This window comes from Pinus tabuliformis, chromosome 7, assembly GCF_031772625.1.
Source record: "Pinus tabuliformis cultivar Carrire ecotype Pingquan chromosome 7, CPIR1, whole genome shotgun sequence".
NCBI lineage: Eukaryota > Viridiplantae > Streptophyta > Pinopsida > Pinales > Pinaceae > Pinus > Pinus tabuliformis.
In genome coordinates, this window is record NC_142293.1 from 2,035,067,827 (window position 1) to 2,035,212,005 (window position 144,179).

Genomic DNA, 144,179 nt, shown 5'->3' on the forward strand with positions numbered 1-144,179 from the left:
ATGATCTCTATTTAAAGAGCATGGAGGGTCATTTGTAGGTTAACCGTCCATGAGAGAAGCTTATGTAAATTTTCATTCTTTTATTAATAAATTTTCTGAAGTGGCCGCGTTGGCTCAGGCTATGGACTGTTTCCCTCTTTGAGGGTTTTAACCACGTCAAAAGTATTGGTGTATTGATCTGTGATCTGTTGTGAGCAGTGTCCTTTGGTTTTCTATCTGAGGAAATTACCATGTAAATTCCTACATGGTATCAGAGCTATTTGAGGGCCGTGTCCGTTGGTGATCCAAATCTGAAGCCGGTAAAACTGCATCCGACTACTGTTTCCTAGATCTACTGTTATTGACTGCTTTCAGGCTGAGAGGACTACTCTGTTTTGTTGGGAGCATCTGTTCCAGTGAGGAACCCCTTTCGTTTCACGCGAAAAGGTTTCCGGTAGCCCTAGCTGCGTCATTCTTAAAATCTAGAGGTATACAGTGTTTATTTGCAGTTTACAGTTATTTTCTCTCTGTTTATTTCGGTTTCGGTTTATTTAGCCTTTTTTATTACTGGATCTATACCTTTCATTTCAGCGTATGCTCTTTGCCCCGCGACTCTGTGCGATCTGGGCAAAGCAGAAATAGAAAGGAAGGATTTTTCTCATGCGTATGCTCTTTTCCGCTGCGCCTTAGTGTAATCTCGGAAAATCAGAAACATAGAGGAAAATATTTAGTTTCCTTCTAAAGCTAACTTCGAGCCACAAGGTTCGTTTTTTTTTGTATGTCCGTGTTGGGTTTTGTTTTTTTTGTTTTGTAGGGAAAAAGAGCTTTCTCAAAGCAAGCACGCAACCCAAAGCTTGAACCCCCCCCCCCCTCTCTCTCTCTCTCAAACTTTTTGTATAACTCACTTGGTCCAAAGCTAATTTATGAGAGTAGAGGACTTGAGTTCAAGTCTCCTTTTTGTGGGGGCGAATTTTTCATTTCCGCACATTCCCGCACTTTGTCGGCGACTTCATCAAATTTTCTTCAGAAAGCCATAACTTCTTCATCCGGAAGCTGTTTTCAGAACCCTTTTTTTTGAAACAGCCTAATTTTTCGAGATCTTTCCATTGAAACACTTAGTTTTAGCATCTATAGCTTCAGTTTCTCTTGAAATGTAAATTCCATGCCAAGTTATTCTTGACAGCACCAACTACTTCCAATGGTGGTCCTACATTGTGGATTTACTTAGAAGTAAAGGTCTCTACAGAATAGCGTGAGGCCAAGAAACCAAACCGAAAGATGAAGATAAGGCAGCTAAATGGGAAAATAGGCGAGATAAAACACGTGGGTTGATAGGGATGTCTATTTCTCCAGATCTTAGATTCCATATTGCAGAACTTGATACTCCTGAAGAAGCAATGAAACAGATCACTAAAGTTTTTGGAATTAAAAATGGACTTAAAGCCCATCAACTTGAAAATGAGTTGCTTACATTGGACCCCAATAATTTTTCTTGCATTGAAGATTTTTGTCCAAGTTCAAGACCCTTAGACTTCTCTTGGAAGGTGTTAAGGTTAAGAAAGAAGATAGGAACCTTATCTATTCCATTCTTACTAAGTTGGGACTAGCCTACTCTGTGTTTGTTTCCACCTTCCATTCTACAAGAGAAGCCTTCATTTCTCAAGGACAAGACTACAAATCCCCTTCCTTTGATTCTTTTTGTGATTCTTTAATAAGAGAACAAGAAAAGCTCTTACACCTTGGTCTTCTTAATCTTGGAAACTCTTCTAAGAAAGCGTTAGCCACCCAGCAGCAACCAAATTCAAAGAATCCTAGGAAGTTGTATCCTAAAAGGAATGGTCCTAAAACAAACAAGTGTCCTAAGCAATTTCAGCCACAAAATGAAAAATCGTTTCAACAAAATGATAAGACAAATAAAAACAAAGGGAAGAAGACTGATAGACATTGCAACTTTTGTAATCGAGATGGCCACTTTATTATCCAAATGCTTTAAGGAGATGGAAGCCTTGGAAGCAGCAATGAAGAAGCATAACATCCATTTGGAGCACTCTTCAACTTCAACTTCATCTTCAAGAATGGCACTTTCTGCATGTGGTTGTTGTTAGCTCTGCTATACAAAGAGGTTTCCCTATGGTTACAGACAGGCTTGATCCGCTTGATGGTGCTTAAAAAGGGTTCAAAGCATACATGGAAGTGTTCAAAATCCTCTTAAGGCCTTCTACCGATCAGAACTATCGCAAGAGGAAAGCCCTTGGGAGGGCGGAAAAACACTATCGGGAGGCAAAAACACTCCAAAACCATGCAAAAACCCAAATAGCAGGCTTAAAGGACCAAATGCGCGACAGCCGTTCGATCTGGCCGATCAATGGTCCAGATCGCATCGGCATTTCGCAATCGGCGCAGGCAGGCAGTGGCAGCGATGAGGGACATTGCCGATCAGCGATCGCCGATGGGCGCATCGGCGAGTCGGCGTATCGGCAGGTTGGAGCATCGGAGCATCAGAGGTATCGGCGGTGGCATAGCGATGCGATATAGCGATTCAATCAGGACCGTCGATCGCGCATCCAGATCAACGGCTCACACTGTATTGGCTTTTCGCTATCGGCAAAACCAAAGGGGCGGGGCTTTTATATAAGGCATGCGTGTGACCCGATGGCGTTATAAATGATTTTTTATAAAATTTCAGGTCCGCGCTAAAGCTGTTTTCTCATGTTTTGTAGCATTTTTCATATATTTTCATATATAAAGAAAAACAGAGGATCGGTCAGCTATCATGTGCGATTGCGACCCAAAAGGTGGACCCGATAGAGGAAATATTAGATAAATGGACCTTTGATATTTAAAAGTGGCAAAGCGGGTAAGATTTCTCGGTGGCGTGGAACTAGTTAAAGCAAGTATGGAGCAGTACATCGCAGCAGGCAGCTGCCTTCAATTCACAGTATGGCCGAGAAGGAAACAGGACACCGCCGATCAGTTCAGAGCATTCAATGGTTATGGTTTCATTTGTATTTCACGCCACCTGCCCAAGCAGGACCGCAGAGCACCAGAGAGGGTCAAATCCATTTAAACACAGCCAGATTTGTATCAGAGGCCCATTTCTAAATGTAAATGCGGTTGGTGACCATTTATGGGCTCCTCCACGCATGGGTAGCACCATATATACCCAGAACAGAGATGTAATCGATTAATGAGTGTTAGATGAAGGTGACTCTGTTGTAAGGTTCAACTTCTGGAGAATGTAACTACTTTGTAACCTACAACGTCTGGTCTTCATTTCCAGCTAATACAAGCTTCTTTTGCTGTTAATTGCTCACTTTCCACTTCTCTTTCTTGTTCCAGCCTGTCCCTGTTTGCATTAATTCATGTTCTGTTAATGTTTAGCATTAGAGGGGTTGTCATCCCACCTCTGTGTTAGGATTTAGCATGTATCATTGAACGTGTATGTAGGTTTCTGTTGTTTAATGCATAGAGAGCTGTCATCCTGTCTGTATATTAGAAACTAGATTTACAGACCTTTTAACTGGTTGCAGCTGGCCATCACAAGGTCCTGTGCATCTGCTGGTGTGGTCAATCTTCTCCATTATCACCTTATCCTCAAACTGTGAGGAATTTGTGGTTAAAAGAGTTGTAGTCTGGGGGTGTTCACCCATGTCCGGGGTCAATCATAGTAGAAGTGGTTATCTGGTTTGAATATGCAGCATTTGTTTCATTCATCCACCATTTATCCAACATATTTGTTGAATTTGTAATGTTCCCGAGCATCACCGATATGCAACCTAGGTGAGTTTCTTGGGGTGATAACATTAAATGGCGCCGTTTCCGGGGAGAATAGAATCGAAGCTCAGCTTCCCTGGGAGACGACACAGCTTCAAGCTTTGATGACAGACAAGGTTTGAACACAGGTTTTGGTTGTAATCATCTATCTGGCGACTCCACTAGAGGAAGGCCATACTTTGGCAACTCCACATTGAAGTTCTGGCGCAGTTCGTGAAGCATGCTCGGAGAAATCTTCATAAATCACTAGCTGGCCAGTGCCTGATCCTGAGAAGATTGTTAATCGAAGAAAACTTTGCAAACAGGAGCATCAGGATCAGGTAAGCCTTAAAGAATTTTATGTGTCTATGTTAGTGAAGTTCACCTTCGGAGATTCATACAGCTCCCATTTATTCATTTCCCTTCCGGATCTCTATCCATAAAAGCATTCTATGCTATCTATCATTCTCCTCGGTCTTTGCTATCCTTTTCATTGATTCATATCACTTAGTTTACCAGTATCCCTTTAGAATACCTTAGTCATGGCAGGCCAGCAAGCCCTTTCAAAGATAGAACGAATAATTGTTGCTAGGTATGGACCCTTAGTCTTGCCTACACCTTTAAATGCCATGCCTGCAGGAGACTATCAAGAATTTATGCCAAAGTTTACTAGTGCAGAAGGAGTATCAGCTGAAGAGCACCTTGAGTCATTTTATTTTTATGCTGATAACTTGGATATCAATGAAGAGGATGTTTGGATGAGGGTTTTTGTTCAAAGCCTAGATGGGGAGGCTAGAAAATGGTTTAGAGATTTACCCCCTAGGTCCATTGCAGACATTGATGCTTTAGATGATGTATTTTTAAAGCACTGGGGAAATAATAAAGATCTGCTCTTCTATCATGATGAATTTGGGAACTTGCAGAGAGAAGATGGTGAGCTGCTGTCTGATTTCAATATCAGATTCAATCATTTGTACAGCAGAATGCCAGCAGAAATAAAACCTACCCCTACTTCTGCCATGATTACTTATTCTAATGCCTTCGATTCTAGGTTCTGCCTACTATTAAGAGAACGAAGATGTACTTCTTTGGCTGATATGCAAGCTGCAGCCTTTGAAGTAGAAGCAAATATTATGGCTGCAGAAAGACTTGAAGGTGATGATGAATGCAGAAGTCAGGGAGGTGAACCCTCATCATCCTATGAGCCTGAGATAGATAAATTGGCCAGGATGATAAAGCTATTGTCCTCTGAAGTTTCCAAGTTGAAAGCTGAGCAGCGTTTTGAAGAAGCAGGAGCTCATTGTTCCAGTTCTTTTCCAACTCCAGATCCATGTGGACGAACACATGAGCATGCGCAGATTTTGCAGAGAAACAGAGTTACAAATGAAGATGAAGGGGTAAGGCCCCTTTTACAGAATATAGTCATGAAAGAAGAGCTGTTTGAAGAGGAGGAGGTCCATGTTTTAGAAGGTGCCCCCTTCTTAACCCGAGCTGCTTATGAAGAAGCACTATCCAGAGGCACTGCCTGTCAGTTTGTTGTACCTGCAGAACAACAAGCTTATCAGCAGAAGCAGTCAGCAGCAGGTCCCTTCCTCCAAGAATCTGAGCTCGAAGCCAGCTCGTCTTCACATGGCTATGCAGATCTGCAAATTAGCCAGCCTGCTATCATCCCCGGCCCAGTAATCAAGAAGGGAGAAGAAAGCTCCCCATCATCTTTTGTCCCTCCGTCTGTTCTAGTGAAAAGCCCTCTAAGCTGCTCCCTGCACACTGAAGCAGAACAAGATTCAAGGCTCAAGGCTGAAACTGATCAATTCAGTCTTGATAGTATGAAACCTGCTCAGTTGGACTCTACACAGCATGAAGCAGCAGCTTATCAGATGACAGAGGAAGAGGGTGCACAGTCATGGGACTCCTCCTTGGATGAGGATTGTTCAGAGAAAGATTTAGGAGCAGATAATGTTTTTGTGTCCCCCACACATGAACATATTGGCACACCATTCATATTTATTGTGCAGGCCACAGAAGACACAGACAAGTACACAGCCACCATTGTTATTTATCAGGTGTACAAAAGCTCCCATAAAGAACATCCAAGGAGGAGAATACGCAGAGGGGAAATGAAATTTGATCCCTATCTACCTATCAAGCTCAAATGTCCTAAACTGTTTGAGGTGGGGGATCAAATAAATCATTACCTGCTGATCTATGATGAACCGGGCTGAGAGCAGGAGAAACAATTTTGGTGGCCCAACAAATGGGAAAATTTTGAAGTTTACATTTTTAGGCTTTAATGTTTGTAATTAAGTTCTTTTACAGTTTTATGTTGTATGCTTAGTTGACTCCATGCCCAATGGACACTAGCAAAATGTTTTTTAAGCTTGTTTTGTATGAAGGCATTGGTCTGCAGATTCTTGAGACCTCATAGGGAGGATCTCATCCCCAGAAGGAGCCAGTGTTAGATCTGCTATACAGCAAGGTTTCCCTATGGTTACAAACAGGCTTGATCCGCTTGATGGTGCTTAAAAAGGGTTCAAAGCATACATGGAAGTGTTCAAAATCCTCTTAAGGCCTTCTACCGATCAGAACTATCGCAAGAGGAAAGCCCTTGGGAGGGCGGAAAAACACTATCGGGAGGCAAAAACACTACAAAACCATGCAAAAACCCAAATAGTAGGCTTAAAGGACCAAATGCGCGACAGCCGTTTGATCTAGTCGATCAATGGTCTAGATCGCATCAACATTTCGCAATTGGCACAAGCAGGCAGTGGCAACGATGAGGGACATTGTCGATCAGCGATCGCCGATGGGCGCATCGATGAGTCGGCGTATCGGCAGGTTGGAGCATCAGAGCATCAGAGGTATCGGCGATGGCATAGCGATGCGATATAACGATTCAATCAGGACCGTCGATCGTGCATCCAGATCAATGGCTCACACTGTATTGGCTTTTCGCTATCGGCAAAACCAAAGGGGCGGGGCTTTTATATAAGGCATGTGTGCGACCCGATGGGTCGAACCGGATGGCGTTATAAATGATTTTTTATAAAATTTCAGGTCCGCGCTAAAGCTGTTTTCTCATGTTTTGTAGCATTTTTCATATATTTTCATATATAAAGAAAAACAAAGGATCGGTCGGCTATCATGTGCGATTGCGACCCAAAAGGCGGACCCGATAGAGGAAATATTACATAAATGGACCTTTGATATTTAAAAGTGGCAAAGCGGGCAGGATTTCTCGGTGTCGCAGAACTGGTTAAAGCAGGTATGGAGCAGTACATCGTAGCAGGCAGCTGCCTTCAATTCACAATATGGTCGAGAAGGAAATAGGACACCGCTGATCAGTTCAGAGCATTCAATGGTTATGGTTTCATTTGTATTTCACGCCACCTGCCCAAGCAGGACCGCAGAGCACCAAAGAGGGTCAAATCCATTTAAACACAGCCATATTTGTATCAGAGGCCCATTTCTAAATGTAAATGCGGTTGGTGACCATTTATGGGCTCCTCCACGCATGGGTAGCAGAGATATTTTGTAATGTAACACCATATATACCCAGAACAGAGATGTAATCGATCGATGAGTGTTAGATGAAGGTGACTCTGTTGTAAGGTTCAACTTCTGGAGACTGTAACTACTATGTAACTTGCAGCGTCTGGTCTTCATTTCCAGCTAATACAAGCTTCTTTTGCTGTTAATTTCTCACTTTCCACTTCTCTTTCTTGTTCCAGGCTGTGCCTGTTTGCATTAATTCATGTTCTGTTAATGTTTAGCATTAGAGGGGCTGTCATCCCACCTCTATGTTAGGATTTAGCATGTATCATTGAACATGTATGCAGGTTTCTGTTGTTTAATGCATAGAGAGTTGTCATCCTGTCTATGTATTAGAAACTAGATTTACAGACCTTTTAACTGGTTGCAGTCAGCCATCACAAGGTCCTGTGCATCTGCTGGTGTGGTCAGTCTTCTCCATTATCACCTTATCCTCAAACTGTGAGTAATTGGTGGTTAAAAGCGTTGTAGTCTGGGGGATTTCACCCATTTCTGGGGTCAATCATAGTAGAAGTGGTTATCTGGCTTGAATATGCAACATTTGTTTCATTCATCCACCATTTATCCAACATATTTGTTGAATTTGTAATGTTCCCGAGCATCACCGATATGCAACCTAGGTGAGTTTCTTGGGGTGATAACAGTTGTCAAGCATCTCGGTCTGGCTATGCACTAAATGTATCTTCTTCTTCTCATTCTCATGAGTGGCTCATTGATTCTGGAGCTTCTTATCACGTGGCCAAAAACAAAGCCATGTTTTCTTCTTTAAATGATTGTAACACCAAAAATATATATGTTGGTGATGATAGATCTCTTAGTGTTGTAGGGACTGGAACTATTCATATAGACAATGGTCAGTTTAATGATGTATTATGTGTTCCAACCTTATCCTGCAACCTTCTATCTGTATATCAGATAACTCATTCAGGTGAAGGTAAAATCGTTGAATTTTCACCTCACGATGTTGTAATTAAGGACCTAAGAGATCCTAGACAGATTTTAGCTACTGGCATTGCTGATGATTCTACAAGGTTGTATAAGTTTCACAACTTTGGGTCATCAAATCTTCCCTCGGTATTTGTTGCTCATAATGATGAAGTGAGCAAACTTTGGCATGAGAGATTTGGTCACTTAAACTATCGCTCTCTTCAGAATCTATGTAAAGAAAATATGGTGACAGGTCTTCCAATGGTATCTTGCAGAGATGGTGTTTGTTCCGGATGTGTACTCGGAAAACATCATCAGGACAGTTTTGAAAAACGTGCCTCTTGGCACGCCTCAGCCCCTTTACAGCTCATGCATAGTGATTTATGTGGTCCACTTCCAGTTGTTTCATTCTCTGGCTACAAGTATTTCTTAACTTTCATTGATGATTTCTCCAGACGCACTTGGGTATACTTCTTAAAACTCAAGAGTGAAGTATTTAACATGTTCTTGGCCTTTAAGGCCTTTGTTGAAAAACAATCTGGACATCAAATTCTTAAGCTAAGATCTGATAATGGCGGAGAATATGTTAACAACAAATTCATCAACTTTTGCACTGAGAATGGAATTCAAATGCAACATACTATTCCATATACTCCACAACAAAATGGTGTAGCTGAAAGGAAGAATCGCACCTTAAAGGAAATGGCTAATTGTATGCTTCAATCTAAAGGACTTAGTCTTTATTATTGGGCAGAAGCAATTAACTGTGCAAATTACAAAATAAATCGCACTCCTACTAAGGTTTTAAAGAATATCACTCCATAAGAACCATGGAGCTCAATCAAACCAGATGTAAGCCACTTTCATGTTTTTGGAAGTGAGGCATGGGCCCATATTCCAGATGAGAAACATAAATCTTTAGAACCTAAGAGTGAAAAATGTATTTTTGTTGGATATTCTGAAGATGTCAAAGGATATAGACTTATTCCACTTAAGTCCAAAAATGTTATCATTAGAAGAGATGTAAAGTTTGCTGAAAATATATCGGCTTGCGAGCCTAGTTTGGCAGATGTGCCACCTCTCCCTATCTCTTCTACTTTTGAAAATATTTCTTCTTCAGATGATGAAAGTGAGGATGAAAATCCTCCCCCACCTTCTCAGGATCCTCCTTCAGCTCCTCAGCTTCCAAAATGGGTCTGTGCTACTCGGGATGCACCAGGTGATCTTGCCGGTGATCCTACAAATCAGCGATGAACACGTTCTCAGTTTGATAGAGCCTCTTCTTTACTGGCTCAAGCTTCAGTGAATTATGATCCTGACACCTTTGCAGAAGCTTCAGGCCATCCAGATTGGGAAGCAGCTATGAATGAAGAATATCATTCATTATTGGCAAATGATACATGGGATCGTGTTCCTCTACCAAAGGGATGAAAACTTGTTAGATGCAAATGGGTTTACAGAACCAAGTATGGACTAGATGGGAAAGTTGATAAACATAAAGCTCGTCTTGTTGCTAAGGGTTTTTCACAAGTTGAAGGCATTGACTACACTGAAACCTTCTCCCCTGTTGCCAAAATGAACTCTATCCACCTTGTTCTTTCCCTTATTGCCTCTTTCAAATGGGAAGTCCATCAGATGGATGTGAAATCTGCCTTCTTGCATGGGGACTTGCATGAAGAAATATATATGGAACAACCTATTGGCTTTATACAAACAGACTCTAGCCTTCTATGTCGGCTTAAGAAATGCCTTTATGGTCTCAAGCAAGCTCCTCGAGCTTGGTATGCCAAAATGGATAACTTTCTTTTAGAAAATGGCTTTTCTAGGTGTCATTCTGACAATACTGTCTACACCAAGAAAGTGGGCAAGTCTCTTATCATTCTTGTTCTTTATGTTGATGATCTTATCCTGACTGGTAGTGATCCCAACCTTATAAACCATGTGAAGTCTAGCCTTAAAAGGAAGTTTGAAATGACAGACTTAGGACACTTACATTATTTTCTTGGTCTTCAAGTCTTGCAATCCAAGGAAGGTATTTCCCTTTCCCGGTCCAAGTATGCCTGTGATATTCTATGCCATTTTCACATGGAAGACTGTAAGCCAACCCCTTCTCCCTTTCAGTCTGGAGTCAAACTTTCAGTCACTTGTACTTCTCCTGAAGTTGATGCTACCTTATACCATCAACTTGTAGGAAAACTTTTGTATCTAACCCATACTCGTCTTGACCTTTCCATTGCCGTTGGCCTTGTTGCTCGGTTTATGAAAAACCCACGTGAAAGTCATTGGAAAGAAGCTAAAAGAATACTTCGTTATGTTCGAGGTACAGTTCAGTTTGGGATTCATTACAGTGCCGAAGCATCTCCTCTATTGGTTGGTTTCACTGATTCTGATTGGGCTGGTGACCCTGATGATCGGAAGTCTACTGCAGGTTATGTGTTCACTCTTGGTTCAGGACCTGTTACATGGGCTTGCAAGAAACAAGGTTCCATTTCTCTTTCTTCAGCAGAAGCAGAGTATCGTGGTGCCATAGAAGCTAGTAAGAAAGCCTTGTGGCTTCGTCAGATCCTGTCAGAGTTTGGCTTTCAGCAGCAACATCCGACTACACTTTGGTGTGATAATCAAAGTGCCATTCAACTATGCAAAGATCCAGTCCAACATCAGCGCAACAAACACATTGAACTGCACATACACTTCATCAGAAAGCTCATTCATGACCATGTTCTTGAAGTGCAATATTGTTCAACAGATGATCAAGTTGCAGACATCTTTACAAAGGCTCTCACAAAGGCGAAGTTCACTAAACTTCGATTTATGGTTGGAGTTCAGGAAGTTGTCACTAAGGGGGGATAGGCTTTAGTGCCTCCTTCCTTCTCCTATTGTGTCATATTTGTAAATCCTTCAATCATATCCCAAGTTGTTCTTAAGGGGGGATGTTAGGATATTCCGACACATAGAAAATAGTTAAGTACAACTTGGTCTAGTGTAGAGTTAGGTAAAGTGTGTTTCTTTACTATGTACATTTTGTAACTTACAATCCGACGGTCACGATATGTAGTGATCCGACAGTTCATTCTCTCCTCAATATTACCGACACTTGATCCGTGGCTTAACACCCGATTGGTCCATGATCTCTATTTAAAGAACATGGAGGGTCATTTGTAGGTTAACCGTCCATGAGAGAAGCTTATGTAAATTTTCATTCTTTTATTAATAAATTGCCTGAAGTGGCCGCGTTGGCTCAGGCCGTGGACTAGCTCCCTCTTTGAGGGTTTTAACCACGTCAAAAGTACTGGTGTATTGATCTGTGATCTGTTGTGAGCGGTGTCCTTTGGTGTTTTGTCTAAGGAACTTACCATGTAAATTCCTACATGAGGATTTTTGTTGCTAAGAAGAGCAATTCAAATTTGTTTACAACTCATATTTGATGAGGTGGCCTCCAAGTCACTAACTGTCTTTGAGCATTTTTCCTCTTGAAATCCTGCAGAATAGGGTCCAATAATGCCTTTGCATATCTCAATCCGAGATAGTCCTGCAAAAATTGAGAGGTTATTGTAGATGAATATGTTATTGAGATATACCTCGCTCAGTTTCCCAAAATGCAGCTACAGTTGTTCACAATACTTTCTGCAAAACAAAGTCTAAAAAGGAATTTACACAATCCGAAAAATAGGCTGTGAAGATGTACTTGTATCTATGATTATGTAATAGCTGTGTAAAATATGAGGTAGATTATCTTACCTTAGCATCTTAGGAACATAAACCTCCTTCAGTTTCTCAAGTGTCATATTTTATTGGCCACAATCTATTCTGCACAAATATGACTAAACAAGAAAAATCTGGGAACATATGTCTTCAAAGTTTCTTTAAAATCTCCCAAACCACAAGAGTTGTTACAAAACTGGGAGAATTTTTTGTTAATAAGGATATTGGCAGAAAAAACCTCTTTCAATTTCTGAATATACGTTCTCGTGGGTTTGGAAACCATGTTTTAAATCAATGAGGTGTATAGGAGAAACATAGTTTCAATGAACATGAGACACGCAATGGAACGAGAGCATTGTGGCGCAATGGGCAACTCACATTGTGAAGTTTTATTGGATGAAGGGCAACATATGGATGATGTGGCAGATGAAGTGGAATGAACGTAATAGATAGGAGAGAGGAGGTGGATGATGACATAGGAGTAGCGGTAATGGAATAGATGTAAATCGCGTTCAGGAGTAAGACAAGGCAGTAAATGGTTTCGGGATTTGAAGTCCCGAAACACTAAAATGTGGAAAAGGTTGTTTATGACCACGGTTTTGGAAACTACCTATTTTGGACACCCCCCCCCCCTCTGTCGACAAAGTTCAGTCGACGAATGAGGGCCGAAAAGGGTCGTAGGCCATCAGATGATGGAAGGGTGTGCGGAATGAGAGGTGAGGTGATGGGTGTTTAACACATGAGCGGAAATGGTGGTGGGGTCATGATTTCGAAGGCAGAGGTGACAACTGTGGGTCTCGGTAATTAAATGGAATAGGATTTGGTGGGGTGGGCAACTAAGGCTTGGCTCACTTAAACATAAAATTAATGTTTTAAATAAATTATTTTAATAAAAAATATAAACTTATATATTTTTATTAAAAATAATTTATTTAAAAATTAAAATTATATAAATAAGTCATCCGAAAGAATAAAATTTATATATGCCTCAGTGTTTAACTCAGAAGGAATGGCAATTTCACACTGAAAATTTTAAAATTTTCAGTGTGTCAAAATATGTTACAACACAATAAATTATAAAAAATACACCCCAAAATATATTTCATAATTCCTATAGGGACACTATTAAGAATTATTAATTATCAAAAGTTGTGATACCTAAAATCAAATTAAATATATGTGCAGTATCAATCCTCTTGCAAAATATTGACAAGATTGTCTCCCTTCTTCATCACCAACTAATTACTAACAAACAATTACATATACATATAGAAATATAACACAACAATTGTAAAATTCACAAACATTACCATACAATTCCAAACACATAAACACACGAATGATGCAAAGCATCCAAGCATAGACATAAAAACCATTCAAGGCAAGCAACAAAAACAAAATTAACAGAAATTATGATATCTTCATGTCAAACCAATAAAACATAATGTAAATTTCGAAGTATGAATCTTATCTCAAACATATACATAATGATGATAATCTAAAATATGTCATTGTTTCCCTCAACTCGAACCAACCTAGATCCATCTAACTTCATATCTATCATGCGCCGAGCAGGATCAAATCTCTCGAGGTGCAAACCTTTCCTCAAATTCCACACTCCAAAAAGAAGGTTTGCACCTTGAGGGATTTAATCCCTCTCGGCGCATGATAGGTTCAGAGATAGATGGATCTAGGATGGTATAATATAATCCCTGTGTTTTTTCTTCTGAAAAAAATAAATAAATAAAAATTTGGTTCATTTATATTAAAATTTGAGTTTTTCCATCGAATGTATTTTAAAGTTGGAATAAAAGAGAGTTATATATATTTATTTATTCATTCTGAAAATTGTTATTTTATTTTTAAATGTTAAGAGAAAAAGTAGCTTTTCAAATATGTTTATAGGTAATTATGGTTATTTGTTTGACATTTTTTCCTACTACGAATAATAATAATCAAATATTAGTTAATTAATTTTGTAATAAAATGGTTTTTCTTCCAATTACAAATTTGAAAATAATTTAATAAAACTTTAAGATATGATTAGATTCTTAATATCCAATTTTTTTCCTTCATAGAATGATGTCTCCAAGAGTTTTTTCTAGCTTTGAGTCAACTGAGAGCCTTGAAAAACTCATTAACATTGTGGATTGATTACAACCCTAACTACATGTGTCACTAGATTTCAACAATAAAGGGAAGTTTGCTACAAAGTTAGATAGTTCCATGAAAACATCTTAGAGTAACCTTTACTTGAAGTATCTTGTAAAACTATAGAATCTCCTTCCCTTCCTCGCCATGCTTGATAATAGGTTAGGAGTAATGGAAGTCAAAAACAACATCTATTCAAAATTTCCATAAAACAAGTCTAGTGAAAATATCCATGCATAGCATTGTTACCACTCAAACTAGCACAGGACCTAAAGGGGGATCCCTAAAGGGGAAAATGCTAGACCAAGGGAAACAAATGAAGACTTAGCCCATTGTCACCTCCGTTAAGGCTCCCTACTATTTACAGACATTCACCGATGGGAGGAGACTCGATATATATGGAGTCACAAATGAAGAATAAATCAACAGGTGGATATAGAATGACCCAAATAATCCCCTTCCAAAAGAGGTTGAACGATAGAATATGATTTCTTTCTAAGCAAGGTGCAATGTATTCTAGGAGAAGGATGGGAGGATTCGAGGGTTAGGTTTAAAGAATACAACTTGTGAAGGAGTTTCCCAATCCCTACAATCCTTATTGAAATTGGTATCTCGGATGGTTCTTGAAGAATTGTCCTTTCAGAGAAATGAGACCACACAGGACCAAGAAGACCCGGTCTAGGATAGGGAAATAAGTTCGGAAACCAATGATGTTCTTACCCTAGACAAGGTGGAAAAGGATCAAAGAAAGAGTTTTGACTTGAAGGTGTTGATTTGACCCTTTGAGGTACTAGCCTTGGGGATGCTAAGGAAAATTTTGATCCAAGAGGTAGGGCTTGTATTTTCTCCCAACTCCACCATCGGAATGGCTTAAAAATTAGAGGAGATCTTAAGGAAATACTAGCGCAGGAGACCCTAGGAGATCAAACGTTTTGGAGGGCTAATTTGTCGGGAAATTGATGCCCTAGGTGCCCCAACTTGGCTAGACCTGGAAGAAGGCAAAAGATTGTGATTTTTGGTGAAAACCTTTGGTATATAAATGCCCTAGTATTTGGGAGAATGGATTCTATGATGAATATGAGTAGGATTTCTTAGTTCCTAGCCAAGGAGGCCTCAAGACCACTTCACTAGCCTTCTAGGTCAAGGAGATGAAATTTTGCAACGTTTCTACTTCGATGCACAAAGCGAATGGATTATCAAGGTCAAATTATTTGATGGAATTAACCCTAGGAATTGTTTTTCATGTTTCATGGCCCATACATTGAGAGAAATCTAGAAGAGAGACAAAATTCCACAATTTTAATCAGTAAACACATGTATCAATTAGGCCTAGAGTAATGAAAATCCCAGTATAATGTATATCAAAAAGTAGAAAAAGAATAAAATTAGAAGGATGTACTTACATGTAACAAAATAATTCCAACCATTAACAATTGACAAGAGAGAAGCTCCAAGAGAAGATACACCAATATACACACATCAAAATTGATCCATAACACTCTAATTCATCCTCTAGAAAAAGTGTGAAATTCTCGAGAGAGAGAAGAGATCCAAAACAAAGTGATGATGATAAAATGAACTCATCTCATTTGTATTCATACACAACTTATGAGTTCGAGTTAGCCTCCTTGGCCTATATAAGCCCCAAAAATAAAATAATGTTCTAATAATTCAACTTTTGGTGACAAGCCCAACAAACTAGCTCATAAATGAAAGAGTAAGCCTCTCAAGAGATCAAATAATAATATATGCATGTCATAGGACCCTCTAAGAGGCTTAATCAGCTACATGGGTGCCACTATGAAGAATATGACCCTCAAAAGTTGTGGACAAGGGGTTGGCCCCTTATAATAACCCGTGGTCCTCGAAATGACATGTGGGGGCACACAAGTGTCGTCATGGGTCTCCAAACAAATCAAACATGCTTGTAGATCGCCTGAAAGGGCTAGGATGATAGTGTAGGTGATGCCACATCATCATGCAAGTCCTGGATCATCTTCCAAGTGTATGGTGCAAATCTGGAGCCAGGTGGGCATGATGGGTCAGGTGCATCTTCCTCATCCAATAAGTGAACCACAAACAATATTTGAATGGATGTGGGGATCCATGGAGTGTTATCTGCTATGTTGGAGGCCCATGTCTCTCAACGCACACCCTACATGTGCCAATGTAGCCCTATGGAGGATTAGGACCTCGTATAGGGAGACAAAACCCAAGATGGTGATCATTTGCAATCTTGCATAAGATCCAATGCGCCCCCTCTCTTTCCAATACAACAAGTCATTATAGAAATCGATTAAATGAGCTTATAAATCATGGACTATGGGTGGGGACTTCATAATGGCATACCCTTCCATAATGGGCTTCAGGATGTACCAATGTCTCCTAAACTCAAAATGGGGTTAACCAAGAATTCTATTAGGTGGTTTCCACTTCTAAAGGAGATAATATATTCAAGGTACATCCTTCAAAAGGTGGTGTCATGTGATAGATAGGTGAATGAAGTAGAAGATAAGAAGGGGAAACCCTAGGTCACATGCTCGGGTACAAGGGTAGCTAATAAGAGGGAAGCCCACACTTTGGTTTATAATGTATAGGAGTGAGAAATCGTGGTACATGAGGTGGCTCAACCTTGATTTTTCCACCCTTCTTTATATTCATTTTTCCTTTTTGTGATTTTCTTTGATTAACTACTGAGGGATCAAGGGATAAGAGCATGATGTATAATATATAGTAGTGAATACCCCCTTTAAAAGTAGGGCAGTTCATTTCCGACCAGGGGTTGGGACAATCATGGATTCCTATATGATGAAGGATGTTCATATAACTTTAAGGAACCACGGTGATGGCCATGAGGACCGGGGTAGAGCTCATGTATTGGATTTTCATGCCCATGTGCTAAATGTGTTTGTCCCGACCATCTTTTGCATTTTGTGGTGAATTTTCCTATTGAATGTGGCCATATATGTTTTTATCTTTCCTTTGAGCTGTATCAACCTCTGGGCTTCATTCCAAGCCATGATCCAAGGTGTGGGAAAGGGGAAGGGGCATGTTAACCCTTTGTGGACCTAATGGAGAGATGTGAACCGAGGTGGGATAAATGATAAATGTGATAATAATGAATGGAAAGAGGTTAATATAAGTGGATAAGGGAGCAGGACCTCGCAACCAAAAGTGGGTTTCCCATGAAATACCATCTCTAGAGCCAAATTGTCAGTAAAAGAGATCCTACGGGACTAGAATCCAAGGTTAATACCTAAACTGGGTCTAGGGGAAAAGAGAAAAGACCTAACCTATTCTTTTTGCCGAATTTCCCCATTAATACATGCCTAAAAGTTTCCATGATAAGAAAACTACAATACTCATTTTCCAAATGACAAGGCATACCTTTAGGTTTGGGAGGTCAACCTTCAAACATACGATCATGGAAGATGGGTGAGGGACCACATGGCTGGTTCATCTGGCGGAGAAATGGCACAATGAGCTAGTTGGTGGCTGCAAGGGGTTGTTGGCTATCGGATGAGGGCCATCTTGGAGAAAAAAATTCTCCTAGGGATATTACCCACAAAATGGTGGGTAACAATCATAATTCCATAATGATCCAAGTTCCCCATGTTGAAGCATTGTCTGAGGTTATTTGACATTTTTTTTCAGCTCAAAGCCTCATATTTTTTTGAAACACAATGCATCCATGAAAATTTTGTTGTTTATTTTTCACAAAATTTTGACTTTTGATTAATGAAGTGCCATTTATCAAACAAATTCTTTAAATAGTGACTTGTGAGTTGGTCACAACACTATTTTTCAATATTTATTGATTTGGTAGTCTACCAACCAAAGGAGTGACTAAAGTGATAATATTCTATAGAGTTGGGATTTCACTATCATAATGAAGAAAAAACACATATGTTAATTTATAATTGAATTATAGGTCGATGTTCTTATGGTTTACCATTAACATGATATCGGGCCAAGGAAATCATCATATTTCTTAACTAATCGTTGATTTTGATTGAAATTAAGTCAACCTAGAACCATCTTAACTATAGATCTATCAAGCATTGAGAGGGATTAAATCTCTTTTCTATTCATTTTTAATTTCAATTATCGAGCCGACAATAATAATTAATTATTATACTATTAATTTTATTATTATATTTTTATTTTAATTATTGAGTGCACGGTACATAATATTACACTACTTTACACAACATGGCATACCAAGACATTACAATATCTCTTCTATACACTTGAGAAACCTCTTATCACAAAGATTGTTTATCAATAAATTAAAAGAATAAGATATTTATATAACAAACCATACTTGTTTTCAATATATATATATATATATATATATATGAAGGAAAAATTTAAGGACCGAGAATTATCTTGAAGTTTTAAAACATTGACGAATCTCACTTTTCCCTAATATGCAAACTATAAAATGTTTATTGATATATTTGTAAAATTATTCAAATTTATAATGATTATATATATATTATCAATATAATGTTGGTGATTTTTAACGTAAAATAATTTTATATTGTAAAATTTGGGCGAAACATTTTTAGAAAAAATGGAAATCGGAAAATTAGCCCACCTACCAATATTAGCCCCTAAAATTTTCCATGATATATATATATATATATATATATATATACAATTTTAATTTTTTGTTGATCCCATGGAAAAATCGACTTATAATATGGGTGGGGAATAGGCATAGAAACCAATAACCAAGATGAGTTCCTCATTCTTTGGCAAGGTATCAAAAAGAAAATTAATAGAATTATGACATTTGGTGATTCAATGATAGTGAGTCGATAAGTATGGGAGGCTAAACATCGTCCTAAATCGACCCGATCTCCCATGGAGTTGAGGATCCTTCTCCAACTTCAACAATTTGAGCATGATGATCTCTTCCATGTTTTAAGGAATTTGAATTCCACAACATATTCATTAGCAAACAAAGGAACAAGGATGACTCAAGGGACTACAGAGTTGAACAATGAACATCAATTAAACGTCTCATTTCCATGATGTTTTCACATAGCAAAGGTAGAATATTAAATCTCATTAATGAATATTTAATAAAGAGGAAAGATGAATATTTTATGGAGCAAGCAAATCACTCAGGAATTAATGTATTAAATGTGAGGGTCTCCAATTTTTGGAAAAAATCATTCTAGGACAAGCCTCAGCCATCTCCCAAGACATACTCTTGTCCATTCAGTAGTAACACTTGGCTTGCAAAATCACCCTCTAGCGGCTTGGTGTATCTTGAGTTCAGCGTTGGGCTCCATCTAATTAGTAGGCCGAGAAAGATGCATTTAATTTGACTCATGTTAGGGCGATTTCCCTATATCCTCCATAACAAGTGGTTCTCTCTACAAGGAATTTGAAGTTAATTTCTCTAGATATAGTCCCGCACTTAATGGAGACATAGTAGAATTGCAGAGGTCATGATGGTTTACATAGTTCCGGCACTGGACTCCCTCAAGATTGCATCCGTCGTGTCTATCTATATATATATATATATATATATCCTCACTCTAAACTTTGCATAGTTTGGCTCTAGTATCGTAGTTGATCTTCAAGAGGGTGAAGGTGAGGGGAGCCTCATCTCTTCGCTCGATATTACAAAATGTGCTCATAATTAATGAATGAAACACAATCACACAAGATAAGATAAAATACTAACATTCACTTGTATTATCATGAGGTTTGATGGTCTTTTAAAGAGATTACAAATACAAGTTTAATAACTTGCCTCCCTTGTTGTGAGTTGTCAAATAGGAAAAAACTAAATACCTTATTTATATATTGACTTTCTTGATATAAGTTATCTAGGACTAGATGTTTCTTTACTCGTTAGATGTTACCATTATGAGCCACCGAGACTCACTACCCAATTCCTCTAGTTTTAGATGGAAAATGTCCTTGCTTGTTGCCTCCGGGTTTAAGTGTGAAACCATGGCAGAAATGATTTTTGAATGCTGCTTGAGTTGATATAATGTTAGTTGTTGATGAAGTAGCAGGTGCCTACATAGCTTTGGGTGGGAGTGCACATCTCCAAATGAACCCGAGTCAAATGTTGTTGTGTTTACTCTTGATGAAGTAGGAGGTTCCTACATAGGTTGGGTTTGGAGGGCACTTCTCCAAAGGAATCCAAGTGGGATGCTACTATGCTGAAACTGCTAAATGTGAAGAAGACGCCTACTAAAGCGGTGTGGGAGGGAACCTCTCCAAAGGGAACGTGCTCTGAATGTTAAAACTAGTGGATTCTGGGTGGGGTGTGGAACCAAGCCATAGGAGAGATACAATTGAACTATAAATGTGTTGCAAACTTGTAACAAAAGTGGCCATGGTTGTTGTTGATGTTGTGATGAGGTAGAGAAAAAGAGACTAAAGAACAACTAGTGTCTCAAAAATAGGGTAGATGCTAACAGAAAATTTAAAGCAACAAACCTTGAACCAAAAAAAACAACTTTGAACATAAAATGCAGCATGCATGAAAAGAGAGTGCATTAAATAAACAAGCATTAAAAAAAAAAAAAAGTAGATGAGGCCTCAAGTAGCTACTTGCTCTAATACCAATTGATATGCAATTGAGTGGAGATGAGGCTTAGAAGCGACTTGCTCTAATACCAATTGATATGCAATTGAGTTGAGGTGAGCATTAGAGAGCCTCACCTGTGAGGTGGATCTTACAAACTCTCCTCATAATTAATGAATCAAAAATAATCACACAAGATAAGATAAAAGACTAACATTCACTTATATTTTCATGAGGTTTGATGGCCTTTTAAAGAGATTACAAATACATGTTTTAGAACTTGCCTCCTTTGTTGTGAGCTCTCAAATAAGAAAAAACTAAATGCATTATTTAGATATTGCCTTTCTTAATATAAGTTGCCTAGGACTAGATTTTTCCATACTCATTAGATGTTACCATTATAAGCTAGGGAGATAGGCTACCCAACAATGGTTAACAAAGTTCGTAGCAAATTGGTGTTGACACACAAAAATTCTGTCATAGCAAATTTCAACTCCTCTTCCCTTGACTATGAATCTATTAAACATCAATGCAAATTGGTGTTGACACAGAAAAATTCTGTCATAGCAAATGTCAACTCCTCTTCCCTTCACTATGAATCTATTAAACATCAATGCAATTTTGGATAAGGTCCTCGAGGCAATAGAAATCATGCAACTCTCCCTTATGTAGCAACAAAAAGGTGACGAAAAGGCTCACAATTATATCTAATTGTTAGTCAATTCCAAACTTGAACTTATGCAAATAAAAAATTATCACTTTTAGAATGAATTGAGGACTAAGGTCACAGCCCCTAATTGCAAAATGGGAGGATATGTTTTTGCTGGGCTACAACTAGCTCCAATGGATGCCAGATATGCAGAAAACCCAGCGAGGAAAAGAGGAAAACCCATCAACCTCCAAACCAACTAAAATAATTCAGAAGATGCCTATTGGGGACAAGTTTTTGGATAGTTCTCACTGAAATTCTAGTTTCTAATGTTGTGCAAATTTTCTTGGTATTTAGGGATCTATTCCAAGATATACAATAAGCATAAAAAAAAAAGACATAAACATAAGTTACATATACAATAGACTTTAGAGTGTTGGATTCTGGTGGAATGTAAGCGTTGTGACCTGTAAACAAAATTTTGATTTTTAATAAAAATCATATATATATTTATTTAACAATTAAATTAATTTATTTTTTCTATTTTTTTAAATTACTAATTTTAATAACTAAAATTACACTATAAACCACACTAGATAATTCAACAAATAAATTTTAATATGACATATTTCAATAACTAAAGTTAGAATATGTAATTATGTCCATGAAAATCTGGATAATTTGATAAATAAATTTTAATGTGACATGTCTCAATAACTAAAGTTACAGTATGTGATTGTGTCAATGAAAATGAGATGTAAGTTGCATGTTAGAAACTGAACGTATGGTTTTAGTTAGATGATCAGAAAGCTAACATTTATGATAGGTACTGAAATTAAATATATGGTTTTATTTGGATGTCAGAGAGCTAAAATTTATGATATGTATTGAAATTGACATCCCAATGTATACAATATGAAACACTGCAAATTTAATCGATTGATAAAAAACACCTGCCACCTCCAGTAGTCAACCAAAATACTTTAAGAATCCATGAACTCTCGACTGCGCTCAGACTTCAAACATTACCCTGTCATTTTTGACTTCAAACATTTCCCTGCCCTGTTTTTTATCAGAATTATGAAGTTTAATATTTTCAAAAATTTAATTGACTTAAAATAATTTCCATTCTCAATCCCCGTCCGAACTCATTTTAAAAAATTTAATTCACTTCAAATAATTTCCATTCTCAATCCCTCTCCCAACTTTAAAAAAAAATCCGCTTCTCATCTTTTAAAAGCATTGATTCGGTTCTTCTATATTGGCTATTCTACTATAGTGGCTACCAGAATGATTCCAGTTCGGTTCCCATAAATGAAAAAGGGTCGCTGACTAACAGGTTGGTATTCAGGTCGGCCTCTAAATTCACATTCACCTGGAAATGTGGTATTCAGTCAAGTGCATCATCTGGTATTCTATGGTTCATGTTGGCTTTAATACTTATTTCAGCAATCCTTGCAGGTTCGTTGACTTTTTTTTCAAAGAAATCACTGAATTTTTTTAGGTTAAGCTTGGAACTCTATTCCTTCAAAGGCAGATTTTAAAATAATAGAAACAATTACAAAATGCTGCATATTCCACTGTTTACTTGTTGATAATATCACACTTCCAACCAACATACAGACAGATGGTGAATTAAGCTGAGAGTAAATTTTATTGAAGATTTAGAGAATATTTGAATTTAATTTAATGGTAAATTTAAAAAATATTTCAAAATCTAATTGATAGAAGAGATAAAAGTGATTTGCTAGAGGTTTTTTTAAGTTTTTTTAACTATCTAGTATGGCTGATAGTCAAAACAAGATCAAAACATTCAGTGTGGTTTATTAAAAACAAGGACAACCACACTGGATGGTTCAAAAAACTTAGACAAAAATTCTCTTATATAATATCTACCAAAATAACCTTACAATATAAATCACAAAAACCTGAATTCTGAAAATACAAGTGACTGACTTAAATTTTTACCTTCCCGTAATCACAGTTCAATGCCTGCAAAACCATGTAAATTTACACGGTGAATATGATATCCTATCATCCTGTAGACTAATGATATGGGCGTTTTGCAGATGCTTTTGATCCTCTAGACCCAAATGGAAACATTACCATCAAATGGGACATCATCTCTTGGACCATTAATGGCTATGTTGTGAGTAACCCTACCTGTATTAAAATGGATATTACATATTCATATGGTGGTGTTTATGGGGGATTTTGATGATATGCAGGCAACGGTAAGTTTGTCGAATTATCAGCAGTACAGACATATACAGAGTCCCGGGTGGCAATTGGGCTGGACATGGGCAGAGAAAGAAACAATATGGTCGATGATTGGTGCAGAGGCCACTGAGCAAGGCAATTGCTCTGGTTATCAGGGCACCGTTCCCTTCTGTTGCATGAAGAGTCCTACTATTGTCGATTTGACGCCTGAAACTCCTTACGACCAGCAAGTTGCAAATTGCTGCAGAGGGGGAGTCATATCAGCTTATGCCCAGGATCCTGCCACATCAGTGGCAGCCTTCCAACTGACTGTTGGCAGCGGTGGGGCTAGTGCTGCAACTGTTCGCTTGCCCCTGAATTTCACTCTCAATACACCTGGCCCTGGATATACCTGTGGTCCTGCCAAGGTCGTTAAACCCAGCAAGTTTATCAGTCAAACTGGGCACCGTTACACTCAAGCTTTAAGTAGGCACATTCAGCTTTAACATTTTGATGGTTGATTTTTGAAATATTTCAATTTAATCGATATATTTTTTTTTCAGTAGAGATAAATATTTGAATTGGCTTATATGTATCAAATTTCAAAATATTTCTGAAATCTACAATCAAATTAGATTCAATTGATTTATACTGCCAATGCCAGATGATTTATACGGCCAATGCCAATGTTCATGACGTACCATTTTCTACGCATTTGGGTTAATGTGATTATTGGGTTTAATTTGTTGCAGTGACCTGGAAACTGACCTGCACATATTCACAATTTATAGCTCATTATGCTCCTACCTGTTGTGTAGCCTTGTCATCTTTCTACAGCGACACTGTTGTCCCCTGTTCAGTGTGTTCCTGTGCCTGCCAGAACAGTATCAGTCAGCCGGGCAATTGTATTAAGTATGCCAATTCTACCAAACTTTTACTGAGTGCTTTTCGTTTTCAATTTTATGGGCAGGACAGAGAGATCATAGAATTTTTTTGTGTGTTCCAGGGGAGATTCCCCATATCTCAAGACACCGGGTATAGACACACCCCAGAACAACAAAACTCTTTTACAGTGCACAACTCACATGTGCCCAATTCAAATACATTGGCACGTCAAGGAGAACTATAAATTGTACTGGAAGGTGAAAGCCACTGTTACAAATTTTAATTACAGAATGAATTACAGTAACTGGAACATTATTATTAGGCATCCAAATTTTGACAATTTGACTGGAGTTTTCAGTTTCAACTACAAGCCACTGATTCCATATGGGTCTCTGTCTCTAAGTAAGTAACCCATTGCCACTACAGCTTTATCCTTTTCTTTCTGCTTCTAAATGACAACTATCAATTTTGCACTGAAATTCCCAAGTCATTTTTTTATGCCTGTGCTGATGCTTTTGCAGATGATACTGCATTATTTTGGGGACTCAAATATATCAACGATTTGCTCATGGAAAATGGACCAACGGGGAGTGTCCAGACTGAAATGCTCCTCCAGAAGAATTCTCAGACATTCACTTTCAAACAGGGATGGGCATTTCCTCGGATGGTGTACTTCAACGGTGATCATTGTATAATGCCACCACCAGATACATATCCTACACTGCCTAACAGTGTCCCTGTCCTGCAGAGGGAAGCGTCGTTAAGTTCAATTTTGGTTGTAGTTGTGGTTGTTACAGTAGCTTTGGCTGCCATATCGCTGCTGGTGTTTGCACCGGACCTAGTTAGAGGTTATAGAGGCCAGTACAGGTCAGATGTTGCTACCAATTTGCATTACACAATTGTATAAAAAAACTAAATAATTACACTAAGTAAATAAGTGTAATATGTAGCTTGGCCGCTTATTACTTGTTTTTATTGTAAAAAATAATTGATAGTAGAAGTTATGGGGAGAAGCTAATCAATTTTTATGTAGAAGTTATTGGGAGAAGCTAATCAAGTTGTTTCATAAATAAAGTTATTATGCATTGAATTATTATGGTAAATGAAGTTGTTTCATAAATAAAATGTTAAAATCTATAGATTAAAAATAAATTAAATTAAAGTAGAAATGAAGGACATAAAAATATGATATGAGAAATATGGTGTGATTTCCATTATTGAACATCTACATTGAAATAAGGGTGGAAGAACATAGATATGATATCCTTCATATTTCACATTTTATAAGTTTTCAATTTCATTGTGAGTGTAAGTTTTTTCACATTACAATTAATTTAGTTTAGGTAGTTGGAAAAAATCCAAGTCTATATTCATAATATAAGATTCAAATCATAAATATATTAGTATTTTTTTAAAATAAAAATGAATAAATTCTTTTCCTAAATAAAAACAACAATTTTTTGACAAATATATAATTAAAGAAATGAAGTTAGGTATGATTCTTAGTATATATTCTCTTTTATATGTTTTTAATGTTTGTAAAAATTGAACTTTAAACTAATATTTTTAATTGATTTAAAAAAAGATTGAATAAATTTTTCGCTAATACATACTTACATTAAAAAATCATTAATTGATTGTTAGTATATATTCTCTTTTATATGTTATTAGTATTCCTAAAAACTTAACTTTCAGCTAATATTTTTAATACTCTTTTATATGTTCCTAAAAACTTAACTTTCTGCTAATATTTTTAATTTATTATTAAACTTTTCAGCTAATATTTTTAATTCATTAAAAATTTATTACATCTTCAAATTTTTGTTTTAATATTTTTTAGAATTAAATAATTATGAAATATTTCAAATATTTCTTACTTCTTTCAAATTGCATTAATTAAGCCTTAAAAGTTTCCTCTCAAAACAACTCCAGAACTCCCCTAGTTTCCAATCAACACTCTTTTGCACCCTCACAACCAATCAATGTTAGAAGATTGAAAGTTCTTCCACCTTTAAATACCACTATTTAATTCAATTCTAAATCTAGATTCAATTCTAAATCCAGTGCAATAGTCACTTTTGATCCTATGGAAAACACAACATATTTCCATTTTATATATAACCTAACCTATATAATTTCCTTTTGGATGGCAGAGAAAACATGAAAAATGTTGAAAGATTTTAGCTCTAGTGATTTGACTAACAATTTGTATCTATAGCATATTTATGAAAAGTTATAAATATAATGGCAATTAATCTTTTGAAATTATCAATTCATTATAGTTAATTTAAAAAAAAAAAAAAAAAAACTAAAAGAAAGAGGTGAAAATGGAAAATATCACCATGGAAAATACACCCATTCAGAATCTTACTTACAACCTTAAACAATTCATTCAGCAACATGGCTTTCAATTCTGCCAGCTTACACCCATTCAGAATCTTACCTAAGAAATGTAAGAGATGGCATGCATGAACCTTAAACAATTCATTCAGCAACATGGCTTCCATGTCTTTGAAATGAAATAGAGTCCTTCTCACACACGCATTCCTTTCTCATCTAGTTACAAATTTTTCATGCATGAGATCTACACGTTTTGATTGCTTCTTCGTCCATATATAAATATAGAGATTCTGACTCGAATCCAAAGAATACACAGTGTTCACATTCACTATCCCGATTGCCTAGACGCATACCATATTTTCCTGGTGTTCTTTACTGTTTTTTCATATTTTACAAATAACTTTTCCATTTTATTTGAGAAATATGTTTCACTAATGTAAACTAATGCTAGAATTAGTTTAACACTTTAACATATATTAAATGTTATGAAATGTTATAATGCTAATCTAAAGTACTTTTCGAGGTGGTACACGTGCATGTTGCGGTGCGAGCTCGTGCATGTTGTTGTGGTGTCTATTCTTTCGGATGTTTGTTGAGGGTTGGAAGCTTCACGCTCATTAGTGAGAGTCCTTAAACTCGCCCCCATCAAATTCATCGAATTCATCTATCCTTGAATAGCAGTCATCATGGGTGTTAGTTGGCTAAACTGTGAATTTCTATCTTGCATGAACTAGTTAACATGAGCTGTCAGATTCTCTTCCTCAACTTGGTGTTCGGCCTTAGTGACATAGACTAAAATGAGGATGTTGTGTAAATCGTTTCTGTCTCGCTCTCTTCCCCTATAAACCATCACCAACATTCGAGTGAGTTCCAGAGACAGTAGCAGGACTAGCACGATCTAAGGCAACAAAAGCAAAGGTTACAACATAGCTAGGATATTGGTAACATGAAAGCAACTAATGGAAACCAAAAAGAAAAATGATAGAATCTTGACTAGAGCAGCTTACCTCTGCATATGAGTTATCATCCATGCTTAGTGAGCATAGTCGGGTGATGCATGAAGGGGGAGTTCAAAAATGCAATAACACGTCGCGTCCACCATGCCTCGAAGTTGATGGATCTCAATATGAAGATGATGGTTTTCTCACATCACGCAAAGCATCCTATCATTCGTGAACAATAAAGTTTGATTGCAAGTCGCCATTTACACCCAAGGTTTACAAATTTCTACAATTCTCAACATATTCCAGCACACAACAACTGTGAGAACGGGAGACTAGACAAGATCTAGCACTACAACACCTAACAACTTCTCAAGAGCTTCAAAACATGATACCCTCCGAGAGGCTTATCTTAATGCTTCGTTGACGCTACGCTTAAGGTTTTGTTAGCTATAACGAAAAGATTATATCATATTCTCCTGTGTAATTAGAAATAAAATCTCTCTCATATAATAAGAGCAAGCATTCTAATTAGAAAATTGAATCTAGTGTTATTACGTATATAATTCATGACCGATAGTTACTTCTTTCAAAGAATGAATGGGAACATTTAATTGTCAATCAAATATCGTCCAATTCCCATCAAATGATAATGAATGACCGACACTTACATATATAAGGAATGACCCAAAGCATGATCTCCATTTCCGTGAAGCCTCAACAAACCAATGAACCAACATTTAAACACATAGAATACAGATTCAACAAGTCAATCAACGCAGATATCTGTACATTCAATCGCAGGTATTCGCACTCAGATGAATACACCATTTAATGCAAACACAAAGACTTTGTATCAGTTATATTGCGGTTATAGGAGACTACCTAAATAGAAATTGGGATATATGTTCAACTTTCTATCCTAGTTATGATGCAGAATAAGCCAAATGATCTTATCAAGAGATTCAACCAAGTTATTGAAATGCAACAAACTAGTGACTAGTTGATCGAGGTGGATCTTTAGAAAATACCAGTAGCATGGTAAGAAGGCTCAAAACTCAAACTCGGAAAATTTGGATAAACTTAGCATCACATCGAAATGCTCGTCATCCTAATTCCTACGGTGTGAACGACAATCAAATTTGAATTCATATGAAGTTAGAGCAAGTCAAAGATGAGGTTTGACTTGGCGAGGCGGCAGGAGAAGGCGACGTGGCAAGACTCTTCAGCAAATGGGGAAGCGCCAAGTGGTAGGTTGCCATTGGACCCGCATATCGCATATCAAAAAATTCAAAGGTCGTGTCTTAAGGAAAATAGGCCCGAAGGTGACGTTGGAATCAAATCGAAATCGCCCATCGCAAAAGGAGAAGGTGAAAGAATCAGCCCCCGGAGCAAGACGAGTTGCGATGCGATATATCTCAATCGTAGAGTCATGTTGCAATTTGCGATGTCACAATCACCATCACAAAATGTTAAGGAATCAGCCCCCAGCACAATTGAGGTTGCGATCCGATGATTCGCAATCGCAGATCGTAGCGAGAGCAGTGTCATAGAGTACCACCCCGCTAATTACAATTTTCTATGGGGCTTCTGGACATGATATTTTATACGTTATGTTAATAATCGTGGTGGGTCTGCAGAGCATCTGATATATGGGTTTTGGTTTATCCATTGATTGCGATTTGCGATGGATCTCGGATACGATATTTGTTATATTGCAGTTTATAATTTTCGATGGGTACCCCTTTATTGCCTTATGTTCATTGCTTAATGTAACATGCACACCTCTATGTGCTGATTGAAAAAAAGGCCGATTCTTTGTTAAAGTCACAGGGTTCAGGGAAGCACCGATTATTTTTATTGTCCACAAATTTGAAGTTTAAAATGAGCGGACTGTTTGGATTGTTCGATGGAGTTTTTTCTATGTTTGTAAGGGTTGTTGCGACATACTATTCACTGCCTCGAGAACCTCTGTTGGAAACTTCCGCTTGCTAAACTTTTACTTTTGTTTGGAACTTCCCGAGTATTGAGGGATTTTTCTACCAGCTTATATAAAGGACCATTCCTGTCAGAGAGAGGAAGAGAGGATTGGCCGAGGAATTCAAAATCTATTGTGTAGCAGATTGTGACCCTGGCAGCAAGCTGCGACCTCACCTAAGCAGCAAGGAGGTTTCGAGAAGTTGTAGAAGGTATGATTATCCAAATTGGGTGTTTGAATAGGGATTTTTGCATGATTTTTTGCTAGGAGTTCACTCGTACTATTTGTTTTTGAAGCTGGTATCTCCATTCTTCGTCCATCTTCGATATTGGAGGTATAAGGGTGTTTTATGTAAAAATATGCTTGTACTTCTCTCTTGTCATGCCATTTAATGAATGAAGGCCTCACCACTATTGAGTAGGTCCCGAAGACGTAGACCAAATTGGACAATCTCCGTAAACAAATAATTGTGTCATGGTTTCATGTTCCTATGGTTATTTCCATATTATTTATGTGCTTTTAAGTTCCATGGTTAATTAGCTATGTTATATGAAATTCTAATGCATCTGTAAGTAAAAAGCCTTGGATCAAGTTTGGTGTCACAACAGTTCTTTTTTGATGCGAATTGCATGAGTATATGCTAACCCGGAACAAACTACGAAAAGGAGAAGGAATGCTTAAGTCCTTTGAACCAGAAGCAGGACATACACAACGAAGAAGAAACATGGCAAATGAAGAGGCTCATTGGGAAGAAGAACATAATTTCCGCAAGGTATTCTACAATATGGCTGAGAAAGTGGACAAACTGTTTTCAGAGTATGAGAATGCCCTCCAACACGAGAAGAAGAGATTCATATGATCGCAGATCGATAGATCAAGTTGATGGTGGAGAAGATCCCCCTCCCTCTCCTTCTTCAAGTGATGGTTCTCATCACTCGAATCATGACTCCACACATACATCTAGGAAACCTTTCCTTAAACTATATGTAAAGTATGACTTGCCTATGTATGCTGGAGATTGTAATGCAGAAAAGCTCAACAATTGGATTAGGAAAATTGATGTCTACTACCGGATCCAATAGATCAAGGAAGATGAGGCAAAGATCCAGTTGGGAGCGATTCGACTAAGTGGCACCATTCTCGTTTGGTGGGATAGTAGATTGCAAGGGAGCAAAAAAATGGGTAACCTTTTTTCCCCATGGTCAAATTTTGTTTCTGCATTGAAGAATCTGTTTTACCATCTCGGATATATACAAAAAGAATTAATGGAGTGGAAACACCTAAGGCAAAGCAAGGGTCAAAATGTGCAAAAATTCACGGAAGAATTTAGGAAACAAGCATTGAACTTGAGCATTCTAGTAGATTCACCAAAGATTGTAACTAATTATATCGGTTCCTTCACATTGGCCTCATCGATAGTGGCAGGATCAAACAATAATAATGAATGTCGTGAGCATCTTGAGAGAAGGGGGGTGCATGAACAAAATGACCACCCAAAAAGAGCTGCAACAACCAAGAGAAGAGGAGCAATGCCATCTTATACACATTGTGAGAAAGAGGGACACAACAAAGAGAATTGCTGGAAACTGCACCCTAAGCTAAGGCCTAGGAGGAATGAAAGAAGGGAGAGGGAGAAGAAAACTGCTACCCTGCAACAGGATCACGAGTTTCAATCAGAGGAAAATAGGAAGGTCACAACTGCAAGATTTTCTCGAGGTAGACCAATTGACCTAGGGTCAGATTCCAGTGACGAAAGGAAGATTTCAACTCTTGGGATCAGAGTGGATGCACCATTGATCTAGGTTCCGACTGGAGCAATGAAAAAAAGGTCTCAATAGATATTTTACCAAAGGTGAAAAGGAAACCTAATGCGGCATGGCTCCAGGAACTTGATGAGGTCAACCAAATCATTCAAGTAGAAAATACTAAGCTAAGGAGACTCCTACAAGAAGTCAAAAGGGGGAAACAAAGGTTGCTACACGATTTGTAGGCCAAGGACAAACCCTTGGGAAAGCTGTAGCATAACCATCTTGATGTAAAAAGTGACTCTTGAGCTTCATGTACCTTTCGTGATGATGATTTTGCTGCTTTTGAAAAACATACTACATGTATAGGATCCAAATTATTGAATAAAATGGGATATCACGGGAAAGGCCTTAGCATTAATGGCCACGGCATCATAAACCCCATCAAAATGGAGAAATTTCCTCATCATGCATGACTCGGATATGTCAGGAAGGAAGTTGGGGAATGCTCCAAAACATTCAGCGACCTACTGACGACAAATGATGAGGGCACCTCACTACATTCCAGTGAGAGTGAGGGATCCATAAACTGTTATCAGAGGCACATTAGGGGAAAGTTCTCCAAGATGATTCAGAAAGTTTGGAGGAGAAAGAACCATGGAAGTCACTACAATAAGGTGGTACGAAATGGAGCCACACACAATATGTTCCGTGTCGAGAAGGTATGAATAAAAAATCCAACGGGTGAAAATGATCAACAAACGAATACACCACATTTATGGTGGTCTTCTTTATTAAGTAAAATATGGTTTTCTTAGATATAGTATCTTTTTATGGCCACGATTTGTAAATCATGAGTGGCAAGTAAATATAAAAGTGATGATGTGTTTCCCATCACTTGAAAAGACAACGATGATGTTTGCGGCCTTTTCTTATGAATAGTTGAGGTATTGGTTTTTATTATGTAATCCTTGAACAAAGAGTATGTGTTATAAATATTGGCAAGTGAAGGTTTGTTTAAGTAATGTATGGTTTGTATATGATTGTAAAGGATGTACCAACTTTCTGTGCAGGTGGTTGAAAGTGTGGTTTGGTAAGGACACAGACAATTTCATGGATACATTTGTGTGGGGTTCAAAAGGAATGCATCCAAGTAAAACTCGATAGATGAAGAAAAATGTGATGGAGCAATTTCCTCACATTATAATTGATTGAGAAGGATTTTGGTGGTCCAAAATCTCTTAGTGGGGAGGATTGATCTAGGTGGATCTTCATAAAGTACCAGTGGCATGGTAAGAAGGCTCAAAACTCAAAGTGGCAAAATATGGATAAACTTAGGATTGGATTGAAGTGCTCGTAATCCTAATTCCTGCGGTGTGAATGGCACTCAAATCCGAGTTCATTTGAAGAAGTTAGAGCAAGTCAAACCAAAACTAGGGTTTCTGTGAAACCTACGGCTGCTGCTACCAAAACTAGGGTTTCTGTGAAACCTGCAATGGCAGGCCTGTCAAACTCGGTTCATACGGTAGTTTCAGGCGGACTGGTGATCAGGGCCACGCGGCCATAAGGGACAAAGAAGAATGCAACTTCCTCAGGGGGAGGGCCAGGAGCCTCCCCCCAATACGGACGGGCGGACAAAGCACACGGAAGACAGGGAAAATGACAATGAACTGAGCGGCGGTACTCTGGAAATGAATCAGAGGAAGGGTAAGGACATAGAAACAGAGGAAAGAAGCAGGGCAAGTTCTTCAACTTGCAAGCCAGTAGCTACCCACAGACCAAGGGTGGAGTTCCCAAGTCACCGTATCAATGCTAGGATACAGTACATGAGAGATCACGCGTTGATCGGTAAATTCATAGGAATATGGCCGATGGAGAAAGCACTGAGAAGTTGGATTAGCGCTAAATGGCATCCAAAGGGGCACATCTCTTTGCACCTGGGAGCAAAGGGGTTCTTTACAGTAGTTTTTAGCTGCCTGGAAGATCGCAACAGGATATTGGATGGGTGTCCCTATTTCTTCAACTCTGCAGGATTATATCTCAAAGCGTGGGTCGAAAGGTTCAACCCAGATAAGGAGGACTTGAGCTATGCGCCAGTGTGGATAAGGCTTTATTCACTGCCGTGGGAGTACTGGGAAGAAAAATCTCTACAAGAGATTGGGAACGCCCTTGGCGAGTTCGTAAAGATTGTAGAAGAAACAAAATCATGTAGATACACGTCCTATGCTCGGATCTGTGTCTATATGGATCTCAAGCAAGCGCTGCCAGACACGGTAAGTTTCTTTCATGAAGACTCTGAATGGATTCAAGTTATAGACTATGAGCATGTACCATTTAGGTGCAGGAAATGCCATGATATAGGGCATCTCTACAGAGACTGTCCACAAAATAAGAAACCCTCATCCCAAGACAGTTCAGATAATCAAACAACAGACGGCTTCACTAGGGTAACAAATCGAAGGAGAGGGAACAAGAAAGCAACAGGTAATCCCAAGGCAAATCCAGCTAATAAGACAATGCCCACAACTAGCAATAGTTTCGAGGCACTGGCCAAAAATGATGAGCAAGATCTGGAGAAGGACAAGCAGAAGGACAAAGAAGTCGATCCAGAACAATCAGGAGAAGCCTCAGAGCAAATAGGAAAGAAGATTCAGAAACAATCAAACATGCAATCTCAACCTACATCCTCTTCTTGGCATTCACAAGGAATTGATGTTGAATACACGGTGCGAAATGAAAAATTATCAAAGGAACGAGAAGATACCTCCCAAGATCCTCAAAATATGGGAGAAGATTCGGAGTCTTTAGACATAGGGGAGTTGGACATACTAGGCCTGGAACTAGCATGGAAAACAAGGAATTTTGAAAAAATACCAGAACGGCAAGTGGATAACCTAGTAGAAGTCTTGAACAAAGCACAGAAGAAATACTCTCTAGGAGTCCAAATAGGAAGTCCATGGGATGGCAAATTTATCACCAAGGACAATAAGAAGAGAGGGAGGAAAACGACATTAGAGAGAACTATCAAGATTGGAGAAATATTAGTGGAGTCAGGGAGGTATGCCAAACTGACCAAGTATTTCAACGCAAACCCCCAAATTTCTCAATGAAGATGATATAATGGAACATCAGAGGGCTTAATAGCCCCAGGAAAGGTAGATTATTAAAAAATATGTTGATGCAAGAAAAACCAAGTATACTCTTTCTGAAGGAGACGAAATGCAGTTCAACATTTTTGGAAAAAATAGCAGTGAAAGCCTGGCCAGGAGGGCACGTAGTAGTTGTTGATGCTCAGGGAGCTTCGGGAGGACTTGCAATCCTTTGGGATGCGCGAGTAATCCAATTAAATAATATACAAGCTAATAAAAGCTTCATTCAGGCAACCTTCCATCTCTTAGGTACTAATATCTATGGGCTGATAACAAATGTATACTTTCCTCAGGATACAGCTCAAAAAGCTCAAATCCTGAATACATTGTCAGAACTCAGCTCAGACAGGCCACATCCACTTTGGATCTCGGGAGGTGACTACAACATGACAGCAAGCATAGAAGAAAAACAAGGAGGCAGAAGCAGAGCAAATAGTGATGGCAATCTACTAAAAAAATTTATTCACAACAACTCGCTGGTGGATGTTCCCACAAGCAATGGCCTCTTCACTTGGAGTAATAAAAGAGAAGGAGCGCAGCAGATTGCTTCGTGTCTTGACAGGTTCCTCATCTCAGATAATGCAATTCACTTAGGAGGGGAATTTACAACATCTATACTTCCTATCTCAGGTTCAGATCATTGGCCTATCAAACTGCAATGGAACAGGCCAGGTAATAATCTCAAACGTCCCTTTCGCTTTGAAGAATTCTGGTTAACTCACCCGGACTTTGAGAGGCTAGTAAGATCAACTTGGCTCCACTTCAATCCCACTGAAGGTACCAGAATGTCCAGGTTTCAGCAAAAACTCAAGCATCTTAAAGGGGTAATCAAAAGATGGAATCATAATACATTTGGCAACATCTTTACGGCACAAGCCACCCTCAACATAGAAATGAAGAAAATCCAGCAAACCATCATCACTGAAGGGCGCACGGAGGAATTAACCAAGCAGGAGCAAGTCATAGAATCTAGAATTATAGAAAGGGCTAAACAGGAGGAAATATTATGGAGACAGAAATCAAGGATTAGATGGCTAAAAAATGGAGAAAAGAACACTAAATTTTTTCATAAAACAACGGTGCAGCGTAGAATGATAAATTACATTTCTCACATTAAAAATGAACAGGGGGATAAAATTGAAACTCATGAAGGCATTGAAGAGGAATTCCTTAGTTACTTTAAGAAAGCGCATCAGGAGCCCAATATAAATAGAATGCCGGCTATCAACAAGCTAATAAAGAACATACCAAGGATAATAACAGAGGAACATAACAGTCTTCTCCTCAAGCCCATCAACTTAGAAGAAGTTGAAGAAGCTGTGTGAAATCTGAAGGAAGGCAAAGCGCCGGGTCCGGATGGTTTCACATCAAATTTTTTTCATAAGTTCTGGGACTTGATAAAGGATGAAGTCTGGCAGGTAGTGGAGGAATCTAGAGCACTCAGATGGATGTATCCAGGGTTAAATGCCACCTTCATAGCCTTAATTCCAAAAGGGGAAGACTCCAATACTCCAGACAAATACAGACCAATTGCTTTGTGTAATATCATCTATAAAATTACTTCAAAAGTAATAGCAACAAGACTAAAGCCGCTGCTCCCTCTGATTATCTCGCCCGAGCAATCGGGTTATGTCGAAGGGCGTCAAATAACGGATGGGATTATTCTAACGCATGAGATAATCCACTTCTTAAAGCAGACCAAGAAGGCAGGTATGTTTCTTAAGTTAGATCTATCCAAAGCTTTTGATAGTCTCAGTTGGGTATATATTCAAAAAATCCTTATAGCTTTTGGTTTTGCACACTCATGGGTCAGATGGATTTTTAACCTCCTATCTTCAGCTTTTTTCTCTGTTTTAATTAATGGTATTCCCTCAGCTACATACCGTCCCTCCAGAGGTATAAGGCAAGGAGACCCCTTGTCTCCCTTCCTTTTTGTAATTATGGTAGAGGGATTGGGTAGAAGTATCACCTCGGCTAGGCTAGCCCAGCAAATACGAGGCCTTTCTTTCAATCATTCCCCTGCCTACTCCCACCAGCAATTTGTAGATGATAATATGCTTTTTGGCCATCCTTCAGTGCAAGAAGCTCGCCTCCTCAAATCTATTCTGTCAATCTTCTCTGATGCTTCTGGAGCCCTCATTAATCGAGTTAAATCCCAAATCTTTTTCTTCAATACCCCTGTGCCTACCCAAAGAGCTATTGGACGAATTCTGGGATTCACTATTGCCTCCTTGCCCTCCAAGTATCTAGGCGCCCCTTTAATGGCCTCAGCTCTCAAGCACTCTTCCTGGAAGCAATTGTTGGAACATATTGAGACTCGACTCACCCTCTGGACCAATCGAGCTCTGAATATGGCTAGCAAAATTGTTCTCATCAAAGCGGTCCTTCAGTCCATGCCCCTGTATCTATTCTCCATTCTGGCCGCCCCAAAATGGGTTCTCAAATAAATCAAGAATCTTCAATGCAATTTTCTATGGGGAAGCTCAGGTCAAAATCGAAAATGGGCTTTGGTGAGATGGGATAAAGTATGTCTTCCTAAAAAAGCAGGAGGTATTGGGCTAAGGGACCCTGAGCATAGTAATAAAGCAATGGGTGCAAAACTTTGGTGGAGATGGATAGCCTATCCCAACACTCCATGGGCCTCTCTCTGGACAGCTAAATATGCAAGCAACTATCCCATGGAAGAACGAATACGAATGACAGAGATAAGCATGGTATCGGTGTTCTGGAATTCGGCCATACAACACAGAAGCCTCATACAAGAACACAACTTTTGGGAAATTAAAAGTGGAACCACTGCGTGATTTTGGGAAGACTCATGGCAGCAATTACCAAGATTAAGAGACATTCTACAAGATCATCAAATTCCAGAGCGGGAGATGAATCAATACGCCAAGGTCAGCCAATTCTGGAGAACAGCTGCAACTCAAGAGCATAGACAATGGAAAAATGCAAATCAATTTTTATCAAACTGCTCTGAACAAACGAGGCAATATCTCAATACAGAATTACAAAAGAGGAAAATCACTATCTCAGAAGGAATGGACACTCTCAGATGGGGTTATGAAGAGAAAGGAACTTTTACCACAAAGTAAGCGTATAAAATAATAATCCAAGATCGGTTAAACAAAGATAAGCTTTGGGATGAAATTTGGCACACATCCATCTGGCCGAAGGTCTCCACATTCTTATGGCTTCTTTGTCACAATAGAATTCTAACTTGGGATAATCTTAGAAAAAGAGGTTTCCCAGGACCATCTATATGTCTAATATGTAGGAAGGAGGAGGAAACAGCCATACATCTTATGCAGACATGCCAAACTGGAAGAAAACTCTGGGAGAAGGCCGCTTTTCGCTGTCAAAAAGAGGGTAGAATACAAGGATATCTTAAAACCACTATATGCAACTAGAGTCAAAAGCCATTTCAAAGCAATTTCCTTAATACTCTGTGGCATCTTATACCTGGCCTATTAATGTGGAACATATGGAAAGAGCGTAATAGAAGAATTTTCAAAAATCAATCTATGTCTCTAGAGCAAATCTGGAATAAACTTCATCAGAACGTCATTGAGACTCTCTCAATTAGAGAATGGCACTCAAAAGACCTTCCAACTTCACCTCAGGAAAAAACAATATGGGACAATTGGGGGATTCAAATAAACCAAATGTTCACTAGTATAAAGAACCCCACAATGCAGGGACAGGAATTAAGCAATTAGATTCCGCCACCCATCAACATGTTCCAGCTTAACTTTGATGGCGCCTCAAGGGAAATCCAGGGAAAGCAGGATATGGAGGAGTTTTCAGAGATCATAATGGTAATCCTCAATGCATTTTCATGAGCTCGATAGGTTGGGACACCAATAACTTAGTAGAATTGGAGGGATTATGGAGAGGTCTCAAATTAGCCCATGAAAAAGGTTTCTTTCCTCTCATTATAGAAGGGGATTTGCAAATCATAATCAGAATGATCATAAAACTTATGCACGGTTCACCCATTCACAAAGTAAGCAACAGTTGGAGAATGGCCCAGAGGCTGGAGTTGATCAACAACTGGCTTTCTCACCATCAAGAAATCTCTTGTAAACACATCATAAGGGAAGGAAAAAAGCTCGCTGACTTTCTTGCCAATCTTGGAGTGGAAGCTAAGGGTGGATACTTTGAAGGTACTATTGCCAGCCTAGCTTCTGAGGACCAGATTGCCAAAGTCCAGGAAATTGTCACTCGGGACAAGTCTTAGATCAAGAATACTCACCCGAATGCGGGTGACTCTTCCAGCATTCAATGAGGAATTATGCCAGACAGACAGCTGGCCTAACGGATGGCAGGCCGGAGGACTGCATGGTACATGTCGTAGGTGGATATAACAAGTTAAAGGCAAGAGATTTAATTCCTGCGCAACCTCGAAGTTGGTTCGAATTCATTTTGAGCATGGCTGCTCTGCATACACTCTGGCTCAGTGCCATGGATCCGCGCAACGCAATTAATGTCTCAGGGTATTATGAAGCTAAGCCGCCTCAGTTCTGCTGTATTGTCATTTGGGTATGGATGTTTGATTGGTGCTGGAGACGCCCTGAGGTTTTTAGAGCTCTCATTTCTTCTGGTCTGCTCTATCTCAATTGTTCTCCCTGTTTCTCTGCCCTTGTAATCATGCCGCGCAGACGAGGAATCCCGCGCAGGGGAAGTCACTCAGGAAATAGAGGAAGCCTTTCACGACCTGCGCCTCAGATTGTCGCTCCTATTGCCTTAGCTCCGCCCTCGTCTCCGTCGTTGGATCAGGATAGGTTTCCTCCGAACAATTCTTATCAGACCTCCAGGTTTTCTTTCCAGAGTCAGCTCAATAGGCCTATAGTGACAGTCAATTTTACAATATTTGTCTCTGAAGAGGAGGGCAATCCGTCTAGTTCGATTCCTTCTGTTTCCTCACCTTCTCAGGATGACAGTATTCTGCTCGGGGACCTATCGGGACGAGTTTATCATGCGGACCATATGCAAGAGGACGCCCCTGCTTCGGAAGCGCCTCAGCAGCCGGTTCCATTACAGGAAGACGCTTTAGTTTGCGGGCCATCTCAACGAGATCTTGGAGTTCTGCACTTGGTTACTCATCCGGATGGTGAGCCGGTTCTGGACGCAGACGGTCTCGTGACCTGGCTGGCTTCTACTAGCCAGGAAAAGGAGGACACGCCAGCTTTGCCAAGTCATGCCGATTGAGCACAGCTCCTTCTTGCCGGGTGGCTCTCTAGCTCATATGTTTTGTAATTTTGTTTTTATGTTTTTGAGTCTGAAGTTAGAGGTCGATATCTGGTTTATTCTCAAGCTTCAGGCAGTAACAACTGCAAATCCAGGCTTCATTTTTTGTCTTACAAATGATTATGCCAGGGGCTTTTTTGTGCTTTTAGTCAATGCAGGCCATGAAGATTGTAGGTCTGGTAAATTTAGTCAGTATGTCAGGAACCAAAGCAAAACCTTTGAAGTCTGCATTGTAAATCTGGATGTAGGGCTGAAATGTAATATCCCTGTTTTTTTGGCTGAGGACTGGCTTCGGCCTCCTCTGAGGTCTTGACCTCATTGTACATATTTTTTCACTTTTTTAATAGAATTAGCATTTACGGAGAAAAAAAAAAAGATCAGGTTTGACTTGGGCAGGTGGCAGGAGAAGATATTATGGCAAGCCTCTTTAGCGAATGGGGAAGAACCAACTGGCAGGTTTCCATTGGTCCCACATATCGCATATCGTAGAAGTAAGACGTCGGGGCTTAAGGAAAATCGTCCCAAGGTGGCGATGCGATCAAATCATGATCACCCATCGCAATAGGAAAAGGTGAAAGAATCGGTCCTCGGAGAAAGCCAAGTTGCAATGTGATACATCAAAATCACAGAGTCGGGTCGTAATTTGCGATATGGAAATCGTAAATCATGAAAGATTAAGGAATCATCCCCTGGAGCAAGTCAGGTTGCAATGCGATGAATCGAAATCACAGATTGCAACGGGAGCAGTTTCATAGAGTAACACCTCGCCAATTATGATTTGCGATGGGGCTTCCAGACACGATATTTTATACATTATATTAATAATCCTAGTGGGTCCATAGAGCACCTGATGTATGGGTTTGGGCGCCTAATGTATGGGTTTTGGTTTATTCGCCGATTGCAATTTGCAATGGATCTCGGATGCGATATTTAGTATACTACAGTTTATAATTGTTGATGGATCTACCTTATTACCTTGTGTTCATTGCTTAATGTAAAAGGCACACCTTTTTCCGCTGATTGAAAAAAATGTTGATTCTCTGCTAATGCTGCTGGGTTCAAGGAAGCACCGATTCTTTGTATTGTCCATAGATTTGAGGTTTAAAAAAAATGGTATGTTTGGACTATTCGATGGTGGTTTTTTCTACGTTTGTAATAGTTGTTTCCACACACTATTTAGGGCCCTGAGAACCTCTATTGGAACTTTGAAATTTTTTTGGAATTGCTTGGGTATTAAGGGATTTTTTTGCCAGCTTATATAAAGGACCATCCGTGTGAGAGAAAGGTAGAGAGGATTGGCTGATTAATTTAGAATCTATTGTGCAATAGACCCTAACCTTGGCAGCAGGCTGAGACCTTGCCTTAGCAGCAAGGACATTCTCAGAAGTTGTATAACGCCCAATTATCCAAATTGGGTGTTTGGATAGGTGTTTTTGCATGATTCTTCGCTAGGAGTTTAGTAGTACTGTCTATTTCTAAAGCTAGCTCTCCATTCTTCATCCTTCTTCCAGATTGGAGGTATAAGGACATTTTATATAAAAATCTACTTGTACTTCTTTCTTTCCATGCCATTTAAAGAATGAAGGCCTCCCAACTATTGCGCAAGACCCGAAGACATAGATCAAATTGGACTAACTCTGTAATCAAATAATTTTCTCATGGTTTGAAGCTCTTCTCGTTATTTCTGTATTCTTTATGTTCTTTTAAGTTCCATGGTTAATTAGCTTTGTTATATGTAATTCTGATGCATCTGTAACTAAAATATCTTGGATCAACAGTTGAGTGGAAACCTTCAGAATTACCAGCACAAAATGAAATTTATTTTTGATAGGAGACCCTACACCGCAAATGAGCTACTCCTCCTTCAACTCGCACTGCCATCCTGAGTGAATATACCACCGGATGCATTGAATAGGTCCACTTCGGTCAATACCATCCAACCAATTTCTGTCATTTGAAATGCTTCCTCTTCAACATGTTTTGCAGCATCAAGCTCTGCTAGTCAATGAACTTCATAGTTGTACTTTAGAAAGAAAGGGATTTTAAGAGTACCAGCCACAAAGTATCGAAAAGGGACTACGCATTTCTGGTGTCACATAGATTGGTAAAAAGTATCGAAAATGGCCTAACCATTTATAGTGTCACAAAGATTGTTACCACAAGGATTTGTCAAAACACTATCCCAACAAAGTTCTATACTCGCTATGAAGCTACTACAATCAATCTATGTTTTTTGGTCTTCTTAAATACAATATGAGGTTACTAGTTTCCTAACTGTGCCCAGGGGAGGACATGAGCTCTACTCTCTATAAAATTTCATCTTTTGTGCCTTGACAGTGATTTGGTTGTCACATTAGCCACCGTCAATGTGCAAGAGTTCACTCAATGAATATGGCATTTGGTATGAATGCAGGTTGGCATTGATCACATGAGAGATACGTGGTTGTGTTTCTAATGATGAATGAAAAGACTAAGGAGGAAAAAGATCCACACTGATTATATTATGAAACAACAAATTATGTTCATTACATTGTCCAACCACTTGTTTCATGTGAGGTTAAATAGTAGTGATGCTCAAAACAAGGGCGACACTAACAACTGCCCAAATTGGTGAATAGATGTAGCATGATGCAACATTTGGTGATAATAATAAAAATTCAGTTTTGTTTCCCTATCTATATGACGATTCAGCAAGTCGTGGATACATAGGCATTAATATCGTCACTCAGGGTGGGGTTAAGATTGGCGCAGATGTGGGATCCACCAATTAGGGACCTATTTGTATGGCTATGCCACTGTGGTGCAAGATTATGCTCTGTCTCGCCCCAAGTTTTAATGAATAGAAAGAATTTTATGTAGTGATCCCACAAAGATAGTAGCTGATATCTTACTAGATATTGTTGGCATCTAGTGCAATCGAGAAGAGTTTTTCATAATAAAATTGTATGAGCGAAAACGTCTTGAAGAATTTTCTTCTACTACTCGCTTTGGATCTCCGAATGGATATGGGGCTCTCGATCAATTGAATTTCACTTGCTACTCGCTACATACTGGTTCCCCACACCACAAAAACGAGAAACACAAAACTCTTCTCAACGACCATTTCTACCCATCCCAGTGAGGACCTCACCTGCCTGAGCATAGCTTAGGACTAGGAGACTTCAATTTATTCTCAACAGTGTGAATAGATTCATTCACCCATCATGTTGGCCTTTCAATATTCATTTACCCATGGAATCATGATTTAGAGGAGCAGGGAGGGTGGGCTTGTTTATCGAAGCCTTGAAGTGCATTTTCAAGGCCTCATTGTGTCATAGCAAGGCACGATGGTCTTCATATACCTGCACCATAGTGATGAGTCTTTGTTCTAATGTAGGATAGTTTTATAAGCATCTCTTTGGACCGGAGCACAAAAAACCAAATCATCGATATATCTAATAAGAATTGCATGCGTTTCACCTCAATGGTAATTGAATTCTTTGTTTCATGTCTCTTGTATTTACCTAGATCTCTGCATAGTTCTGACTAGAATAAGCTTAGCTAGTTTTCCCTAGTACTCACACTTGATATAATCAACCTTAGCTAGATTATGAACACACCCTAAGCTCCAACAATCGAAGCTATCATCATTTGAACCAGGCTATATATTTTCTTCTTGTGCCCCCTTCCTTGAGGCAAGCTTAGTGATCATGCGATCATTTGAAAACTAGGCTTCTTTCGGCAAGGGAAGCAATCCTTTTAACCCACTCATGGTATCTTCTTGTCCATTCTCTTTTCTTTGGATTCAAGCAGGGACACATGAATCCCAATAGGAAAAGTGATCATTTGAACCACGGTCTCCTCTTCGCCATTATTTCGTTTCAAGGCACGAAATAGCTGCCCCACAAACCCCCTTTTTAATACAAATGTTCGATCATGTTAATGTAGTATATTTTAATTTTCCTAATTGAATTAATGACCAAGGTTTTATTTATTTTAAGAATCTCTCACTAAACTTTTATTTTTTACACATAACGATTATTAATCATTAGCTATTAAAATATGTTAAAAGGTATTTATAATTTTATTTATTTATTTTTAATTAAATAAAAAAATATTAATAATAAACTGCAAATTTGATTAAAATGATAAATAAGTAGAGTAATACTTATTATAAATTAATATTTATCAAATTTTATCAATGATTATATTACTAGTTTATTTACTCAATTTAAATTAATAATATACATATAATAAAAAACATCTTAATCTATATTAATAGATATTTTTAATAAAAATTAATTAACTTGTAAATATGTGAAATGGCATAATTTCCATATATATATTTTTAATGTAAAATATAGGAATCACATTGAAATTTATTAAATTCTAAATATGCATCATTACATCTTATAAATGGTTTAATTATAAAAAATATTTAATAAATTATTGTTTGATTCAAAATGTGAGTGTATGTTGAATTTAATAATTTTGTAATATATTATATTTGTTTTAAGTATAAATTTCAATATTTGTTATGAAACGTTTAGATGTAAAACTGTGAAATGTTTTAGTTTATAAAATTAGTTTAAGTTATTTTTAAATTATATATATATTCAGATTTTATAATATCAAATTGGTGTATGAATTATGTTTATGTTATGGAATTTTTTATTTTTGTTTTTATTTTTTTAATTAAATTTTGATATTATTGTTTATTACGAAGATTCATTTTAATTTTGGATCTACTAAAAGTTTAGAGGGATCAAATTTCTCAAGATGCAAACATTTATTTTAATGTAAAACCTAAGGAAAAGTTTGCGCCTCGAGAGCTTTGATTACTTTTCACTCCTAATAGATCTAGAATTAAGATGGATCTATGCTATTTTTGAGAAAAGCACTACTAAAATGTTTTAAGTATAAGAATTTTTTATTTCTTCTCATTTTATATAATATATACACAATTGACATTGAAATATTTCATTGATGATTCATATCCTCCACATTAAAATGTTAATACATGCCTCCTCATATTCCAAAATAGAAAACAATCTCGCTCTCTTTGTATATATATGTTTGTTAATTATTAACATTTTTTAAAGTATGACATACATATACAGTATTATTTTTTATATTAATATTTTGTAAATATTATATGTCAACTACATATTAAACATTGAAAGAATATGACATTAAAAAAATTTCGTCAAAATATTTGTTGTTTTATTTGATTTGTGACCCACACTTACATAAATTTTGTTATTAATATTTTTTAGAAATTATATATCAACTCCATATTTTGAATGGAATAAATAATACATCTCTCCAAACTGAAAATATAAGAAAATTTTCAATTACGTCGTAACGAGTTCCCTCTGAGAAGAACCGCCCTCCATGCCACTGTGTCTCATTTTGAGCCATTGATCTCATGTGTGAGATGATAGAATTATCATCAAACGTTAGATTGATACTTTCGAAAAAAATGCAGAGCATTGGCAAGAAAACGTGTAAACGACACACCTATTAATGGCCTAAGTGATCCAAAATGGATCCTAAAACCCTCTAAGTCTTCATATACTTAAACGTTATCGCAAGGGAAAAACATTAGCACACTATTGCATGGGAAAAACATGAAGAAATGACGAAAACAAAGTTAAGCAGAGGCTAAAGCAACATTGCACAAGAGCCAACGGATCGGACCGATCTACGGTCTAGATCTAATCGACATATCACAATCGGAGGTGGCAAGCGGAGTCCATCGGAGGCGGCCTTACAGAAATCGTGATAGCGATCAGTGTGATTAAACGAGGGCCATTGATCAAGCATGCAGAACAACAGTCCAAATCTACTCGCAATATCATATCGCTAATACGCACATAGAAGAACTTAACCCACGGCCCGAAGGCTAGGCAATATGTGATTGCGATATATTGCATCACAATATCACATCACAACGATACAAAGGAGCGGGGTTGATACAATATGCGACTTGCGATAGTCGGACCCGATGGGTTATATGGATGCAATTTAATATATTTTGAGTTCCAGTAAAAAGGGTTTTTCTATGTATTTTCGCATTTTCGTTAAATAAACGAAATACAAAGAAAATGTGCCCTGAGCGATAAAATGGACCCGAAAGGTTTATACATGCAGCCATATATTATTTTAGTTTTGTAATGAGCGGGATTTCGAAAGGGCCTTAGGCGGTAAGTGGTATTGTACGGGCTTTGCCCGATCCCATACACGGGCTGACATGTGGCTTGGTGCGAGAGAGAGAGAAACTGCCTCCTCGGGTGGGTAATCCCCATATGCATAAGCCGCCTAAAATGAATATCAACCTTTGGATGAGAGATCACTGAGATCAACGGTGGGCTTGTGATAGCGACCAAAGGTGGACCCGAAAGGATTATAGGGCAGATTTGATGATTTTTTAAGTCCGATCAAAAGAGTTTTTGTGGGTTTTTCAATGTTTTTAGTGCATTTCTCTGTGTAAACAAAGAAACGTGTTCCTGAGGATTTCAACAGCGCCAATGATCCTTTCCATTTAAAAACAGGTGACCACCATACCTGAAGGCATTTCACAATGATTGTTTAACACCTAGAGGGGATTTGAACGAAAAGAGGCCGGAAGCCAGAGAGCTCGAAAGGGGAGACGAATAGACAAGTGCCAATAGGCTTAAAAGCTATTCAGTGGTAGAGACAAGGCAAGAAATGTTGAGATAGAGAGAAAACAGAAGACAGAGAGCGAGAGGGAGAGTGTGTGTACTCAGAAAGACTTGAGGGATTCAAGTAAAACCCTATTGTTTATCCCTGTTGTGTTGAGACTCTATTTGAACTCAGACTTGTAAAAACTCTGCTCTTGAAGACATAATAGAGAGGTCACCACTAAATGGTGGACCAAGAGACATAGCCCAAGAGTTTTGGGTGAACTCGATTATTTGTTGTGTTGCTGTGTGTTTGTCTATTATGTTTCTCTAACTGCTCATTGTCTATATTATTTTCAATCTTTTCGATCCGTTGCACTAAGTAATATAGGCATTCCTGCACATGAGTCTGTAATACCTTAATATTAATCTAAGATCTCATTTTCAAATCAAGTGGTATCAGAGATTTTGGTTTTTGTTAAGGTTAGACAAGCTTGTGTTAGATTTTGAATGCTAACTAGGTCAAAGCTCAAACTAGGAGAAGGATAACTTTTTGATACTAATCCAGAGATTGGAAGAGTCTATCCTTGGAGGAGAATGGAAAAATAAACTCCATTGGAATCAGAAGCTTAGTTCATGGAAAGTGTTATGGCCAAGCGAACCATGTTGAAAGAGATGTAGTGGGAATTTAAGAAGGGTCAAGGTGAAAGCACTTCAACACCCAAAAAAGACAAAGGAGTAGAGGAACCTTCTCTAGTTTCCCCTCCAGAGGGCAAAGGGAAAGGGGAAAAGCCTCCTCCCTCATCTCCTCCACCATCACCTTCATCATCCTCATCTCCTAGCCCTGATAAGAAAAAGAAGAAAACTTCTTTGATTAAATTAGATGTAAAATTTGATTTTCCAATTTATGATGGAGAACTAAATGCAAAGAAGCTAGATAACTAGATAAGATAGATTGATGTATATTGCAAGATGAAGAACATTGATTTAGAAAGGAGAAAGATTCAGCTGGCTAGCCTTCAACTTGGAGGAACTCCACTAGTGTGGTGGGAAGGTAAAACACAAGCTAATCTGAAGAGACATGGTAAAATCCTTTCTACCTGGAATGAATTTGTTCCTGCCATCAAAAAACAATTCTATCCTCTAGCTTATATGCAGTAAGCAATGATGAGCTAGCAAACTCTTCGCCAATTAAAGGGTTAAAGTGTACAAAGTTATACCTAGGAATTTCGAAAAAGAGCTTTAACTCTAGGCATATCTCTAAACTCACCTGAAACTTTGTTGAAGTATATAGGTGGTCTGCATAGCCATTTGAAGCACACCATTCTCATGTTTAATCCCACTAGCCTAGATGATGTAGCAGTTCAGGCTACACATCTAGAAGCTAGAGGCAAGAATGTGAACCTAGAGGTTGGGGGATCATCTAAACACTCTGCAAGCAAGAACAAGGAAAAGAGGAAGCTAAAATTGAAGGAGAGGAAGACAAACATTGTATAGAAGGACAAACCTTCATGCACTCATTGCAAGAAGGATGGACATGATGATGCACACTGTTGGTCTTTGCATCTGGAGCTGAGACCTAAGAATTTCGGTGGTAAGAAGAAGAAGATTGCTACTGCTATTCATAAAGACTTGAGGTCAGACTCAGGCGATGAAACAACAGTCACAGCCACAGGTATAAAAGTTAAGAATTCTGAAGCATCCATAAGTAATTATGCACAATCCATTGATAATGAAGATAATGAGATGAAAAGGAATGAGATTTTTCATATTAGAGTCATTTCCAAGCACCTAAAGATTGATAGTTTATTTGATAGTGGATCACAAGTAAACTTGATTTCTGAAACAGTTGTAAAGAAGTTGGGATTACTAACAATACCTCACAAGAAGTCATATCCATTAGGTTGGGTATGTGATAAAGCAAAGCTACAAGTAACAAGACAATGTAAACTTAGGTTTGCTATTGGGTCAACATTTGTAGATGAGGTTGACTTTGATATAGCTCCCTTGGATATATGTGGTATTGTTTTGGGAAGTCCTTACTTGTATGATAGGAAAGCCATTTTCTTAGAGTTGAAAATAAGAATCAACTCACTAAATATGGAATAGAATATATTGTAAGAGCTCATAAACTCAAAAATAACTATTCTCTCATAAACTCAAGGCAGATGAAAAGAATTGTGAATTCATGCAAGCAATTTTTACTAATGGTTGTAAAGGAAAAGAACCCTGATAAAACCAATCTATTTGAAGGCTGTGATGCTAAACAGAAAGCTGATTTAGTTAAAGTTGTTTCAGAATATGATATCCTATTTCAAGAACCTAAAGTTCCGCCACCCAAAAGGTAAATAGTACATGATATTCATTTACAGCAAGATGCTCCATTACCTAACATCAGAATGTACAGGTTATCCACTTTAGAGAATGCAAAGATAGAGAAGCAAGTACAGGAGCTGCTCAATAAAGGGTTCATAAGGCCAAGCACATCACCATGCGGATCTCCGATTGTACTGGTGAGAAAGAAATATGGTTTGTGGAGGATGTGCATTGATTATAGAGCATTGAATAAAATAACGATTAAGAATCGTTATCCTCTTCCTCATATTGATGATCTATTAGGTCAGTTAAAAGAAGCAGTTTACTTTTCCAAGTTAGACTTGCATAGTGGCTATCATCAGTTCAGGGTTGCAGAACAAGATGCATGGAAGACTGCTTTCAAGACAAAGCAAGGTTTGTATGAATGGCTAGTTATGCCTTTTGGCTTAACTAATGCTCTTGCCACTTTCATGAGGGTTATGAATAATCTACTTAGACCTTTTATTGATGATTTTGTAATTTTTTATTTAGATGACATTCTTGTTTTCAGTAAAACAGGGGAAGACCATTTGAAGCATGTAAAGTATACTTTATATGTTTTAAGAAAAGAAAATCTCTATGTGAAGTTGTCAAAATGTGAATTTGGCAAAACATCTTTAAATTATTTGGGTCATATTTTAGGGGGTGGTGAATTGAAGATAGATCCCTCTAAGGTTGAAGTCTTTGTTAACTGGCCTAAACCCAAATCTGCTACAGAGGTTAGGAGTTTCCTAGGAGTAGCAAAATATTGGAGAAAGTTTATTGCTAACTTTTCTTTGATTGCAGCTCCATTACATGCTTTAATAGGATTGAAAATGATGTTTCAATGGGAAGGAAAACAACAGAAAGCCTTCAACACCTTAAAAGAAAAAATTGGTACAACAACAGTACTAGCATTTCCAGATCTTCAATGTGCATTTGAGATTGAAACAGATGCCAGTGACTATGTGTTATAGACATTTTTGTGCCTCGCAGCATGGAGCATGAAATGTCAATAATTACAGGGATCCTCAGTCCCTAAACATGTTGTTCTTACCCCTAGAAGAACAAGGTCATCAAACAACAGCACTTCCAATCAGTTCTCCACCTGAAAACACTTCAAAACAGGCTTATTTTGGATCATGTCAGCTGCTCCACTGAGCATCTGCGCTGGAATGCAACTGCTCCTCCTTGTACCTGCGCTGGAAGTCAAATCTAATGAAGGCTACCTGCGCTGGGCGAGATTGGCCAAGTGGCACAGTCATTCTGCAAGGTGTCAACTGCCCAGGAAGCTTCCAAACTGACACTTGGTTCATGAGATTCGCCCTGTGATGAGTAAGAGGTACTTGATCACCATGTGTAAGCAAGGATCTCCAAGTGGACTCAAGAACTGAAGATTAACTGAAGAGGGAGAGGACACTAGTCAGCTCTATGCCAGCCTCAAGCTGACTCATCCTCTCTTCTTCTCTCCTATATATAGAGCTCTTCTATGAGGTCTAGGGAGGCTGGGATTTTGTGTAAAGCAAGGAGGTGCTGTTGGTTTACAGTTAGAGCTATTGGGTGATTGTTTTACTAGAGGTGAAGAGGAGAGTTCTTGCTGCTGGGGAGGTGCTGCTGGATTGGAGCCATCAATGGTTGTAACCTTCTCAGAACCCTGTTACTTCTATCAATAAAGTTTTGCATGTTCTCCTATATACTTGTATTGCATTGATGTATTGCATTTACTTGTATATTTGATTCACTCTAATCCATGCATCAGTTATGAGTACATGTATTTTGTAGTTTCCTCTCTTGTTTTGTGCAGGATCTGTGTGTAGCTGGACCGGCAAAGAGAGCAAGGAGCTGGGAACAAGAGACAAAGAGAGAGGATAAGGATCGACTAAGCGAAAGACACCAGGTTGGTTAATCTTTTCTTCCTTCTCTCTGTACTTTCATAAAGGAAAACATCAAAGCTTTACTTTCAGTTGTTGCTAAAGACTGTCACCTTTAGAGTAGGGATAGGGTCATCCGAGTCGGATACTTTTCCCCACAACAAACTGGCGACTCCACTGGGGAGCCTAGTATCTTGTTGGTGTTTGTAGTATTTTGCTATTCATTTCTTGAAGAAAAGAGTACCAAATCGAAAAGCTTTTGACTATATCAAAAGCGAAGTAGAGGGACTGCTACTCTTGCTCATTTGCTGGGTAAATTCAAGATTTGAAGAGCTTATCTACAAAAGACTCTTTACTCTTTGTGATAGATCTTCATCCTCTTGATCATCCCTTAGCCTGTACTTGACCTATAGCTTTTTATTTCAGCAAAAACAGTGCATTTTTGAGCTTTTTATGACCCGGAATTCCTTGTAAACGCAACTCTCGTGTCCCAGAGCAGGCTGTCCACAGGCAGTCTGCATTACAGCGCAGGTACTCCCTTCGGGAACTGCGCTGAAAGTCATTTTGACAGACCAGAGCCTGCGCTGGACCAGTTAACCAGTGTCCTCCTGAGGTTTCCCTTTGTGTCTGAGCCCTGTTTTCACTGATTTTTTGCTGCTGATTGCTGGTCATTGTACTTGCTGTAACCAACTTTCCTTGACATTATTCCGCCTCAGTTGTGTGATGAAACTGTGATTGTTCTTTCAGTATTTCTTGTTTCAGTTACAGTTTCCCATTGTGAAAAGCGAACCGGTATAGCTTTGGCCTCTTAGATCCTGAACTGTAAAAGTGTCTTTGTGATCTTAAGAGCTAGTTTTATTACTGTTCATGGCTGTTTGAGTTTGTTTGTTTTTTACTTTATGGTTTGAATTCATATATTTTTAGTGTTGAAACAAGTACCTGTAAAGCGTCTTTTCATTTTAGACAAAACTTGTTTGTTTACGCTTCAAATTGAATTCGAAAATTATACAACAATTTCCTTTTGTCTACATCAACATTAAGGGAAAAGAAAAGAAATACATGCATCTTGCATTTGAATTTTTGATAAGTTTGTGTGTCTGATCTAGGAGAAAGTGCATTAGTTTGTGCTTTGTGCTCTGTGTGGAAAGATAGTGTTTTTCTCTCCCCTCAGTAGTTAGGATTTTCAAAGCTAAAAAGATTGTAAAAGCTTGCTTATCATTTTAGCTGCATTTAGGAATTTGTACCAACACATCTCGTGGTGATCCTGAAAGACAAACTGATAAACAAGATCAACTTAAAATATATTGAATGAATCTAAAAACGCATTGTAACATAACGCTCACAATAGAGGTCTAGGTAGAGACGTGTTTCGGCGTCGTTAAACGTAGTGACTGTCGATCTCTACGAAGGTGGGTGATTCCTCCTGAGGGACGATAGCACTAATACGGACTTGTGCTCCCGCGTACTGTCGCGTATATTGGGAGACCCCTATAGGCATTTATCCTTTATCCTTAGGAAGCCGTGTCGGCCGCCCTACTGATCGCGATGCAGTGAACACAGCATTCACGAAGATCGACCACTCGTACCGTAAAACATATTCTGTGGTTTCGCGAAAGGTTTGGCACACCCTCTGCCTAGATCTCCAGAGCAGTTTCTTTTGGCCTTTTTCAAACTCTATAACTGAAAAAGTCCAACCGAGCATTTGTCACTTCGGGCTCGTTAATACATCGAAGGCGACTAGAGTCATCTTTAGCTTTTTCTCGACTCTTAAAACATGAAAAAGCAAAGTTGTGTCTAAAAGCATCTAATAAAATTCATTCAATACGGAAACATAATTCCCCCTTTTGTATTTTAGTTGATCAAGTAATCCGCAACTGTGGAGGAAAGTCAATTAAAACTCCGTCGTTCGAGGAGACTCGCGAGTCAACCGTCTTTGTCTCCGGAATCGAGAGTAGTACGAACAAAGCGAACTCGCTTGACCGGGTCAAAATCTCCCATTAAAGTTAGAACAACAGTTCCGACGACATCTGAGATTCTGGTCACTCCTAATATTTCTGGAATCCCTGCCTCTATTGAAGAAGTTCAACAGCAACAGAGGGACAGTTGTACTGATCCTAGTCTGAAGACAAGTGCTTGCATAACTGAACCAGTTCCATTTGAAACCGGTCCACAGAGTTCTGTTGTTCAAACAACTGTCGCTGTCGAAGCAACCCCTTCTTCGGCACCAGAAATCTTTTACGGACCTGACGGTCTTCCTCTTCCTCCTGGTCTGATTGCAATAGAGGAAATCGTAGAGGACCAGCAAGCAAATACTCCAACTCATTTTGGAGTAGGTGCCACTCTTTTTCCTTCTGCATCAGAAGTTTGTCCATCGCCACTGGAAGTTCCTGAAGAATCATTAGGCAGTTTATTGGATAGACTTAAAATGTCTGAGCAACCGTCGACATCTAGGACTGTGCCAAATGACACAGCGACAGCAGAAGTTCCTGCCGTCAATCCAACGATGTTTGCCGGCATACCAGCTGTCCCAACTAGCTCTCATCAGCTAGAAGGAGTCCACCCAGGGACTATTATGACAACTTGGTCTGTTCCAGTTTGTTCTTCCGGTATAATACCTGGTAATTCTTATGTTGAAACTAGACAAATTGATCCCTTCAGGAATCAGTTTGGGCCATCCAGTCCTCAAAGGCAATCTATACCCTTGAGCTCCGGATTGTTACCATATGGGGGGCAATATGCCCTTTCACTTCCCCTTCTGGAGGGATACCCATACGGCAATTTTCAACCACATTCAGGTTTGACTGAAGTAACGACGAGTGGTTGGGTACCTATGTTACCCCAAAAACCAAGAGTTGTATATTCCATGCAACAATGTGTACCTATGTCTAGTATCCCGACGATGCCAGCAATTGTAACCGTGTCGCAAGTTCAATCGATGCCTGTTGTATGTCAACCCCAAGTTGTAATGCAACAGCCCATTGACCCTGCAACACAACCACAATCGCCAACTGCCGGGACGACACAGATACAAACGGGAACCATAACCCCGCATCTTGGTCCGTCAGTTAGTGTCGCACAGCAAAACATGGCTTCACAACCATGGATGGTGCAATACCAACAACCTCAGTTTCAACAGGTGTACTAGGGATCTGAGCAACAGATCTTTGCGAATAGTGGGCAACCCTATATTCAGAACGGGTTAAATCAACCACTTTACAGTGGCCAAGCCCACCAGCCATATCAGTCATATCAACATCAGTTGCATTATGCTGGTGTGCAAAGACCTACTGCTCAAGCAATTCCATCTTATCCGGGGTATGCCTCGCCAAACCTGAATCAGTAGTTGCCATTCGTGGTGACTCTAGAATTACCAGATTTACATCGATTGACGAACGATCCAATCGCCTATGCCCATTGGTGGCCAGCGATTCCTCACAAACTTCCTTCGGACATTCCTAAATTCAATGGAAATCCGGGCGAAGACTCGTCGAATCATGTGATGACATTCCATCTGTGGTGTTCGTCGAATACCTTGAATGATGATTCGATAAGGCTTCGCCTTTTCCAGAGGACATTGACTGGTCCGGCGGCTAAATGGTATATTGAATTACCTAGAGCCTCGTTCGACAATTTTAGTTCCCTAGCCACGACTTTCTTAACACACTTTCAATTACCTATAAGGTACGAAACTGGAACAGAGATCTTGACCAATTTCAAGCAGACAACAGCCACACATATATCAGATCATATACATGAGTGGCGTCGTCGGCGCAGAATGGTAAAAACCTATGTTCCAGATCAACTATTAGCTGAGTGGTTTATAAAGTCACTTCTGCCTGCTATAACAGAAGATGTGGCCAAGGGAGGCGTCGTAACAGAGGAGCAGGTTATTGCTCGTGCTCAATATTTGGACTTAGTATATACTCAGTCCGGCACGCTCTATGATAAGATACCTGACGCCCCCAGACCGGAATTTTCAATACCTCCTCCTCCCGGATCAAATAGTGACTCTCATGCCGGTGATGGCGTGATTGGAACTGCAAACGCTAAAACGACAAGGGATTCAAATAAGAAAGCCCGTAAGACTTCGAATCAAAAAGAAAATCAAGAGGTTCTTGCTTCGGAGGTAAATGCTGTATCTACGGATAAAGGCAAAAACTCCAATCAACCAGGAAGCAAGAAGAAACAAAACAAAGGGAAGAAGAAGAAACAGGGTGAGTCATCCCCTCAAAAAACTTCTTCAAACCCTCCTGGGCAAAGAAAACAAATTTATCCATGTCATATATGCGATGAGGATCATTCGACAAAGGACTGTCCGTTCAAAGCTGAGTTAAAGAGGTTCTTTAAAAGTTCACAAACTTCAGCTGTGTTGACTGATCCATTTCCTACCCCAGGTCAAAATATGGTTGATAGTGGAAATGCTTCCCCGTCTCAAGTGCTTATGTTGTCGGTTTCTAAGCAAAATGATGCTTTGATCTCGACCAGGAATAAAGATTACGGGAATCTGCCGGTGTCGAACGACAAAGGGAAAGATCAACCCAGTAGTTCGACAACAACTTCGGCAGAAGTTGTACCCCCCCTCACGCATGAGCTAACAATAAAGCCACCTAAGGGAGTAGTACACAAGTCGACATTTAACCCTCGCGCCAGAGCGGCGCAACACAATAATATAGTGGAGGATTTGGCCCAATCGCCATCTGCTATGTCGACTCTTGAGGTACTGCAAAATTGTCCATCCCAAAGGCAGGCATTGTTATCAGCAATTGGTGGAGTGGATCCTAAAGATTCCAATCTTGTATCCTTTGATCACAAAGGGTATGATCCTCAGTTACCAGCGCAACTAGCTTTCCTTATTCAAGTGAAAGCACTCAACAAAACTGTTCATAGAACGATTATTGATGAGGGAGCATCGACATGTATCATGTCGATGAGTTGCTGGAAAACTCTTGGATCTCCAACCTTGTCGCGATCTTCGACGACATTGAAAGCATTTGACGGTAGGACGTACACTCCGTACGGTATCCTAAATAACTTTAAGGTTGAACTAGGAGGAAAAACAGTGGAAATTGATGTTGAAGTCATTGATGGCAATCTTGACTATAACATCCTACTGGGAAGACCATGGATATATGCCATGGCAGCTGTAGTGTCGACATATTTTAGGAAGATCGCATTCCCGTTTGAAGGAGGGATTACGGTTGTCGACCAACAGAATTTCCTCCCTAATGGTTCACAAGTTATTGGAAGCGTTCCCCTGATCCATGGGAGCGACCATTCAATACAAGATATCGGAGTAGGCTTGCTAAAAGATCCCACAATGATGGGAACTTTCACGTTGCCACCTCCTTTCCATGAAGGGAATATCCCGTTTGTAGCAACATGCAACATGGTATCTTCGTCAAAGGTCGCAGAAGACAAAGTCGTCATGGATTATCAAGTGGTTTTGCCACCTAGCCCTATTGAAATATTGTAGCAATCAATGTTTCAGGCATGGAAGGCGAGCCCAAATCAACGCTCGTCAAGCGTTTGGGTAGATAGGTCCGAAGAATATGGTACCCCATTAGACCCATGGTCAAAAGTTCATGGGACTGACGAAGGAATCTTACAATCATTAATGATTGAGGGGGCACCATGGAATGATCACCACCATCGTTCCCTTCTTCCAGAATGTGAAGAAGAAACTCATCACGACCTATATCACCCTTCAGTGTTTGAATTCCTAACAAATACTATAAATATGGTGGATTCAGAGAGAAACCTATCCAATATTGAAGAGACCATAGCCGTAAACATCTCGACAAAATCTGATGTTGTAGAGAATATTCATGTCGGCAAAAGTTGTTCCCCTTCAGAACTGGAAATATATAGCGCTCTCTTTCGCGAATTTAGAGATGTCTTTGCATGGTCATAGATGAAATGCCAGGCATTGACTCGAGCATAGTTGAACATGAGATTAAAATGTATCCTGATGTCAAACCAGTAAGACAACGGCTTCGCCAGGTTCATCCAAAGAAAGCCGCTGCCATTAAGGCAGAAGTTGAAAAACTTCTCCATGCTGGATTCATCTACCCGGTTCCTCTAACCGATTGGGTATCGAATATTGTCCCTGTTATGAAAAAACAAGGGACGATAAGAGTGTGCGTCGACTATAGGGATGTAAACCAAGCTTGTCCAAAGGACAACTACCCTACACCCTTCATCGACCAGATAATTGATGAATGCGCCGGATGTGAAATCTTTTCCTTTATGGATGGATTTTCCAGGTATAATCAAATAAATATCCGCCCACAGGACCAGTCTAAGACTGCATTTATTTGTCCGTGGGGCACATTCGCTTATCGAAAATTACCCTTTGGTTTAAAGAACGCAGGGGCGACGTTTCAGAGGGCAATGAATTATGCCTTCCATGACATCAAGAACATCGTTCAACCTTACCTCGACGATCTTCCGGCTCATTCGCGGAAGCGGATTGATCATCCGCGGCATTTGAGAGCAATATTTCTACGTTGCCGACATTACAAGATAAGACTCAATCCGCACAAGTGTGTGTTTTGCGTCGGTTCTGGTCGTTTACTTGGCTTTGTTGTTTCTAAGGATGGGATTCGTCTCGACCCCTGTAAGGTTCAGGCAATCATTAATTTGCCTCCACCTTCAAATTTGCTTCAGATTCAGAAACTCCAAGGGAAAGCAAACTTTCTGAGGAGGTTCATTCCAAATTACGCAGAACTTGCCAAAGGTTATACTCGTCTTTTGAAAAAGGATGTGCCTTTTGTCTGGGACCAGGTGGCGCAAGCTTCCTTTGACGCTCTGAAAAATTCTCTAGTAAGAGCTTCATTAATGTACGCCCCGGACTATCAAAGAGATTTTAACCTGTATCTAGGTGCAGCAGATACAACCATTGCGATGGTCTTAGTGCAAGAAGTAGATGGAATTGAACATCCTATTTATTATTTAAGTAAAAACTTAAATGACACAGAAAGTAAATATTCCTATGTTGAAAAACTAGCGCTTGCTGCTGTTCAAGCGATTCAAAGGTTTCGACATTATGTCCTCTTTAGGAAAACTACCATTCTGTCAGATTGCAACCCCATGACATATATACTGTCACGACAGTTGCTTGGGGGCAAATATTCGAAATGGATAGCAATCCTTCAAGAGTTTGATCTGGACTTTGTAAAATCCAAATCAAAGAAAGCTCTAGTTTTCGCGGAATTATTGTGCGATCTCCCATCGTCGTCCAACGATGAAACATCAGAAGAGTCAATCGTGGATGAACATTTGTTTCTGATATCAGTAAGCGATGAGTGGTATGGAGACATCATTGTTTATCTCCAAACCCAAAAATTTAGGCCTAATACCTCACACTCGGAACGGAAGCGTATACGATACCAATCTAAAGACTACATGATCGTCGGTGATACACTCTACCGTCGTGGTGTCAATACGGTTCTGAGGAGGTGCCTTACCCATGAGGAGGCCGAAAAAGCCCTGAATGATTGTCATTCAAGCGCATGCGGGGGGCATCAATCTGGATATGCAACAGCACAAAGAATCTTACGAGCAGGATACTTCTGGCCAACTATGTTTAAAGATTGCATAATAGCTGTCAGAAGTTGCCATGCATGTCAGATCTTTGATAGCAAAACCAGGAGACCACCCGCACCCTTGCAGCCTATAGTTGCTGTTGGGCCCTTCGCCAAGTGGGGCATCGATTTCATGCAATGTAACCCCACCTCGACCGGGGGGCATGGGTATATTATAGTCGCTGTTGACTATTTTACCAAATGGGCCGAGGCGATGCCTACATTGGATAACACTGGTGAAACAGCTGCCCTTTTCTTTTTCAATCATGTAGTCGCCAGGTTCGGCGTTCCGCAAGCTATAGTGACAGATCATGGATCGCATTTTCGCAATCACATGATGGTTGAATTAGCTGCCAAACTAGGGCTATCTCACGACAGCTCTACCCCATATTATCCACAAGCCAACGGAAAAGTTGAGGCAATCAACAAAGTCCTGAAGCGTATGTTGCAAAGGATGATCGGGGTTCACAAGAGAAGATGGCATCTAATCCTGTACTCAGCATTATGGGCTTACCGAACCTCGGTAAAAAACGCCACTGGGTTCACACCATTCCAATTGGTGTATGGCCTAGAGGCAGTATTACCAATCCAGTGCGAAATTTCGTCTCTTAAACTCGCAATTGACCTCCTCCCCGGAACCTCAGAAGAAGAGGCTCGTTTCTTGGAGTTAATCCAATTGGATGAAAACCGTCGTGACGCTGCTTTAGCGAACGAAGCCCATAAGAAACGAATCAAAGCACAGTTTGACAAGAATGTCAAACCTCGCATCTTCTCTGAGGGTGACTTGGTTTTGCTTTACGACCAAGAATCCGACAAATTAGGAGCAGGAAAATTTCAGTCCTTATGGATGGGTCCCTATATTGTTAAAAGGGTGTTAGCAAAAGGAGCCTACGAGTTAATGGATTATGACGGAATACCACTGGCGCAACCCCGTTACTATGCCTAAATAGTAACCTGAGTGCTTTTGTTGTATTTTGTTTTCGCTAAAATGTTTGTTTCGGTTAAGTAATCCGCCCTTTTCATTTGTTGTAGATGTCGAATTATTCTGAGACATATGTGGGATATGCTGACGGAGCGAGTCGTAGTACGCGGAATTTGTCCTCCGCAGCCTGGGCCATTTTTGATCCAAGCGGCGAGTTAGTGAGTTTCAGAGGTGTGTGTATTGGGCGGTCAACGAACAATATCGCTGAGTATAGCGCGTTGATTGAACTCCTCTCTGATACCATCGCTCATGGTATACGCCGACTAATTGTTAGGCTAGACTCACAACTTGTGATACTACAACTCACTGGTATATATTCAGTCCGCAATCCAGCTATTTATCGTATGTTTCTAAGGGTTAAGATTTTGGAAAGAGAGTTTGATTTAATTCAATACCAACATATTTCCAGAAACTTGAACACATTAACAGATTCATTAGCAAACTATGTATTAGATAGACATTTACAACATATATAAAAAGAGATGCATCGGTGCTATGCAAGTGGATCACAAATAAACTGAAATAAAATCCGAAAATCAAAATATATAAAGCTGTTTATAGTTTGTACATAATGTGCTGTAATCAAAACAAAATTGGTCATACGACCTAGAACTCAAAAAGATGCTAGGGGGCACCCTAGCCTAGTGGTGCTCATGAAAGTACGTCACGGTCTGTGCGATCATGCGCAAGAGACGAGTCCATCGTCTAGGCACGCCAATAGTGTGCCGCTGCAACTGTAAAGGTAACTCGTCAATCTGTACATCCGGAAGACCACGAGTAAGGCTCTCAACCTGCTCCTGCACAGCTGCAAGTATCTCAGTATCACCAAGGTCGCGAATAACAACTCTCCTAGCAGGCTCTGCTGCTGGGGCAGCAACTGGCGATCGTGGACGAACTACTGGACGAACAGGACCAACATCTGCATGCACCCAAGAGTTTGATCAGTTTTGAACAGTAACATCATGAATAAAAACAATAAACAGTGATATGGTCAGAGATTTTACCAATAGCGCCCCATTGCTCGCCATCCGGGAGCACCAAGTCCGGATCACCTCGGTAGTCCATACCCACATATGGATACTCAGAAAATGCCATCTCCTGACGCTCGAACCACCTAAAGAAGGACTCAGTGAAAGTGATATGAGGTTGACCAGCATGCCGGGACATATGGTCAACCCACCTCTGCATGCATGGCTCGGTCGGAGAAGGCAAATCAAGCATGATGTACTGAGGTTGAATCAATGGGATTTTCTCCAAGATAAAGGCAGTCAGAATAGAACCAAATCCAAAGTTCTTCAGCCCCCCGTCCTTTACCTTGGTCAATTGACTTTTCATCTGAACAAGTACTGCATCACACCAGTTAAACACTTTCGGTTGGAGACACTCCAAGGCGTGCTGCATATAAGATCTGTTGGCAACATGTAAAGCTGCGCTACCTGCCATCCTACCAATGGTAAACAGAATGGACCTGAGAGACCTGTCAGTGATGTCACGGATATTGATCTTGCCGTCTTTGCTCGGCTGTGAACCTTCCCGGCAATACTGACGAATGTAGTCCCTGGTGGAATTAGTCCCTCGGACCGTACCTGACAAAGAAATGGGGGCACCCCGCCTTGACAACCCAGTCAAGAAGTACATGTCCTCTATGGTCAAGGGGATGGTTTTCCCCCTAATCTGGAATACTTGGTTAACAGGATCCCAAGCATCAAGCATATACTGCAGTAAAGAAATCTGTGCTCTCATGCTAGAGATACGGAAGAACTTCAGCAGGCCACAGTTCCGAAGCGCGTTCACCGTGACTAGGTCATGGAGCGCAACCATGTCTTCTGCTTCATGTTCTCGTTCTCGCCATGTAAGGGACATTTTGTTCAAAGTTCCCTACAATCAAACAAGAGAAGGAGTAAGTTCCTGATTTTTTATGAAAATCTGGCGAAAAATCATCAAAAAAACTCATGCAAGGTCAGCTTTTCTAGGTCCAGCGCAGGCAGAGAGTATTCCCCTTGCGCTGAGAATCAGTCTGCCATAAGGTTGCCTGAAATACAGCGCAAGTTTCGAAAGGGGAACCTGCGCTGATGCCAGGGCGCTCTAATGAAACCCCTGGGGCCCAGAAACCCTGAAAAACATGCATGAAACTGAAAAAGGAAACCATGAAAGTGAAGGGCTAAGGTTTAGCTCCTACCTGGTCCAAACGGCGCCGAAAATCGTCCACAGAATCTCCCGGAATCAGCTGGTGAAAATCAAGGAAGAAGAGGCACCTCCAGAGCTCCAACAAGCAAAATGCAAATGAAATGGTAAATGAGAGGTAAAAACCCCTTTTTATGACTTTTTACACAGTTTAAAGTTAAATATTAGGGTTATAATCTCGTTTTCATGCAAATATTGTCCATTTCTAACAAAATTTGTTGCAGCAATTGAAGATGAAGTACTACATTTGAAAAGAGAAAAGCTAGTAAAAGAAAAAAAATTAAATTTGACCATGAATCGAGCAGTTTTACTACAGAATTTATGCTCGTTAAAAAATAGAAAAGTATGAGCAAAGTTTCCAAGCAGAGTCCAAGCTCATTAAAAAATGAACTTATCCCGGTAGACAGCCATTGCGATCGTAAATTTATCAGCCTTAAAAGCCTTGGTCGTGTTTTCATCCATCACCTCCATTTCATTTGGCCGGTCGTTCACCCCCATATGTGTGTTTACCCATTTTGAGGAACAGCTGCAAAGAGTGATTTCACCTAGCCATCCTTGTGACACTACCGTGATTGGAAAATTCCAATTTGTACCTGGAATCTGCTGCTATCCCTGTTTATCACTCGTTCCTCAAAAGACGAGTCTTCTTTGAGCTCTTTTCACTGACTCGTAAAATATGAAAAGTTTGCCGAGTTTTGGCCTTCCAGCTCGTTAAAAGACCGGAACGCTATCCCTCCTCTAGATTTTAATCTTTTTGGACCTGAGGGATTATTGCACAAAAAGATCGAGCGCTTGTTTTGTTCGGCTCGTTAAAGCAATCGAAAACTCATCCCTTCTGTATTGTTTTATACTTTTTCGGACTTAAGGGATTAGATGACGAAAAAGGAATTATGGAGTTAACTTTCTGTACCTTTTCAGACTCTCTAAAAATGAAAAGGACCGAGTTTTCCTTGTCGTTAGACTCGTTAAAATGATTAAATAGCGACAAACTTGTCTTTAGACGAGAACGAGTTTCCCTATCGCTAAGCTCGTTAAATCATAGCGATGGGCTTGCCCGAAGGGCAGGTTATAGAACAAGCATATGTTATCCTCCTCAAGCTTGACAAAAATAAAGAGGTACTGGTCAGAAATGACAGGGGAAAAATTGGGAGAACATCAAAGCTTAATGGTAGCAAGTCACTCTTGAACATGACACTTTGTCCTCCGTATCACATCGGGTTGGGTTGTTTCATTCACCGGTCTCATCACCATGGTCCTCGCCACACCATCCATAGTCGGGGTAATGCTACCGATCCATCACATCAGTGTTGTTATATGTTCAAGAGAGGTCATTCTGAAAAGTGTCAACCGTGTCCCATCCACTGCCATACATTATCCTTCATCCATTCATGATCGCCACCCTGAATCATATATCACAATTTGTTTTCACCTCCACTAAAATCATTAGCTCCGTTCCGTGTCATTGATGTGGGATTCATTAAGGTCCTCCTTTGACGGATCACTTCTTGTCGACTTCAGCTCATTATCCAAGAAGTTGATCTAGGAACACCCCCATCAGTACTTTGAAGCTTGCATGCCTCAATGGCAAGTTTCTCACTTCCGGCGACAGGTATACATCAATGACCTTCGACCAGAAGATTTTGCGTGGCGTTCGACGCCAAGTCCTTTATTCACGCCACGTGAATTGTACTGCAGTACCTTGAGGGTCATTATCATTATCGGTGATTCCTCTCGCGCTTGTTAACGGTTTTCATCATTGACCGGTAATCAAGCGATGTCTTTCCATGTTCGACTTCAGCGCAATTCTCACATGGATCGACTTGTACTTAGAGTGAAGATCGGAAGAGATTGAAGACCCCGGATCTAGTTTCATCCATCCGGGCTGCGATATATATTCAGGAAATATAAAAGCATTTGCCATGTACATCATTGCAGCAGATGATCATCCTATTCAAAGGATGATAATTTCAGCAGAAAATTATCAGTCTACCTTCAGACGATCGTCTGTCATGTGTACCAAAATGTATTTATAAAAGCTGAGCATGGGAATGCCCGCCTCAGCTAGATCATGAAAACAGAATGAAAAATAATGTATTGTATTGTATTGTATTACAGGGCGCCTCCTCAGCACTAGAATGAACTTCGGACCCTCTAGATAAAGCATTTCACCCGATAAACGGCCTCATACTTTAGGGGGCAACTGTTATAGACATTTTTGTGCCTCGCAGCATGGAGCATGAAATGTCAATAATTACAGGGATCCTCAGTCCCTAAACATGTTGTTCTTACCCCTAGAAGAACAAGGTCATCAAACAACAGCACTTCCAATCAGTTCTCCACCTGAAAACACTTCAAAACAGGCTTATTTTGGATCATGTCAGCTGCTCCACTGAGCATCTGCGCTGGAATGCAACTGCTCCTCCTTGTACCTGCGCTGGAAGTCAAATCTAATGAAGGCTACCTGCGCTGGGCGAGATTGGCCAAGTGGCACAGTCATTCTGCAAGGTGTCAACTGCCCAGGAAGCTTCCAAACTGACACTTGGTTCATGAGATTCGCCCTGTGATGAGTAAGAGGTACTTGATCACCATGTGTAAGCAAGGATCTCCAAGTGGACTCAAGAACTGAAGATTAACTGAAGAGGGAGAGGACACTAGTCAGCTCTATGCCAGCCTCAAGCTGACTCATCCTCTCTTCTTCTCTCCTATATATAGAGCTCTTCTATGAGGTCTAGGGAGGCTGGAATTTTGTGTAAAGCAAGGAGGTGCTGTTGGTTTACAGTTAGAGCTATTGGGTGATTGTTTTACTAGAGGTGAAGAGGAGAGTTCTTGCTGCTGGGGAGGTGTTGCTGGATTGGAGCCATCAATGGTTGTAACCTTCTCAGAACCCTGTTACTTCTATCAATAAAGTTTTGCATGTTCTCCTATATACTTGTATTGCATTGATGTATTGCATTTACTTGTATATTTGATTCACTCTAATCCATGCATCAGTTATGAGTACATGTATTTTGTAGTTTCCTCTCTTGTTTTGTGCAGGATCTGTGTGTAGCTGGACCGGCAAAGAGAGCAAGGAGCTGGGAACAAGAGACAAAGAGAGAGGATAAGGATCGACTAAGCGAAAGACACCAGGTTGGTTAATCTTTTCTTCCTTCTCTCTGTACTTTCATAAAGGAAAACATCAAAGCTTTACTTTCAGTTGTTGCTAAAGACTGTCACCTTTAGAGTAGGGATAGGGTCATCCGAGTCGGATACTTTTCCCCACAACACTATGCCATGGGAGCAGTGTTAATGCAACATGGTAAACCCATATGCTATCATTCTGAGACATTTAATTTTGCAGTAGTTAATTATCCCACATATGATAAAGAATTGTATGCATTAGTACGGAGTGTGAAAAAGTGGAAACATTACCTAATGGGCAAAGAAACAATCATACATACAGATCATCAACCACTTCAATATTTGCACTCACAAACTAAATTGCAACGATCAAGACATTATAGGTGGATGGGTTTTCTACAACAATTTCATCCTGTCATTAGATATAAGAAGGGCATACACAATAAGGTTGCAGATATTCTATCAAGACCAATCATAAATGCATCTACTATACTAAAGCATAACTCAGTAATGCATGAAATTTACATATGCCCAAGATGTAGATTTTAAAGATGAATATGCAACTTTAAGTCATGGCAAGCAAGTAGAAGAATTGGATTATTATGTTAAGGACCAACTCTTATATCATTTGGGAAAGGTATGCATTCCAAAAAATGAAAGAGTTAACATAATCCAAGAAGCACATACTAAACTCAGATCAGGTCATTTTGGTGTAAGTAAAACAGTTGCACAGTTGCAAATGTTCTGTTATTGGCCAAGAATGCATGAAACAGTTTCTAGATATATTAAAGGGTGTACTATGTGTGCTAAAAGCAAGCCCAGTAATAGAAAAATAGGCTTGTACACTCCATTTCCAGTTCATTCTCATCCTTGGGAAAGCATTTCCATGGACTTTGTTGGGGGATTGCCAAAATCTAGAAAAGGTCATGATTATTTGTATGTTGTTGTGGATAGGTTCAACAAAATGTGTATTTTGATACCTTGTAAGAAGCAGGTTACAGCTGAACAAACATCAAAGTTGTTCTTTCAGCATGTATGCGTTCATTTTTGGTTACCCACTTCTATTATATCTTATCGAGATTCCCGATTTGTTGGGAAGTTTTGGTCAAGTCTCTGGGAGTTGATGGACACCAAATTGAAGAAGAGCACAGCATTTCATCCACAAACAGATGGTCAAACAAATGTGGTCAATATGACAGTGATCCAGTTGCTCAGAGGCTATTGCAGTAAGCATCCCAAGCTTTGGGATGAGCATTTGTGTTATGTGCAACATGCTTACAACCGTGCCAAGCACTCTTCTACTCAGAGATATCCTTTTGAGACTTGTTTTGGTTTTATACCAAAGTCTCCCTTGGATTTTGTCTTTGGTAAAGACATAATAGTTGATGGACATAGTGATGTGGACAAAGCAACCAAGTTCATTGAACAGATCCAAGAAATTCACCAAGCAGTGCAGGAACAACTGGAAAGAAGCTAGGCCAAGTACAAGGCAAGGCATGAAATGCATTGAATTGAGAATAGTTTCCAAATTGGTGATCAAGTCTGGTTGTACATCAGCAAAGAAAGAATGCAAGGTGAAGGTAAGAAGTTGAATCCAATAAGGTATGTGCCTTTCAAGATACTTGAGAAAATTGGTGAAAATGCTTTTAGCCTTGATTTTCCAGCTTATATGCATATCTATTCAGTCGTTAATGAAGAAAACTTGAGACTGTATGAACCTTCATTGATTGAAGATCCCAGAGAGCAAAGTCAGTTGCCTTCTATTGATGATTTGTTGCCTAAATATCTCAATGAGTTGCAGGAAGACATAGATCTGGATAGGAAGGTGAGAACTACGCACAGAGGGGATGTTGAGTACCTGAGGATTAGACTCAAAGGTTCAAAACCAAGAGTGCACGATGGATAGAAATTGGGCAAGTGAAGAAGTTGTATCCTCACTTGATCGATGTCTAAAAACCAACTTTTGGTGGTCCAAAAGCTTTTCAGTGGGAAGGCGTGATCCAAAATGGATCCTAAAACCCTCTAAGTCCTCATATACTTAAACACTATCACAAGGGAAAAACATTAGCAAATCGCGGAAAGCACTATCGCAGGGGAAAAACATGAAGAAATGGTGAAAACTGAGTTAAGTGGAGGCTAAAGCAAAATTGCACAGGAGCCATCAAATCAGACGCATCAACAGTCCAGATCTAATCGGCATATCACAATCGGAGGTGGCAAGCGAAGTCCATCGGAGGCGTCCTTACGGAAATCGCGATAGCGATCAGCACAATTAAACGAGGGCCATTGATCATGTGCACAGATCAACGATCCAGATCTACTCGCAATATCGCATCTCTGATACGCACATAGAAGGACTTAACCCGTGGCCCGAAGGCTAGGCGATATGCGATTGCGATATATTGCATCGCAATATCGCATCGTAGCGATACAAAGGAGTGGGGTTGATACAATATGTGACTTGCGATAGCCAGACACAAAGGGTTTTATGGATGCAATTTAATATATTTTGTGTTCTGGTAAAAAGGTTTTTCTATGTATCTTGGTTCGTTAAATAAACAAAATACAAAGAACATACGCCCGGAGCGATAAAACAGACCCGAAAGGTTTATACATGCAGCCTTATATTACTTGAGTTCCGTAATGAGCGGGATTTTTAGCGTGCCTTAGGCGGTAAGTGGTATTGGATGGGCTCCACCCAATCCCATACACGAGCCGACACGTGGCTTAGCGCCGGAGAGAGAAAACTTCCTTTTCGAGTGGGTAATCCTCGTACGCATAAGCCACCCAAAATGAATATCAACCGTTGGATCAGAGATCACCCAGATCAATGGTGGGCTTGCGATAGTGACCAAAGGCAGATCCGAAAGGATTATAGTGTGGATTTAATGATTTGTGAAGTCCGATAGAAAGCGTTTTGTGGGTTTTTCAGTGTTTTTAGTGTATTTCTCTGTGTAAAGAAAGAAACATGTTCCCGGGGATTTCAACTACTCCAATGGTCCTTTCCATTTAAAAACAGGTGGCCACCATACCTGAAGGCATTTCACAATGATTGTTTAATGCTTATAGGGGATTTGAATGGAAAGAGGTTGGAAGCTAGAGAGCCCGAAATGGGAGACGAACAGACAAGTGCCGATAGGCTTAAAAGCCAATCAGTGGCAGCGAGAGGGCAGGTAGTGCTAAGACAGAGAGAAAACAGAAGACAGAGAGTGAGAGGGAGAGTCTCTGTACTCAAAAAGACTTGAGGGATTCAAGTAAAACCCTGTTGTTTATTCCTGTTGTGTTGAGACTCGATTTGAGCTCACACTTGTAAAAACTCTGCTCTTGAAGACATAATAGAGAGGTCACCACTAAAAGTTGGACCAGGAGACATAGCCCAAGATTTTTGGGTGAACTCCATGATTATTTGTTGTGTTGATGTTTGTTTGTCTATTATGTTTCTCTAACTTCTCATTGTCTATATTATTCTCAATCTTTTGTACCCATTGCACTAAGTAATATAGGCATTCCTGCACATGAGTCTATAATACCTTAATATTAATCTAAGATCTCATTTTTAGATTACTAAGGAAGTTAGACAAGACTATTGTAATCTTTTAAATTGGACCGCATTCGTTCGGGTGACCTTTCTTGGCCACATAAACACCCTATGAGAGCTCGACCATTTCCTACAGGGTGGCTACAACATTTCCAAGAACATTGCAGAAGGTCACCAGTACTTTGTTTAGGAAAACACCCGAGAACTAGCTTCCATTTACCCACCTGAATACTCGAAATCGCAACAGAATCTTCAAGCCTTACTACTGACATCGGTGAAAATTTTCATAACCACAATCACCTAGAATCCTGCATTTTCATCCTCGTCTCTTTGAGTATTCCCACTCTTCAGCAACTTTAGAAGCAACGTCCCATTGTTGGAATCACATATGAAATCCAAGTTCATGGTGGAGTGGTTCAAAGTGTGACCTTAGTGTGCCACACTGCGCCTTTACTGGTATGTCAGCTACAAGAGGCATGATGTGAGAAAAGCATGAGTTTTTGCATTGCTGTGTCTGTGGAACCATGGATTACTACTCGTGGGCCTACCAAGCCCTAGATTGGAGAATATGGTGTAAGCCCACCTGCATACCGATTGACAACTACTTGGACATTGACACCATTGATGATGAAGATTATCGAAAGGAGGAGAAAGAACCAGAAGACGAGATTTAATAGTAATTTGTTACCAATTTTGAAGTCTGTGTCAAGAAATTTCTTATTTTCTACCTTGCTCTTCATGTTCTTCTTATACAGACTAGTCGTGAGTCTAGTGTTTGGAATGAAAATTTTGTTTTGTACAAATTATTATTTCCTACGATTAACTGTAAACACATTTAACACGGTCCAAACATAAACACTACATGTCAAAAATACAAGTCAAATGAACGTAAGAGGACTGCATATTCAACCTCAATGAACCTATTAATATTGGAGAGTAAGAGAGACAAGGTATGATGTTTACTACAATACTTCGAGTTAAAGAATTGAATGGTTTACAATCTCAAATGTCATTTTCATATAATCAATATTAAAAGATATAAAAACTAACAAATAATGCAAATATTTTGTAACTCAGACCTCTCATTAAAAAAAATCAAAATTACATTATTTCTTAACTTTTGCAAAGAAAACTATATATTAAAAAAAAAATCATCAAAATATTTTGAACGAAATACATTATTTCAAACATTAGCAATGAAACAAACGATTTCAAGAGTAATCGTGATGCAATATGTTGTATGTGCTTCCCATAGGCAGTGCTTGGCTGCAAAAACTACGCCAAGAAACCGACTCAACCAACCTTTAGGTTCAAGCTAGCCCTTGAACCAGAGGGGGCTCCCTCAGTTGTTACGAGGATTTCTTTAACGTTGTTCACTTGTTACTAAACAATAACATTTGAAGCACAATGGCCAGATTTATGGTTTTAATTGGGGGTGGTTGGCGATCAATGATAATCCCTACTCATGATTTAAAGGCTCTCTCATCGGCTTCCTTTTGAAAGTGTCAGCTTCGAGCCTGACAAAACGATTTGATTTGTATAAGAATTTAGCAAAAGAATGTAAGGAGATTCCTAATAATTGAGTAGCTAGACTAATTACTTGACCACTAGGAAGATTAGGATGCTTGTAGAATATTTCTACAGCCCAACAAAATAGATTTAAAGGGAAACAGAATGGCCAGACTCAAACCAATTCTAAGAGGAGCTATTTCAGACAAATAGCCTAATAAGCTAATCTCTTTTAATGTTTGTCAGAGAGCAGAAAACAAAAACCAATTAAAGACGAGTTATAATGAACAAATAGTCCAATAAAAAAATATCTTTCTAAAGATAATGATTTTGTCGACCTTCCTATAAACACTTTTATCATGTGTAGAAATAAGATATGAAAAACTAGAATAACATTCTCGAAAGCACAAAATTCCGTCAAAACTAGAGCCATAAGGCTTGCATTAGAAAAACTACAACAGAATATTTATTACAAAGTTAATATTTTTGGCATCAAAAGCCCACATGTATTACTTCAATTGATGAAGTATTTATACAGTTTATTACAAAATATTTTGATAAAAATATCAAGGGCTACTACAAATATCTAAAAACTGTATTACAAAAATAGAACACAAATAAAGGTAACTAAAACTATTTGAAGAGTTCTGGTACTATCCTTGAGGATTTATGTTGCTAAGAAGAGCAATTCAAATTTGTTTACAACTCATATTTGATGAGGTGGCCTCCAAGTCACTAACTGTATTTAAGCAAATCCTGCAGAATAGGGTCCAATCATGCCTTTGTATATCTCAATCCGAGATATTTATGTAAAACTTGAAAGAGGTTATTATAGACGAATATGTTATTGAGATAAACCTCGCCCCGTTTCCCCAAATTTGGCTCCCACTGTTCACAATACATTATGCGAAAAGATGTCTAAAAATGAATTTACACAATCCGAAAAATAGGTTGTAAAGATGTACTTGTATCTCTAATTATGTAATAGCTGTGTAAAATATGAAGTAGGTTATTTGACTTTAGCATCTTAGAAACATAAAAATTCTTCGGTTTCACAAGAATCATCTTTTATTGGCCACAATATGTTCTGTAAAAATATGACTAAACAAGAAAAATCTGGGAACATGTGCCTTCAAAGTTTCTTTAATATCTCCCAAACCATAAGGGTTGTTACAAAACTGGGAGAATTTGTTGTTAATAATGATATTGGAAGAAACAACCGCTTTCAGTTTAGGAAAATACATTCTCATGGGTTCGGAAGCCATGTTTTAAATCAATGATGTGTATAGGAAAAACATAGTTTCAATGACCATGAGATAGGCAATGGAACAGGAGCGTTGTGACGCAACGGGCAATTGACATGGTGAAGTTTTATTGGATGAAGGAAAGCAGATGGATGATGTGGTGGATGAAGTGGAATGAACACAACGAATAGGAGAGCAAAGGTGGATGATGATGTAGGATCGATGGTAATGGAATAGATGTAAACCGCGTTCGGGAGTAAGTCAAGGAGGTAAATGGATTCGGGATTTTAAGTCCTAAAACAATAAAATGTGGAAAAGGTTGTTTATGATAGTGGTTTGGGAAACTTCCTATTTCGCTCTCCCCCCCCCCCGGCTGATAATGTTCGGACGGCGAATGAGGGCCAAAAAGGTGTTAGGCCCCTATACTACTAGTGTAACCCCTTATTGTTATTAGTACAACCCACTTATTATATTGATGTACCCATGTAGTTCCCATATTGTTACTATTGTGCCCCATAGAAGCCCACTATTGTTATTATTGTGCCCTTACATTATTATTGTTATGTCGGCTCTCATTATGTTATGACCCCTTAGATTCCTATATATAGAAAGGAGGTCTTTTCATTTGTATCATCCAAGAATTGTTCATTTATGTGATGTAAAGGAGGTTTCCCCCTCGAAGAGGCTGAATTCTAAGGCGTTGATCTATCTTTTCTTGAGCTGGTTTCATAACATTTGGTATGAGAGCTTTGGATTCTAGGGTTTCGCTGCTCCAAACAGGTCATCGTGGCATTTTCGCTATAACTTTTTTTCTGTGACGTTTCAGAAGCTAAAAAAAAAACCGATTTGAGAAGAAATCGTGCTGAATCATGGATCCGAATTTCAAAGCTTTTCGCGCTATATTTGCGGAGATATGATCTAAGGAAGTTGGTCTTTTTGCAGACTCCTGAATTACATTCCAAATAGGTGACCTGGGGAGAATCGTCATAACTTTCTCTCTGAGCATCGGATTGAAATTTCATAAGAAGGTATAGAAAGAGAATAGACTGTAGTTTCTTGTATATCTTTTTCAGATCCAAAGGTCGAAATAGTGACACGTGACACTTCATACAAGTTCACTCTTCTCGAAAGGTCTATAATCAGGTCATCTTGGGAGATTGTGCATAACTCTTTCTTAGAGAATCCAATTTGGATCATACTAGTGGCATTAGAAAGATGACACAGAGGGCTACTAGAGGCTGAAATTTTAGAAATTAAAGATCCGAAAGTACAGAGTTACAGTCGTTTCAGGATCAAGCTCCTAAAATCAAGAAAAAGCAAGATGACTAATTTTGATGGCAAGGATCCGGTAAATTGGATACTTCAGATGGAGCGATATTTTGATCTACATGGTGTACCACTGTTACAAGAGGTATGTATTGCATCTTCGTATTTAGAACCGGATCAATTTTTATGGTACGAAGGGCTTTGTTCTGGTAAACAACTTGTTACGTGGTCAATTTTCATGGAGGAAATGATAACACATTATGAGGATACAAAGAGCAACACCTTCTTTAGAGAAACACCACAACAATTGGAAAGAGTAAAAGGGCTTTGTGACATGGAAACCAGGAAGCATACCCCTCACAATTATAAAGATGGAAGTTTTGTTTCTCCTAGCCTTCCACAACATACAAGGGTTACACCACAACAATTGGAAGAAAAAAGAGAAAAAGGACTTTGTTACAATTGTGATAGCAAATGCACTAAAGGTCATAAGTGTGCTGAGAAGAAATTATTTTACATAGAATATGAAGAGGAGGAAGAAAAGGATCAAGAAACATCAAAAGAAGAGGATATACTCCAGGACCCCACCCCAGAGAAAGAAGAAATGAATCAGACCATATCTTGTAAAGCATTGACAAGAATTACCACTCCTCAAACTCTCAAGATAGAAGGACATATCAAGAAGAAAAAGGTGCAAGAAGTGAAAGATCGCATCGAGAAAGAAGAAATAAATCCAACCATATCTTGTAATTCATTGGTCGAAATTACCACTCCTCAAACTATCAAGATAGAAGGACATGTCAAGAAGAAAAATGTTAAATAAGTGAAAGATCACATCGAGCATCAAGAAATGGATCCGACCATATCTTGTAAAGGATTGGAAGAAATTGCCACTCCTCAAACTCTAGAGATAGAAGGACATATCAAGAAGAAAAAGGTTCAAGCAGTGAAAGATCACATCGAGCATCAACAAGTGATTGGGTATTTTTATTGCGACATCTCAAGCAAGTTATTTATGAGAAGGAAATGTTGGCAATACTACATGCACTTAAAAAATGGCAACCTTACCAAATGGGAAGGCTCTTCAAGGATGAGGACGTGGAAGCATTGTTTTGTACTATTTCTATCATCCAACCAGATTGGATAAACGAAGCAAGGGATGAATGGAAGAAGGACGAAGAAGTATGGCCACTTATTCAAAAGTTGCAAAAGATCCCAATTCAAACAATATTGCTAGAAATTGAAGAGGAAGGAAAAATCATATTGGAACCTGGAGCAGTCATAGAAACAAGAACCGATAGCTACGAAATTGATCAATTTTAGAGTATCTCATCAAGTGGAAGAACTTACCCGCTGAAGATTCCACATGGGAGGACAAGAATTTTGTACAGAAGCATCAAGAACTACTCAAGCGTTGAGGACAATGCTTTTTGAAGGATAGGGGCATGTTAGGCCCCTATACTACTAGTGTAACCCCTTATTGTTATTAGTACAAACCACTTATTATATTGATGTACCCATGTAGTGCACATATTGTTACTATTGTGCCCCATATAAGCCAACTATTGTTATTATTGTGCCCTTACATTATTATTGTTATGTCAACTCTGATTATGTTATGACCCCTTAGACTCCTATATATAGAAAGGAGGTCTTTTCATTTGTATCATCCAAGAATTGTTCATTTATGTAATGTAAAGGAGGTTTCCCCCTCGAAGAGGCTGAATTCTAAGGCGTTGATCTATCTTTTATATCTTCTCTTGAGTTGGTTTCATAACAAAAGGGCTATGGGTTGTCAGATGATGGAAGGGTGTGTGGGATGAGAGGTGAGGTGATGGGTGTTTAACACATGAGCGAAATGGTGGTGGGGTCATTATTTCGAAGGCGGAGGTGACAGCTGTGGGTCCCGGTAATTAAATGGAACGGGATTTGGTGGGGTAAACAACTAAGGTTTGGCCCACTTAAACATAAAATTAATGTTTTAAATAAAAAAATTTTAATAAAAAATATAAACTTATATAAACGTATATATTTTTATTAAAAATAACTTATTTAAAAATTAAAATTATATAAATAAGTCATCTGAAAGCATAAAATTTATATATGCCTCAGTATTTAACTCAGAAGGAATGGCAATTTCACACTGAAAATTTTAAAATTTTCAGTGTGTCAAAATATGTTACAACATCGGCTCCAATGGGTACTACTCCCCCCTATGGGATGTAGAGAACAAGCAGATCAGATGCCTTTAGCGTTGGGCATGGAGTCATACTGTAAACCTGATCATCAACCATCATCTGCCATAATCAACTCTCCTGGATTAACCCTGTCATTTGAATAGCCTGCTAGTGCATACTACAACCTGCAACTGCAAAATGAAACCATATACCAGCACTAACTCGGATACTCTTTCATATTGAAAACTGAAAAGTATATATTGAAAACTGTTGAAGTGAAACTACTGACAGTGTAAGTGAAAATAAGTGAAAGAGTGCCTAATTCATGGGCTATGGAGTTAATCAATTAATCCCTTGGAAGTCATTGCACTCAACCAAACCAAACTTAATGCTGCAATCTTGAAATATAACTGAAACAATTGTAGATCTACTACATACTGAATCTAAAAGTAGCTAATCAATCCCACACCTATATCTAACTGAACTGAAAAACTTTACACTGTTAGGTGTAATCTGCTTTCCAATGTAACCAAGTGCAGAGTGGATTTATCAACAAACCATGTTGTGAGCACCTGAAAATCTAAAGAACATATGCAATATGAACATAAACTCCAATGGAAAACCTATACTCACATGTATCGTTTAGAAGCTACATCCTTTGTAGAAATTTTAGATTTCTGATCAAGGCTGAGAGGGAGATACATATACTGCTCATTGCAAGTGTCAATGAACCTTGCATAGCAGTAAAGGCAGCTGAAATTTCAAAACAAGAGTGGGATCAGTAATCCAGTGGAATTGCCATCCGACAAAGTGGAGTTGTGAGGTGAAAATAATGCAACCAATACAAATGCCTATTCCTTGTTCACCAGCAAGAAATAGATCTAAACTTTATTGTTCCCAGAGAAATATCTGTGTTACTTCGCTCCCTGGCAACGGCACCAAATGTTGTACATGTTTCCCGTAGGAAATCCTTGGCTGCAAAAACTACACCAGGAAACCAACTCAACTAGCCTTTAGGTTCAAGCTGGCCCTTGAACCATAGGGGGCTCCCTTAGTTGTTACGAGGCTTTATTTAACGTTGTTCACATGTTACTGAACAATAGCCTTTGAAGCACAATGGCCAGATTTATTGTTTTAATTGGGGGTGGTTGGCGATCAATGATAATCCCTACTCACGATTTAAAGGCTCTCTCACAGGGTTCCTTTTGAAAGTATCAGCTTCCAGCTTAACAGAACGATTTGATTTGTATAAGAATTTGGCAGAAGAATGTAAGGAGATTCCTAATAATTGAGTAGCCAAACTGATTACTTGACCACTAGGACGATTTGGATGCGTGTAGAAGATTTCTACAACCCAACAAAACATATTTAAAGGGAAACAGAATGGCCAAACTGAAACCAATTCTAAGAGGAGCTATTTCAGACAAATATCCTAATAAGCTAATCTATTTTAATGGTTGTCAGAAAGCACAAAACAAAAACTAGTTAAATAGGAGTTATGATGAACAAACAGTCCAATAAATGAATCTCTTTCTAAAGATAATGATTTTGCAGACCTTCCTATAAACACTTTTATCATGTGTAGAAATAAGATATGAAAAACTGGAATAACATACTCGAAGCACAAAATTATGTCAAAACTAGAGTTGTAAGGATTTAATTAGAAAAACTACAACAGAAGCTTTATTACAGAGTTAAGAGTTTTGGCATCAAATGCCCACACTTATTTTTTCAATTGATGAAGTATTTATACAGTTTATTACAAAATATCTTGATAAAAATATCAAGGGCTACTACAAATATCTAAAAATTGTATTACAAAAATAGAACACAAATAAAGGTAACTAAAACTATTTGAAGAGTTCTAGTACTATCCTTGAAGATTTTTGTTGCTAAGAAGAGAAATTCAAATTTGTTTACAACTCATATTTGATGAGGTGGCCTCCAAGTCACTAACTGTCTATGAGCATTTTTCCTCCTGGAATCCTGCAGAATAGGGTCCAGTAATGCCTTTGTATATCTCAATCCGAGATAGTCCTACAAAAGTTGAGAGGTTACTGTATATGAATATGTCATTGAGATATACCTCGCTCAGTTCCCAAAATGCAGCTACAGTTGTTCACAATACTTTCTGCAAAACAATGTCTAAAAAGGAATTTACACAATCCAAAAAATAGGCTGTGAAGATGTACTTGTATCTATGATTATGTAATAGTTGTGTAAAATATGAGGTAGATTATTTTACCTTAGCATCTTAGGAACATAAACCTCCTTCAGTTTCTCAAGTGTCATCTTTTATTGGCCACAATCTGTTCTGCACAAATATGACTAAACAGGAAAAATCAGGGAACATATGTCTTCAAAGTTTCTTTAAAATCTCCCAAACCACAAGAGTTGTTACAAAACTGGGAGAATTTTTTGTTAATAAGGATATTGGCAGAAAAAACCTCTTTCAGTTTCTGAATATACATTCTCGTGGGTTCGGAAACCATGTTTTAAATCAATGAGGTGTATAGGAGAAACATAGTTTCAATGACCATGAGACAAGCAATGGAACGAGAGCATTGTGGTGCAACGGGCAACTCACATGGTGAAGTTTTATTTGATGAAGGGCAACATATGGATGATGTGGCAAATGAAGTGGAATGAACGTAATAGATAGGAGAGAGGAGGTGGACGATGACATAGGAGTAGCGGTAATGGAATACATGTAAACCGCGTTCAGGAGTAAGTCCAAGGAATAAATGGTTTTGGGATTTGAAGTCCCGAAACACTAAAATGTGGAAAAGGTTGTTTATGACCGCGGTTTTGGAAACTACCTATTTTGGGCACCCCCCCCCCCCCCCCCCCCCTCCACTGATAAAGTTCGGTCGACGAATGAGGGCCGAAAAGGATCGTGGGCCATCAGATGATGGAAGGGTGTGCGGGATGAGAGGTGAGGTGATGGGTGTTTAACAAATGAGCGGAAATGGTGGTGTGGTCATGATTTCGAAGGCGGAGGTGATAGCTGTGGGTCTCGGTAATTAAATGGAACGCGATTTGGTGGGGTGGGCAACTAAGGCTTGGCTCACTTAAACATAAAATTAATGTTTTAAATAAATTGTTTTAATAAAAAATATAAACTTATATATTTTTATTAAAAATAATTTATTTAAAAATTAAAATTATATAAATAAGTCATCCAAAAGAATAAAATTTATATATGCCTCAGTATTTAACTCAGAAGGAATGGCAATTTCACACTGAAAATTTTAAAATTTTCAGTGTGTCAAAATATGTTACAACACAATAAATTATTAAAAATACACCCTAAAATATATTTCGTAATTCCTAGAGGGACACTATTAAGAATTATTAATTGTCAAAAGTTGTGATACCTAAAATCAAATTAAATATATGTGCAATATCAATCCTCTTGCAAATTATTGACAAGATTGTCTCCCTTCTTCATCACCAACTAATTACTAACAAACAATTACATATACATATAGAAATATAACACAACAATCGTAAAATTCACAAACATTACCATACAATTCCAAACACATAAACACACGAATGATGCAAAGCATCCAAGCATAGACATAAAAACCATTCAAGGCAAGCAACAAAAACAAAATTAAAGGAAATAATGATATCGTCATGTCAAACCAAAAAAACATAATGTAAATTTCGAAGTATGAACCTTATCTCAAACATATACATAATGATGATAATCTAAAATGTGTCATTGTTTCCCTCAACTAGAACCAACCTAGATCCATCTAACTTCATAACTATCATGCACCGAGCAGGATCAAATCTCTCGAGGTGCAAACCATTCCTCAAATTCCACACTCCAAAAAGAAGGTTTGCACCTCGAGGGATTTAATCCCTCACAGCACATGATAGGTTCGGAGATAGATGGATCTAGGCTGGTATAATATAATCCCTATGTTTTTTCTTATGAAAAAAATAAATAAATAAAAATTGGGTTCATTTATATTAAAATTTGAGTTTTTCCATCGAATGTATTTTAAAGTTGGAATAAAAGAGAGTTATATATATTTAGTTATTTATTTATTTTGAAATTGTTATTTTATTTTTAAATGTTAAGAGAAAAAGTAGCTTTTCAAATATGTTTATAGGTAATTATGGTTATTTGTTTGACATTTTTTCCTACTATGAATAATAATAATCAAATACTAGTTAATTAATTTTGTAATAAAATGGTTTTCCTTCCAATTACAAATTTGAAAATAATTTAATAATATCCAAATTGTGTCCTTCATAGAATGATGTCTCCAAGAGTTTTTTCCAGCTTTGAATCAATTGAGAGCCTTGAAAAAATCATTAACATTGTGGATTGATTACAACCCTAACTACATGTGTCACTAGATTTCAATAATAAAGGGAAGTTTGCTACAAAGTTAGATAGTTCCATGAAAACATCTTAGAATAACTTTTACTTGAAGTATCTTGTAAGACTATAGAATCTCCTTCCCTTCCTCGCCATGCTTGATAATAGGTTAGGAGTAATGGCACTAAAAAACAACGTCTATTCAAAATTTCCATAAAACAAGTCTAGTGAAAATATCCATGCATAGCATTGTTATCACTCATACTAGCATGGGACCTAAAGGGGGATCCCTAAAGGGGAAAATGCTAGACCAAAGGAAACAAATGAAGACTTAGCCCATTGTCACCTCCGTTAAGGCTCCCTACTATTTACAGACAGTCACCGATGGGAGGAGACTCGATATATATGGAGTCACAAATGAAGAATAAATCAACAGGTGGATATAGAATGACCCAAATAATCCCCTTCCAGAAGAGGTTGAATGATAGAATATGCTTTCTTTCTAAGCAAGGTGCAATGTATTCTAGGAGAAGGATGGGAGGATTCGAGGGTTAGGTTTAAGGAATACGACTTGTGAAGGAGTTTCCCAATCCATATAATCCTTATTGACATTGGTATCTCGGATGGTTCTTGAAGGATTGTCCTTTCAGAGAAATGAGACCACACAGGACCAAGAAGACCCGGTCTAGGATAGGGAAATAAGTATGGAAACTAATGATGTTCTTACCCTAGACAAGGTGGAAAAGGATCAAAGAAAGAATTTTGACTTGAAGGTGTTGATTTGACCCTTTGAGGTACTAGCCTTGGGGATGCTAAGGAAAATTTTGATCCGAGAGGTAGAGCTTGGATTTTCTGCCAACTCCACCATCGGAATGGATTAAAAATTAGAGGAGATCTTGAGGAAATAATAGCACAGGAGACCCTAGGAGATCAAACGTTTTGGAGTGCTAGTTTGTCGGGAAATTGATGCCCTAGGTGCTCCAACTTGGCTAGACCTGGAAGAAGGAAAAATATTTTGATTTTTGGTGAAATCCTTTGGTATATAAATGCCTTAGTATTTGGGAGAATGGAGTCTATGATGAATATGAGTAGGATTTCTTAGTTCCTAGTCAAGGAGGCCTCAAGACCACTAGCCTTCTAGGTCAAGGAGAAGCAATTTTGCAACATTTATACTTCGATGCACAAAGGGAATGGATTATCAAGGTCAAATTATTTGATAGAATTACCCCTAGGAATTTTTTTTCATGTTTCATGGCCCATACATTGAGAGAAATCTAGAATAGAGACAAAATTCCACAATTTTAATGAGTAAATGCATGTAGTAATTAGGCCTAGAGCAATGAAAATCCCAGTATAATGTATATTAAAAAGTAGAACAAGAATAAAATTAGAAGGATGTACTTACATGTAACAAAATATTTCCAACCATTCACAATTGACAAGAGAGAAGCTCCAAGAGAAGATACACCAATATCCACACATCAAAATTGATCCATAACACTCTAATTCATCCTCTAGAAAAAGTATGAAATTCTCAAGAGAGAGAAGAGATCCAAACCAAAGTGATGATGATAAAATGAACTCATCTCATATGTATTCATACACAACTTATGAGTTCGAGTTAGCATCCTTGGCCTACATAAGCCCCGAAAATAAAATAATGTTCTAATAATTCAACTTTTGGTGACAAGCCCACCAAACTAGCTCATAAATGAAAGAGTAAGCCTCTCAAGAGATCAAATAATAATATATGCATGTCATAGGGCCCTCTAAGAGGCTTAATCAGCTACATGGGTGCTACTATGAAGAATAGGACCCTCAAAAGTTGTGGACAAGGGGTTGGCCCCTTATAAGAACCCGTGGTCCTCCAAATGACATGTGGGGGCACACAAGTGTCCTCATGGGTCTCCAAACAAATCAAACATGCTTGTAGATCACCTGAAAGGGCTAGGATGATGGTGTAGGTGATGCCACATCATCATGCAAGTCCTGGATCATCTTCCAAGTGTATGGTGCAAATCTAGAACCAGGTCGGCATGATGGGTCAGGTGCATCTTCCTCATGCAATAAGTGAACCATGAACAATATTTGAATGGATGTGGGGATCCATGGAGTGTTATCTACTATTTTGGTGGCCCATGTCTCTCAACGCACACCCTACACGCGCCAATGTAGCCCTATGGAGGATTAGGACCCCATATAGGGAGACAAAACCCAAGATGGTGACCATTTGCAATCTTGCATAAGATCCAATACGCCCCCTAGCTTTCCAGTACAACAAGTCATTAGAGAAATCAATTAAATGAGCTTATAAATCATGGACTATGGGTGGGGATTTCATAATGGCCTACCCTTCCATAATGGGCTTCAGGCTGTACCAATGTCTCCTAAACTCCAAATGGGGTTAACCAAGAATCCTATTAGGTGGTTTCCACTTATAAAAGAGATAATATATTCAAGGTACATCCTTCAAAAGGTTGTGGCATGTGATAGATAGGTGAATGAAGTAGAAGATGAGAAGGGGCAACCCTGGGTCACATGCTCGAGTACAAGGGTAGCTAATAAGAGGGAAGCCCACACTTCGGTTTATAATGTATAGGAGTGAGAAATCATGGTACATGAGGTGGCTCAACCTTGATTTTTCCACCCTTCTTTATATTCATTTTTCCTTTTTATGATTTTCTTTGATTAACTGCTCGGGGATCAAGGGATAAGAGCATGATGTATAATATATAGTAGTGAATACCCCCTTTAAAAGTAGGGTAGTTCATTTCCGACCAGGGGTTGGGACAATCATGGGTTCCTATATGATGAAGGATGTTCATAGAACTTTTAGGAACCAGGGTGATGGCCATGAGGACTGGGGTAGAGCTCATGTATTGGATTTTCATGCCCATGTGCTAAATGTGTTTGTCCCGACCATCCTTTGCATTTTGTGGTGAATTTTCCTATTGAATGTGGCCATATATGTTTTTATCTTTCCTTTGAGCTGTATCAACCTCTCGGCTTCATTCCAAGTCATGACCCAAGGTGTGGGAAAGGGGAAGGGGCATGTTAACCCTTTGTGGACCTAATGGAGGGATGTGAACCAAAGTGGGATAAATGATAAATGTGATAATAATGAATGGAAAGAGGTTAATATAAGTGGATAAGGGAGCAGGACCTCACAACCAAAATTGGGTTTCCCATGAAATACCATCTCTAGAGCCAAATTGTCAGTAAAAGAGATCCTACGGGACTAGAATCCAAGGTTAATACCTAAACTGGGTCTAGGGGAAAAGAGCAAAGACCTAACCTATTTTTTTTGCTGAATTTCCCCATTAATCCATGCCTAAAAGTGTCCATGATAAGCAAACTACAATACTCATTTTCCAAATGGCAAGGCATACCTTTAGGTTTGGGAGGCCCACCTTCAAACATATGATCATGGAAGATGGGTGAGGGACCACATGGCTGGTTCATCTGGCGGAGAAATGGCACAATGAGCTAGTTAGTGACTGCAAGAGGTTGTTGGCTATCGGTTGAGGGCTATCTTGGAGAAAAAAATTCTCCTAGGGATATTACCCACAAAATGGTGGGTAACAATCATAATTCCATAATGATCCAAGTTCCCCATGTTGAAACATTGTTCGAGGTTATTTGACAATTTTTTTCACCTCAAAGCCTCATATTTTTTTGAAATACAATGCATCCATGAAAATTTTGTTGTTTATTTTTCACAAAGTTTTGACTTTTGATGCATGAAGTGCCATTTGTCAAACAAATTCTTTAAATAGTGACTTGTGAGTTGGTCACAACATTATTTTTCAATATTTATTGATTTGGTAGTCTACCAACCAAAGGAGTGACTAAAGTGATAATATTCTATAGAGTTGGGATTTCATAATAATATTCGATGTTATTATGGTTTACCATTAACATGATATCGGGCCAAGGAAATCATCATATTTCTTAACTAATCGTTGATTTTGATTGAAAATAATTCAACCTAGAACCATCTTAACCCCGGATCTATCAAGCATTCAGAGGGATCAAGGTGCAAACCTTTTCCTCAAGTTTATCAAACCTCTCCAATTTTGTTTTTATTTTTTAATTTTAATTATTGAGTCGACATTAGAAATTAATAATTATACTTATTAATTTTAATGCATTGAGAGGTCCTCTCTACCGAGTATGGTAGAGATGTTGTAATGTAATGTCCCATTAAACATTTTGACTAGGTCAAATCACAAAAAAAAAAACAAAAAAAAAATTAATAATTATATTTATAATTAATAATTAATACTTAAATTAGCATATATCCATCTTAACTATAGATCTATCAAGCATTGAGAGGGATAAAATCTCTTTTCTATTCATTTTTAATTTCAATTATCGAGACATTAATAATTAATTATTATACTATTAATTTTATTATTATATTTTTATTTTAATTATTGAGTTCACGGTACATAATATTACACTACTTTACACAACATGGCATGCCAAGACATTACAATATCTCTTCTATACACTTGAGAAACCTCTCATCACAAAGATTGTTTATCAATAAATTAAAAGAATAAGATATTTATATAACAAACCATACTTGTTTTCAATATATATATATATATATATATATATGAAGGAAAAATTTAAGGACCGAGAATTATCTTGAAGTTTTAATATATATATATATGAAGGAAAAATTTAAGGACCGAGAATTATCTTGAAGTTTTAAAACATTGACGAATCTCACTTTTCCCTAATATGCAAACTATAAAATGTTTATTGATATATTTGTAAAATTATTCAAATTTATAATGATTATATATATATATATATATATTATCTATATAATGTTGGTGATTTTTAATGTAAAATAATTTTATATTGTGAAATTTGGGCGAATCATTTTTAGAAAAAATGGAATATATATATATATATATAGATACACTTTTACTTTTTTTTTGACCCCATGGAAAAATCCACTTATAATATGGGTGGGGAATAGGCATAGAAACCAATAACCAAGATGAGTTCCTCATTCTTTGGCAAGGTATCGAAAAGAAAATCAATAGAATTATGACATTTGGTGATTCAATGATAGTGAGTCGATAAGTATGGGAGGCTAAACATTGTCCTAAATCGACCCGATCTCCCATGGAGTTGAGGATCCTTCTCCAACTTCAACAATTTGAGCATGATGATCTCTTCCATGTTTTAAGGAATTTAAATTCCACGACATATTCACTAGCAAACAAAGGAACAAGGATGACTCAAGGGACTATAGATTTGAACAATGAACATCAATCAAACGTCTCATTTCCATGATGTTTTCACATAGCAAAGGTAGAATATTAAATCTCATTAATGAATATTTAATAAAGACGAAAGACATATTTTATGGAGCAAGAAAATCACTCGGGAATTAATGTATTAAATGTGAGGGTCTCCAATTTTTGGAAAAAATCATTCTAGTACAAGCCTTAGCCGTATCCCAAGACATACTCTTGTTGATTCAGTAGTAACACTTGGCTTGCAAAATCAACCTCTAATGGCTTGGTGTATCTTGAGTTTAGCGTTGGGCTCCATCTAATTAGTAGGCTCAGAAAGATGCATTTAATTTGACTCATGTTAGGGCGAGTTCCCTTATCCTCCATAACAATTGGTTCTCTCTACAAGGAATTTGAAGTTAATTTCTCTAGATATTTTAGTCTCGTACTTAATGGAGACATAGTAGAATTGCAGAGGTCATGATGGTTTACATAGTTTCGGCATTGGGCTCCCTTGAGATTGCATCCGTCGTGTGTGTGTGTATATATATATATATATATATATATATATATATATATATATATATATATATATATATATATATATATATATATATCCTCACTCTAAACTTTGCATAGTTTGGCTCTAGTATCGCAGTTGATCTTCAAGAGAGTGGAGGTGAGGTGAGCATGTGCTCATAATTAATGAATGAAACACAATCACACAAGATAAGATAAAATACTGACATTCACTTGTATTATCATGAGGTTTGATGGTCTTTTAAAGAGATTACAAATACAAGTTTAAGAACTTGCCTCCCTTGTTGTGAGTTGTCAAATAGGGAAAAACTAAATACCTTATTTATATATTGACTTTCTTGATATAAGTTATCTAGGACTAGATGTTTATTTACTCGTTAGATGTTACCATTATGTTACCATTATGAGCCACCCAGACTCGCTACCGATTTCCTCTAGTTTCAGATGGAAAATGCCCTTACTTGTCGCCTCCGGGTTTAAGTGTGAAACAATGGAAGAAATGATTTTTGAATGTTGCTTGAGTTGATATAATGTGATGTTGTTGATGAAGTAGCAGGTGCCTACATAGCTTTGGGTGGGACGACACGTCTCCAAATGAACCCGAGTCAAATTTGTTGTGTTTACTCTTGATGAAGTAGGAGGTTCCTACATAGCTTGGGGTGGGAGGGCACTTCTCCAAAGGAATCCAAGTGGGATGCTACAATGCTGTAACTATTAAATGTGAAGAAGACGCCTACTAAAGCGGTGTGGGAGGGAACCTCTCCAAAGGGAAGGTTCTCTGAATGTTAAAACTAGTGGATTCTGGGTGGGGTGTGGAACCAAGCCATAGGAGAGATATACTTGAACTATAAATGTGTTGCAAACTTGTAACAAAAGTGGCCATGGTTGTTGTAGATGTTGTGATGAGGTAGAGAAAAAGAGACTAAAGAACAACTAGTGTCTCGAAAATAGGGAAGATGCTAACAAAAAATTTAAAGCAACAAACCTTGAACAAAAAAAAAAACTTTGAACATAAAATGCAGCATGCATGAAAAGAGAGTGCATTAAATAAACAAGCATTAAAAAAAAAAAATAGATCAGGCCTCAAGTAGCGACTTGCTCTAATACCAATTGATATGCAATTGAGTGGAGGTGAGGCTTAGAAGTGACTTGCTCTAATACCAATTGATATGCAATTGAGTTGAGGTGAGCATTAGAAAGCCTCATGTGTGAGTTGGATCTTACAAACTCTCCTCATAATTAATGAATAAAAAATAATCACACAAGATAAGATAAAAGACTAACATTCACTTGTATTTTCATGAGGTTTGATGGCCTTTTAAAGAGATTACAAATACATGTTTTAGAACTTGCCTCCTTTGTTGTGAGCTCTCAAATAAGAAAAAACTAAATGCATTATTTAGATATTGCCTTTCTTAATATAAGTTACCTAGGACTAGATTTTTCCATACTCATTAGATGTTACCATTATAAGCTAGGGAGATAGGCTACCCAACAATGGTTAACAAAGTTCGTGGCAAATTGGTGTTGACACACAAAAATTCTGTCATAGCAAATGTCAGCTCCTCTTCCCTTGACTATGAATCTATTAAACATCAATGCAATTTTGGATAAGGTCCTCGAGGCAATAGAAATCATGCAACTCTCCCTTATGTAGCAACAAAAAGGTGACAAAAAGGCTCACAATTATATCCAATTGTGAGTCAAAGGACTAAGGTCACAGCCCGAGACAGAGAATATGTTTTTGCTAGGCTACAACTAGTTCCAATGGATGCCAAATATGGAGAAAACCGAGTCACGAAAAGAGGAAAGTTGGTTCAAGCTCCAAACCAACTAAAAGAATTCAGAAGATGCCTCTTGGTGACAAGTTTTTAGATAGTTCTCACTGAAATTCTAGTTTTTAATGTTGTGCAAATTTACTTGGTATTTAGGGATCTATTCCAAGATATACAATAAGCATATAAAAAAAAGGCATAAACATAAGTTACATATACAATAGGCTTTAGAGTGTTGGATTATGGTGGAATGTAAAAGTTGTGACCTGTAAACAAAATTTTGATTTTTAATAGAAATTATATATATATATATATATATATATTTAACAATTAATTTAATTTCTTTTTCTATTTTTTTAAATTACTAATTTTAATAACTAAAATTACACTATAAATTACTGATTTTAAATTACTAATTTTAGGAATCCATGAACTATGCGTCTCGACGTCATTTTAAACTCCCGACTGCGCTCAGACTTCAAACATTACCCTGTCATTTTTTACTTCAAACATTTAAATATAATTTTTATAATATTATCAGAATTATAAAGTTTAATATTCTCAATCCCGGTCGGAACTCATTTTAAAAAACATTGATTCCGTTCTTCTATATTGGCTACCAGAATGATTCCAGTTCGGTTCCCATAAATGAACTGACCGTTGGCAGCGGTGGGACGAGTGCTGCAACTGTTCGCTTGCCCCAGAATTTCACTCTCACTACACCTGGCCCTGGATATACTTGTGGTCCTGCCAAGGTCGTAAACCCAGCAAGTTTATCAGTCAAACTGGGCACCGTTACACTCAAGCTTTAAGTAGGCACATTCATCTTTAACATTTTGATGGTTGATTTTAAAAATATTTCAATTTAATCGATATATTTTTTTCTCTTGTAGATTTTGCTAATATTTCAGTTTAACAGATAGAAATGAGATAAATATTTGAATCAGTTTATATGTATCAAATTTCAAAATATTTCTGAAATCTACAATCAAATTAAATTCAATTGATTTATACGGCCAATGCCATTGTTCATGACATACCATTTTCTATGCATTTGGGTTAATGTGATTATTGGGTTTAATTTGTTGCAGTGACCTGGAAACTGACCTGCACATATTCACAATTTATAGCTCATCATGCTCCTACCTGTTGTGTAGCCTTGTCATCTTTCTACAGCGACACTGTTGTCCCCTGTTCAGTGTGTTCCTGTGCCTGCCAGAACAGTATCAGTCAGCCGGGCAATTGTATTAAGTATGCCAATTCTACCAAACTTTTACTGAGTTCTTTTCGTTTTCAATTTTATGGGCAGGACAGAGAGATCATAGAATTTTTTTGTGTGTTCCAGGGGAGATTCCCCATATCTCAAGACACCGGGTATAGACACACCCCAGAACAACAAAACTCTTTTGCAGTGCACAACTCACATGTGCCCAATTCAAATACATTGGCACCTCAAGGAGAACTATAAATTGTACTGGAAGGTGAAAGTCACTGTTATAAATTTTAATTACAGAATAAATTACAGTAACTGGAACATTATTATTAGGCATCCAAATTTTGACAATTTGACTGGAGGTTTCAGTTTCAAATACAAGCCACTGATTCCATATGGGTCTCTGTCTCCATGTAAGCAACCCATTGCCACTACAGCTTTATCCTTTTCTTTCTGCTTCTAAATGACAACTATCAATTTTGCACTGAAATTCCCAAGTCATTTTTTTATGCCTGTGCTGATGCTTTTGCAGATGATACTGCATTATTTTGGGGACTCAAATATATCAACGATTTGCTCATGGAAAATGGACCAACGGGGAGTGTCCAGACTGAAATGATCCAGCGTTGGAATTTTCTGATAAATTCCATAACACACACACAAAATTGCTCTGTTTTTGCACAGAAAAACAGAAAATCGCTTGCTGGAAACGGTGTTTGAGCAACACAGGTTTTTTTAAGTTGTTGTAACTTGTGTTGTAGCAACGCTGTTCGTGGTGTTGCAGCAACGTAAATTTTTGACCTCAATTATTTTTTGAGTTACGGTGTAACAGCAACAGGAAAAATTAACTTGCGTTTATTAAAAATAAACTAATTGTTACAGATTTGTCTGTCTCATACTAAGAGAATTTCACAACTTCTATTACAAAACACATTCACCAAGGAACGCTTCTGTTCCACACAAATAAACATCTATTAAACAAATTTCATTCAAATATCTGCACTGTTGTGCATTTTTCCCTTTCTGCTCTCTGCTGCGCTGTTGCATCTACTCCTGCTGTGCATTGCTGTGCGTTTTTGGCAAGTATTATCTTCACGCTGCTCCGTGCTCTTCTCTGCTCTCTATCAATCTGCTGCTAACCTCAAAACAGAACTGCTGTGTGGTATTTATATGCTAAAACATATATGATTAAAACAATAAAATATTACAAAATATCTTCTAATGCCTATCACCGAATTTAATGCAGCAAGACAGTGATGCTTCTATCAAAAAACAAGTCGGCTGTCTGCAGGGGAATTCAATTGAAACTTTAATGCATATTAATGTGCAAAAATATCGGGCTTGACTTTAAGGCATCGAACAGGCTGAAGTATTTACTGCAAATCCAACTGTTCATTGTTGCAGTTGGAATTAAATTCCAACACTCCCCCTTAATTTCAACTGCTGCATACCCAGACATTTCCTGAAATGATCAAAACCTTTCTTTGCTAATGGTTTTATCAAGATGTGAGCAAATTGATCCTCTGTTCTGCAGTGCTGCAAAACAATCTCACCATTGTTAACCAATTCACGTATGAAGTGAAATTTGGTGTCTATGTGCTTTGTTCTTTTATGAAAAACAGAGTTTTTAGACAATGATATTGCTGAGCTATTGTCACAGTAAATAGTTGTGCCATTTTCTTGTTCATGACACAAATCTTTGAGAACTCTTCTCAGCCATACTGCTTGGCATGCAGCTGTTGTTGCTGCCACATACTCTCCCTCTGCTGTTGACAAAGACACAACTGGTTGCTTCTTGGAAGCCCATGAGATGGCTCCCGATCCGATATGAAACACATATCCCGATGTGCTTTTCCTATCATCAACACTTCCAGCCCAATCACTATCAGTGTAACCTGTCAACATGAAACTTTCAGAAGAGGAGTATAAAATACCAAACCCCTTCGTTCCATTCACATACCTTAGAATCCTCTTTGCTGCCTGCCAATGGGTCTCTTTCGGTCTTTCCATAAATCTGGATATTAAACTCACAACGTGCATAATGTCCGGCCTAGTTGCAGTCAAGTACATAAGGCTGCCAACTATGCTCTTGTACAGTTTTGGATCAAAATATTTGCTGTTGTCTTCTTTGGTTAATTTCAGCCCCACTACTGTTGGAGTCACAGCAGCCTTGCTGTTCTGCATGTTAAATCTCTTCAACACAGCTTCTACATATTTATCTTGAGAAATGAAAACACCATTTTCACTTTGGTCTACTTCAATTCCAAGAAAATATCTTAAGAAGCCCAAGTGAGTCATTTCAAATTCACTCTTCATGACTACTTTAAAATCAGCAATGAGAGAAGCATCATTGCTAGTAAAAATCAGATCATCTACATATAAAACAACAATAATAATCTTACCGTCATTCTATTTTATGTAGAGTGTGGGTTCACCATCACACTTATCAAACCCATTCTCAATTAGATAAGCATCAATTCTGTTGTACCATGTTCTTGGAGCTTGCTTCAGCCCATAAAGAGCCTTCTTCAGTTTACAAACTTTATGCTCTTGGCCTTCAACTTCATAGCCTGGAGGTTGATCAACATAAACCTCTTCTTTTAACACTCTATTCAGGAATGCAGATTTAACATCCATCTGATAAATCTTCCATTTGTGTTGTGCTGCAATAGACAACATTGTTCTCACTGTTTCCATCCTTGCTACTGGTGCAAAGGTTTCATCATAGTCTTTGCCTTGTTGCTGCTTGTAGCATTTCACAACAAGTCTTGCTTTGTGCCTGTCAATCTTACCTTCAGCATTGCTTTTGGTCTTATAGACCCACTTAACTCCAATGGCATCCTTGCCTTCAGGGAGGTCCACTAACTCCCATGTTTTACTCTTCTCAATTGCACCAATTTCTTCATTCATTGCTTCAATCCATTTATCTTCATTTACAACATCTTCAAAATGAATCGGTTCATCAATATGACAATACAAAGTGAATAATGAATTCAGACCGGTATTGTTACTTACCTCTCCTTGTTCATAAATCTCACTCAGATTTCTGAATCTTGGTCTTCTTGGTGTACTTGGAGTTCCATCCGAACTTGAGGGTATATCTGATCCCTGTGGTGTTTCAGCAGCAGCTGTTTGTGGTGTAACAGCAACTGTTCTTCCTTGACTTCTCAAGGCTGTTCGAATTCCAGCTTGTGGTGTGGTTTGTTGTACTTGCTGTGGTGGAGGAGGAGCCACCAAGGAAGGATTATTTGCTGTTGTCCCTTCCTCTTATTCTTCATGAGACACAATTGTCTTCACATTCACTGTTTTTTCCACGCTTCATCTTCAATGAACTGTACATCTCTGCTTACTATTAATTTCTTGGTGGATGGATTATAAAGTTTGTATGCTTTTGACTCATCACAATAGCCAATAAAGACACACTTCTCCCCCTTACTATCAAGCTTTTTCCTTAGCTGATCCGGTACATGTGCATATGCCACACAACCAAATACTATCATGTGAGTGATAGTTTGCTTTTGACCACTCCATGCCTCTTCTAGTATTCTGTTCATGACAGCTTTAGTTGGGCATCTATTCAAGATGTAAACTGCGCAAGTAATAGCTTCTGCCCAATACTCATGCGGCAAGTGTTTTGCCTTCAGCATACTTCTGACCATGTCAAGAATGGTCCTATTTTTTCTTTCAGCAACACTGTTTTGCTGAGGGGTATACCTTGTGGTGAACTGCTTTTGTATGCCATTCTCTCTGCAAAAACGCAGAAAGTCTTGGGATATGTACTCTCCTCCTCTATCTGTTCTCAGCACTTTGATATAATGCCCACACTGCTTTTCAACAAGAGTTTTGAAGTGGCGGAATTTCTCAAACACTTCACTCTTCTGTTTCAACATATACACCCATGTCTTTCTGGTGTAATCATCAATAAAAGTTAAAACATATTTATTTCCAGCAAATGATGGTATTTGCATCGGTCCACACACATCAGAGTGAACAATTTCCAAGGGTGCTTTTGCCCTTATACTCTTTCCTGCTGGAAAGCTTTCTTTGTGTTGCTTGCCCAAGATGCAGCCCTCACAAAGGCTGTCCGGTTTCTCAATCAACGGCAATCCCTTTACCATTCCCTTTCTATGCAACAGATTCAGACCTCTGAAATTGAGATGTCCAAATCTCAAATGCCACAACCAATTCACATCTTTCACTTGTTCGTGAAAGACTTCTTGTGTTACAGCCGCAATAGTTCTGCCTTCCTTCAAATCTGCCTTGAGTTTGAGAGGAAACATTCTATTGCTGGTCATGTGCCCCTGTGCAATGATCTTCTTACTTGGAGGTATGTCTCTGATAGTACACAAATCACCTTTGAAGAACATGTTGTAACCTTTGTTTATGAGTTGTCCAATGCTCAAAAGATTACATTTCAGACCAGGTACATAGTATACCTCTGGCACAATCATTTGTTCTCCATTTTTTGCTCGAATACTGACTCTGCCCTTACCCTTGACAGATATCTTATCATCAGTCTCTGTTGTTACCTCAGATTTCACATTTTCATCCAGATTGGCAAACATTGCAATATTTCCAGTCATGTGATTACTACAACCTGAGTCTAAGAACCAAAAATCTTCTTGTTTGTCTTGTGCTATGTTACATGTTAACAACACGTTCTTTGGGTTCTTATCTTCTCCATTTGCAAAATTAACATTCTGCCTATTATTCATGTCATTTTGTTTTTTCTTGCATTCATTGGCGTAGTGCCCAAATTTTTTACAATAATGACATTGGACTTGGGATTTGTCATACCTTTGTCCATGAGCTTGCTGTTTGCTTGAACCTTCAGCTTGGTTCTGATTGCAGCTCCTTCCGCTTGTGCTAGCAAGGTAATTTCTGCCTCTGTTTTGGCTTCTTCCACGACCTCTGTTATTTGCTCTGCCTCTACCTCTTCTTTGGCCAAAAGACATCTGAGTCTTGAATGCTTGCTCAAAAGAGGAATATGTTCCTCTACTCAGTATGTGTTCATGAGACAAAAGAGAAGCACTCAGCTCATCTACCGTGAACTGTGAGAGATCTTTTGTTTCTTCTATTGCCACCACAATAGATTCAAACCTTGAGGGTAAACATCTCAAGATTTTCTCTGCAATCCTTCTATCTTCAAGAATCTCACCATGAGATCTTATCTGGGTTATCAAGCCAATAACCTGAGTGAAGAATGAATCTATTGTATCAGATTCCTTCATGCTGATATTTTCAAAGTCTCTCCTCAACATCTGCAACTTTGCAGTCTTCACCTTCTCCATGCCTTGATAGGCAATTTTGAGAATATCCCATGCCTCCTTAGATTTTGTTGTTGCTGCAATCCGCGGAAAAACACTTTCATGTACTGATTGGAAGAGGAAAAAGAGGGCTTTGGCATCCTTCTTTCTGTCGCCCTTCAACTGGTCTCTTTCTGCTGCTGTCAAAGCAGCCAGTGCTGTTGCATCTGCAGGTTTAGCATAGCCTGTTTCAACCAGCTCCCATATTCCTTGAGAAGCAAACAATGCTTTCATTGTTATAGACCAATAACTATAATTTTTCCCATTAAACTGTGGCAGTTGGGAATTTCTCAAACCTGTTCCAGCATTTGCCATATTAACCTGTATTGGTAAAGAAAAGATACTGACTGTATTTTGGAAACAAGCAAAAACTTTCTCTGCTGGAAAAATCTGCTTAACAAACTTCTTACAGCTCCTACAGTGAAAAATAATCTCTGTTTTTGACTCACTGAGTGCCTAGACCAGCTCCGATACCATGTTGGAATTTTCTGATAAATTCCATAACGGACAGACAAAAATTCCTCTGTTTTTGCACTCTGTTTTTGGACAGAAAAACAGAAAATCGCTTGCTCGAAACGGTGTTTCAGCAACAGTTTTTTTTCAGTTGCTGTAACTTGTGTTGCAGCAACGCTGTTCGTGGTGTTGCAACAACGTAACAGGAAAAATTAACTTGCGTTTATTAAAAATAAACTAATTGTTACAGATTTGTCTTCCTCATACTGAGGGAATTTCACAACTTCTATTACAAAACAGATTCACCAAGGAACACTTCTGTTCCACACAAATAAACATTTGTTAAACAAATTTCATTCAAATATCTGCACTGTTGTGCATTTTTCCCTTTCTGCTCTCTGCTGCGCTGTTGCATCTACTCCTGCTGTGCAGTGATGTGCGTTTCACTATCTGGCAAGTATTATCTTCACGCTATTGCGTGCTCTCCTCTGCTCTCTATCAATCTGCTGCTAACCTCAAAACAGAACTGCTGTGTGGTATATATATGCTAAAACATATCTGATTAAAACAATAAAATATTACAAAATATCTTCTAATACATATCACCGAATTTAATGCAGCAAGGCGGTGATGCTTCTATCAAAAAACAAGTCAGCTGTCTGCAGGGGAATTCAATTGAAACTTTAATGCATATTAGTGTGCAAAAATATTGGGCTTGACTTTAAGGCATCGAACAGGCTGAAGTATTTACTGCAAATCCAACTGTTCATTGTTGCAGTTGGAATTAAATTCCAACATCGAGCAGAAGAATTCTCGACATTCACTTTCAAACAGGGATGGGCATTTCCTCGGATGGTGTACTTCAACGGTGATTATTGTATAATGCCACCACCAGATACATATCCTACACTGCCTAACAGTGTCCCTGTCCTGCAGAGGGAAGCGTCGTTAAGTTCAATTTTGGTTGTAGTTGTGGTTGTTAAAGCAGCTTTGGCTGCCATATCGCTGCTGGTGTTTGCACCGAACCTAGTTAGAGGTTATAGAGGCCAGTACAGGTCAGATGTTGTTACCAATTTGCATTACACAATTCTATCAAAAAACTAAATAATTACAATAGGTAAAAAAACTAAATAATTACAATAAGTGTAATATGTAGCTTGGCTGCTTATTACTTGTTTTTATTGTAAAAAATAGTTGATAGTAGAAGCTATTGGGAGAAGCAAATCAATTTTTATACTGATATTATGCATAGAATTATTATGGTAAATGAAGTTGTTTAGTAAATAAAATGTTAAAATCTATAGATTAAAAATAAATTAAATTGAAGTAGAAATGAAAGACATAAAAAATATGATATGAGAAATATGGTGTGATTTCCATTATTTAACATCTACATTGAAATAAGGGTGGAAGAACATAGATATGGTATCCTTCATATTTCACATTACAATTAATTTAGTTTAGGTAGTTCATATATATTCTCTTTTAAAAGAGAATTTCATATATATTCTCTTTTATATGTTATTATTCTCTTTTATATGTTATTAGTATTCCTAAAAACTGAACTTTCAACTAATATTTTTAATATTATTTGATTGTTAGTATATATTCTCTTTTATATGTTATTAGTATTCCTAAAAACTTAACTTTCAGCTAATATTTTTAATTCATTATTAAAAATTTATTAGATCTTCAAATTTTTGTTTTAATATTTTTTAAAATTAAATAATTATGAAATATTTCAAATATTTCTTACTTCTTTCAAATTGCATTAATTAAACCTTAAAAGTTTCCTCCCAAAACAACTCTAGAACTCCCCTAGTTTCTCATCAACACTCTTTTGCACCCTCACAACCAATGTTAGAAGATTGAAAGCTCTTCCACCTTTAAATACCACTATTTAATTCAATTCTAAATCTAGATTCACTTCTAAATCTAGTGCAATAGTCATTTTTGATCCTATGGAAAACACAAGATAATTTGATTTTATATATAACATAACTTTATAATTTCCTTTTGGATGGCAGAGATTTAAAGAGAAAAGGGGTTACGCTTACATTTTAACAGGTAAAACATGAAAAGGGTTAGGCTTACATTTTAACAGGTAAAACATGAAAAGGGTTAGGCTTACATTTTAACAGGTAAAACATGAAAAAGGTTGAAAGATTTTAGCTCTAGCGATTTGACTAACCATTTGTATCTATAGGATATTTATGAAAAGTTATAAATGTAATGGAAATTAATCTTTTGAAATTATCAATTCATTATAGTTATTTTTTTTTAAGGAAAACGAAAAGAAAGAGGTGAAAATGGAAAATATCACCATGGAAAATACACCCATTCAGAATCTTACTTACCTAAGAAATGTAAGAGATGGCATGCATGAACCTTCAACAATTCATCTAGCAACATGGCTTTCAATTCTGCCCGCTTCCATGTCTTTCAAATGAAATTTTTGTTGATCAGAAACATTTTCTTAAAATCCCTAAGTCATTTGGCGAGAAGTCAATTCTATAGCCATATTCAAGCTCTGTATCAGCGGTCGAAGTTTTGTCCAAAACTAAATTTCTTCCAATATGTCTTCACATAGTCCAAACCTAATCAAATTCATGACCTAGGCTTCATAAGCGCGTCTATCCTTCTAGTGGAGGCTCTAATTCCCTAATCAGCCTTCCCCCCAAGCTTGATTTGCCCCTTCACGAATGTGAAGTAGAGTCCTTCTCAGCAGAATCTGAATCACACAACGCATTCCTTTCTCATCTAGTTACAAATTTTTCATGCATGAGATCTACACGATTTGATTGCTTGACCATTTCCTTTTCGGAGAGATGAATTATTAAACACTATAACAATCTTCGTCCATATATAAATATAGAGATTATGACTGACTCAATGACAGTATAGGGCTAGACTTTAACTCGAATCCTACAAGAATTTGATCTCGAGATTATCCCAAAGAATACAGTGTTGACATTCACTATCCCGATTGCCTAGACGCATACCATACTTTCTTGGTCTTCTTTACTGTTTTTTCATATTTTACAAATAATTTTTCCATTTTATCGATAAAATAATTGGTCTATTTTCATTGAATGTAACTTTGGTTTTGGTATTTTTCCTTTTTAATTTAATTTTTTTAAATTTATGGTATGTTACAAGCTCAATATACACCAGGTTTGAAGCCAATCATCAAGCCAATGCCAAAACTAGAGTGTCTTCATGTAGATTTTTAAGAGACCATATCATTTTGTAAATCTTTTCTTTATAAGATAATCTTTTTAATGTTTTCATTCTTTTATTTTTTAAATTGGATGTATTAATATATTGTACAAATCATATATCATATATATTTTCATGGATTAAAGTGTGCTTTTTTCTTATCTTTATATATTTTTAGTCTTTGTCAAAGACACTACCGCGACTATTGTAATAGAATGGCGATGTTAAAACATTAATTTACCTATTTACTTGTTTGCTATTACTCTCTATTACTTATAACCAAAGTTTTTAGGCCCATATGGTTTCGCCATCTTATTCTGCTCTTTCGGAGGTGGAGAGGCCAAAAGCATATATTATGTGTCCTTATTTGAGAAATATGTTTCACTAATGTAAACTAATGCTAGAATTAGTTTAACACTTTAACATATATTAAATGTTATGAAATGTTATAATGCTAATCTAAAGTACTTTTCGAGGTGGTACACCACGTGGTGCATGTTGCGGTGCCAGCTCCTACATGTTATTGTGGTGTCTATTCTTTCGGGTGTTTGTTGAGGGTTGGAAGCTTCATGCTGATTAGTGAGAGTCCTTAAACTCGCCCCCATCAAATTCATCGAATTCTTCTGTCCTTGAATAGCGGTCATCATGGGTGTTAGTTGGCTAAACTGTGAATTTCTATCTTGCATGAACTAGTTAACATGAGCTGTGAGATTCTCTTCCTCAACTTGGTGTTTGGCCTCAGTGGCATAGACTGAAATGAGGATGTTGTGTAAATCGTTTCTGTCTCGCTCTCTTCCCCTATAAACCATCACCAACATTTGAGTGAGTTCCAGAGACAGTAGCAGGACTAGCAGGAGCACGAGCTAAGGCAACAAAAGCAAAGGTTACAACATAGCTAGGATATTGGTAACATGAAAACAACTAATGGAAACCAAAAATAAAAATGACAGAATCTTGACTAGAGCTACTTACCTCTGCATATCAGTTATCATCCATGCTTAGTGAGCATAGTCGGGTGATGCATGAAGGGGGAGTTCAACAATTCAATAACAGGGTCGCGTTCACCATGCCTCGAAGTTGATGGATCTGAATATGAAGATGATGGTTTTCTCACATCACCCAAAGCATCCTATGATTCGTGAACAATAAAGTTTGATTGCAAGTCGCCATTTACACCCAAGGTTTACAAATTTCTACAATTCTCGGCATATTCCAGCACCTAACAACTGTCAGAACGGGAGACTAGACAAGCTCTAGCAGATTACAACACCTAACAACTTCTCAAGAGCTTCAAAACATGATACCCTCCGAGAGGCTTATCTTAATGCTTCGTTGACACTACGCTTAAGGTTCTGTTAGCTATAACGAAAAGCTTATATCATATTCTCCTGTGTAATTAGAAATAAAATCTCTCTCATATAATAAGAGCAAGCATTCTAATTAGAAAATTGAATCTAGTGTTATTACATATATAATTCATGACCGATAGTTACTTCTTTCAAAGAATGAAAGGGGACGTTTAATTGTCAATCAAATATCGTCCAATTCCCATCGAATGATAATGAATGACCGACACTTACATATATAAGGAATGACCCAAAGCATGATCTCCATTTCTGTGAAGCCTCAACAAACCAATGAACCAATGTTTAAACACATAGAATACAGATTCAACAAGTCAACCAACGCAGATATCCGTACATTCAATCGTAGGTATTCGCACTCAGATGAATACACTATTTAATGCAGACACAAAGATTCTGTATCGGTTATATTGCGGTTATAGGAGACTACCTAAATAGAAATTAGGATATATGTTCAACTTTCTATGCTAGTTATGATGCAGAATAAGCCAAATGATCTTATGAAGAGAGTCAACCAAGTTATTGAAATGCAACAAACTAGTGACTAGTTGATCGAGGTGGATCTTTAGAAAATACCAGTGGCATGGTAAGAAGGCTCAAAACTCAAACTCGCAAAATCTAGATAACCTTAGCATCAGATCGAAATGCTCATCATCATAATTCCTATGGTGTGAACGACACTCAAATCTGAATTCATATGAAGAAATTAGAACAAGTCAAAGATGAGGTTTAACTTGGGTAGGCGGCAAGAGAAGGCGACGTGGCAAGGCTCTTCAACAAATGGGGAAGCGCCAAGTGGTAGGTTGCCATTGGACCTGCATATCGCATATCACAAAAGTCAAAGGTCATGGCTTAAGGAAAATAGGCCCGAAGGTGATGATGCGATCAAATCGCAATCGCCCATCACAAAAGGAGAAGGCGAAAGAATCGGTCCCTGGAGCAAGCCAAGTTGCGATGTGATATATCTCAATCGTAGAGTCGGGTTGCAATTTGCGATATCACAATCGCCATCACAGAATGTTAAGGAATCGGCCCCCAGAACAATTGAGGTTGCAATCCAATGATTCGCAATCACAGATCATAGTGGGAGCAGTGTCATAGAGTACCACCCCGCCGATTACAATTTGCGATGGGGCTTCTGGACACGATATTTTATACGTTACGTTAATAATCGTGGCGGGTCTGTAGAGCATCTGATGTATGGGTTTTGGTTTATCCATTGATTGCAATTTGCGATGGATCTCAGATACGATATTTATTATACCGTAGTTTATAATTTCCAATGGGTACGCCTTTATTGCCTTATGTTCATTGCTTAATGTAACATGCACACCTCTATCTGCTCATTGAAAAAAATGTTGATTCTTTGTTAAAGTCACAGGGATCGGGGAAGCACCGATTATTTTTATTGTCCACAGATTTGAGGTTTAAAACGAGCGGTTTGTTTGGATTGTTCGATGGAGTTTTGTTCTATGTTTGTAAGGGTTGTTGCGACATACTATTCACAGAACCTCTGTTGGAAACTTCCGCTTGCTAAACTTTGACGTTTGTTTGGAACTACCTGAGTATTAAGGGATTTTTCTACCAGCTTATATAAAGGACCATTACTGTGAGAGAGAGGAAGAGAGGATTGGCTGATTAATTCAAAATCTATTGTGTACTAGACTGTGACCCTGGCAGCAAGTTGGGACCTCGCCTGAGCAGCAAGGAGGTTTCAAGAAGTTGTAGAAGGTATGATTATCCAAATTGAGTGTTTGAATATGGATTTTTCATGATTTTTCGCTAGGAGTTCACTCGTACTATTTGTTTTTGAAGCTGGTATCTCCATTCTTCATCCATCTTCAGTATTGAAGGTATAAGGGTGTTTTATGTAAAAATATGCTTGTACTTCTCCCTTGTCATGCCATTTAATGAATGAAGGCCTCACCACTATTGAGTAGGGCCCGAAGATGTAGACTAAACTGGACGAACTCCGTAATCAAATAATTGTGTCATGGTTTCATGTTCTTATGGTTATTTCCATATTATTTATGTGCTTTTAAGTTCCATGGTTAATTAGCTATGTTATATGAAATTCTAATGCATCTGTAAGTAAAGAGTCTTGGATCAAGTTTGGTGTCACAACAGTTATTTTTTGATGCGAATTGCATGAGTATAAGCTAACCTAGAACAAACTGTGAAAAGGAGAAGGAACGCTTAAGTCCTCTAAACCAGAAGCAGGACATACACAACGAAGAAGAAACATGGCAAATGAAGAGGCTCATTGGGAAGAAGAACATAATTTCTGCAAGGTATTCTACAATATGGCTGAGAAAGTGGACAAACTGTTTCAGAGTATGAGAAGGCCCTCCAACACGAGAAGAAGAGATGCATATGATCGAAGATCGGTAGATCAAGTTGATGGTGGAGAAGATACCCCTCCCTCTCCTTCTTCAAGTGATAATTCTCATCACTCCAATTGCGACTCCAGACATACATCTAAGAAACCTTTCCTTAAACTATATGTAAAGTTTGACTTGCCTATGTATGTTGGAGAGTGTAATGTAGAAAATCTCAATAATTGGATTAGGCAAATTGAGGTCTACTACCGGATCTAACAGATCAAGGAAGATGAGGCAAAGATCTATTTGGCATCGATTCTTCTAAGTGGCACCATTCTCATTTGGTGGGATAGTAGATTGCAAGGCAGCAAAAACATGGGTAACCTTTTTTCCTCATGGTCAAATTTTGTTTCTGCATTGAAGAATCTGTTTTACCATTTGGGATATAAACAAAAAACATTAATGGAGTGGAAACACCTAAGGCAAAGCAAGGGTCAAAATGTATAAAACTTCACCGAAGAATTTAGCAAACAAGCATTGAATTTGAGCATTCTAGTAGATTCACCAGAGATTGTAACTAAGTATATCGGTTCCTTACATAGTTACATACGACATGCATTATTATTGTTCAATCCTGCCACTATCAATGAGGCCAGTGTGAAGGCCATGCATCTTGAGAGAAGGGGGGTACATCAATAAAATGATGCAGGAGCATTCAGCTCAGAAGAATCATTGTATTTTAGTAGACATAGGGGGGTCTTGTGTTTTAAGGAAGTTGGTTTCCTAAGTGTTGAATTAATGTAATTATTAAGGTTTTGAGTGATTTTAATGAGAGAAGCTAGAATAGGGATTTAATTAAGTATAGTGAGGCATATTTGTAAATGTTCTCGAATGTAGGAGAACATGAGAGAATCAAGATAGTTGAGAGATTGAGAGATTTGAGAATTAATTGTAAAACTTAGATTAGGAGTTAGTTCATGATTTTGTGGATTAAAGAGGATCCTTAGGGATAAGGAAGAGATTTTAGGATTTTGTTGAGAAGGTTATGGATCTAAACTAGGAATTGGTTGTATAATCCTTCTGTATAAATGTAAGCCTAAAATGCATAGTCAAGTGAGATAGTTAGCTGGTTAGCTAGTTAGAGGTTGTGAGTTAGAGATTTGATTGTAAGCCTATAGGCAAGTAGGAAAACAGAGGCCACTGATACAGAAGATCAGGCCAAGGAGAGAATCTTATGTAAATACTTGTTTATTAACATAAACAACTCGATTTTGAGTTTGTGTGTGTGTACTAGATTAATTTCTATGTCTGTATGGAGTAATTTAGTTAATATGTGTGTGAACTAGAGCAATTTCTGTGTAACAAAGGTTGCAGGTGGAGTTCGAGCAAAACACAGAGAAGAAGTGATATGAAGGATCGTATTCGATCACTTGAATCCATTTGAAGGATCACAGTCAAGATTCAAGAGTGACTATGTTAAGAGCATGCAAAGTTAAATCAAGAGGGAGTTGTGTTGCAGGACAACTAAATATTGAAACCCTGAAGTAAAAACCCGAAACCGCAGAAACACTAAGAAATGACATAAAAGCGAAGTAGGCAGAAAAGAACGGGAACCGTCAGATCATTTAGATCGGCGGATATTAATGGTAGAAGAAGAATGGCGGAGGAATAGATCTAGATCGTCAGATCGACAGATCTGTTAGATCAATGGTTATTGCAAGGGAAAAATGCGTGAGTGTTACTGCGCGAGAAAAGTAGTTTCGTAGGTCGAAATGGTTTATCGGGTGGAGAAAAAGTGGTAAGTTGTAATTTGGAGTGGTCACCCGATTCCATTAATCAACCGACATGTAGCACTCAGGTGGAGAGAGAAAACCACTTTATTGAGCGGGTAATCCTCGTGCAAGTGGTTCGTCCAATATCGTTGTTAACCGTTGGATCAAATGGGTTTTTGATCAACAGTGGAGGATCATCGATTAGTTCTATTGATCGAGTAATCCAACAACCATCGTATTGAATGGTAAGATCGACGGCGGAGATTGAAGCCGATAAGGTTGGGAAAAAGTGGACCCGATATGTTATCAACATAAGTTATGTTATTTGAGTTCTAGTAGATGAATGGGTTAAAGTTGTGATACGACATGACAGCCGTTGATCTTGTGGAGTGAAATCAATAGTTGAGGTTGGACACAATAAAGGTAGAGCGTCGGAAAATGTGCAAAGGTCGTGGATTGGCAGAAAGGTAAGGCTTACGTGTGTTTTATATGTAGTTCTATTATATAAGAATTAAAATAGAAATAAAGCGGATAAAGGTTTTATGGGTTAAGTTCGAATATCGCCAAAGTTAAGAGTGGGGTTTAGTTAATATGCGCGGGGTATAGAATTAACCAAAGTTTATGAGGGTGAATAAAGTTCCGTTGGAAAGGTTAAAGAAGGTTTAGACTATTGAATAGTCAAATATAACGTTTCCACATAAAACTTAACTAAGAACATTAAACCTTGGTTTCAGAAGATTTTCGCCATGGATCAGGTGATTAAGGCCTGGGACCAGTGACATGCAATTTTATTTGCATAATGTGTGTATTATAGACTTAGGTTGGCATCACAAAATGACAACCCAAAAAGAGCTGCAACAACCAAGAGAAGAGGAGTAAAGCCCTCTTATACACATTGTGAGAAAGAGGGACACGACAAAGAGAATTGCAAGAAATTGCACCCTGAGTTGAGGCCTAGGAGGCATGAAAGAAGGGGGAGGCAGAAGAAAACTCCACCCTGCAACAAGATCACGAGTCTGAATCAGAGGAAGACAGGAAGGTCATAGCTGGAGGATTTACCCAAGGTATACCAATTGACCTAGGGTCATATTCCGGTGATGAAAGGAAGATTTCAACTCTTGGGATTGGAGCAGATGCACCCATCAATTTGGGTTCTGACTCGGGCAATGAAACAAAGGTCTTAATAGATATTTTACCAAAGGTGAAAGGACACCTAATGCGGCATGGCTCTGGGCACTTGAGGAGATCAACCAAAGCATTCAAGTAGAGAATACTAAGCTAAGGAGACTCCTACAAGAATTTGAAAGGGAGAAACAAAGGTTGCTACGGTAGTTGCAAGCCAAGGCTGAACCCTTGGAAAAGTTGCAGCATAACCGCCTTGATGTAAAAAGTGACTCTTCAGCTTCATGTACCTTTCCTGATGATGATATCACTGTTTTTGAAAAACATACTACAGGTATCGAATCCAAATTGTTGAATAAAATGGGGTATTAGGGGAAGGGCCTCAGCATTAATGGCCACGACATCATAAACCCCATCAAAGTGGAGGAATTTCCTCGTCATGCAGGACTTGGGTATGTCAGGAAGGAAGTTGGGGAATGCTCCAAAAAATCTAGTGACCTACCAACAACAAATAAAAAGGGCATCTCACTACATTCCAGTGACAACGAGGGATCCATAAATTGTTATTAGAGGCACATCAGGGGAAAGTTCTCCAAGACAATTCAAAAATTTTGGAGGAGAAAGAACCGTGGAAGTCACTGCAATTAGGTGGGACACCAGGGAGCCACGCAAAATATGTTCTGTGCCGAGAAGGTATCAATAAAGAAGCCAACAAGTGAAAATGATCAACAAACGAATACACCACATTTATGGTGGTCTTCTTTATTAAGTAAAATATGGTTTTTTTAGATCTAGTAGCTTGTTATGGCCACGATTTCTAAATCACGAGTTGTAAGTAAATCTAAAAGTGATGATGTGTTTCCCATCACTTGAAAACACAATGATGATGTTTGTGGCCTTTTCTTATGAATAGTTGAGGTATTGGTTTTTATTATGTAATCCTTGACCAAAGAGTGTGTTTTATAAATGCTTGGCAAGTGAGGGGTTGTTTAAGTCATGTATGGTTTGTATATAATTGCAAAGGATGTACCATCTTTCTATGCAGGTGGTTGAAAGTGTGGTTTAGTGAGGACACAGACAGTGTGATGGATACATTCATGTGGGCTTCAAAAGGAATGCATCTGAGTAAAGCTCGATGGATGAAGAAAAAGGTGATGGAGCAATTTCCTCACTTTATAATTGATTGAGAAAGATTTTGGCGGTCCAAAATCTCTTAGTGGGGAGGATTGATCTAGGTGGATCTTCAGAAAGTACCAGTGGCATGGTAAGAAGGCTCAAAACACAAAGTGACAGAATCTGGATAAAATTAGCATTGGATCAAAGTGCTCGTCATTCCAATTCCTACAGTGTAAATGACACTCAAATCCAAGTTCATTTGAAGAAGTTAGAGTAAGTCAAAAATGAGGTTTGACTTATGCAGGTGGCAAGAGAAGATAACGTGGCAAGACTCTTCAGCAAATGGGGAAGCACCAAGTGGCACGTTTCCATTGGTCCCGCATATCGCGTATCACAGAAGTCAAAGGTCAGGGCTTAAGGAAAATCGTCCCAACGTCGTGATGCGATCGAATCGCAATCGCCCATCGCAAAAGGAGAAGGTGAAATAATCGGCCCCTAGATAAAGACAAGTTGCGATGTGATATATCGCAATCACAGAGTCGGGTTGTGATTTGCGATATCGCAATCGTACATCGCAAAAGATTAAGGAATCATCCCTGTTGAGTCTTGAAAATGTCATTCATTTCCATTACACTTTCACTATTATGTCCATTATATCACCTCCATTTCACTACTATGTCACCACATTTATCCCACTTTCATTATCATTAGGGTCACATTTATGTTTTTCCAATCTTTATTAATTCTAAGTCTTTTAAGTGAATTTGTGGTTAAAAATTGGAAAATAATGTGCATATGCTTATACCTAACAAATGGGTTGAGATTGTTGACATGTGTAGGTTGAAAGGAGGCTTCTAGAAGACCCTTATGTGGCACTCTAAGGCCAAATTCGAATTTGAGTGGAAAGAATCAAGGGATCATAAGGATATGTGTCACATCTCCTAATTGTATTGTAACTCTAAGAAGACATGTGTCTTATCAGTTCATATTTTGATTAGGACTCTAGAGGTAGAGGGAGAGATTCATGGACTCTCATTAATGAGATGGCTTATCATATTTTTGTATAAATAGGAGATCTCTCTCCTTGATTAGTTAGTCTTTTAGCTTGTGAGTCTTTAGCTTGGAGTTTGTAGTTCTTCCTTGATGACTTTTGAAAGCTTTGGAGAGCTTTGTTGTACTTTGTAATTTTGAATAATTTGAATAAAGCTTTGATGTTCTCAACATGGAAGGAGATGTGAAGTAGATGTCATGGAGCATATTAGAATGTAAGGTAGAGTAGATTTCATTTTGTAAATTTTTCTTTGATTTCATTATGTCATTTGATTGCTTTCAAGTTTGATAGATTATATTTTTCATTCATGCAATTTTAATTCATGCAAGTGTGTTCAATCAGTTGATTGTAGATTAGTAATGCACATAGCTTTTTAATGACTAATGACAAGATGGAATCATCTTGTCCTTCTGCTGATTTATTTTCTGAGTTCTAATTCCAGCATTGTTATTTCTTTCAGTTTTGTTTTGTTCATTTACTTTTCTGCAAGATAGATATTAGACTGCTCATGTCATTTTCAGTTACCTCCTATAGCCAGAGCGACTCAAATGGTGAGGAATTGAAGTATGAATGCATAGTTTGATATTAGTTTTTTTTTTGCAAGTTAGTTATTGAATTGCTCATGTCATTTTCAGTTACCTCCTATAGCCAGAGCGACTCAAATGGTGAGGGATTGAAGTATGAATGCGTAGTTTGATATTAGTTTATTTTTCTGCAAGTTAGTTATTGAATTGCTCATGTCATTTTCAGTTACCTCCTATAGCCAGAGCAAGTCGAATGGTGAGGGATTGAAGTATGAATGTGTAGTTTAATATTAGTTTCATTTTATGCAAATTAGATATCGGATTGCTCAATTTGTTTATGATTACCTCCTATAGCCAGAGCAAGTCGAATGGTGAGGGGTCAGAATATGAGTTGATGTAATATGATTTAGTTTACTTTGCTTACAGTTTTTGAATTTCTTTAAGTTCAGTTTTCTTTTTATACAACAGCAAGGATACTGGGTTTCATAGTCACTAGCTCATTGATTGGTTGTTGCATTCCATTTTGATTGAAGTAGCTGCATATTTACACTTTTGTTTAAGTACCAATTCCATCAATAACATGTTTTGAGATCTTTTGAAGTGCTAAGTTTTGGAAGTTACCATTAGGGACATAGGCCTTGTCTTGAAATCTCTATCCATACTTGTCCTTTAAAAGTATTCTTAAGACCTTAGAATAGGATTTCCATTTGCATTAGACACTTTAGGAAACCAACAAAAACAAAACCCCAAAACAAAATAAAATCTATAAAACAACGAAGTAAGAAAAAGGTTAACTAAGCACATATGGTGCACCACACTTCATCAGTTTACGATACCCAGATTGATAATTTATGTAGAGCAATTTAAGACATTAAATTGACTAGACATTTTGGCGCCGTTGCCGGGGAAGTGTAATTAGGAGACCTTATTTCTTACATCTAAAAAAAAAATTTAATAATTCTTGAGTATGCTCTCCTCCTGCACTTCGTGTGATCTGGAGGATCAGAAAAAGGATTGTTAAGTAAAAAAAAAATTAATAATTCTTGAGTATGCTCTCCTCCTGCACTTTGTGTGATCTGGAGGATCAGAAAAAGGATTGTTATGTAAAAAAAAGAAAAAGAAAAAAAAAGGAGACAAAATAAACTTCATCATTTCAATTGATTCAAAAAAAAATGGAACTCAACTGCTTTGATAGGTTCAAATTGTCCAAAATTGATTAGTTATGGTTTATAGTGGTCCTCAAAACACTGTATCCTGTTTTAATAAGGTTTTGCAACTTAGCTGCGGAAAGTACCCTGATTCCGTAGCTAGTTGAGAATTCCGCAGCTGTTTCAAGGTTTAGCATGTTACAGGGGTCCAGTGAAGAAACCGACCACATGAGCATCTCCAAAATTGTCTCGACATGGATCCTATCCTAGTCTCCCAGCTCAGATCGATGAAAAACCAGCCTAAGACCTCAGTCAAAGTCCTGTTTTTAGCATGTTTTTCTTGAAGTCTTTGCGGTCTGAAATTGAAAATCATTAATCCTTTTTATAAAATTTTACAATTTCAGAGAAAGAAAAGAAAAAAAAAAAACAATCTATGACTATCTTCAATCCTAGCTTCCACTGTGGCTTCAATAGAAATCTGCATTCCTGTTCAAGCTTTGGCCTGAAACAAACCTGCACAATCATTAAAAAAATAAAAATGCATTTAGAAGTGAGTTTATATCATAACGATGGTGGAATATGCATTGAAAGCTTACAAAGTCTCATTGCAAAATCTGATCCCAAACAAAATCCATGACTTTGAAGTCGAGACAAAGTGCTGGCAGCCACAACCTTCATATGTTGAAGAGATCTTGCCAGCAACCAAATCCCAAATTGCAAATGGCGAAGTTTAAATTCTAGAGAACATGGGCTATTTAAATAAGGGCAAACAAAGTTGTTTTAGGAAAGAATAATGAAGATGTGAAGATGATAGAATTTGTGAGACGTCTTTGCAATCTATTGTTGTCTAATTTAAGCTCTAAAGGTCGCAGGGAACTACACGTTGATGGCAGGTCTTCATGTTACACTGAAGGAAGAGCAAGAAGGAATATTTTTGCTGAAGAAATCGAAGAAGATACTAAATAATGGTTACATCTTTCTATGTTGTGATCGCATCTAAAAAAATTTCAAAATCAATTTCACAGCCGAATGTAGCAATTCAGAAAAACATAAATAGCAAAAAAGTCAAACGTTGAGAGCACGATTTGGCCAGATGGAGGTGAATTTGAAAAACGAAAACATGGGTTTTTTTGCTAGTAGGGTCAGTTAGATAACCCAGAAACCGTTTTAAGAGATTCGTGGCGGTTTGGGAGATATCCTCGGTTCTTTGGAGCCTCTTTTTGCTTGCCGCGTGTGAAAAAAAAGTGTTTTTTTAACAGTTGCGGCCATATTCCGATTTCTTTGAGAAATCCACCCAGATCCGATTTTCTTGGCTGCCAGGTCATCCACTGTGTCTCTGAATGCATGAAAAATGATTTCTATTAAATGAACAAGAAATAGTTTGAACACGGCACGCTGTAGTTGAAATACGACTCTCTGTCATTAAAATCGTTTGTTGATTTTGCCACCCGTCTAACACTTGCTCTGCCACTTCTCGATTAATAACAGTTCTAATTGGATCGGCTCTTTGCTGATAAACATAACACCTGTTAACAGCAATCCAATTGAAGACGGCTCTGTTTTAACTCCCTTACGTGAACCAAGCTTTGCACAAGGATCAAATGTACAGTGCAGAGCGTGTCTTTCAGGGAAAGGAATCTTTGAATCTGTTGAATAATCTACCAAATGTTGTTTTGGAGGAGATATGAATTAGGATGATAAGCTGGACGATGCTCCTCCTCTTCCTTATGGATGGTACGATGCTTGGGTGAAGCTGAGATCTGGTCAGGATGGCTGGACATATGATACTAAAGCAAATCAAATGGTAACTGGAAATCACCTCTTGCAAAAGCGCTTGGATAGACTGTTTTGCCCTTTTCAAGACTTTGAGGTCGAGAGTATTGATATGATAGGGACAAATCCCATTCCTGGTCTCTCCCATAAAAAGGATAAGAAAACCAGAGGATGATCTCAAACTTTGACTCTTCCTGTGTTGCCAATCGATCACTTTGGTTTGCTTTTAAAGCTTAGACCAAAAAAAAAAAAATGACTTTTACCCAAGGAAAAATTGTCCCAAAACTGTACCTCTGATTATAAGGACTGCCTTTGAACATTGTGGGGGTTCGGATACTCGTGAATTTTGAAGTAGACTTGAAGCATTTGACTGTTATAACCATTTTGATAACCATGTTCATAGTCAAGGAGCAAATTGTTTTGCTTCATAAAATTTTATCTTGTACAATTTCGAGTATTCTTCATGTTGTACTATGCTTTAAACTTGTTAGTATATAACCATCTGGAAAAGACGGCAAGTTACTGGAAAACGTTGTAATGGCTATTGCCAGTTATCTTGTTTGTGACTAGAAAAGAAACGTTACAATTCCAAGGCAGCATGTTTTTACACTTGAAAGTAATTTCTGGCTATCTACGTTGTAAGAGACAGAACGGACCTTAATAATTCCAAGGCAGCATATCATTACACAGTTTTTGTAACAAAAAAAAAAGAAAAAAAAAAATTCAAAACTGATGGTTGACTGTTTCAGCCACTTTCCGCAGCTGATTCAACTTTCCGCAGCTGTTTTGTTAAACTCTAGGTTGCAGGTGTCATCAAGCAAAAAAAGCCACATGGGTGGCTGGGGGAATGTCAGTACATGGATGATGTCCTATTCATTTGATCTAATTCGATGAAAAAAACCCCCGTCAAAAGGAAGTTAGGTTGAATGTTATCACTGAGTCGCCACACTAAGTCGCTGCATGTCAAGAAAAAAAAAAAAAAAATTGAATCAATGAAATGAATAAGTTATTTGCTCACTTTTCTGAAGGTATTGATTAATTTTGGATTGATGATGAAAGATGAATGGCTAAATTTTGATTCAATATTTTTAGCTACAGAAACTGTGCACATTCCGCAGCTAAAGTCCAATTCCGCATCTGTTCTCTAATTCTGCAGCCAGAAAAACCTCATTGTTCAAATCAGCCTAACTTTTTCATACAAAATCAGATTTTTATGATTTAAGTACCATTGGAAAGATCTCAACAAGATCTACACAATGAGACATCCATCATTTGAGTTTGAAATGGAAAATAATGAAATAAATTGCTGAAAAGAAGCAACATCAACTTGAGGCACTAATTCCAAATCAGGAATAAATTCTTTTGATTTTTCCTTTGAGAACTTGTTTCATTAATACAAATTCTTAGTTTTGTGTGTAAATATCATAACTAGAGAGATTGGCCATCTCTCTCCTTTGATAATCTTACATTCCATTGCAGAAGAAGTAGTAGTTTTTTTGCACGTTCCAGGAGGAAGGACAAATGACTACAAGAGAATGGTGTCTCTCTAAGGGACCAATTTGTTTCATAAGAGGATGATTAGCAACAAAGAGGAAATATGTTGATGCAAATTCAGATCCAAACACTTGAAAAACTTTCAGATACTATTGTCTCCATTACATCCATACTTCATAATAAACCATTTACTCCATATTTTCCATTTACATTCACATATACTTTCCATCTCTTTTTCTCCATTCATAACCCACAAATAAAAGCAAGAGGCTTATTCATATGCTTATTGCCCATTGCCATTTCTGCTCTCCATTGCCATCTTCCATTTTCATCTTCCATTTCCTGTCATTTTCATTTCGCAAATAAGCCCTGCTTCAATGCAAATTATTGAGTCCATAGTCCTTTGAGTCTAAGTTCTTTGTAAAAACACCTTGAGGCTTGCATGCCTTAATGGCAAGTCCTCATGCTGACAAACAATGGGAATACATTAATGTCCCTTGTTCGTTAGATCTTCTAGGTGACTCGACATCGGCAAATTCATTCATACCTAGCAAGATGTGTCTGGGCATCTTGACTCTCATTGTCATCAATGGTGAGAGTTCTCGTGTTGACTAGTGGCATCCATTAATGGCCACTAAGCTAACAATTTCCTACTATGTTCGACATCAGAACATCTTTTCACATAGTAGGAATTGTGCCAACGAGTTTTGAAGACATGAAGACTATTATTTTCAACATTTTGGAGCAGATTCAGCAAGTTTTAGTAGAAGCAATAAAAAGTCATCTTATCTCTCTATCCATGACTCTTCTTGTTCAGCCACTTGAAGAAGAATATGATCAGAATTTTGCATCCACCACACATACAACTCATCCATTCCAAAGGGTAAGTGAAGGTACGTCATTTTCTAACTTTTGACTATAGAATTCCATAAAAAGCTAGAATGATAATTGTTGGAAAAACATTTCTCTTCCTCATTTCATAAAATTGCCAATACCATCAGTTGGGGGGGAATACATTCATATTCATATCTTGCCATGTCCATATTATATGCAGGAGCCCACATACTTCCAACATATATTAATTATTACATTGCTATTATGAGCATACAATGGCTTTTGAAAAAGTGCTTAAAGAATAAATTGGATACAAACAAAATCATGGTTGTCAAACAAGAACCAACCATCATGCAATCCAATAAAGATATACTTTGCAACAATAATCAAAATATCATTATGCAAAGTTCAAAGATCAAAATAGAATGCAGCAAAAAAAAAAAAAAAAATTGGTTGTAACACAAGAACCAACCATGTTGCAATTCAAATAAAACACTTTGCAAAAATATGAAGTTATCAAATGATATCATGCAAAGTTAAACCAAAGCTCAAGAATCAAAAGAGTTAATGTAATATATATTGCATGAGGACATGCAATAGCTTCAGTTGGGGGGTATGCTGAGTCTTGAAAATGTCATTCATTTCCATTACACTTTCAATATTATGTCCATTATATCACCTCCATTTCACTACTATGTCACCACATTTATCCCACTTTCATTATCATTAGGGTCACATTTATGTTTTTCCAATCTTTATTAATTCTAAATCTTTTAAGTGAATTTGTGGTTAAAAATTAGAAAATAATGTGCATATGCTTATACCTAACAAATGCGTTGAGATTGTTGACATGTGTAGGTTGAAAGGAGGCTTCTAGAAGACCCTTATGTGGCACTCTAAGGCCAAATTCGAATTTGAGTGGAAAGAATCATTGGATCATAAGGATATGTGTCACATCTCCTAATTGTATTGTAACTCTAAGAAGACATGTGTCTTATCAATTCCTATTTTGATTAGGACTCTAGAGGTAGAGGGAGAGATTCATGGACTCTCATTAATGAGATGGCTTCTCATATTTTTGTATAAATAGGAGATCTCTCTCCTTCATTAGTTAGTCTTTTCGCTTGTGAGTCTTTAGCTTGGAGTTTGTAGTTCTTCTTTGATGGCTTTTGAAAGCTTTGGAGAGCTTTTTTGTACTTTGTAATTTTGAAGAATTTGAATAAAGCTTTGATGTTCTCAACATGGAAGGAGATGTGAAGTAGATGTCATGGAGCATATTAGAATGTAAGGTAGAGTAGATTTCATTTTGTAAATTTTGCTTTGATTTCATTATGTCATTTGATTGCTTTCAAGTTTGATAGATTAGATTTTTCATTCATGCAATTTTAATTCATGCAAGTGTGTTCAATCGGTTGACTGTAGATTAGTAATGCACATAGCTTTTTAATGACTAATGACATGATGGAATCATCTTGTCCTTCTGCTGATTTCTTTTCTGAGTTCTAATTCCAGCATTGTTATTTCTTTCAGTTTTGTTTTGTTCATTTACTTTTCTGCAAGATAGATATTAGACTACTCATGTCATTTTCAGTTACCTCCTATAGCGAGAGCGACTCAAATGGTGAGGTATTGAAGTATGAATGCGTAGTTTGATATTAGTTTATTTTTCTGCAAGTTAGTTATTGAATTGCTCATGTCATTTTCAGTTACCTCCTATAGCCAAAGCGACTCAAATGGTGAGGGATTGAAGTATGAATGCGTAGTTTGATATTAGTTTATTTTTCTGCAAGTTAGTTATTGAATTTCTCATGTCATTTTCAGTTACCTCCTATAGCCAGAGCGAGTCGAATGGTGAGGGATTGACGTATGAATGTGTAGTTTAATATTAGTTTCATTTTATGCAAATTAGATATCGAATTGGTCAATTTGTTTATGATTACCTCCTATAGCCAGAGCGAGTCGAATGGTGAGGGGTCAGAATATGAGTTGATGTAATATGATTTAGTTTACTTTTCTTACAGTTTTTGAATTGTTCTAAGTTCAGTTTTCTTTTTATACAGCAGCAAGGATACTGGGTTTCATAGTCACTAGCTCATTGATTGGTTGTTGCATTCCATTTTGATTGAAGTAGCTGCATATTTACACTTTTGTTTAAGTACTAATTCCATCAATAACATGTTTTGAGATCTTTTGAAGTGCTAAGTTTTGGAAGTTACCATTAGGGACATAAGCCTTGTCTTGAAATCTCTATCCATACTTGTCCTTTAAAAGTATTCTTAAGACCTTAGAATAGGATTTCCATTTGCATTAGACACTTTAGGAAACCAACAAAAACAAAACCCCAAAACAAAATAAAATCTATAAAACAACGAAGTAAGAAAAAGGTTAACTAAGCACACATGGTGCACCACACTTCATCAGTTTACGATACCCGGATTGATAATTTATGTAGAGAAATTTAAGACATTAAATTGACTAGACAATCCCCCGGAGCAAGTCAGGTTGCGATGCGATGAATCGCAATCGCAGATCGCAGTGGGAGCAGTTTCATAGAGTAACACCCCGCCGATTACGATTTGCGATGGGGCTTCCGAACACGATATTTTGTACATTATGTTAATAATCTCGGTGGTTCCACAAAGCGCCTGATGTATGGGTTTTGGTTTATCCACCGATTGCGATTTGCGATGGATCCCGGATACGATATTTATTAAACTGCAGTTTATAATTGCCGATGGATTTGCCTTTATTACCGTGTGTTCATTTCTTAATGTAACAGGCACACCTTTGTCCGCTGATTGAAAAAAATGTTAATTGCCTGCTAATGCTGTCGGGTTCAGGGAAGCACCAATTCCTTGTATTGTTTGTAGATTTGAGGTTTAAAATGAACGGTATGTTTGGACTATTCGATGGAGGTTTTTTTCTATGTTTGTAATAGTTGTTTCCACACACTATTTAGGGCCCCGAGAACCTCTGTTGGAAATGCCCGCTTGCTAAACTTTGACGTTTGTTTGGAATTGCTCGAGTATTAAGGTATTTTTCCGCCATCTTATATAAAGGACCATCCCAGTCAGAGAAAGGTAGAGAGGATTGGCCGATTAATTCAGAATATATTGTGCAGCAGACCTTGACCCTGGCAGCAGGTCGAGACCTCGCCTTAGCAGCAAGGACATTTTGAGAAGTTACAGAAGGCCCGATTATCCAAATTGGGTGTTTGGATAGGTGTTTTTGCACGATTCTGCGCCAGGAGTTTAGTAGTACTATCTGTTTCTAAAGCTAGGCTCTCCATTCTTCGTCCATCTTCCAGATTGGAGGTATAAGGATGTTTTATATAAAAATCTGCTTGTACTTCTTTCTTTCCATGCCATTTAATGAATGAAGGCCTCCCAACTATTGAGCAAGACCTGAAGACGTAGACCGAATTGGACGAACTCCATAATCAAATCATTGTGTCATGGTTTGAAGCTCTTCTCGTTATTTCCATATTGTTTATGCGCTTTTAAGTTCCATGGTTAATTAGCTCTGTTATATGTAATTTTGATGCATCTGTAAGTAAAAGATCTTGGATCAGCAGTTGAGTGGAAACCTTCAAAATTACCAACACAAAATGAAAGTTATTTTTTACAGGAGACCCTTCATTGCAAATGAACTGCTCCTCCCTCAACTCGCATTTCCATCCCAAGTGAATATGCCATCAGATGCATTGAACAAATCCACTTCGTCCAATACCATCCAACCAATTTCTGTCATTTGAAATGCTTCCTCTTCAACATGCTTTGCAGCATCAAGCTCTGCTAGCCGATGAACTATAAAGCAAGGGATTTTAAGAGTACCATCCACAAAGTTTCGAAAATGGACTACGCGTTTCTGGTGTCACATAGATTGGTTAAAAGTATAGAAAATGGCCTAACCGGTTCTAATGTCACAAATATTGTTACCACAGGGATTTGTCAAAACACTACCCCAACAAAGTTCTATATTGGCTATGAAGCTGCTACAATCAATCTGAGTTTTTTGGTCTTCTTACAGACAATATGAAGTTGCTAGTCTCCTAAATGTGCCGAGGGGAGGACATGATCTCTACTCTCAATAAAATTTCATCTTTTGTTCCTTGACACTGATCTGGTTGTCACATTAGCCACCCTCAATGTGTAAGAGTTCACTCAATGAATATGGAATTTGGTATGCATGAAGGTTGGCATTCATCACATGAGAGATACGTGGTTGTGTTTCTAATGATGAATGAAAATAACTAAGGAGGACCAAGATCCACAGTGATTATATTATGAAATAACAAATTATGTTCATTACATTGTCCAACCACTTGTTTCATGCGAGGTTACATAGTAGTGATGCTCCAAACAATGGTGACACTAACAACTACCCAAATTGGTGAATAGATGTTGCATGATGCAACATTTGGTGATAATAATAAAAAATCGGTTTTGTTTCCCCTTCTATCTGATGGTTCTGCAAGTCGTGGATACATAGGAATTAATATCGTCACTCAAGGTGGGGCTAAGATTGGTGCAGATGTAGGATCCACCAATTAGGGACATATTTGTACGGCTATGCCACTGTTGTACAAGATTATACTCTGTCTCGCCCCAAGATTTACTGAATAGAAATAATTTTATGTAATGCTCCCACAATCCTAGTAGCTAATATCTTACTAGATATTGTTGGCATCTAGTGCAATTGAGAAGAGTGTTTCATAATAAAATTGTATGAGCGAAAACGTCTCGAAGAATTTGCTTCTACTACTCGCTTTGGATCTCTGAATGGATATGGGGCTCTCGATCAATTGGATTTCACTTGTTGCTCGCTACATACTATTTCCCCACCCCACAAAAACAGGAAACACAAAACTCTTCTCAATGACCATTTTTGCCCATCTCATTCAGGTCCTCACCTGCCTGAGCATAGCTCAGGACTAGGAGACTTCGATTTATTCTCAACAGTGTGGATAGATTCATTTACCCATCATGCTGACCATTCAATATTCATTTACCCATGCCATCATGATTTGGAGGAGCAGGGAGGGTGGGCTTGTTTTTCGGAGCCTTGGAGTGCCTTTTCAAGGCCTCATTGTGTCGTAGCAAGGCACAGTGGTCTTCATATACCTGCACCATAGTGATAAGTCTTTTTTCTAATGTAGGATAATTTTATAAACATCTCTTCGGACTGGAGCACAAAAAACCAAATGATCGATATATCTAATAAGAATTGCACGCTTTTCACCTCAGTGGTAAATCAATGCTTTGTTTCCTGTCTCGTGTATTCACCTAGATCTATGCATAGTTCCAGCGAGAATAAGCTAGTTAGTTATCCCTAGTACTCACACTTGCTAGAATCAACCTTAACTAGATTATGAACCCACCCTAAGCTCTGACAATCGAAGCGATCATCATTTGAACCAGGCTATCTATTTTCTTCTTGTGCCCCCTTCCTTGAGGCAAGTGTAGTGATCATGCGATCATTTGAAAACTAGGCTTCTTTCGGCAAGGGAAGCAATGATTTGAACCCACTTGTGGTATATTCTTGTCCATTCTCCTTTCTTTGGATTCAAGCAGGGCCACAGGAATCCCAACAGGCAAAAAGATCATTTGAACCGGGGTCTCCTCTTCGCCATTATTTCATTTCAAGGCAGGAATTAGCCGCCCTGCAACCCCCCTTGTTAATACAAATGTTCGGTCATGTTAATGTAGTATATTTTAATTTTCCTAGTTGAATTAATGACCAAGGTTTTATTTATTTTAAGAATCTCTCACTAAACTTTTATTTTTTATATATAATGATTATTAATCATTAGCTATTAAAATATGTTAAGAGGTATTTATAGTTTTATTTATTTATTTTTAATTAAATAAAAAATATTAATAGTAAGCTGCAAATTTTATTAAAATGATAAATAAGTACAATAATACTTATTATAAATTAATATTTATCAATGATTATATTACTAGTTTATTTACTCAATTTAAATTAATAATATACATATAATAAAAACCATCTTAAGGTATATTAATAGATTTTTTTATTACAAATGAATTAACTTGTAAATATGTGAAATGACATAATTTCCAAATATATATTTTTAGTGCAAAATAGGAATCACATTGAAATTTATTAAATTCTAAATATGGATCTTATAAATGGTTAATTATAAAAAATAGTTAATAAATTATTGTTTGATTCAAAATGTGTGTATGTTCAATTTAATAATTTTGTAATATATTATATTTTTTTAAGTATAAATTTCAATATTTTCTATGAAACGTTTAGATGTAAGACTGTGAAATGTTTTAGTTTATAAAATTATTCCAAGTTATTTTTAAATTATCTATCTATATCTATATATATATATATATATATATATATAATATCAAATTGGTGTATGAATTATGTTTATGTTATGAAATTTTTTATTTTTGTTTTTATTTATTTTTAATTAAATTTTGGTATTATTGTTTATTATGAAGATTTATTTTAATTTTGGATCTATTAAAAGTCTAGAGGGATCAAATTTCTCAAGATGCAAACATTTATTTTAGTGTAAAACCCGAGGAAAGGTTTGCACCTCGAGATATTTGATTACTTTAAGGTTTCCACCTTGAGAGCTTTGATTACTTTTGACTCCTAATAGATCTAGAATTAAGATGGATCTATGCTATTTTTGAGAAAAGCACTACTAAAATGTTTGAAGTATAAGAACTTTTTAATTTCTACTCATTTTATATAATATATACATAGTTGACATTGAAATATTTCATTGATGATTCATATTCTCCACATTAAAATGTTAATATATGCCTCCTCATATTCCAAAATATAAAACAATCTCTCTCTCTTTGTATATATATGTTTGTTAATTATTAACATTTTTTTAAATATTACATACATATATAGTATTATTTTTTATATTAATATTTTGTAAATATTATATGTCAGCTACATATTAAAAATTGAAAGAATATGACATTAAAAAAATTTCCTCAAAATATTTGTTGTGTTATTTGATTTGTGACCCACACTTACATAAATTTTGTTATTAATATTATTTAGACATTATATATCAACTCCCTATTTTGAATGGAATAAATAATACATTTCTCCAAACTGAAAATATAAGAAAATTTTCAATTACGTCATAAGGAGTTCCCTCTAAGAAGAACTCCCCTCCATGCCACTGTGTCTCATTGTGAGCCATTGCTCTCATGTGTTAGATGATAGAATTATCATCAACCATCAGATTGATACTTTCGAAAAAAAATGCAGAGCATTGGCAAGAAAACCTATAAATGACACACCTATTAATGGCCTAAGGAAGTTAGACAAGACTATTGTAATATTTAAAATTGGACTGCATTCGTTCGAGCAACCTTTCTTGGCCACATCAATGCCCTATGAGAGATAGACCATTTCCTGCAGGATGGCTACGACATTTCCAAGAACGTTGCAGAAGGTCACTAGTACTTGGTTTAGGAAAACACTTGAGGAATAGCTTCCATTTACTTGCCTCAGTACTGGAAATCGAAACAAAATCTTCAAGGCTTGCGATCGACGTCGGTGAAAAATTTCATAACCACAACCACCTTGAATCCTGCATTTTCATCCTCGTCTCTTCGAGCCTTCCCACTCTTGAGCAACTTCAGATGCAACATCTCGTTGTCGGAATCACATATGAAATCCAAGCTCATGGTGGAGTGGTTCAAAGTGTGACCTTAGTGTGCGAGACTGTGCCTTTTCTCTTATGTTGGCTGCAAGAGGCCTGACATGAGAAAGCATGAGTTTTGGCACTGCTCTATTTGTGGAACCATGAATTACTACTCGTGGGCCTACCAAGCCCTAGATTGGAAAATATGGTGTAAGCCCACCTGCATACCCATTGACGACTACTTGGATGTTGAAACCATTAATGATGAAGATTATCCAAAGGAGGAGAAAGAACCAAAATATGAGATTTAACAATAATTTGTTACCAATTTGGAAGTCTGTGTCAAGAAATTGCCCCATTTTCTACCTTTCTCTTCTTGTTCTTCTTATACAGACCAGTTGTGTGTCCATTGTTTGGAATGAGAATTTTGTTTCGTACAATGTATTCTTTCCTACGATTAACTGTAAACACATTTAACATAGTCCAACCATAAACACTACATGTCAAAAATACAAGTCAAGCGAATGTAAGAGGATTTCATATTCACATGTACAACCAGTTAAAGGAACCACATGTCTTTGTACACTATTTACAAAGAAATGAAATGCAACTTAATGTTAAAATCGAATTTTATTATCGAAATCATTCCATCATAATTATCTTGAGAAAAAAAGAAAATTGTTATCTATCGTCATCATAATGGTTCAGTTCATCCCCTGAACTTGAAAACAATGCGGTATTAATGGCAAGGTTTATCATTATTTTTAGTTTCTATAAAATGGAAATTTAATTGAATTCAACATCTAAATCGAGTGTTTAGACTAAAATAATATGAAAGTGTTTATTTGCGAACACAAGTTTTTTAATACAATTAATCGAGTGTGAGTCTTCCTTTAGAACATCTATACTTTACTAAATGATTATAAGTATCATTGATATATTTAATGAATATAACGTTATTAAAATTTCTTTCTGATTATTTATATAACTTGTTACTCATTTTTTCTAATTACGAAAAATTATTTCCAATTCAACAACCTTCTAACCATTCTCGTTGTTTATGATTTGTCATTAACTCTTACTCATTCTTTCTAATTATGAAAATTTATTTCTAATTCAACAACCTTATAACCATTCTCGTTCTTTATGGTTTGTCATAAAATTTCCAACTCACATTTCTCTACAACGTTTTTACACATTGGGAACAACAAAATATTTGTATCTATCAACATAATTTAATATTAAAAATCCATTTATGTCCAATATATTTTCTTAGTAGAGATAATATTGAAAATACCTTAAAAATACCCTAGTCACATTTTTATCTAGCACATCTTTTAGCTTGATGGAAGCTTCCCATCTAGATTTTCAAGGGTAATTTTCTTTCAAATTAATGTTCAAATGTTACAATGTTTGGTTGTTGTTATGGATAATGACATTTTACTTGTCATTATCATGTGATTTTTTATTTTTTTTTTGATTCTCCCCATGTGATGTGATTGTGGGGTCATCAACATTAACACATTTGATTAACAAAATTGGGGTTTGTTTGTGAAGTGATTATAGGGTCATCAACATGAACACATTTGGTTAATAATTTTGGGATTGGTTTATGAAGATATTTCACTCAAACTTAGGTTACATTTGCATTTAGATCACAATATATCACATTTCTCTTCATTTATGCTCTTCCTTCTGGCATTTCCTTTGCAACATGTTGTGGTGCAATTGTTAGTTATGCCATAAGGCATTCCCTCTCAGAAGAACTCACCTAGTTGCCACTTTTCACTCCTCTGCATGGTCAGATCCAATGTTAGATGGTTAAAAGTTCTTCAACCATTACGTCCCACTTATTCAACTATGAACTAAATCTTGATTTCTACAACCGTTCAACTTGTTGAATGAATATATAGGAGGTACTTGGTCGGTAAGGAATTCATTCTTTAAGAGAACAATTTTCAATGTTTACCATGCTAGATTTCTCCACTTACTGACACTGTTTCCTCTTCTGCGGATCGAGAGTCCACAGATCTCTTTCTCTAGTTCTTGATCTACGAGTTGAGGTTCCAGCAACCCCAGTGCAATGGATAGGGTAAGTTTGGTTTTTTTATAAGGTGATTTCATTTATGAAAGTAAAACGTGTTATTTATATAAATTTGATCTGTCTGCAACACCTTTAATTAATCACTTTGAGATTGCACTCGATAGAGTAAGTTCGGTATTTTTATAAAGTGATTTCATTTACGAAAGTACAATGTGTTATTTATATAACTTTGATCTTTGTGCAACACCTTTAATTAATCACTTTGAAATTTGTATGCAACTTCAAAAAAAATTCTATTACTATATTTGCCACTGGGAATATTAACTATTTCTCTAACTTGTTTCTAAAGCCATGTTAGATTTTTAACCGATGTCTTAGTTAGAGCTCTGGAATATTGGAAATATATGACATTGGAGCCCTATTTTACATAATTCGTTTCCCACAACTCTATTTTAAATTCTTTTCCCACGCGATTTTCCATCATGTCAGCCTAATCTCAAATTTTTAAATTATTGGTGCCAATCGTGAGGAGGGACACGTATCAATGATTGTTTAACTCTTGTCAATTTTTTGAATAAACAATAGCAGGGTTTTGGTGTGAGGTTTTAATGCACTTTATTGTTTTCGGCCTGCCCTTTGTACTGGCCTTGGTTTCACAAATGCGGTCATTTCACACTTGCCAAGGGAGATTAGGAGTTCATTCTTTTATTCACCGTGGTCTGGTTCGGCTTTGTGGGTGTGTTGTGCCTTCGCTTGTTTCTTGTGGTGGTTTGTTAGCATTGTGCCTTCGCTTGTTCCTTGTGGTGGTTTGTTAGCGTTGTGCCTTCGCTTGTTCCTTGTGGTGGTTTATTTTGCTAGTTCTTGGAGGTTTCAGGTTGACTTTCAACCTGCAAGTTGTTTCATCTTTGTTACCCGGCTCATGCTTTGTCTCTACTCTGCTCGTGGTGATTTTTTTTTGTGTTGGTTCTAGTGTTGATCTAGCTCTATGTAACCACAGGTTCTTTCCTTGCTACTGTGGTGGGCAGCTCAGCGAACACTACCTCAGGTAATGTTTTTGTTCCAATTTCATTTCTACACCTTGTTTTTATGACTCTAACCCTCTGGCTCCTTGGTGAGCAGGTAAACTTCTCCTATGGCATTCATGTTGGGAGAAACCCTCTGGCGAGAGACTCGGTTCTCGTCCTCTGGCATGGAGTCAGACCTTTTCCAGGTAAATCCCCACTCCTTTCCTCGTTTATCTGCTCACTCCCCTTTTATTTTTTTGGCCCTACTGGTTTCTTGACTGCCGCCTTATTTTTGTGGTGGTGTGCAGGTCGTTCCTAGGGAACGATGCTCCATGGCCTCGTCCTTGGGAGTCTTCACAAGCTTTGGGAATAACAGGGTAGGATCCCTTCGTGGTTGAATTGTGGTTTTTATATTCTTTACTTGCACTATCCTTAGTTGGGTATAACCCTTGGGGTTTCGCTTTCTCCATGTGTTTGTATGGTTTCATGGGTTTTCATACCCTCGCTGTTTGACTAGTCTTGGCCTGCAAATCATTGTTTTCGTTGTTCGTGGGTTTCGGAACCCTCTACTATTTTTGGGTTATATAAATTTATAATGAATTGTTAAATTTGGAAATGTAACGAATGCATAGGTGTGCTGGAATATTGAATGTAAACATACTTGGGTTTTTGTTGAGAAATGTTGTGTTGTCTTTGTTGTCTTGGCCTTTGTCTAGTTCCTGGTCTAAGATGCCTTTAGTCACGAGATTTTTGTCGATGTCATTTGGAATCTTAATGAATTATTTCATTATTTTGCTTTAACACAATGTCTGAAACATTAATGCGCAGGAAAAGAAGAAATTGTTTTGCTTCCTTGATGACAGGTTCTAGATTCATTTGCTTTCATAGATATTCATGAAAAATTGTAATTTCAAATTCTATCTCCTCTCTTCTCTCTGGATGGCAGCCCCTTTCATGAGGCTCTGGTCTTTCTTTTTCAATGCCTTACTAGCAGTTTCTTACAGTTGAGGAACTATTCCTCAGTTACCTTTTAGTTATCTAACAGTTTCTTTAAACATACTCTTAACTAATCCTATTTTTACTTGCTTGCTTAATTTTTAAAGGACAATGGCTGTGTCAGCCTTAATTTAATTAAAACAAAAATAAAACAAAATTTGAAATGTTTTTCCTTCTTTCCAGCAAAAATAAAAACCATTTCTAGTTGTCACCTTTTTAGTCAGATGTTCCTGCATCAGGCTCCTGGGGTAAATTAAACTCATGGATCCTGTCCATGAGCTCTTTAATAGAGTACTCGACGCTTTGAATCTGGCCAGCATTTAACCAAGAACTATCTTCAATAGGATGGCCCTTCCACTTGACTAGGTACTGCAAATATTCTTTTCTTCGAGTCTATCTGGCCACTTGGGTGTCTAGGATTTGTTCGATCTCTAAAGGCTTTGCTGGGGGCATCTGTTTAATCCATGAGTCGTTCTCATTTTGGGTGTCCCATGTTCGTCTTTCTGAACTATCTTCTTCATTTTCTGCAATGTATGGGTACAGATATGCCACATTAAAAATGGGTGAGATTCCTATATCTGGAGGTAACTGCAACTCATAAGCATTCGCAGAAAACTTTCGAAGAATCCTGCAAGGCCCAATTTTCTTCCATTTTAACTTGTTCTATTCACCTTTAGGAAACCTCTCCTTGCGTAGGTGTGCTAATACCAAGTCCCCTATGTTGAATTGTACCTCCCGCCTTTTCAAATCTACTTTTTGTTTGTATCTTTGGCTGTTGTCTTGTAATTTTAATTTCACCTGTTCATGAAGATCGTTGATTGCCTTTGCGAAATCTTCACCATCAGCACTCCTGCACTCTAACTAACCCAAATCCTGCAACTCATGTACTCCACGTGGGTGCATTCCATATAGGATCTGGAAAGGACTATTGCCTGTGCTTCTGTTGGGTGAATCGTTATAAGCAAATTCCGCTTGTGCAAGTACACGATCCCACTATCGAGAATTTTCTCCAACCAAACTCCTTAATAGATTTCCCAGACTTCGGTTCACCACTTCGGTTTGCCCATCAATCTGCGGATGATAAGCTGAGTTGAAGTTCAGTTTGGTGTCTAATTTTTCCATAAGGTCCGCCAAAAATGACCTGTAAACTTTACGTCTCGATCCGAAATAATAGACTTCGGCAAGCCATGTAATCTAACTATCTCTGTGAAGAACAAATGTGCTACATGTGTGGCATCACTGGTTTTCCTACACGGAATGAAATGTGCCATTTTGGTGAAATGATCCACCACCACCATGATGGAATCGAATCCCTGTTGTGTCTTTGGCAGACCTAAGACAAAGTCTAAACTCACTGAGTCCCATGGTCTATTCGGAATAGGTAAGGGCGTATACAACCCTGTGTTCTGGTTGTGTCCCTTTGCAAGTTGACACACTTTGCATCTAGTCACAAACCTCTGTACATCTCTACGCATCTTTGGCCAATAGTAAAAGTGGCTCAACTGATCCAAGGTCTTGTCTATGCCAAAATGCCCGGCTAAACCTCCATTATGATTTTCCTAGATTAAGTTCTCTCTCATAGAACATTCTGGGATACACAACTGCCCTCCTTTGAACAACAACCCTTCCTGCATATTATAGTCCAGCCATGAACTATTATCTCTCAACAATGGATTTTGGCAAGCTTCATAGGCTTCCTTAAAATCTACATCTGTTTCATACAAGTCCTTAAGATGTTCGAATCCTAATACTTGTATCGTACTTTCCAGTAGGATCAAATTCCTCCTGCTTAATGCATCTGCCACTTTGTTGGCTTGACTGCTGATGTGTTTCAACACAAATGTAAAAATCTGCAGGTACTCCACCCACTTCACATTTTTATGGTTCATCTTATGTTGTTTCATAATATACTGTAATGTAGAATTTTCTGAAAATAAGACAAATTCATTGGCCAGTAGATAATGTCTCCAATGCTTTAGCGCTTGAACCACTGCATAAAATTCTTTGTCATAAGACATGTACTTCTGCCTACTTTCATTTAATTTCTCACTGAAATAGGCTACTGGCTTGTCTTCTTGGTTGAGTACTACACCAATGGTTGTCCCACTGGCATCACAGCGAACTTGAAAAATTTTGTTAAAGTCTAGTAATCTTAAAATTGGTTTTTCAGTGATCTTCCTTTTGAGCAGCTGAAAACTCTTCTCAGTCGATTCTGTCCAATGAAAAGGCTGATTTGCCTTCTTAATGGTGTCCACCATGGGTGCACAAATCCCACTAAAAATTTTAATAAACTTTCGATAAAAACTCGCCAATCCATGAAAAATCCGTACCTCAAACAAACTCTTGGGAGACGGCCAACTAACTATGGCTGCAACCTTTTCCGGATCCATTTTTAGTTCATTCTCGGAAATCACAAATCCAAAATAAATTAATTCTTTCTTGAAAAAAGAACATTTCTTCAAATTTATCAGTAATCTATTTTGCTGCAATTTTTCCAATACATACCTCACATGTCGAAAATGCTCTTCCTTCATCTTGCTAAATATAAGTATATCATCCAAATATACAATCACAAATTTACCAATGAATTCTTTCAGCATCTCGTTCATCAAATGCATGAACGTGCTGGGGGTATTGCTCAATCCAAATGGTATAACCAGCCATTCATATAAGCCTTCATTAGTCTTGAAATTTGTCTTCCACTCATCACCTTCTCGAATCCTGATTTGGTGGTAGCTGCTTTTCAAGTCTATCTTTGAAAAGTATGTTGCTCCACTCAAACAATCCATCATATCATCCATCCGAGGTAAAGGAAACCTGTATCTGATAGTGATCTTGTTAATTTCCCGGGAATCAGTGCACATCCGCCACTCACCTCCTTTCTTGGGAGCTAAAACAGTCGGAACCACACAAGGGCTTAGACTTTCCCGAATCAGTCCTTTATCCAACAACTCCTGCACCTGCTTCCTGATTTCTTCATTGTCCTTCGGACTCATCCGGTAAGCAGCTTTGTTTGGCAAACTGGCTCCTGGAATGAAATCAATATGGTGACTAATGCTCCGCTTTGGTGGTAATTTGTCTGGTAGATCATCTACCACAATATCACTAAATTCCTGCAACATGTCCTGTATCTCTTTAGGTAAGTCAGTGATTTCAGTATGGATCAATACTAGTTTTGGCCTTTGCACAACTGCATATTTTACCTTATCATCCTCCATCTTTTGCAGAAACTCTTTTCCACCTAACAGTAATGCTTTTGTTCCACTGGTTTTTGCAGCGTCCTCTTCCTTTATGGGCACTAGCATATGCTTTATCACATCTTTAACAAACTTGTAACAATTTTTTTCCCAGTCATGGATGAATTTCCTATCATACTGTCATGGCCTACCCAGGAGAATATGGCACATGTCCATTAGCATGATATCGCAAGTCACCTTGTCCTTGTACTTGCCAATATGAAACTCTACTTCGCACTGCTCATTGACCAGCAGTTGGTGACCTTTCTGCAACCAAGACACCCTATATGGAGTTGGGTGCTTCAACTTCTTCAAACCCAATTTCCCCACCATTTCAATAGCTACCAGATTATCAGTACTTCCACTATCTATGATTAATTTGCAGCATTTCCCATGCGACTTGCACACAGTCCGGAACAATGCTTTCCTATGTGTCTAATCAACTACTTCCTTAGCTGGTTTCAATAATACCTTGTTCAACACCAAGGCTTCCCTAGTTTTAGGCATATTTTCCACCTCCTCTGGCGATTCCTGTGCTTCATCGGGCTGAGAAACATATGCTCTCCTCTGTCCAATTTGTTCATTTTCAGGACATTCAAAGGACCTGTGTCCCCACTTGTGACACTTGTAACACTGATAGGCATTTCCTATGCCTCTACCATTACCTCTTCCTCACTGGTATGACCTTCCTCCTCTGGTGTTACCTTCCCTTTCAGTTTGTCCCAAAGCCTTCGAATTGCTAACCTCTTCATTGTTGCTGGTAGTTCTATGTCTGTTAAAGGACTATCCCCTACCTCTTCCAGAACCACATCCTCTTCTGGCATTCTCTTTCCTAGCAATATTTTCCTCCATCTTCAAGGCACTCTAATAGGCTTCCTCTATGGTCTTAGGGGAAAGAATATGAATTTCGTCTAAGATCTCCATCCATAGACCATTTACAAACCTCGATGTTTTTTCAGGGGTATCTTCAACATAGCCAGCTCTCAAGTTTACTTTATAAAATTCTTCAGTATATTCCTTTACGGTCATCATTCTTTGTCTCAAGTTCCGTACTTGTCTATAAAGGGCAATTTGGTAATCTTTAAGCATAAATTTTCTCTTCATCCTAGCAATCATCCTGTCCCATTTTTTAATCAATGGTTTGTTCAATCTTCTCCTTTCTGCCTACACACTATCCCACCATAGTGTTTCATGTCCCTTAAACTTAGTGATAGCAAACCTAATCTTCTTGTCTTCGCTGATTTCTTCATATTCAAAATATTTATCTAGCTCACTTATCCAGTCTAACAATGCCTCTGTGGACAAACTGCCATCATAATTAGAAAGCTCCGGTCTTGGCTTGCTACTAGCCAAAAAAACTAACCTCAATAGTTTAATCTCTAGTCCCTCTTCATCTGCCCCATCCATCATGACTGCATTTTCCTCCTCACTATCATCCCCACCTTCCGGATCTCTACGCCTTCTTGCTTCCACTACTGCCAAATGTGCTGTTAAAGTCCTAATCTCTTCTGATATCCCTTCATCTACTACTCTTCTGATGGCTCTACCTCAAACCCTTCTTCCGACCTCCATCTTTACTAAGATAAAGGAACTAACTTTCTCTGATACCAAAAATTGGTGGCAATCCCGAGGAGGGACACGTATCAATGACCGTTTAACTCTTGTCAATTTTTCGAATCAACAATAGTAGGGTTTTGGTGTGAGGTTTTAATGTACTTTATTGCTTTCGGCCTACCCTTTGTACTGGCCTTGGTTTCGCAAATGTGGTCATTTCACACCTGCCGAGATAAATTAGGAGTTCATTCTTGTATTCGTCGTGGTCTGGTTCGGCGTTGTGGGTGTGTTGTGCCTTCGCTCGTTTCTTGTGGTGGTTTGTTAGCGTTGTGCCTTTGCTTGTTCCTTGTGGTGGTTTGTTAGCATTGTGCCTTCACTTGTTCCTTGTGGTGGTTTATTTTGCTGGTTCTTGGAGGTTTCAGGTCGAATTTCAACCTACAAGTTGTTTCATATTTGTTACCCAACTCATGCTTTGTCTCTACTCTGCTCGTGGTGATTTTTTTTTGGTGTTGGTTCTGGTGTTGATCTGGCTCTGTGTAACCACAGGTTCTTTCCTTGCTACTGCGGTGGGCAGCTCAGCGAACACTACTTCAGGTAATTTTTTTGTTCCAATTTCATTTCTACACCTCGTTTTTATGACTATAACCCTCTGGCGAGAGACTCGGTTCTCGTCCTCTGGTGCGGAGTCAAGCCTTTTCCAGGTAAATCCCCACTCCTTTCTTCATTTATCTACTCATTGTCCTTTTGTTTTGTTGGCCCTACTAGTTTCTTGACTGCCGCCTTGTTTTTGTGGTGGTGTGCAGGTCGTTCCTGGGGAACGCTGCTCCATGGCCTCGTCCTTGGGAGTCTTTGCAAGCTTGGGGAAAAATAGGGTAGGATCCCTCCGTGGTTGTATTGTGGTTTTTCTGTTCTTTACTTGCGCTATCCTTAGTTGGGTATAACCCTTGGGGTTTCGCTTTCTCTGTGTGTTTGTATGGTTTCATGGGTTTTCATACCCTTGTTGTTTGACTAGTCTTGGCCTACAAATAGTTGTTTTCTGTTTTCATGGATTTCAGAACCCTCTACTATTTTTGGGTTATATAAATGTATAATGAACTGTTAAATTTCAAAATGTAACGAATGCACAGGTTTTCTTGATTATTGAATGTAAATGTACCTAGGCTTTTGTTGAGAAAAGTTGTGTTGTCTTTGCTAGCTTGGCCTTTTTCTAGTTCCTGGTCTGAGATGCCTTCAGTCATGAGATTTTTGGCGATATCATAAGGCCTCTTAATGAATTATTTCACTATTTTGCTTTAACAAAATGTCTAAAACATTAATGCACGGGAAAACAAGAAATTGTTTTTCTCCCTTGATGACAGGTTCTAGATTCATTTGCCTTCACACATATTCAAGAAAAATTGAAATTTCAAATTCTATGTCCTCTCTTCTCTCTGGATGGCAGCCCCTTTCATGAGGCTCTGGTTTTTCTTTTTCAATGCCTTACTAGCAATTTCTTACAATTGAGGAATTGTTCCTCAATTACCTTTCAGTTATCTAACAGTTTCTTTAAACATACTCTTAGCTAATCCTATTTTTACTTGCTTGCTTAATTTTTAAAGGACAATGGCTGTGTCAGCCTTAATTTAAGTAAAAAATAAATAAAACAAAATTTGAAATGTTTTTCTTTCTTTCCAGCAAAAATAAAAACCATTTCCAGCTGTCACCTTTTTAGTCGGATGCTCCTGCATCAATTATTTTCTTTAGAAGCCTTCAAATAGCTTTAGTGATTGCAAAAATTTCAAGAATTCTCTAGGAACCTCATAGAAATCATGTCAGAGATATATTTTGGAGAACAATAAGGGTATTTTTAGAAATTTGAGTGCAAACTTTAGAAGTACCAACAATATTTATTATGCTAAGATAAAAATATTTTCTCTAAATGTAATTATGCTAAGATAAAAATATTTTCTCTCAATGTAGATCATTTTACCTAAGAACTCTCATTGTTTAGAAGTGGCCTCCTTGAATATTCATCCATTTTTAATTTTTTTTTAATGTTTTTTTTTTTCTTTTTATTTGACTTGTGTACTCGATTAATTGTACTCCATTAAGTTTTTCATCAAAATGGTGGTTATAATGTTTTCTTAGAATTTTATGCATCACTTTGTGTTCTTGATAATGACTTAAAATGGAAATCAGGAATTAAGATGGATTCATGCAACAAGCAACTATAACTCAAATACTCAACTCATTAGGGAAACTTCAACAAGAAAATTGAACACAACCACAACTTATATGACAAAAAAACTCCTTTGTATTCCATTTATAGAGTTACTTCTTTTGATATAAGTGATTTGCACAACCTATTTTTATTTCCTCAAAGGACTTCTAGAAATTGGAACCTAAATGATTTCTCAACTAAAAAAGGAAAAATAAACTAGATTGTCTATTACTGAATTTACCAATGTAAACTAGTTGATGTTTCTCTCAAACAAGTCCATTTATTTTGGCATGTAATGATCTCTGTATGTTCAAATGAACGAAGTGCTTGAGAGTTACCGTGCGCAATAGCCCAGCCCGAGCCTACGCTGACCTAGTTGTCGCTGCCCCTACAGATCCTTCTCGCGGCAACCTCCTGCTGCTGAGGCCAACCAGACCATGCAGCCCTCTAAGGAGGGAGATCCTCACTCTTCCATGTAGATAGGGAATGAAGAAAATGTAGAAACCTTTGCATCTTTGATTGCAGAGATTGGAGCTCCAAGGAACAGGCCATCAGTCAATAAATTTGTAAAGAAACTTGAAAGTATCCTAGATATTTCCCTCCCTCCAACATTCCAAGAAGAGCAATCATCTCTCTGGCAGAATGCAGACTTGTTGGACAGTTCACAGGGCTATGGCCTTCACCCAAATCAGTGCAAAAATGGGCGGAAAGAAACTGGAATGCAACCACATAGGGGAAGATAGCAATATGATTCTGTGGAAGGGGGTACTATACCTTTCTCTTTGAATCAAAGGAGGACAAAGATCTGATGTTTAGAAATGGACCTTACTTCATGGACTCTAGAGGTTTATACTTGAACAAATGTACGCTAGATTTTGATCTGGAGATGGATGTCCCAAACGCAGTGCCTGTGTGGGTCAGGCTCCCGCATCTTCCTCTTCACTGCTGGGGAAACGAATATGTAAAGGTTATAGGAAACACAGTGGGCAAATATATTGACAGATGTGAGCCAAAAGACAACATGCACGCGTGCACAAGAATATGTGTGGAAGTAGATCTTGGAAAAGGCCTCCTAGAGGCAATAAAGATCAAGGTCGACCAGTGGACACACATTCAGTAGCTGGACTACTAGAAAATACCATTTAAATGTAAGGTATGTCACGATTATGGTCATTTTGCAAATAGGTGCCTTAAAAAAATGGAGCATGAAAATGTAGAAGAGCAAGAACCTACATAGGAACAAGTGAAAAGGAAAAAACCTACCAATAAGCAGATTGTGTCAAATATTTATCAGTCCCAAGAAGCAAATGAAACAACCTCTCAGCCTCCAGCAAAGGTTACTCCTCCTGATCACACACCCCGAATCCTTTTGAGCCATTAGAAGACTCCTTTGATCCACCCTCTCCCAGATCCCCACCCTCTCCCAGATCCCCAACCTCAAACCCTATAGCTCTCATATCCACCCCCAACCCAATATCCTCCCCTCCTCCTCCCTCAGTGGACTGCATTCTAACTAGAAACAAAGCCAAAGAAATCCCCCAAGCCTGGGATCAGCAAAAAAAGGTGGGAAGGAAATCCGATAAAGAAATCAGAGATGAGGCAGCAACTAAAGAAATGGCCCTAGGAATGCAACAGCCAATGGATTCTTTCCTTGGAAAACAAACAGGAAGTCATGAAAAGACTCAGTAAAGAGAAAAGGGAGGATCACACCAACACAACAGTAAATAATGGTAGTGGTCTCTTGGAATTGTCGCGGCCTTGGCATCTCCTTTAAAGTCAATGCAGCTAGAGACATTTTAGCCAAGGAACAACCAGATATATATATGATCCAAGAGACCAAACTAAACAAGCAAGAAAATCAAAAAATGATTCAAAAACTAAAAAATTATAAAGAAGTAGTGTTAGAAGCCACAGGACCATTAGGAGGAATCAACACCATTTGGGATAAAAGAAAATGGGAATTAATGACCCAAAAAACCAGTAGACACTGGATTCGAACAGAGTTGAGGAATATCAATACAAAAGAATAGTACAACATTATAAATGTGTATTCTCAAAATCACTATAGAGAGAAAGAACAATGCTAGAAATCAGTTAAAGAAGAAATAGTAGAGAGACAAAGTGGAAACTTAATCCTGGGAGGAGACTTAAATCTGATAAGGAACACAGAAGAAAAACTTGGCAAAACCTTCCAAATGATTCGTCAAGAGAAGCTCTTGAAGGAATAATAGAATAATACAAATTAATAGACATTCCACTGAGAAATGGCAAATACACTTGGAACAACAAAGGAATTGAAAAAAACAACATAAAAGAAAGATTGGACAGAATTCTTATTCATGAAAACATAGCAGTTTCTTACACTCTTGTGAAAAGTAAAATTGTTCACAACTCAGCTTCAAATCACAAGCCGGTGGTGCTAACCTTGGGAAAGCTGGAAAATCAAGGACCCATTCCCTTCAGATATAACCCAATTTGGAACAGCAAGGAAGATTTTGACAAACAAATAAAGGACAGCTGGAAAAAACGTGTCATAGGATCTCCCCAGTATGTTTGGGAAACTAAGCTAAAGAACCTAAGGATGCACTTAAAAATTTGGGCAAGAGAAAATGATCTCCGAGACAAAGCTAGGAAGATCAATTTGCAAAAAAAAATGGATAACCTTTGCAAGGAAAAAGAGAACAAGGAAGAAAGTAAGCAAGATCAAATACAAGAAAAGGAAATATATCTAGAAATATATAAGCAAAATAGGCAACAAGAAGAGGAAAGCAGACTGAAATCAAGATGTCTTTGGCTAAAATCCAGAGACAAAAATACAGCCTTCTTTCATAATACTATGAAAATAAGGAGATCAAAAAATCAGATAGAACAGATTCAAGTAAATGGTCAAGAAATAAAAGGAGTTGAAGCAGTAAAAAATGCAGCCCATAAACACTTTAAAGAACTCCTCTCAACAAGTGACCAGCAGGAAGCTAATGAAGAAATTTTGGAGCATTTAAAAAAAAAAAAGAAACGACCAGAAAAACAGGGAATTAGATAAAGAAATTACTGAGGAAGACGTCAGAGGAGCTGTGTGGAACCTCCGCCCTGATAAGGCACCAGGTCCAGATGGGTTTACAATTGGCTTTTACAGATAACATTGGGAAATTATCAAAAAATATCTAATGAGAATGCTCAAAAATGCTTTCCAAAAAAAAAAGATTGGAGGAAACACAAAATCCTCCTTCCTAGCCCTCATTCCCAAAGAACCCAATCCTACAACTTTTAACAGATATAGGCCAATCTCCCTTTGCAACTCGTCTTATAAGATACTTACCAAAATTCTAGCAAACAAAATGAAAAAATTACTTCCGGAAATAATTTCAGAAAACCAAGGAGGATTTGTCCGACAATGTGATAATTGTTCAGAAGGCTATCCATAACAATATCCAAAGAAAGGAGAGAGGAATGATTGTTAAGTTAGATATGGCTAATGCTTTTGATAGAGTTAACCATAACTTTCTTGCAGCAGCTCTCAAAAGGTTTGGCTTTTCAACAAATTTCATAGAGATTATCTAAGCATGTATATCAAATCCTTGGATAGCTCCATTAATCAATGGTTGGCCCAGTAAATTTTTCCAAAGCACTCGAGGGCTGAGGCAAGGCTGTCCACTTTCTCCATTCTTGTACATCATCATGGCTAAATCACTGAGTGCTATGCTGGAAACTCAAAGAAAAGAGAAAAAAATAACAGGGATCCAAATATCTAGAGGAGTCAAAGACATAAACCATTCTCTCTTTGCAGATGATACCCTTCTCATAGGCGGGGCATCCTGCATTATAGCAAAACGATTCAAAAAAGTCTTGGATGATTTTCTCCTAGCTTCAGGAGGAATTCTAAACAACTCTAAATGCAGAATATATTGCTGGAATACCACAACAAAAACAATGCAGCGTATCTCACAAATACTGGAAATTCCTTTACAAATAAATTGGAGCCACTTCACTTATCTTGGGTTGCCCTTAGCAAAGGAAGTGGTAAAATCAGAAGTTTGGAACAAGCAAGTGGAGAGAATGAAGGGAAAAATTCAGAATTGGGGAGTGATGTGGCTCAACCTGGTTGGAAGAGTGACATTGATTAAAGCACTTCTCTCAGCCTTGCCTATATATCAATATGCAATCATTATGGCTCTGGTAAGCACCCACAAGCAAATGGAACTAATAATTAGAAGCTTTCTCTGGCAAGGAGGAAAGCAAGATAATAAAAAATTCAGCCTTGTTAAATGGGAGCAAGTTACTCTTCCCTATGAAAAAGGTGGTATAGCAATTCACCTGCCAGGACTAATGAACATTGCTCTAGGGACAAAAATTATCTGGAGAATGATAAATGGGAACAACCACTGGTGGGCAAAAGTTCTAACAATGAAATACTTAAATAGTCATAGAACAAAGCTGCTCACTGAAACTATTCCAGATAGGCCATGCACTCAAATCTGGAAATTGGTTAAAAGGATAATCCCTCTCATTAGAGATCAAATATCCAAAAATCTAGGGAATGGCAAAATAATTTCTATCTGGGAGGATAGAATAATGGGGAAAAATCCTTTAAATCAGCAACAAAATTTAAGGGGACTTCAGAGATGGATGGAAGAGAAAAGTTTTATCACTCTTTATTCTATTTCGGATTGGGATCAGAATAACTGGGTAAGATGGAAAAAGCTGGCTACACCACCAAGACTAAAAAGTAAGTGGGAAATTTTAAAATTCCATCTGGCAAGGGTCACGCCCATCAACTTAGAAGAGAAGGATGACTTTGTTTGGGACCCAAATGGAGGGGACTACACAATGAAATCGGGGTACAACGTCCTCCAAAAACTCCAAAATCAAAATGACTGGAGTCTTTGGAAGGCAACTTGGAATTCAGAGAGTCTGCCCAAGATTAATGTCTTCATATGGGCACTTCTCAAAGGTAAAATTCTTACCTCTAAAAATTTTAAAAAAAAAAGGAATACAAGGGCCCTCAAAATGTGTCATGTGTCAAAAGGAGGAATAATCAATCCAACACCTCTTCATTAACTATATGGTGGCGAGAGAGTGCTGGAAACAAGCAACAAGTCGGTTGGAAATAAACATAAATCCAACAATTCAGTTGACAAATCTTCACAAAAACTAGGATAAAAGCTACCCATATACAAAGAAAAAAAGACAACAATAAATAGGATATGGAAATGTCTCCCTTCAATCCTGTGCTGGCAAATTTGGTTAGCCCGAAACAAATGCATTTTCAAAGATCAAAAGCCAAATCTAGGCAAGATCCTAGCAAAAACTTGGAGCCAAGTTGCAGAAATAATAAGTACAAATGGAATCTCAAAAATGGATCAGAACGACTTACAACAAGAAGAGAAAGACTGGTACAGCAAAGCAATGTTAGAAAACAAAGCAAAAGCAGCAGCTATAGCAAAAAATAAAGAATTTCACACAAACAAGAATTGGAAATTAAGACTGGAGGATAAAGAATTTGCAGAATGGATAAAAGATCAGAAGAGACACATTCTCTTTTTTGATGGAGCTGCAAAAAATAACCCAGGTAAAGCAGGGGCAGGAGGAGTTATACTAGATCCAAATGGAAAAAAAATAATAACCTATGAATGGAGCCTTGGAGAAATGACAAACAACAGGGCTGAAGCATACAACCTTCTCCTAGGCACAAGGCTTCTAAAAAAAAATGCAATCAAGGACCCTATAATAATAGGGGACTCGGCCATCATAATAGCAGCATTGGATGCCAAAAGGGACTTCAAAAGCATAGCCATCAACAAAATCTACCAAAGGATCAGAACAAGCTTTGAAAGCTTGGGAAATATAACCATAAAGCATGTCCTGAGAAACCAAAACAAGGACGTTGATAGCCATGCCAACAAAGCAATTGACAGACCAATTGGGGTTGTCAAAGAGAATAATGAAATTTATGAAGAAAGTATACCATGACCCCCACACCCAGCATGAGGATCGAGAAAGAAGATTTAGATCCGAAGAATATCACAAGAAATTTTACAGGGGGAAAAAAAGAAGAATCAAAACTTCAACTCAAGATGGAGATTGCATGAGGAAAACAGAGAATATAAGTTAGCAGAGGTTCTCAACGGTAATCAGCCTTGCTTAGAGCACACGACTCTCATAATCCCAAAAAGCTACACTATTTGATGAAACAAGAATCCAATTGCCCTCCTCTCCTGGGAATAGTCAACATTAGTCATGTCAACCATGAATGCCTAGATTGCAACAACAACGTAAATAATAGTCAAGTCTCCAAGTTCACCTGCGCAAGCTCCCAGGCGCTCCAAGACAGTAAGGCAATCAATAGCAGCAAGTCTCTCCTCAACAGAGACCATTACATCAGGACCAGATACCACAAAACATCGAAGAATTGCTGCAAAGATAGCGTGAGGAGACAAATGAAGAACCCCCGCACAGGAACCATTGGATCTGGAGATCAACGGTTTAGGAATGACCTCAGAAGTATCAGGAGAGGAACTCGATGGAGGCAGATCAAGGGTCATCGGGCGCTAAACTTGCGCAAGCTTTATTCAAAGAGAAAAGGTGGGAATAAGTTGGAGTGGTATTTTGGGAGGTGTTTAAGCAGTAAGTGGTTTCGGGAGGGAACCCTCCGATTCCACTCATCGTTGGACACGTTGCAAGTAGGTGGGGCGAGAATACCACTTTATCGGGCAGGTATTCTCCGCGCGATTTTCCCACCTGAAATCCTTGCTCGCCGTTGGATCTTTTGCGTGTGGATCGACGGTTGTGGAGAGCCGTGCAGGTTGAATGACCGGCGTTCGGTGGTGTCCGTCAGATCTAATGGAGGAAATCTACGGTGGAGCCTGAGCCTAATAAAGATAAGTTTTGATATTCGCACCAAAGTTGTGGAAAAGCGGAATTTGAGTCCTATGTGTTTGTATTTATGTCTGCCTTTTCCAATGATAAGTGCGGGTTTTTGGTTAAGTCCACTTTTTCAAAGTTAAGTGCGGGTGCGGTCTCTCTACGAGGCCTTAGGTGTTCAACCCACAATTTGTATTTTTTGAAGTTTATAAGAAACATGGTTGTTAAAGTAGATGTGGGGACTGCACTCCCTGTTGCGCTCTACTTTGATCCAGCGCTCCTCTGATTGTACAAGGAACTAGCTTCCTTTCCCTTTTTTGCAATATATAAAAAGTAACTGATTGTGTTAAAAACAAATGATCTCTGTTAGTTTAGAATCTTTTTCCTTGCGCCAGTTTAGAAATATTTGTCATGAGTCATGGTTGTAGCTCAACGATAAAGAAAAGCAGGGGAGGAATTTGATGCAATAAAGAAAAGAAGTTCTTTATTTTAGAAGGCTAGGAAAGTCAAGCCTTTTTGAGTGTTTTAAACGTTTTCAATGAATTGCCTTGTGTTAGCGATTTCTATTTTGTTCTCATAAAAAAAAATTAATGCAACGAAATATCACATAGTTTACTTAAATGCCTCACTATTGACATATTTTGAAGGCATTGGAAGAAAAAAAGACAAAAAGGAAAGGAATTGATGATGCTTGAGTATTATTTCGAGCATGTTTTAAAATAATCTTTCCAATCCTGACCTTATTGCGACTGTAAAACAAATTTGCAAGGTATTTCAAACTCTTAGTTATAATTTTCAAATTTATTTTCCCTAACTTTTTATTTAGTTCATTGATTTAGGAGAAATCAATTAAATTTATTATGTATGGAATGGTTGATTGATCTATATATAGGGATGTTTGGACTCTGGATTTTATGTCATTCCCCATGACATCAATCAAGATATTTTGGATGAAGTCTTCTAGCAAATTTGATGCCATTTTTCCCTTCTAGAGGAGGAGAACATGGAATTTCTATGGAATGAGAACCATAAAGGTTACACTCTCTATCAAACAGAAGGTTAGATGTGGATTCATGTATTTTTATATTTACTTCCACTAGTAATTGTATCTTGATGCACTCAACTTTGAACTAGAGGATGGAAAAATGAAATTTCTATGGAATGAGAACCATCAAGGTTACACTCTCTATCAAACATAAGGTTAGATGTGGATTCATGTATTTTTATATTTACTTCTACTTTTAATTGTATCTAGATGCACTCAACTCTGAAAAATCAATCCTTGCAGTATTTCACTTTTAAATTTTTCATATATTCATTTTTGGAGATTGGAAGGAGAACTATTACATTGGTCCCGAAGGTTTTGAGGCTAATGTCAATAAGGGAAATTGATTCTATAGTCCCAATCAATGGCCTTCAATATGTACAGAGTCCAACATTTGAAATTATATTTTACATACTCTTCCTGCTCTTAAAAATAGATAAAGGTGATAGCATTGACATTTTTACATCATAACCACAAAATTTTTCCGTGATATCTCCATTTCATGAATTCCTTTTTTTCTCTTATAAATATCATTTAGTTGATACATCATGCAATCATTTCTATTTTTTGATGATTTCCTATTCGATAGTTGTAATACTTACTACTTATTTATTCTGATAATCAAATGATATTGTTAGAAGATATTTCATAGAAAATATGTGCGATTTAATGCCTTTTTGTATTATCAGATTTTTATTGAGCCATTTAACTCATTGTGTTATGAGATAATCTATTGTATTAGTAAATTTAAAGGTCTTATTTATTGTTTCCCATCATATTAGACCTACAATCGATTTAACTTGGATGTTTTTATCAAAAATAATATTATTTGACCTTTTGGGTTTTTATTATACTTGCGACAAGCAATGTATATGGCATTCACTGTTAGTATCACTCTTGGATTGACTATCTATTAGTTGTGTTTGACTAAAAAAATTGCAAATCCTTTATAGTTTAACATTAATAGCTGAATTTTATTATTTTTTCATATTATTTAAATTAGTTTATTTAAAATGTTATTGGTTCCATTCTTATAACTCTTATTTTATCATCATTACTTGTGTACAGATGTAATTAATAACAAAACAATGACTATCATACATCCCACCCTCCACTATGTAATAAAAGTATCAGTGTCACGTCATTAAACGAATATTGCAAATAGAAACCAAAATTAAAATTTACAACATTTAAGAGATTAAACACTTGATCCTTGCAAGCGATTAAACAAAATTTCAATAAATAAAAAAATCATAATTGTAATTTTGATTCTTACATGAAATAATTAATAGTCATAAGGTAAAAAATTCTATTTTTTATTTTCATTTTGTGCTATAAAAAGTAAAGGAAATGTAAATTCCTTTTTCACGATCATTTTTCTAGTTAATTTTAATCAAAATCTCACAAAGATTTATAAAAACTTGAGTTTAAATTGTTTAATCTACATAATTTGAGTGCCTCGAGGGTTTTTCATGGTGCTGAATCCATTTATGCATTCAAAAATGTATTTTGAACAACAAAAAATCTTGAAATTATATTGTCAAATTTTGGTGAATTCCGATGAAAAAGGCTATTTCGTCTATAACTTAGACTATGCCTATATAATATATTATAGAAAAAACATTGTGTTTAATATAAAAACACTAATATTTTAATGTGATTGTTAATAATTATTATTATTTATTTTATATTATTAAGAAGAAAGGTTTTGATATATTGTTGATTAATATTTTTTAGTTTTAGTAAATTAAATATTCTTATTAACAAAGCTTAGCACATTTAACCCTTGGTCTTAATTATGCATTAATTAAATCCATATAGGCTTTCTAGAAGCTTGAGAGAAAAAGTGTCTTATGAAAGCATTATGTTATGAACCATTCTGAAGGTAACTATTAACGTTACAATAATTATTTAGTATAAAGATATATTTTAAGTTAATTTAATTGTAAAACATCTAATCAAATTTTGGGCAAAAGTAATTAGAAAACAACTAATTAATTGTTGAAAACTAATTAGAAAATAAAATCATAATTAAAAAAAAAAATCAAATATTCAAACTACTCATATAATTTACACATTATATTCCAAGAGATAGAGATTAAAGAGTTTTCTACTTTCTAAATATAATATAATTTTCATAAAGGGTTAAAAAATCAAATGTTTAAATTATTCATATAATTTGCACATATATTTGAAGAAATAAAGACCAACCTAGATCTATTTTAAATCCAAATCTACCCACTTTCAAGAGGGATTAAATTCTTATTAGTCCCTGCCATCTGGCATTCGGCAGGGACTATAGTAATCGTTAGGGTGCGATTTAGCATTAGTTTGTAGTCGCTGGCGAGGGTTATTCCGTCATTAGTCCAAAGTTTGGAAATGTGTTGTGCGGTCATGTGCGCACATAGCCAAAGTTCTATTCCGCCTTGAACCATTGCCATCTTATTTGGCCTCTTCCCGAGGCGGAAGAGGCCCGAACATAGGTTAAGTTGGAAATTATGGCTAGTTTCAGTATCCCTGACCGTCAACCATTAGCGTTAATGCTAGCATTAATTCGTTACAGGTTTCGTATTATATCCGAACAGGCATACTAAGGTTGCTGTTGTGCAGGTGTCCGCCATAACGGCTGTTGTGCATGTTGTGCAGGTGTCTGTGCATGGCGAGAGGTGTCCACCGACCCGCTCAGCAGAGTCCCCAATATCAACACCTCTCTGCGCAAAACTCCGTTCATTCATCCGAACCCTATCTTTCTGCTATAGCAATGAGACCTTTTACCCAGAGATCCGAACTTCATACTGTCACTGTTTACCCGAGATTACAGAGAGACATATCTGAGCTTCTTTCAATATGGAGATCCAAACTGTATGCTAGAGAAACCTTCGCTGTCTCTTCTCTTTTGTCTGAACTGTGTACTGTGATATGACATCTGAATTCCAGAGGGATCCATATTCCCTTGACTGTAGTAGTATTCAAACTGTTAACTTCTAGCTGTCCACCCGAAGTAGGCCCACCGCTCAGCAGAGTCCGGCCCTTGGCTTCTTGTCGGTGGCTCTGGTTCGAGTTCTGGGGATGGCGACTGGATTACATGATCGCTGGATGAAGCCGAAGCGCAACAGCTATGTTTCTGCGGTGAGATACAATGAACAAGGTGAGATAAATAGTTTTTTAAACCTGTACTGCTTTCATACATGAAACTGAAATCTACATTTACTCTTCTGCATTTGCGACTGGATTACATGCGCGGTCTAAAGTCTGAGGGCACTGCTATTTTAAGCATCCTTCAACTCTACCTATTGTATCAATGTTCAGATTGTATCCATGTTAAATCTGAAGTATATAATTAGATTCACTGTGAAAAAACATACCTGTGCAGACAAAAAATGTATGTTGACCCTCGAACCAAGCCTGTTTTGTGGCTCTAGCCTTTTGTCTGAATAAACAATCAATTTATCGCTGTTAGATCAAGTAAAAATGCATTCTTTTAATGACTAACGCGGTTCTTTTGGAAGTTCTTACATGTAGAATATTACGAGGTTATTAATGACTGTGCTTTTGGAAATTCTTACATGCAGAATATTACCAGATTATTAGATTATTACCTTTCGGCAACGGTAATGAGCACTGGCGATGATTGACTATCAACTGCCCTTCTGGCACTGACTAGCCCCAGCTAGGCTAGAAGTTGCAAGTTCGACTGCCCCTGTATTGAAGTTATTCTCAAGCGCCAGCAAAGTAGCAAGTGGGTTCCCTACCGGGTTGGCATTCTGTTCTTTCAACATAACAAGGGTTGGCATTCTGTTATTTCAACATAATAAGTTCGCCTTTCTCTGCATTATGCATGTCGCACCTCCTGCCATCTGGCATTCGGCAGGGACTATAGTAATCGTTAGGGTGCGATTTAGCATTAGTTTGTAGTCGCTGGTGAGGGTTATTCCGTCATTAGTCCAAAGTTTGGAAATGTGCTGTGCGGTCATGTGCGCACATAGCCAAAGTTCTATTCCACCTTGAACCATTGCCATCTTATTTGGCCTCTTCTCGAGGCGGAAGAGGCCCGAACATAGGTTAAGTTGGAAATTATGGCTAGTTTCAGTATCCCTGACCGTCAACCGTTAGCGTTAATGCTAGCATTAATTCGTTACAGGTTTCGTATTATATCCGAACAGGCATATGCTAAGGTTGCTGTTGTGCAGGTGTCCGCCATAACGGCTGTTGTGCATGTTGTGCAGGTGTCTGTGCATGGCGGGAGGTGTCCGCCGACCCGCTCAGCAGAGTCCCCAATATCAACACCTCTCTGCGCAAAACTCCGTTCATTCATCCGAACCCTATCTTTCTGCTATAGCAATGAGACCTTTTACCCAGAGATCCGAACTTCATACTGTCACTGTTTACCCGAGATTACAGAGAGACATATCTGAGGTTCTTTCAATATGGAGATCCAAACTGTATGCTAGAGAAACCTTCGCTGTCTCTTCTCTTTTGTCTGAAATGTGTACTGTGATATGACATCTGAATTCCAGAGGGATCCATATTCCCTTGACTGTAGTAGTATTCAAACTGTTAACTTCTAGCTGTCCACCCGAAGTAGGCCCACCGCTCAGCAGAGTCCGGCCCTTGGCTTCTTGTCGGTGGCTCTGGTTCGAGTTCTGGGGATGGCGACTGGATTACATGATCGCTGGATGAAGCCGAAGTGCAACAGCTATGTTTCTGCGGTGAGATACAATGAACAAGGTGAGATAAATAGTTTTTTAAACTTGTACTGCTTTCATACATGAAACTGAAATCTACATTTACTCTTCTGCATTTGCGACTGGATTACATGCGCGGTCTAAAGTCTGAGGGCACTGCTATTTTAAGCATCCTTCAACTCTACCTATTGTATCAATGTTCAGATTGTATCCATGTTAAATCTGAAGTATATAATTAGATTCACTGTGAAAAAACATACCTGTGCAGACAAAAAATGTATGTTGACCCTCGAACCAAGCCTGTTTTGTGGCTCTAGCCTTTTGTCTGAATAAACAATCAATTTATCGCTGTTAGATAAAGTAAAAATGCATTCTTTTAATGATTAACGCGGTGCTTTTGGAAGTTCTTACATGCAGAATATTACGAGGTTATTAATGACTGTGCTTTTGGAAATTCTTACATGCAGAATATTACCAGATTATTAGATTATTACCTTTCGGCAACGGTAATGAGCACTGGCGATGATTGACTATCAACTGCCCTTCTGGCACTGACTAGCCCCAGCTAGGCTAGAAGTTGCAAGTTCGACTGCCCCTGTATTGAAGTTATTCTCAAGCGCCAGCAAAGTAGCAAGTGGGTTCCCTACCGGGTTGGCATTATGTTCTTTCAACATAACAAGGGTTGGCATTCTGTTATTTCAACATAATAAGTTCGCCTTTCTCTGCATTATGCATGTCGCACCTCATGCCAAGCCATTGCCACTATCCTGGCCAACCACCTTACTTACCAGCATGCCAAGCTCAGTCAAATAGCCATCGAGCTATGAGAGTTGAATAGGCTTGTCTGTACGATGCATTCTCACCGTTAACCAAGTGAAATCATCTTTAGCCGTTGTTGTTTCAGTCACAAACCGAGAGCATCCAATATCATGTTCGGTGATGACTGTTGAATCTGCAGAAGAGAAGGCTGTAGTGCCCGTTGCTTCAGATGTTGGAAAAGTTTGATCTTTGGAATCCATTGCAGAAGAGGAGGCTGTAGTGCCCACAAAGATGATTGCTTGCTGAATCTGCAGAAGAGAAGGCTGTAGTGCCCGCAAAGATGATTGCTCGCTGAATCTGAAACAGGCACCAGGGATGGAGTGGTCAATGCTAAAAAAATTCTTAAACACAATTTGAACTATAGAAAACCTGGAAGGAACGTTGCTAATCCATCCACGTATTGCATGGTATTCATCCACGTATTGCATTTTGTTTTCTGGAAAATAGGGTCATGAGGCAAGTGGCCTTCGTGTTCTGGAAATAAGTTCGTGCCCTCGTGAGGAGCCCAGATGGTTCTCAACATGTTTCATTGTTTAAATATTTGGTTCCACATGGCTCAATCCTCGGATCCTGGGAATGGTAGCCAGATTGCTTACACCTTGGAAGTAAGATTATTATTTTAATATGTTCTTAATTGATAAACTGAAATTCATATATGTTTGATTAATTTTTTTTATATATATATATAGAAATTTTATTATGTTTTTATAGAAAAGCATATTCATCTGAAATTCTGTATCATCAAAGCAAGGAGGCACACAGCAACTCCTGACCAATGGCTGCAATCTGCAAATAGATCTCGGTACTTTCGCTCTTCTCTGTTGAAGTCAGTGCTCAAATGTAATCGGAAACTAGCTCTCATTTGAGAATTATCTTCACCATTCTGTCCACTGACTAAAACTGTAATATTAAATCCATAGTCTTCTGGATGGCAGTTACCTGCCATGTAGAGTGATAGATATACCCTTCACGATGCACTGAATCACATTATATATCCAAGACAAACAAGAATATTCTTAATTTTCTATCCAATATGAAGGAGGAGTTGCAGCTGCTTTAAATATCGTCAAAAAATCCATGATAGTATTTATACTACCAATCTTAAACTCGGCAATGGTCATTTGGGGGCAGCTCTACAATTTTATATAGACATACTGGTTGAAGCCTCAAACTATTAGGAAGATTATGGAAAGGCAAGGCATTAGAGGCCCTACTCCTCGTTTCATCATTGCAAATCTCGCTGACATGACTATATTAAAGTTCTAATTTGAATCTTTG

The 144,179-nt window shown here is 37.8% G+C and overlaps 2 protein-coding genes and 2 pseudogenes across 2 annotated transcripts; all 4 read left to right on the forward strand.

Moving 5' to 3' along the window:
* Window positions 1-22,624: 22,624 nt before the first annotated feature.
* LOC149256673 (COBRA-like protein 1) lies at window positions 22,625-25,257 on the forward strand. The gene is made up of 6 exons (XM_089455429.1): window positions 22,625-22,727; window positions 23,336-23,415; window positions 23,495-23,951; window positions 24,218-24,377; window positions 24,472-24,752; window positions 24,872-25,257. Exons 1-6 carry the CDS (start codon window positions 22,691-22,693, stop codon window positions 25,255-25,257), a joined length of 1,401 nt encoding a protein of 466 aa, XP_089311555.1. The 5' UTR covers window positions 22,625-22,690.
* Window positions 25,258-32,934: 7,677 nt separating this feature from the next.
* LOC149256674 (uncharacterized) lies at window positions 32,935-35,828 on the forward strand. The gene is made up of 4 exons (XM_089455431.1): window positions 32,935-34,412; window positions 34,580-34,688; window positions 34,797-35,243; window positions 35,631-35,828. Exons 1-4 carry the CDS (start codon window positions 32,935-32,937, stop codon window positions 35,826-35,828), a joined length of 2,232 nt encoding a protein of 743 aa, XP_089311557.1.
* A 3,944-nt stretch (window positions 35,829-39,772) lies between these two features.
* LOC149256675 (COBRA-like protein 3) lies at window positions 39,773-94,169 on the forward strand (annotated as a pseudogene).
* Window positions 94,170-99,891: 5,722 nt separating this feature from the next.
* Window positions 99,892-118,771, forward strand: LOC149256676 (F-box protein At1g67340-like; annotated as a pseudogene).
* The last annotated feature ends 25,408 nt before the right edge of the window (window positions 118,772-144,179 follow it).

Bases quoted from the DNA above. Each gene is read 5' to 3' on its own strand.
- LOC149256674 (XM_089455431.1), top strand. From the start codon at position 32,935: ATGCAACTTCCTCAGGGGGAGGGCCAGGAGCCTCCCCCCAATACGGAC. The intron at 34,689-34,796 runs GTAATCCAATTA...TACTTTCCTCAG, and splicing joins CAATCCTTTGGGATGCGCGA to GATACAGCTCAAAAAGCTCA. The intron at 35,244-35,630 runs GTAAGATCAACT...AAAAATGAACAG, and splicing joins ACCCGGACTTTGAGAGGCTA to GGGGATAAAATTGAAACTCA.
- LOC149256673 (XM_089455429.1), top strand. From the start codon at position 22,691: ATGTTGGCTTTAATACTTATTTCAGCAATCCTTGCAG. The intron at 23,416-23,494 runs GTGAGTAACCCT...GATGATATGCAG, and splicing joins GGACCATTAATGGCTATGTT to GCAACGGTAAGTTTGTCGAA. The intron at 24,378-24,471 runs GTATGCCAATTC...TGTGTGTTCCAG, and splicing joins CAGCCGGGCAATTGTATTAA to GGGAGATTCCCCATATCTCA.